This window comes from Anser anser, assembly GCF_964211835.1.
Source record: "Anser anser genome assembly, chromosome: 6".
Lineage (NCBI taxonomy): Eukaryota > Metazoa > Chordata > Aves > Anseriformes > Anatidae > Anser > Anser anser.
The window spans coordinates 14887083-15031261 of NC_139726.1; the positions used below are offsets into that span (position 1 = coordinate 14887083).

At 41.7% G+C, this 144179-nt stretch overlaps 3 protein-coding genes across 12 annotated transcripts in view; 1 reads left to right on the forward strand and 2 right to left on the reverse strand.

Moving 5' to 3' along the window:
- Positions 1-9612: 9612 nt before the first annotated feature.
- HSPBAP1 (HSPB1 associated protein 1) lies at positions 9613-45049 on the reverse strand. Of its 3 annotated transcripts, none has more exons than XM_083841454.1 (8): positions 44919-45049; positions 33499-33684; positions 27721-27905; positions 23794-23930; positions 20770-20941; positions 13726-13809; positions 10437-10547; positions 9613-10241 (listed from the first exon to the last, which is right to left on the reverse strand). In XM_083841454.1, the coding sequence occupies exons 1-8, from the start codon at positions 44953-44955 to the stop codon at positions 9690-9692; spliced, it is 1464 nt and encodes a 487-aa protein (XP_083697580.1). In that variant the 5' UTR covers positions 44956-45049; the 3' UTR covers positions 9613-9689. The 3 variants fall into 3 exon arrangements, with proteins under 3 accessions (XP_083697580.1, XP_083697581.1, XP_083697582.1); XM_083841455.1 differs by lacking the exon at positions 44919-45049 and adding an exon at positions 44585-44759; XM_083841456.1 differs by lacking the exon at positions 44919-45049 and adding an exon at positions 44195-44391.
- Positions 45050-45133: 84 nt separating this feature from the next.
- SLC49A4 (solute carrier family 49 member 4) lies at positions 45134-107726 on the forward strand. Its single transcript, XM_083841453.1, has 9 exons — positions 45134-45552; positions 62319-62412; positions 74443-74711; positions 80433-80562; positions 85720-85828; positions 86487-86554; positions 91461-91588; positions 101960-102142; positions 105824-107726. The coding sequence occupies exons 1-9, from the start codon at positions 45168-45170 to the stop codon at positions 105937-105939; spliced, it is 1482 nt and encodes a 493-aa protein (XP_083697579.1). The 5' UTR covers positions 45134-45167; the 3' UTR covers positions 105940-107726.
- An 8913-nt stretch (positions 107727-116639) lies between these two features.
- SEMA5B (semaphorin 5B) overlaps positions 116640-144179 on the reverse strand; it is a 261572-nt gene continuing 234032 nt past the window's right edge. For 4 of the 8 annotated variants that reach the window (XM_083841544.1, XM_083841543.1, XM_083841545.1 and 1 more), the window contains 6 exons: positions 143960-144109; positions 143005-143049; positions 139652-139857; positions 137976-138140; positions 123268-123337; positions 116640-122810 (listed from right to left, as the gene is read on the reverse strand). In XM_083841544.1, coding sequence (XP_083697670.1) covers positions 122803-122810; positions 123268-123337; positions 137976-138140; positions 139652-139857; positions 143005-143049; positions 143960-144109 — 644 coding nt within the window. In that variant the 3' untranslated portion in view covers positions 116640-122802. Of the gene's footprint in view, positions 122811-123267; positions 123338-123739; positions 123927-137975; positions 138141-139651; positions 139858-143004; positions 143050-143959; positions 144110-144179 lie in introns of all 8 variants that reach the window. The other 4 variants (XR_014585958.1, XM_083841546.1, XM_083841549.1 and 1 more) reach the window with 4 other exon arrangements.

The following is a 144179-nucleotide window of genomic DNA, read 5'->3' on the forward strand; positions in this document are numbered from 1 at the left end:
CAGGCACTGCCACGCGTGGTCCCGGCCCAGGCCGCCTCCTTCCACCTCCCTCCAGTTAAAAGCTGCTAAGTGGATTTCCCACCCGGCAAGCCGTCGCTTTAGGAATACCGCACGGTATAGCCGTTATTAAAAAGGGGATTTTTCCTAATGCGCCTACTGTGTCTTCATTATGTCAGCGCACCTCCGTGAAGAGATTTGTGGAGGAATCCATCCATTCACTTCCACGCGTAATTCCTCAATAGCCTATTTGCTTCAAAGACTTTTATCGACTTTTACTACTACATGAATCCTCAGATATTTATTTTTTAGGTCCCAGGGGACCCATTGAAGGAAAAATTCACTTTATGAAGTTTTATGGCAAAGGTTTTGCGGTGGATAAAAGCTTCACGTTATTTCCAAACTTCTGTTCTCCACACAGAAGGCTTCATGGGGTCTGCTCCTAGACTGACGTGGGGCACTTAAGGCTAAAAATTTAGCTTTAAGGAATAAATAAGGAAAAGAAGAGGAAAAGTACTTCTCCTCCATGCCTGGTGTTTCAGGCCTTGTTGTCCCCATGCAGTTTGGCAGGGTGTTTTTGGAGCTGGTCTGTGTGGGGATGCAGCTTTTTGCCACGCTGCCAGTCCCATCCCCATCATCACACTGCCACCTGCAATGCCCCCCAGACGTGGGACATTAAACCAGGCTGGCCAGAGCAGTGGTGGAGGTGGCAAAAGCACACTGTGAGCACCTGAGGCGTCTCCAGCCCTCCAGGTTTGCCTGGGAAATTGCTAGTGACAGTGAACCAGGGCAATTAGCCCTAATCCTCCTGGGTAATCACCAGCCCTCCTCCGTCCCTGCTCCTCTCCCTTCCTTTCCTTTGCTCGCTCATTAATCGAAACAGAAACTTTCTGTCACCACTGATTGTGGTACCCAGTATCAGGTGCCTGGAAGCATGAAACTAAAAGCTGGGAAGCGTGCTCCTTTGGCCCAAATAAACAGGTGTCAGGGAATGTAATCTAATCATGCTGTGATCGAATTCAGCGGAAGAAGCTGCGTCACGCACACAAAATACTCATCCTGATAATCAGTTTGAGGCAGTCGCTGTTTGGCGACGTGCTCGGATGTCGCTGCCAGCTGGTGACGTGGGAAAGGCTGGGAGACCACGGCAAAGTTTGGGAGAAATGGGGCTGGTGAGCATGCTGCACCCTCTGATGGGCTCTTTGCTGGGAGGGTCAAACAGCTCTTCTTGTACACAACATGCCTTTCAAGCAAAGAAAAAAAAAAAAAGGGCTTTGGAGCAAATGAGCCTCAGGCTAGGCTGTGTCCTGTGCTGAGGTTCCTCCAGCGGGATCACGAAGTGGAGCCAATGAGGGATGAAAAGGAAAAGCTCATTGCGCACTTGGAAGGGAAATCTATGCAAAGTTTATACTGGAGGAAAGAAAATGAGGATTTACAGCTGCAGAGACTTCAGGCAGGGCCCCAGCTCTGAGCACACCTCGAATCGTGATGAATCTCCCAGCTGCTGGAGTTAATGCATTATATATTGAAATCATTTGTGTTCATTTGCAGCAAATAATTACTTTAAAATGTTATCGTTCATTTGGGTTATTTGACTTCTCTATTAATTGTGTGAATAACCGTTTAAAAGACAGCATTTGGGTTAGTGAAAATCATCAGCATTGCTACCTCACTTGTTGGAAGCTGGGGGAACTGCAGAGCCCTGGACCCCCATGTGGCTCAGGGTGGCTTTGCTTTTCCCTCCTGAAGAAAAAATGAGGTCTGAAGGTCAGCTCATGCCTCAAACCTCACGTTTCTCTCCCAATTGTTGGGAAATATGCCCATTTTCAAGCTAAAGGTGCAACCGTGTCAGTCCTTGCTTCCCTTTGATGTGAATATTCTGTCCTGTAGCACCTAAAAGAAAAAGCAATCTTCTTGCTCACACCACTTTATAACACAAACAAAGGTACAAGGTAAAATGCAGGAGTGCAATGAACCCCTCCATTGTGTGCCCTTCAATCTGCCGTGATAAACGGGGATTTGGCTGGAAGATTTTTCATGCATTAGCATGAAAATAGGAACAAGGCTATTTTCCTTCCTTGTGAGCTGAGACGAAAGAGCCATGCCTTCAGGCTCAGCAACACCCCTCTTGATTTCAAGGGGGGGAAATTAAATAAAGTGGGAGGGAGGGAAAAGTCTGGGGTAGAGGATTGTTAAAAATTATTCCTGGGGCCCTGACCATGCTTCCCATGTTTCAGGCATGTAAAGCCTTGCCAAAAAATGTTAAAAGCAAGTGGTCAGTTCTTCTCCCAGAAGAATATATTCCAGAGAAATCCCAAGGGAAGACTTAAATCTCTCCGCGTTGAATTTGGTTGAGGCTTGAATGACACCCAGTGGGGTCAGCACTGGGCATTGAGCCCCCGCCGCTTGCCCTGCCTGCAGCCGCCTTCCTGTGCCAGGGCTGCTGGCAGCAGAGAAGGACTTTGCCTTCCTTCCAGTCACACGAAGATGATTTAAGGCACCCAAAGTTTCAAGCCAGGACTTTTAACTGAAAAGAGGCATCGATTTTCTGTAGCTGGGAGAATAAAAGGCTTGCTCTGGTGAAAGAAAAAAAAAAAAAAAAAAAAGCTGTTCAAGAAGCCACCTTGGCGTGTGCTGTGCATGTTATTACCTGCACTGTGCAGAGCAGGCATGGAGGGGACCAGCACCTGGGTCCCCTCTCGGGGTCTCCCCTTTCAGGGGTGCAGACCTGTGGCCCCATCTTTGGGCTTGGGCACCAAAGCACACCCCTTGAGCAAAACCTGTGATGGATGGAGGCGTAAACACCATGGGGGAAGGATGGGGAAGCTGTGTTAATTTTTCACAAGAGATGTGTTAGAAGATATACAGAAGCATGGCGGCCCATCAGCAGCATCTCACCCTGGCACCCACTTTCCCTCATGGCCACCAAAGCCCCAAGCCCAGGTGCCAGTAGGGAGCTGGCAGAGCTCCCCCAGCCCCTGCCTGGAAACATTAATTCCCTGCTTCTTCCTTAATTGCATTAAAGCAGTGTCCATTCTACCATTGCTTTGCAATGCCGCAGCTTAAATCCACTATTAAGGCAGGAGCGTTGTGGCTTGGATCCTTTAATTAACATGAGTGATCTCACCTTTGTCCACAGCATCTTTTTCCATGCTATTACATTGTGTAATTGTTAAACTACTGACTGGCTCCGAGAGGTCTGTACTTTCATCAAAATGTCCTGCTTTTCTGACCCAGCAACTTATCCACGTTTTTGAGCCTAATATTTTCAGGTGATTTGAGTTAAATCAATTGCAAAAAATCGATGAATTATTTAAAGTGCTGGTGGTCTCCAGCTATGAAACATGGTTTGGTCAAAGTTCCCCCCACATCCTAGGAGCATTAAGGTGCTCCCAGGGAAATCAGCTCCCCACTGACCACAGCTATCAAAAGAACTGATCAAATTTCATTTGAAAACTTTCCACACTTGTGGAAAAAAGCATTCATTAATTTTTAATGTCCCCTTTCTTGTTTCGTCTCTTGCTAGAAAAAAGGCAGGGAGAGAAACGAGGGGCTCTTCCCTCAGGACAGAAAAGCCCTTCCAACTCTTTTGAGCTGCTAAGAAACACTACCCAGGTTTTTTGTTGTTGTGAAATTTCATCAAAAATGGAGCAGGGTGGGGAAAAAAAGAGCCCAGACGCACAACCCAGAAGTCTTCTCAGGACACCCTTTGTCCCTGCAAGCGAGCAGTGATCTCGCTTCACCACTACAGTAACAGCCAGGGGTCTGCAGGAGGCCCAGCATCACCTCCCCTGTGTAAGGGACAGGAGAAGGCCTGAGCCTCAGCACACACACCTAATCCTTGGTCTTCTCCGCCCCACCCCGGCTTGCTGCCCCAGGAGCAGCTGTGGGGCCGAATTGGGTCCAGGAGAGGGAGGAAATCCACCTGTGCTGCCTGTCCCACCAGTGCTGGAGGCTTGGCCTCTGCCATGGCTCCCAGCCTGCAGCAAGCACCAGCTGCACCTCACAATGCCTTGATGGCTGCCACAGTGCTGTTATGACTGCACGATGAGCTCACAAAGGCCCTAATGGTCTTGCCTGGCCTCACCTGGGACCCACACCCCCACATGGGCCCTGGACACCATTTAAGCGCAGCCCTGGGCTAGCAGTTCTGGTTGGGCTGTGCTGGAGGCCTTGAGGCTCCCCTCTGGGCCTTCTGGGGTGGGCTTTGGGGTAACAGGTTTTCAGTCCTATCTCCTTTTACTCCCAGCTCATCTCCCTGGTGGGACATGGGATGTGTTTCGTGGCTTTTTGTGTCTGGGACTGTTAATGGACCCTGTCAGCTGCCATGGTGGGACTGGACACTGTCAGCACCCAGCCTGTCCTGCTGCTCCCCAACAGTAAGTTGTTGCGCTTCGGATGGCTGTGAAGGCAGAGCAGTGCACTTACCGTGTCGTTACACGGGGCATCAACCAGGAAAAAGGGCAGTAAAGAAGCCAACAGGCACCTAGGATTAAGGGATTGTCTTAACTTTTGCCGTGCCCTTGACTAGTGTGTGCTTTTTCCTGGGTTGGGCCTGCTGTGTGGTTGTGCATCCCATTGGAGAGGTGCATTTGAATCCCCCGAACTGCGGGATAAGAGCTGTAGCATCACTCTTACTGTAAGAACAGCCCTGGGCCGTGTCAGTGAGTCCCCATCCCCTCCTTGCAGAGGTGGGATGAGGACCAGCTCCGTCCCCACGGGCCCAGGCAGCTCGGTGCGGTGGTGCGAGAGCTGTGGCTAACTGGGTTAATTATATTCACGTTGCTAGGAACACTATGAATTATGTTAATAGCAGCATCTGGGGAAATTACATCTTCATTAATTGGTCCTGATTGCTTTTTGGCGGATGTGAGATGCTTCTGACTTTACTATGCAGGACAGAATTTATTGTAATCGGCGCATGCGCTAAATGCACAAATGCCATTACTGTGCCCTGCTAATTAACTCTCCAAAGAGGCAAAGATATGAAAGACCTGCTTGGTCATCTCTTCCTTTCTCTCCTGCCCTAGCCAGAGCAGGTCTGTTTTCTGTCATACCGTGCTCTGGTGATTCTTCTATTAGAGTTTTAAACGTGATTTTGAAGTTAAAAATGACAACGTAGCTGGCAGACACAGAAAAGTAGCTACAGGGCTGGGAAGGCTTCTGCTGGCATGTCATGTGTTGTATCCTAGAGTCGGCCTTGTTGCTCTCCGGCTCTGATTTGCCCCTGAGGCTCCTCCTCATGGGTGCAATTTGGTGGCAATCAAGTTTCTTCATGTGCTTAGAGTTCAGTATGTTGGCTGTTCGGAGGCCTTTGGTCCCACCCTGTCTGTGGCTGGGGAGGAGGCTGGGCTGGGCTGGGTGGTCCCCAGAGCAGGGCTGGGTGGGCGATGGGGCTGTGGTGGTGCCAGCAGAAGACAGTTGTGGCTAAACTGGGGATGATCTATGCGCAGCACGTAGCGTGGATCCTTGCGGTTCTTTAGCTTTCAGTCAATGTGTAGCAGCAAACAAGAAATTAAGCCACATTTCGATGAACGATTGTTACACAACAGAAAGCCCCATTTTTAACAGTGGCAATGATCCTAATCTCTTTGGATAAAAAATCTAAAGCTTTGAGCAAATGCAGAGTGGGGCAGAGGCAATGCATTACCTCCCCAGGGAAAACAGTCTAAAACTCACTCGAGGCATCGAGCTCCTTGTAAGTTATGAGGCTGTTTGTCTGGGGATGGCAATGAGTTGTATTATGGCCCCGCTTGTTCTGCCTTCTATTTACACAACATCATTTTTCATTTTAATGGTGGTTTTTCAGTCTGCTTTGTTAGGGCTGCTGCTAATTGGAGTGGATTCATGTGCTGTGCCAGGGCACAGAACAAGGCCAGCACTGGTTTAATGGGAAGGGTGAATTTTGAGGCCAGGTGTTTTGAATAGGCATGGTCCAGGAGGAGGGGGCATGGCAGTGTTGAGGGAGGAATTTAGGAATGAATTTAACCCTCTGGCTGCCACAAATTCAGAAGTGCCCCCACGGGGGTGGTGGGGTAGGGATGGCTCTGTGTGTTGAACCACAACAGGGAGGAGAAAAGCCTTTTTGCAAGCCACCTTTCTGACCTTCATCAAAGGTGCAGGCTTACCTCCTTTGCTGGGAAATTGGGTTTAAAAGTTCTTGCAGCTTGCAGTGTCAGCTTCAGACCTTCGTGAAGTGGTTTTCATGGGTCATCGCAGGGAATTGGAGCTCACTGCTAGGATAATCTTACCAGAGCTTTGGAAGGGGCAAAGTTTATGCCCTCCAAACATATCACTAAGTTTCACTGGGAAACTATAATATGCACACTGAACTGGGGGCTAGCAATGCATTTTCCACCATACTGCCTCTGCAAATAGGTAAGCAATGCTGCAAGGACCAGGACAGCTGTAATGCATGGGAGATTTGGCTGCTGCAAAGTAATGTTTCTGGCTTACCGGGTGCACTTCTGCCAGCTGCAAGGCTTGCCCAGTCCCTCAGCAGGGATCCTGGGGAAGTCAGAGACCCTGGGTTTCTGCTCCAGTTCCTCATGGAGCATCTGCTTAGGACACCTCCAAGATGCGTGGCTCTTCTTGCAGTACAGACATGGCAAAATCTGTCTCCAAAGCACCAAGCCATGCAACAATTTCCTCCTGCACCCTGAGGCCTCCCAACAAAGCTGTGCGGTGGCTTTTCAGGCCTTGCTGTGGGGTCAGACCTCTTTGTCCAGAGAACAGAGAAGTGTAGTGCAGTCAGTAACACTAAGTAACTTTTCCTCCCCCATTGAACTTAATCTGGTGGTAAAACCCTTTTGCAATGGTTATTCTGCATCAGCCACAGCTTATTAACACCAGAAATGTTAGGAAACTCCACCCAAGAAAGGCTGCCCACACCACACACCTGAACATTCATGCTTGCAGCTAAGAAATATAGCAAGGACCTTCCTAGTGGGTGAACACACTGATTAGTAGCACTGCTTTTATTTTTAAAAGGCAGTTAGTACTGCAGATTCACTCTGCCTCCTCGATGTGCCAAACTTGTTCTTAGTTAAAACTTTGATTTATGGCTCATGCTGTATCATATGACACTGCTTTGCAGTTGCGTTGTTCTGTGGTATCACGAGATGGTGCTGGAGCAGAATCCTGAGAGATGCAAATGTGGGGGGAAACAGTGCAGTGGAATACAGCATGCTGCCCACTGAAACGTAAAAGGGAGATTTTATGTGAAATACTGAAACCGAGGAGGCTGTTTAGGGTTTTCCCCCATCCTGTTGTCTTAAGAGGTAGGACCTTTTGATTTGGAAATGTATTTTTTTCTTTGCAGACAAGCAATGGGCAAATCCCTAGGTGAGTGCTGTGCACAGGGACAGTGAATAGCGATGTCCAGCAGCCCCAGAGAGATGAATGGGGCCTGCCTGTGAACCCCTCTGTAGCTGCTTTTGGGGCAGGGAAGACCAGGGTTTCTGCTAGGCAAGTGGGACAGACTGGGTGTGTGTGGAGATCAGCATGATGCTTGGAGTGGCCCCAAGGCTTTAAGTTCCACATTCGGCCACACGGTGACAATCTCTTACCGTCACCCAGCTGTGGCAGGGATGAAGAGCATGTCACTACTGGAACCATCCTGGTGCTGCCTGTAGGTTACCATTTGCTCAACTGCTGCCATGCCCATTGCTGAGAGTGAGCAGGGAATACCTTCTGTGGGGGGAAGAAAGTTTCCTTAGTGATTGCAGAGAACAGCAGTTTGCTTGCAGCTGTCTTGACTGGAGGGCTCGATGGCTGAGTTTCCTGCTCTTTGTTGAGCCAGGCTGTCACTGAAGAGGTCAGAAATCATTTATTTTTAACGCCATGAATATGTAGAAACTTGTCCAAGCTTCTCCACAGAGTGGCCATGAATTTAGAAACAGTCAGAAATCATGGCATTCGGTATCCTGCAAATCAGGTCAGAGCTATAAATTTCTCTTATTGGTCTGTGGGCCGTTTGCCATACGTGACTTTCTAAATTTGTGGTCATTTCTCTCTCTACCCCTGTGTGCTGAGTGTATGACTGTGATTTTATATTATGCCTCTGAGACATAAAGTCCTTCTGGTGCTTTCACCTAGCATCATAAACAGCCTCGCTCTCTCCTCCTTGTCCCCTTTGCTAATGGTTTCTGGCCACAGCCTGGCCCTTAAATCACAGGCTGCACCTGGACAGGCATAAAATGCAACTCTCCCCAGACACGCAGGGTATTTGTTTAGAGCGCTGAGTGATGTGCCTCTGAACACATGCAATTCAGCCTTGTGGTAACAGTGTCTCTGAGACAGATCCTCCAAAGTAGGTAATGGAGCCTCTGCCTACAGGGGCAAGTCCTGCAAAGACCTTAAAACATTCAGCTGTTACAAGGGCAGTCATTCCAAATGCAGAGGGAGAAAATGTTTGGTGTAGCTATTGTGGAGGGTGATGTTACAATGACCTCCTCTGTAGGGGGAAGAGGAAAGCTAAGGAGGTGTACATTTGGGGATTGGAAGGTGGTGCTGCTGTCCTCCTCCTCTTTGAACTTTACTGCTCTTTCTCCCTCACCTATATCCATTCCAGACATAAAAGCTTTCTTTATTGCAAGACTATTTTTGTTCAGTGAATTAAAATGAACCATTTGCAGCCCCCTTGCCCCAGTGCAAATGATCCCAGCAGCAGTGATCTCTGGCTGGGCCCTGCCCCTATGGTCAGCCTGCGAAAAAAGACAAGTGTAACAATAGGATGAAAGTGGGCTGTCATTAAAGCACAGCTCTTTTGAGATATGCCAATGTATCTAAATGGTGCTGTCTTATTCTACAGATCTGCTCCCTAGGAGCCTGGTGAATCACTAAGGCAGCAGATGTGACTAAGACGTTTCCTAACTCATTTTTAATCCTTTTTGGCACAGTGGTGCCAACACAAAAACATGAACTATATGAACAGGACTGTTCCTTAAATTCTGGTAGTATTGTGGTGGTGCAATCCCATTGAAACTGTTTTCACATTTTCCTGTTTGTGTCAGAGCATGGATTTTTTTTTAAGATGGAGCTAAGAACTGCATCTTGCCAGCAGGCTCTTTGTTACTGCTGATGATACACAGGTGTCATTGGGGTCTGAGCCCAGTCAAGGGGACAGGGACAAACAGTCTGAAACTGTGCATATCTGGGTCAAAGACAGAGCTTGATATGGCTTCCTACTACTAACTCAGTCACTTTTCAAAGCCCATGTTGCTACCTCCTGAAATGTGCAGCCTGCTTGTTTCTGCATGGCTGCCCCAGAGCAATTAAACTGCCTCCCTCCACTTCACCCCTCTGTTTGTCCCCCTTGGGACCTGGGGCTGCTCTCTGGCTTCCAGTTTGAGCCACTGATGTATGGGCTTGCACAGAGCAACAGATGATTCACTGATGCTCAGAGCTGTACAATGTGCTAAACCACCCATTCACACAACAAGGTGGAATTATAACTGTACATTGTTTGTAACATTGAGGAACTCTGACACACCTTTCTCTTCCTACTCCCCATTATTCAATTATAATTTTAGCTCTACTTCATTTTGCCACTTAACCATTAGCTGTGTTTGTCTACATTTTAAAAAGTATTTGAAACAAAAGTAAAACATTCAATTATTACCAACCTTAAACAGCCAGAACAAGGCTGTTATTTGACTTCTTTATTTCAAATATGATAAAGCACTTGAGCATTAAACTCCTGCTCTCTCCAGCAGCAGCTGAGCCACTAAGCTGATGACATGTGGATTAACCAAACAGTCTAGCAAATCATTGGTAGAAAGGGCTGTTTGGGAGGCATTTGGACTGCCGTCTGAATCCATTTGATTTGCAGGCGTTTCGCAGTCATTACTCATTGCCAATTGCTTCCTGGTGCAGTGTAATTTTCCAAAATGTCCTCCTTCATTTTCATGGGGAAGATCTCTATAGTCACTTTCAACTGCACCCGTTGAGCTTGTTTCTTGAGACTGCGGTAGAACTTGAATGAGGTGAGGCCCAAAAGGTATTTTCTGGAACTTTTCTGCTTTAAATGTTGAAAAGCCAAATTCGTGGGTTAGTAATTTGCAGCCCTCTGGTTCCCAGCCAACTTGCTTTTTCCTCCTTTTTTGTGAGGCGCTCGTCACTCGCTCTGTTTCAGTGCTACTGGGACGTGTCTGCTCTGATACGCTTGTCTTTTGACACTTGAAATATGCAGACACTGCTTTATTCAGGTACTGGAGATTGATTTCATGGGATGTTGCCTCAACCTAAGAAAACACCCAAAATGTACTCGGTTAAAAGGAGGAATGTTTCAGTTCAGTGTTGCATGATTATCTTCCATGGATTATTTTTCCTACTTAAGGGGAAGGAATTTAAAAATTTTCTTTCAGGTAGCAGAAAGAATTAAGCAAAATGTCAGTAATTCTATACTATCACTGCTATAATGGAGCAAGAGTGCTTACCTCTGTGGGATTTAGCCAGATATCTTCATCACTGGGGTTTTCTGCTGATTTTATGGCACATACCAGCGTTCGAGTTATTGCTTCTTCTACACGGGCTTCATGATCTGCATCCTGCCTCAAGGGAACGAAGTGTTTGGAGACAGGTTAGCACTTAAATTGCTATAGGAAGTTGGAAGATCTTGGCAAGAACTAAACAGATGCCTTAGCTGGAAAGCCATACTCATGTATGTAAAGTGGGCAGAAGGTTTTGGACTTCTGAAGCTCCTACTCATGCATACAGAGCTTACATGAGTAACAGCCCAGGCTTTGATGTGACTACTCATGCAGATAAGGATTTGCAAAAAAAAAAGAATAGATTCTAGTGTGTATATAATCTTTTTCCTTATTAGTGTTCTTTTAATTGAATCTAGTGCTTGAAATTACAAAGCAATGTTAGCATTTAATTAATATATGTATTTATAAGACTCCTTAGGACTAGAAGGACCATGAAAGTACACAGAAAATTTTATAGATCTACATATTATGTCTATTTAAGTATTTAACCTAAGGATGTTACAGCAAAGCAGCAACTACGTGAGGTCTGGAGATAAGCAAAAGTGAGGCTTAAAATTCAGGAAACATTTTATCATGTGATAGTAACAGAAGTTAACATACTACTGCAGTTTTAAATGTAAGCAGAAAGGAAAAATGCATTTGCTATGAAAGCTCTCCTGCCAAACTAACAACTAAATTAGTAACTAGCTCTTGGTTTTAGGCCCTCACTTCCTCCATCATCCCCTTGGGTAACTGGGTACCAGTTAGTCTGGAATGGCAGAAATAAACTTTATAGGACCTATTTTAGTTTGCTTTCCCCCCAACTGGATTTCTTGTACGTGAAAGGAGAAAATAAGACTCTCTGAACAAGATGGGTAGTTTAGTTATTTCAGCGACAGATGCCTAGGAGTGGATACATAAATTTGGTTTCGTTGAGATACTTAGACACACAGGTTTTGGAAGAAGGATGTAAACTAGTCAACACACAACAGTGCATTGCCTAATTGTGGCTTCAGGGAACATGTCAAGCAAGCCATGCATCTTGGTAGTAGAGTGTTGAAGGCAGTAATTCATCTGGATCCCCAAGCAGAATTTGGGATAGAAGCAAGGGAAAGCGTAGCTGTGGATGCTTTGCTTACTAATGGCCTTATATAAAAAGTCCCCAAAACACTCAGTTTATTTAAGTGTGGAAATTATTATTTAGGGTGTTGCACTCCTGGGATTCATCCTGGTCTGATGGATAACAGGGTTGTACTGATTGCATGAGAATGTTAAGAAGCATGGAGTGCTTTGAGCAGCTCACATCCAGCTGAAAACAAATTAAACTTCTACTCTAAAGGCTTGCCAATATAATTAATGGTTTCCCTAGGACTATAAATGTTGGCATGATTCACATCTGTCAATATGAAAGCAGCTGGTAACAGCTGCAAGCAAGAACTGCTTGATTTGGTAATGGAAATAGTCTCAATATTGTTTCTCAGCATCTGTGTCAGAATTTTCATAGATGTGCTGCCCAACACCAAAGTGCTGCCACCATCATCTGTAAGGAACTTTCACCTGAGTTGCAATGGTTGTATTTGTTAATGGTTGCTTTTCATATCTCTTTTTTGGGGGGGTGGGGTAGGGGTCATTCATTAACAAAATCCAGCAAACACTTCTCTGCAGATCGTGCCATCTATACACAACTGTCTGCACTTGCTGTCACCAACAAGATCTGTCACTTCACCAAGACTTTTATGACCAGAAAGGCCATGGAGCTTAGCTCCACTTTTTTTTTTCCCAGCTACGAAAAACCCAAACAGGTTATATACAACCCAGCCACGTGGGAGCTATTTGCCCAGCACAACTGATCCAGTTCTGACCTGCTCCTCCAGTGGGGGGGAAATTTGTGAGGTACAACTTAGGGTGCAAGTGTGGGGGTCTTCAGGAACATGGGGTGAAGTTACTTCAAAGGCTGCTCAAATTTAAGGCAGGCTTAAATGGTTGCTCTGTTATATTGCTGGTGCTTTCTCTGGCACTAGACTCAGGACTGTGTACGAGGTCAGTACAGACTATGGGCCTGCTGTCCTTTTTACATATGCAGTCTCATCTGCAAAACTTCTCCATGAGGAAAATACCCAAGTTTGCCTCTGCTCTGCAAAGGCTTGGTTTGATGTCGGTATGAGAAATGTATTGTGTAGTCTGAACGGCAGCTGAACGCATGTGTTCATCCCCCTGCAGATTTCCAGTCTAATAAAGGTGCAAAAAAATGCAATACTCATTTTAGTGAGGCAGCTTTCAAATGCCAATTCAAAGGGCCTTTTTAATATTAAGCTAGGATTAATGAAGAAGTAATTTGAATTAGAAAACCTTCTGTAGCATTGAGATGATATCCCTGGAACCATCCCATATATACTGGGAGAGCAAGAAAAATCAGAGCCCGGGGGAAAGAAAATTAATTAAATACATGAGAAAAATCCAACTCCAGGCAAATCAAAACTATCACAGAGAAATGAAAATTCAAACATCCTCTGCCACCCCCTTTCTATCACATTAATCTGATTTAAATTCTAATTTGGCTTTGCATGTAAGCATGTGTTTGAGATGAAGCTGCTGTTTGTCATTCCCTATTCAGCACAATGTTGGTTAGTCCCTGAGAAATCAGACATGAGAAGTTTAGCTTGCGTTTGTTTGCCTGATTGAGGTAAACTTGCATATGACTGAACTGGTGCTTTAGATCTGGAGCCTTGGTTCTTCAGGAAAACTGTAACCACAAGGGCTCTTCCCTTACCAGCTGCTGAATACAGCAAACCTGATAGGGCTGAACCAGATGGGCAAGGGACAAAATGCTTCAACCTTAATCCTTGCAAAAGATCCTACTCCATACAGCTGAGTAGGAAATACAGCTTGAGTTCTGAGCGGAATCACTCCTCTGTCTAGGTCATGTCCTTGTCATGGTTTTTGTCAGAGATGCTTTTCTTTTCTCCCTTCTGCTTTCTCTAGAAAATAAAAACTTTAATCAAACGTGCCAGTGGCAAAGCATAGCTGCATTTTAGTGGTGGCTGACAAATGATGCTAGTAGAATGTGCAAGTCTGCAAAGTTATCTGCTATCCCTGAGGATAAAAGAAGCTATGTAAATGTAAGAGCACACTGAAACCACTCAAATTGGCTCATGGGGTCATCAGATCTGGGACAGGATTATATCAGCTTTCCTACTTTTTATAATGCATGCACACATGGAAATGCTACAGCACCATGATATAAAAAGGAAAATACCAGTTCAATCCATGAGTTTATGCTGACAGTGATGGGGTCGACGGATTCCACGTAGTGCCACCAGTGCCTTGGAACAAGCAGGACCTGGAATCAGAAACATTGCGTTAGGATGCTAGCAGAAGGCTGAGAGGAAAGCTCAGCTGATTTATCCAAATTAGCGTGGGATGCAGAGGCAGAATGAGGCAAAGAATAGAAGTAGGAGGTGGGAGATGATCTTTGTTTCTTCTAAACAGCCTTTCCTCAAGACTTAGATGTCCCTTTGCTACTCCCCTTGTATCAAATACTATTATGTAAGAAGTGGACATGATCCAGAACTTCCTCTCATCCAAAATCTTCTCATATAAAGCAGGACAGTAACCTTTTAACTGCTCCAGATAAGCAAGGTCCAGCTGTACAAAGGGACTGGAGCTGGTGTTGATGTAGAGCAGGGCTTGAGAGAAAGTCTCAGCCAAGCAAGCAGTCTTTTGTGGACACTGCAATTGAACAGGCTTCCCAGTTCCTCTAGAAGGACTGCCAGCTGGCTTCCCCCAGAAGTAGGTATCCTAATACTAATTTAGGTGATTAAGAACACGTAGCTTCAATTCTGGTAAATAATTACCTGTATTAAACTTGTCGCTTTTAGTAGATAGGCTTTTAAAAGAAGATGTCCCAGAAATCATGACAATCTAGTTCAGATCAGAGCTTTACAACTATATCAGGATGATAGCTGTGACATAAAATTGATTCTAACCCATGGCTTTTACGGTACAAAGACATTAATGTTGTTTTGATGATATAGTACAAGCTTTTCAGATTACTGAACATTAGATTAACATAGAGCTATCAAGAAAAGCATAAAAGATGGTTTTTGACAGGGAATGAAAATGGTCGGAGATGGATAAAAATACACACTTCAGAATGGGGAAAGTGAAGCAATGATCTGTATCTGAATCACAGCCAATTTTTTTCTTGTTGCACGCAGATTACTGAAAAGAATGTCCTGCTAGCTAGGTAGCCTTGTGATTCATTATATCAAAACATCGCTAATGAGAAAATGTCTGTGAAGGAAACAGTGACCGTAGCACTAGTCCTGCAAATGCTTATAGCCCAGTTTTGGGCTACAGGCAGAAATGCTCTCCGCAGGTTTTCAATTTAAGGGAGGGAAAAAGTACAGTCTATGTAAAGGTCAAAAGCATTTGGAAATTGTATTTTAATCCAGTACAGCGTAGAAAACAGAAAGAAGGAACTGAGAGAAAGGGGACAAACTGTGCCACTGATGGCACAGTCCAAGCCTCCTTTTGAACAAATGAAATGCATTGCTTTATTAGACATGTGGTTGCAAACATCAAAAGCAATTAGCTATGTTTCAATCTACTACCAATGGCTCACACTGCTTAGTGTGATATCTAGTTATCTGGAACGCTTTCTCAGCTTTGAGATGTCCCCTCTACCAAGGCAGGATTTAGCTACAGAGTTGAACATCAAGCAGTCACGCTGCCAAACAAGACACTAAAAAGTCAGAACTGAAAGGGAGAATAGTAGAAAGTACGCAGTTTTGCAGGTGTGGGTGTGCACATAGATGCAAAAACAAACACTGCACATCCATTGGTATGGAGCTCAGGATTCACAAATGTCAGCGTGTTGCAGATAAGATTGTGGGGGGGATGGTATTTAACAAATATCACTGATCAGTTCTTACATCTAAAAGTGTATTAAACCCTACACAGACTGAAGCAAAAGCATAGTTCTATTCAGAGCAAGTTTCAGAGTAGTGCTTTCATCATGCAAACATACACTTTCAATCAAGAGCATAGCTGCATTAGCTGCAATGGGACTGTGTTAGCAAGTGTTTGCTCACGTTCTGTCAACAGAATCATATAAAAAACAAAGACCCTTCTTAATAGGGGATCTTGCACTACACCCATTGTTTAAGAATCTCGGTGCCATCCAAATGACAAGGTATAACGCTGAAGCCTGGAAAATATTGTTATATGTTAGAAGGTGGTATAGCGTCTAGAGTAAGTACCTGTTTCCCACAACTGGGTCCTTACTGAAAGACTCTCCTGGGAAGAGTGTTTGTAAAATGCTGGAGAAGTGGAAGAAAACCTGATAGAATGGGGTATGGTGCAGAGACTATGCAGCAAGGGAATAAAAGCAGGAGACGAAATAAGGCAAGTGTATAAATCTTTCAGTAAGAGTGCCTACCTGGAAAAACCAAGATGGAAATCAGGAGTGGAAGCTGCTAGCTTAGCATGACTTACGTGCAATGTGGAGACAGTTGCTTTGGAAAGATCAGGTATGGCTAGGAGGAAAATACAAGCCCCCCAGCTAGTCCAGTCTTTTCAAACCAAAGAGGAGGAAGTAGCTCTGCGAAATTAATCAGACTTCACTTGCCAGCAAGGTAAGGGTAACTGTGAAGTTGTGCATTGCTGCAGCTGGCACTATTTGCTGATGTGATTTTATAGAGGAACTACAGAGCTGTGACTGTAAGAGGCAAAACAGATACCATAAAGCTACTTGCTCTCCGTCTTTTATTTTTTTAGTAAGCTTATGCTTGTTAAGATAAGGATTTATGGCAGCAAGAAAATTGAAATTATCAAAATGCAAAAGGGCTAAAATTTGAAGCAAGATGGAGAAACAGAAAAAAGGAATTAAAACCAAAAAACCAAAGCTGGCAAGGGAGCAGCTGAACTAGCAAAGACAAAACAATACGCCAGCAGAGAGAAGTAGAGTGGCATTCTTCTAGCTTTGCAAAGCTAGGCGGAAAAAACAACTATCCATTCCACAACAAAACCAAGCAGACTTTTCTATTTATGAATATAGGGCACAATTTAACTACATTTGAAACTACACTCAGATAGGAAATGTGAAAATAAAACACAGTGGGGGAAAAAAATGCAGCAAACATTTCACAGGGGAAAATGCAAGGTGCAAAAGCAGGTCAGAATTGTTCCAAGCTATGAAATAATTTGGTGTTAGCCTGTTTTCTACAGAGTGTATCTAGCTTCGTGGGTTGGGAAGATACCAATCTAAACAGCAACCAATCAGGTAATGCTAATATTTAGCCTAGTGATAGACAAATATAGCCGATGAAGTCAAAGTAGGACAGAAGTCTCAAAAGATAAAAATGAAATTCTAGACTCTAAGAGGAGGGGGAAAAAAATCAAGAGAACAGTTGGGAGAGTAAGTGGAGCAATGCTGAAGACTTGTACAGCACAGAGAACAGAACAGGTTTAAATTCTCAATGGACGTGATTAACTTGATACAGTGCAAAGGTAGGGCAAAGGTGGAATTGCTTCAAAAAAGAGCATACCCTGAAGTGAAATATTATACCTAGAAATTCCTGCTCATTAAAAAAGATATTTGCGTAAATGCCCAAGAAAAAGGAGCAACAAAGGATGCATGTGTGATGGGAGGAAAAGGAGAGAAACGAAACAAACTCCAGAGCCACTTGCAAACCCAGCAGTGGAACATAAACACCACAAAACACATAACCAGCCCTGCTCTCCTCTCTCTGCAAACCCCACGCTGAGGTTTGGCAGCAGCAGCAGTGAGGATGACTCCTCAGAAGTGCTGCCACCCTGTGCCCCGTCCCAGCCTGTGCTGGGAGGGATGTCCTTACCCTGCCTCCTCCTTCCCTGCTGCTCTGGTGTCTTTCCACCTGCTGAAACATAGAGTCCAGGGCTGCTGGTGGCAGAAATGCAGGTTCTGCCCTGGGGAGAAGCACGGTGTGCAGACAGGGAATGGGGCTGTCCCCACACTGTGTCCGTAAGGAGCTGGGTGAGGGACTGGGAGACGCTTAGGGAACCAGTGGGAGAGCAGAGCCTGGAACTGGCAGCTGTGGTAACTGTAGCTGTGGATACCGGCTGGGACTGAGACGTTTCTGTAGCCTTTCAGAAGGCAGGCAAGCAAATGCAGGGGCAGCAAGGTTCTGAGCAGAAGTTCACAGTGACAGGTAATAGCAAAACAATGTATTTTTTTCTAATGTTTTTAAGTGTGGACAAATGCGCCCTTCTCAACCTCAAAGTGCCTCTCAGACTAGCTCAGCTAGGCCTTTCCTCACACCTTCGGTGTCTAGAGCTGATGGCAGCTAATCTTTTTACTGTTTTCTAGTTATATGGACTAAGAACAATTAGGTTAGCGAGCAGAAAGGAAGCAAGAAGTTGCTGAGACAGGGGGCAAAGGAGAGAATGATCACTGACTTTGAAAAACTGAGATGCCTTACAAACACACAGTGTTTTCAGGTAGGATTCATCTCTGTTTTTTAATTATCAAAAAGTTAAGCCTCTATGTGCATAGGCTCCTTTTATAGCCTGTGCAGAAGTATAAGATGGGATGAATGCTCTGGCAGAACACTAACTGTATACGACAGGGAGGATGAATCACCTGGTGGAGGTGCCAGGCTCTTCTCACCAGTGACAGACAGGACATCTGTCCAGGACAGGGTTTAAGCTGAGGGTACTGGCTCTTCCCCTAATTCTCTTAGCACTTTTCGCAGAGGGCTGAGGAAAAGTAAAGGGTGGAGGATAATAGAACAGATGTGTTTTGCTCCATTTGCAGTCTTTTAATTAGTATCTGCATAGTTGTGACAACAATTGAGGTATTACTAAAAATATTGTAGAACTTATGAGCAAATAAAACAGAAGACAAATGCTTTGGGTGAAAACTTGCTAGTTCAGTGAGTGCAAATCCACCAGCAGTTAACCTCCTGCTCCATGCTTCCCATTCAGCCTTGCCACAATTACATAGGGGACCAGGTCCATATGTTTACAAGGAGCCTCTGCATTTGTGTGACACAACTTGAGCTTGTAAATTCTCAAAAATTTAGTTACCTAACATTATAATTTGTATTGAGGACATTAATGTGTAACCAGAAGTTGCATTAAAACCCCTGTGGAAATTCATCCCACAGCCAATGGTCAAGTAGAGAACATACCCTTATAAAACCTGAAGTAACAGCTGATTACTTAAATTCACAAGAGATTCACCTCTGAGGTACACAGCGAAAGTAGTGAAAAGGCAAGAAGGTCGCAAATGAAGTGCACGTTATACACTGGTACAATGTTATGCGAAGGAATACTGCTTTAAAGCCTTAAAGGGGTGTAGAAAAACGGCTTGTAGCAAAAAATGACCAGAAGGTGGCATTAGACACACTAAGTTTTTGATATTCAAAGCTGCAATCACCTTACATGCAGTTGCTCTCCTGAATACCTAAGAACACCTTTGTCTTTATTTTTCATCCCTTCATTGTTACAATATCTAATCCAAAATGTTCTGCATACCCTCTGGGAAGGAGATGCTACAAACTACCACAAAATAAAGCTGGCTGCAAATTCTGAAGCAATTGTATGTGTTCTGTGTGGAAGCGACTGCTAAGCTTGTATCAAGATTGTTATTATTTAGGGATCCTCTTGCTCCTTAACAAAGGAGTTCTAGGTCATTCCTTCCTCTCCGTCAAACAGCAGCAGTCCCCAGCCAGATGCCCCATCAGCTTCTGCGTGAGATCACAGTATCACCCAAAAGGCACTGATAAAATGGGTGAAGGCAATACCACACTGTTCCATCGCTACCTACGTTACTTTCTCCCCCCAAATCCAAACAGCATCTCCTTCATGGAAATGCAGGGGACGTGTATTACTGAGCTGGCTCAAGATCTTTATTCCTAGCAAGATTAATTTGTAATTGCTTTAAGCCTAATTAAAATTAAGATCATATTAAAGGTTCACTACCACACTTGATCATTCCAAAGGAGATTATAAATTGAAATAGCATTGGGGATCATGGATAATGCAATGCTGAATGGACGTGGCATTTTTACCAATAGTAAAAATGTGTTCTTGGTGCTTTATATTATTGAACACTGTTACCTTACAAAGTGCAGGTGGCAAAACTAAGCATTTTGCTTCAGGAGTATGACTAGGAGTAAAACATAGTGCATCCAATGCAACTTGATCACAGACTCCCCTCCATTTGCAACTGTACCAGCAGAAGAACACACTGATCCCAGTCGACAGACAGGATCCTCTTGCTGGAAGCTACTATCCTGCTCCAGTCTGACACCTCCCCAGCTCACAGGAGCGTTCCTCACTATGCATCACCAAAATTAGCTGGATTAACAAAAATCTGTTCTTTAAACAGTTGAAGACAGCTGGGTTTGCCAGCTATGGGTGAGGGAACACAAAGTCGCTAGGCTGGTGGATCAGAAGAGGTGACAACATCTGGCAGGAGGATGGTGAAAAGATGCTAAAAGCAGCAACTCTACCACCTTACACAGCCAGAGCAATGCACACTGCAAAACTCCTTTGGAATAGCCTGACACTTTGAGATGCAGAGGAGTGCTTTACAAGGACATGTACCGCTAAACAAATGAAAAAGGGTAATTTACTCTAAATACAGTCCATGTTGATTGAATAAAAGAGGACGCTATCTACAACAAGAGACTAGGAATTAAGAGTCCTGAGTCCTATTCTCATACTGCTGTACTACCGTGACTATAAGCCAGGCACTTGTAACTGAATTTTCTCAGTAAAATGGGGTTAGTAATATCCTCACATCCTTGTAAAGCACCATGAAACCTCTGGGTGGTATGTGCTTTAAAGGCAAGTATCATCATTATAATGCTCTGCTACTAAAGCAACAAGTTAGGCCAGTGCTCCGTGGTGAAAGTTACTCTTCACTATCAACATCTGAGTTCCTTTGCTGGCTCTACATCCTCATTAATCACATACACTTTTATGCAACATACTGTTTTCAGAGTAGACAGGTTAGAGTACTGTTGAAGAAAGTTTAAAAACAACTTGGAGGTGATTGCAAGAACTGTTATATATTTGATAGAACTATCGAACTAACTCTCCAAATGTTTGTGTGTTTTGCACAAAAAATCTAGTAAAATAGCTGGAAGTGAAGAAACTTTTCATGCTGAGAGATCTACCTTATTAAACCTGAGTGCAGAACGTTGGGGAAGGAAAATACCACAATTTGTTAAAACTTCCTAGCCTTTAGTTAGCCAGTTAAATAAATTACTAGCATCTTTCAAGTAACATAAAGCTCATATAGGAATGGTACCTGGCCTGGACTGAGTGTAACCACGTGGGCTGTTGTGTTCCTAAACTCAGGAAAGCGTTTCAGATCAGGCTTGGCAATGTTGACTTTGCTGAATACACTGGATTCCTCATAAGGAATCCTGGTGGGATAAAGGAAACTGGTGTCACCAGGTGGGAAGAGGTGCCATCTCTTCCTGAAAATAGAAAGAAGATAAAAATGTATTCAGTGCATGTCAGTTACAGCAAAGAACTAAAGGCAGTAGCAAGGTTTTCAATAAAACATAGATCTGCCTCGCTGTGTGAATCTCCTACGCAGTGAGAACATAGGCAGTGCTTGCTTACAGGCTGTCTACTAAAAGTGTTTTTAAAATATTCCACTTTTTAATTTTTCAACTGAGAAGATTTACAGTTTCTCACCGATTATTTTTAAAAGGCAGATAAAATGATTTTTTTTTAAAAAAAAGCTCTCCCATCTGGTTCCTCCTTCCTCCTTTCTACAAAGCAACGTGTGGCATTTACAGATGCTCAGAGAGCATTAGAATTTGTTCTACAAACCAGGGAAAATAATTTCATTAGGGACAGCATACGTTCATTCACTGAATGAATAGCTGCTGTACCCACGTTTGTTTTAAAAGGAGAGTGTTTTTGTTTACAACGGCAACAGTAAAGGCGTATGGATGTGTTCTTCAGTTTCCTATCACCATGTTTGGTACTTACGTTGGCTCCAAACCCCTCATTCTTAGTAAAACTCAGCTAGTGTCTCTATTTCACTTACATAGACCAGATCACAGACAGAAAAAAGGATAGGCCAAAAGTGGTGGTGCCAGTTTTATGGGTACTATAAATTAAATGTCTTAGCAGGTACACGTTATTTAGAAATTGAAAATTTATAGGGCAGTACTTCAGGTAATGGAAATAACCAGAAAGGAATATACAAAGGGAAAATTTGTTACATTTAAGAAGTGCCAGACAATCAGTACAGCAGTAACCCCTGCACTAAGCACCTGAAAAGTAAAGGCAGTAACTTTGCAGCACATTTGGACAATTTGTGCAGCTCTATTTCTGACTCTTGCTAGATCTTTCCTTTTTGTCCCTTTTCGTGGTACTTGCTTTTTGCATAGTGCACTTGGTTGTCAGTTCTAAGTCACCGATCTGAAAATGGGAGAAAGGCAGCCAAATGGCACAGGAACAGAAGAGACAGGAATGGCAGGGTAGCCAGAACTGCAGAGATAGGCACAGATGGAAGTGCCATAGGTCGCTGACGTTTCTTGGTAATTACCAAAGCTACTGCTGGGTGCAAACACAAAAAAACAGTTCACCTGGAACCTGAGCCCTACTGGAATTTGACTTTGCCCTCCAAGCTAGACCTCCAAAGAGGCATCAAATAACTAGGTTGGGAGGCTCATGGGTTAATCCTGCAGGCTCATGACAAAGCAGTATCATGAAGCAACATATTAGGAAGCCCAAGGGATGCAAGGAGGAAATTCAAGATAGCAACAAAGGGCTAAGGAGTGGTCCCTGGCTTTCCTGCAAAGGCAAATCTATTTAAGTTCAGCATAAGCTTATTTTCTGTTACAAAGCCTGTCTTGTTTGTGAGTCTCAAAAGGGAATCTTTCTGCTCTGAAGAAGCACAGGACGCACAAGCTTGTATAGGTTTGTGGTCTATTTATAGGCTTTGCTCTGAAGAGGAAAACAACTTTGTCTTTTCAGGCCATGCAAAGGCTTTAGGATTCTTCTTTCCCCGAGAGGAACAAAGATTTTGTTCTACCAGAGCAGGAGGGAGTGTCTTGGGAAGGCAGGCAAAATTGCAACGTAATGCTGGAACTCCGGCTGGAGTTCGACACCTAAAGGTAGGGATCAAAAAGGAATGGCAGGTACTGGGCCTAGATTACTATACTTAATTAGCACACCCAGTATTTAGGTGGATCCTTAGAAGATATTTAAGCATGAAAATCTCATGGTTTTCATTGAGTAGAAATCTCATAAATACATTTAAGACCCTGGACTTCAATGCCTCATGCTTACTGATGAGGTACAGTCTATGGGACTGGTTGCAGCAAGAAGTGCAGTTCTGAGGGGGGCTTCCAGGGCGTCTGCTGCACATTCACCCAAGGATGTGAAGGCTGTTTACAAAGGTTGAATGAAAACCAGCCTGAGAGCAAAACAGAATTACCCTTCTTATAGATAAGATGATGACACATTAACTTGCCTCGGGCCTTAAAGCCGGTCAACCTGTGCCAACGCCCAGAAAAGAAGCCTGCCTGCCTGCCTCCCCATCCTGCAAATTAATCGCAAGATGATCATGATTTAACTGTTTTATAAAATGTGTCAGAGTAATTAATCACATTAAAATTCTACTGGCAAGTTACTCCTTCCACCATGTACTATCAAACCTAAAAAATGCATGCAGCCTGTTTTGTTACTCTAGCGTTACTCTAGTAATCATAGATTGAAAAAAAAAATGAGGACAATGTGCAAGGAAAGCAGAAAAAAAAAATGGAATAAAAAAGACAGTGGTAAGCAGGAAAAGAAAGAGCAACAAAGCCACATGTCCCCCAAATGAGTTTGGAGCCTTAAATGTTCCTTTTAACTTTGCTCACAGCTGGCTGCTCCCATCCTGATAGTCCCCCTTTAAATTAATTGTAGCAGGCTATTAGAAGCTCTTGCACAGAGAATGGCATAAAGGCTAAAGTAGCTTACTTCCATTTTGTTTCCAGGCTTTTTATTTTTAACTCTTTATCTCCTAATTCCAACTTCCTGAATTCATAACTACTAGGAAGATTAAAATGTTTAATATTGGACCACACAGACCAGGAATGAGCTCCATCTAACTGAAGAAAATAAAATTACATCTTACCTTCACGCTCCAGTCAAACTCCAACCCCCTAAATTCTGCCTATAAAACAGTTCTGATGCTCTTCAATCACTCAGAGCTCAAAAAATTAAAATTTTCAGGATCTATAATTAATATTCAAGAGTACAAAACTAACTTTATAGCACATTGTAACTTCCCTCCATATTTGCTGTATGTGTAAGTATTTGTTACCTTCCTTGTACTTGCAACACTAAATTGCAGCCATAGGAGTCCAAATGGCAGGGAGTGTTTGCTCCTTCAGAACCAATCCACAGTGTGCTCTCTTTTCCACTTCTTCCAGGAAAACCAAAGTCAGACCACCTTATATCCTACAGCAATAAAAATGTTATTTATGTAAGCTGTTACACTGATTCAAATCTTCAAATCCAATGTTCAGTTCTGAGTCTCCTGTGTTCTGCCTCCACCCCCCAGTTCCTCTGCCTACTTCAGCTGCTGCTCCTCGGTAGGGGTTCCTGCATGCACAACCTTTACACCTTCCTCCAAAATTCTCCTCTCTAGGAGCACTTCTTCTGCTGACTTTCTTCTTTTTCTCACTACACAGCCTCCCAGATCTGTCTCCATTTCTCATCCCAGCCTTCCGTATTGCAAGGTACCTGTTTGTTCTGTAGGACTGCCCAACTACTTCATGGCCACACATGGCTTCTTTTCCTGCTTTTCAAACCTTTTTTTTTTTTTTTTTTTTGCCATTCTCTACTCTTAATCATCCAGCCAAACTCAGAATTTATGTTTGAAAAATTCTGCTATGTGGCACTTAAAAAAAATAAAGGAAGAAAGGAAGAAAAAATTCCCATTCCTTTTTAAATCCAATTTGATAATCCACATGGCACACTTGCTGCCTGTCTCTCTGCTCCTGTCTCAACTTTCTTCATGTATTCTGGAAACACAGACTTTACCCCATCTCTGACCCAGTGGTATGTTGTTTTTTTTAAGTTATCATTTTAGAAGACACATTCTTCTCCTGCCTTTGTAACTGTGGAGGCAGTGAATGTAAAACAATTCAATTACATGGGGAGAAAAGGCAGAACAGGCACGTGTCTATTGTGAATATGATTCCAGAGCTTCCTAGTACATTGATTCCCTGACCAGGTTTTGCAGGGTGACTCTGTATAGCTTGGATAAAGCTTTCCCTTCTTTCTCTCACCCTGCAACCTGCAGGGCCTGATCACTGGAAAACATTTGAGGTATGCCAGCCAGAGACACTGGTGCCTTCTGGCTGGAGCCCCAGACTGAGCTTTAGGAAACAGATTCAGTTCCTGGCTTCCTGATGGTCTCAAGTAAATCACTTCATCTCTGAGCTTTATTTTTTCCATCTTGAAAAGGAAGGTTATGAATGATATTTGCTCTGTTTAGTAAAGCACTTTAAGGTTCATTCACCTCACCTACCTTTAGGAATCTAATCTAAGTTTGGTTCCTGCTCTTGTCATAGCACTCTCAGCTTCCCCTTGGAGAAGTCTCTCTTTTTCCACCATCTATAAACAGAAGATAGGAGTCTAGCCTCCTAATTTAAGTATGTAAGCTAGCTGCTTGCAGATAGGTGGATGACCAGCACTTTTTAAGGTCTATGAATGAGGAAAACTACAGCTAGATATTATTATAAGGGTAACTTCACCATGACTCTGTATTAGAGTCTCATTTTATGACTCAAAATGATTCTCAGCATTCCCAAAAATTAGGTGTTGCTAAAGATTTTAAATTTCAGAGGTATTGATTTTAAAGATATCATCTGAAAAAAAAATGCATGTCTAATATAAACATTTGTCAAAAGCAGCAAAAAATCAAAAAGAAAGAGTTGCTCCTATAGATTTCAGCAGCCATAAAATTTAAAATCCAATACAACCATTTCAGTGATAAAGTTAAGCGTAATACCATCTCTACACTTTAATCTCACACCTAAATAGTTTTTGTATTTTGTTACAATTTAAGTGGAAAGAAAGCACACATAATCAATATTAGATTTAAAAGAACTTTTTGAAAATGCTTCAACTGTAGTAAATAGTTGAAATGATTATGGGTAAGATAGTTTTTAACCAATGAACTGAAAAGGAACTGGTAGGATTTCTGAAATCTTGTCATAGTGGGCTCCTTTCCTACAATAAAAAGCCACAGCAAGAAGAAACGCTCTAAAAGGTGTTCCAACCATAACAGATGGCACATTACTTGTGAATTATATTTATTTCATTTGCTGCTTATAATGAAGTTAATTTGTACCCGTATGTCACTTTAAAAGGTCTCATTTCTATTTAAACTTCACGCATATATCTTCCTTCTGATTTATATCTCAAATTCTGTAATGAAATATCAACTGAACAAAAAATGTAAGATGCTAGATACTGCTCATAGATTAGAATAATGGAATCATTACCTTAGCCCACACAACTGTAAATGATAAACAGTGCAATCTAAATTTCAAACAACTTCTAAATGGCCCTATTAATCACTATAAATAACAGTGCAGTTGGCCTTCTTTTCCCCTTCAAGTCACCTTACGTAAATCTAAATAAAATCTAAAATGAAAAAAGGGGTTATCATCAAATTCACACAAGAGTGGAAGAGAATTTCTACAAAGAATTCTTTTGGCTTGTATAAATTGTGTAGCAGTGTTTCAAAATCCATGAGTCTGGAACTGACTGATGTATTTCACTCCCATGCCTGTAAAATCAGCAGATGACATATACCATATTTGCTTGCATAACACCATCGATTTTTTCCTTCCCAGATTCTGCTTAAAAAAAATCCGTGGCATAACCATTACGTGTGTCTATTCTAAAATTACAGTACACTCTGTTGCTTGTTACAGGTCAGGTGATGAGGTTGTGGCGTGATACCTGCACAGATATGCAATTCCTGGAGCCTCAATTTTGTACTTGAATGGGGGCAAGGGGAAGAAGGAGGTAGGAAAATGGTTTTTTCCTTTGACTGTGCTTTTATTGACCGAACGAAGCAGCAGGCTATTCAGGTCTTCTGAGCTGCTATTATCCTCGTGGTCTTGTGCCACAAAACAGAGGAAAATGCTGTCTGTTGAGGCAGAAAGAGAAGGCCAAGGAAGGACCACAGACAGATGAAGTCACTCAAATCTGGGGGACCCTGAAACATGCCTGGAGCTCCAAAATGAGTTTGAAGAACAATACCCAGTGTGTTCAGCGTGCTCCAGGAGGGAGGGGAAAAGGAAAGGCAAAGTGGTCCCCATGCCCAAACCTTGCTGCCCAACCACAGAACAAAGGAAAATGAGACAGTCTGAAAAAAGACAGTACTGAAAAATACTGATTTTGCTGGTATAAAAGAATAAAAAATATATAAGGAGCATGTGAAACACTTTCTGAGAAAATAATTAATTTGAAGGGGCTTATCAGTTTGGGCTCCTTGTCATCCCAATGATACAGTGTTTGTAGAGAATTATGATTCCATCTTCACATTTGAAAGCATAGAAATGAATAAGGCTTCATTTACTATTCTTTCTTCATCTCTTTTGATAAAATACAACTTTGTATAGCTATCCTTAATTTTGCCCTCTTACAATTTGCAAGGATTAGTAGCTGGAATGTAGATGAACCAATCTACCCACAGGAAAAGTGAAAGAAAATATTCCAGTTAGGTGTCCTAAGGAAACTACCCCAGATTATGTACTTCCATGGACAGGTTACTTCATTTCTTTTTACTGCCTCTATGGACAATCAAGGTATAGTAATCCTGCAGACTCAGAATTCACAACATGCCAGGCCCGCCTGTCATCTCATCACCCTTTTCCTTCCTCGCTTCCATGCATTCAGCAGAGGTGCAGGGAAGATGTTCGGCAGCAGCGGTCGCACATTTGATTATGGCTCCCCGAGCCTGCTCTCAAAGTCCTCCCTCCAGTCACAGAATGATGCACTGCTAAATGGGGAGTGCTGCCAAGCTGGCAGTTGTTTTTGTTACATACAGCGTTGTTTTTAGGCATATAAGGAGACCCAGAAATTTGGCCGGCTGCCATATGGCACTAGCCTGAGAACCAACAGCTTTCATTTCAAATTTTTTTTTAAAAAATGGGCAAAGGGGATCGCAGAAGCTACACTAGGTAATTTGCAATGATTAAGCTAGTAAGAGATAATATGAATGCTTTACCTGGAAAATTTCCGCCTTGTCTTCGAATACCCTGGCAATGTACTTGTAGTCAGCATAAGCCCAATATTTGGAGTACTCGAAACAACTGAATGGTCCAGAGAGACAAGAAGGTTGTCCGCTGCTCCAAGCCAAAAACTCTTCAAGTGTAGCTTTCACATAGCTACACCTGGTTTCAAACTGGGGAACTAGAGCAACAAAAGAAAAGCCAAGTACTACGTGAGCAATGAGTACATAACCAGTAAAAACAGTAATCCTCCCTGTGTAAATGCAACATGAAATACAAAGTGGGACTAGGTGGACTGACTCCGGTCAGTGAAATGCTTCTCATCACTAACTCATGATTAGTGTCTGAGATTATTGCTTTTTCATTAAGGTTTAAGTGAAAGGCTGTTACCATGAACTTGCTGTGAGGTAAAAGCACACCAACAGTTACTGCTGCTCACATGCAAGGCACCGTTAAACATGGTAACTCACTAATACACTCAAGTTCCCTAAGCAACTTAAGACTCTGTCTTTTGCACGGTCTCTCTTCTTAAATGCGAGCTGCAAATGTACACACGAGTATTTGTGTACCCTTTATTTTGTCTCCATGGATTTCTGTAGATGGACATGTTCATCTTTCCCTTTCCCACTTAAAGCATGACTAAATCAGAGCAGCAATGCATAGGAAGCAAAGTATGGAGCCACACACATCAATGATCCATTTAAAATACGTATGTCCCTATTTTTCATATGGGACTGAAAAAAGCATATTGAGGTGCTTCTTGCCAGACCAAAAAAAAAAAAAAATGTTTACCAGCAGTATTTTGCTTCCATTGTGCTTTGGTCATGCTGACTGATAAAACCTTTCAGCTCAAGGTCAGGTCACTTGGCAGGCCTACAAGATAGCCCACACCACAGTAGGCTTTCCTTCTGGTTATCAGAGATCTCCATTTCGCACAGCTGCTAATTGCATCAGCTTCAAAGAGACTTATCCAACTTTTAAAAAAATAATAAAATTACTGTACTGTAGTCACTACTGAGGAAAAAATTACTGCAGCCTGCATGAATGACAGTGATGGAGCTGCAATTTAACCTTGTGTAACTTGCACAGAGCTGTTCAAAAAGGGGATCCTTTCACTGTTGCGCAGCAGCAGCAGCTCTTCGTTCTTTACTGCTCTCATTTTCTTATCACAGCCATTCCCATACAGTCTCATACATTTGTTCTTATTCCCCTTGGGTGGAAAAACCGCTTTTGTAAACCTTTATAACCATCATTTTGTCATTCTACGTTGTAGCATCCTAGGTAGCAGTTTTCCTTCCCCTCACTATCAAATACATTAACTAAAAAATGCCAGATAAGCCCCAATATTCAGCAATATGTAACCTGGGTCTCTGCACTGTAAGGGCTCCCTAACCTAAGAACTGCATGCAAGACATACAAATCACCTGCAATAACCAAAAAAACCCTATATCCGATTCCCTCTCCGTGTTGCAGTTCAATGCTCTCTCCTGTCATTAATGCAATGCATATCATTTTACTAAAAGATGGTCTGATGGAAAAATTAGATAAAAGATACAAGCACTATTGAAGTTGGCTCAATATCTACATTATTTTGATGAGAAAAAAGAGTGCTCGAGACACTGACTATTTTTGTAGATAACTCAGGAGGCAAGTATTTTAAAGGCAAGAAATATGCTCTTTCTAGCTCACAAAGTATTACACTGAGCTTTATTTCAAAAAATCCAGCTATGAATGGCAATACTATCTTCAAGGATACAGTCTCTTCAGGGCAATGTTCTTGGTTTAATTTATAGCTAGTTCAGTGCCAAAATGTGTGTGCTTAGGGAAAAATAAATAGCAATAAAAAAAAAAAACAGTATTTGGGCAATCTAGACAGATTGTTTATATGGATTTGTAGACTGCAACTCAGGTGAAAACGGTAGCAAAGGGCAGCCGAATGCAAAAACATTATTAACCAGTTTTCTAATACTTAATGACTAAAAGCTGAAGATGTTTTGTAATTAATAAATTGTAGTTAAAGCCACAGAAGTCTAAAACAAGTTACCAATGCTGTCTGATGACATGACATCTGGAGGCATGACAGTCTTCTCGCCCACCTAATGCCACAGATTGAAAATGGAAGGAGGGATGGAGTGCTTTTTGCACAACAGCAGCTCCTCCTTAGTTAAGGTCTAGTCCTGTCAGATGTCAAGTTCTTTTCTACTCAGGGGGAGTATCTGCAATGTATACTAAGGAAAATAAAAAGGGATAATAGCCTTAGAAGATATCCTAAAATGCAAGTACAAATGGAAGTGAAATGTCTCCTCCATTTCTTTAAATGTAAAAGAAAACCAAATATCCATTCAGAACTGCTGCGGAATTAAAATTATTTATATAATCCAAGCAAGGAGTAACAATTTAACATTATAACAAAGCACAGGTACACTCATAAACCAAAAAATTGACCACCCACATCCAACTCCAGTACTAATCCAACTCTCAGCTTTATGTGACATTTATTCAGCCTACGGTGTTTGTACCATACTCTCAGCTTTCTATTCAGCAGTGGGGTCTATAGCCACCCTCGCAGTCCCCTCTATATTAAATCTCAGAGGCTTGAATTCTTCCACTGTCTTTACTGGTAAAACCTCTTGGGCAGATGTCCAAGTTGCAGCCCTTTTCTAGTGTATCTGACAGGATCAGCTCCACTACAGCATCTCTGAGTACAAATTCCTCCCAAGATCTCATGACACACAGCTGATCAGCATGACAACCTCCTGCCCTCTCCAGATTTTTCACAGTAAACTCTTTGTTTATTCATTTTAATACACAACTGGATAAATGATCAAAAGGAGAAGTCTGTATAAAAAAGTCTTTTTTGAGTCAGCTTTCTTCTTCCTTTGTACACGCTGGTATGCTCCAGGTGGCCATCAGATAGATAGGTTATACTGCTGCATTTTCTCTGCCAGAAACTCAACTTCAGTAGCTGCTGCCCACCCTTTAACCCAACTCAGAAAAATAAATCTTCTAGCGTGGCTGGAAGTAGATAGGTACAGATTTCCTGATTAATTGCACCTTCATTGCTCTTGTAATGAATGTTGGTACTCTCTAGAGGTATCTTATCTCTGTCAATTTTTAATCCTCTGATTGCATTTTTTCCTTTAACAGACACATTCTGTTTAACTTGTGTAATAAGACAAAATACTACCAAACACATACACTTAGGCACGTACAAATAATTCACACAAACAATACTGCTAGCTCCCATGTTTCATCTGCCAAATATACTTTCCAGATCTGAATGCCTCAGGAAGTTCCAAACTAGCAAGAAAAGCAAATACAAAATCCAAGAAACTCCCACTGAGTTGTCCCGTCAGCAATTTTCACTTTTTTTATATTAAGGAATCTTTAGTTTGGGAATCTCCCCACAAGCTGCAGATGTGGTACCAAAGAAAGATGACAAGTTGTCATAGCAAGAGGTTTCAAATGGTTTAGGGTTTTCCAGTTGAACCCAGTAGCTTAAATAATCTCAGAAACTCTGAAGCAGTCATTTCAGAGTGACATGAAAATACACTGACAAGAGGAGTTTCCTTTCTGCACATCCCCAACTCAGTGCCAGACTAGTCTAGTCTTCAGGCAATCTAATGTTAACATTGGATGAGTATTCAGAGAGGCCAATACGATTTTAGTTGTATTCTCCTGTTGCTTTCTCTAACCACATTGCTGCTTCCATTTCATCAGGGAAAAGTTAGCGTAAGCAATGATAAGAAAGAGAGGCCCTCACTGAAAAACCGTGAAGCATGCAAGAGTGAGATCAACCATTTTCCAAATGACAGTGGCACATGAAATGTATTACATTATTTCAGACTCTGGGATGGCTTGGCTAATGGCTTCACTAATATATCCTTACAATGCAAATCTTTTATAGCAACACAAGTCTCATTCAGTTATAATATAACCCCTGACAGCTCTAACCATCTTCCTGAAGACACTTCTAGCTCACATTAGCATATAATGGAGGTTCCTGGAGACAAACTGATTGCTGCCTGGAGATTGATGTCTTTAGGAAAAAGTAAAATACAGATAGATGCAACTTCAAGATGCAAATTCCAGTTTAAGCCCACTCCATATCCCTAGTGACTACAAGTTATTGTTAAGAGGTAAGTCTTATCTACTTAACTGGCAGCATCAATCCACCACTTATCCACATAACACTCCATGAGTCCCATCTGAAGTTTCCCAGTTGGAATACCCATTTGGCTCTCAAAAATGCCTACTAATTTAATGGAGGCTAGGACCCAAACTATCCTTTTACCTGTGCTGGCAAGCCCTGCATATTAGAACTGAGGTACATTATCAAGGTGTCAAGGAAAATGTCATATATACACAACCTCTACCTTCTTCCCTGTGGGCAAGAGAGTGCCCTTCATGTGTTGTGCAAGAACTGGCTGATGCTGCACTGAAGTATAGTGACACTGCTGCGGAGACTTGTACCAACATATTAATTCTACAAGACAGTTATCACATCTGTAGGAAGCAGACATACAACACCTGCTTTACCAGGGATGACAAAAGGATCATTAATCCAAGCTGGTAATATGCTTTGAAATCCTAAAATGCCAAGCATTCCCCCTCTAACACTTCCTTCTGTTTCATCACCTCTCTTGCAACAAATTGAACATGAAATAATATTGTCATGATGCTGTGAAGAAAGCAAATTTCACACAATATTGTAAGTGATATAACATGATGTAATCCTACCACTTTTATAGGAACTGTCAGAGCCTCTTCTGGAGTCTCTGTGCAGACCCTACACTCCAAGAAAGAGGTGGTCCAACTGCTCACGGTTAGAAGAGTACACAAATAACAGCCAGAAGGGGTCTAGAAGAACCTGACTTACACTAAGCATTTTTTTTTTAAAGCTGTAGTTGACTGGTCTAGAGAAAAAGAAGAGATTGAAAGGAGAGAAGATATTTTAGGCAAAAGGGAGAAGCACATGGCAAACTGTATTTTGGTATGTAGTTGGGAGGGCAGAGGATATGCAGAACATATTCAGAAGATATTCATACATATGAATAAACCAATGAATAACCTCTAAAGTCACTAGTAGATTGCCATTTTGATGCACACAGGTCTTGTATCTTCCCACTCTGGTCTGAAACTCTGTCCATAGATACATCTTGGCTAGCATTGTGTAGCTACAGATGGCTTGCCTTTTTTTCCATCATGTGTTCCTAGATCTCTGAGTCAATCTGGAAGGTTAGAGGTGAAATTATTCCTACTGGCCATCAGGTGATTTTAATAATGGTTTATACTTTACAGCGTCTTACATCACAGGTTCTTAAAGGTTTTTTAAAAAAAGAAAAACCCTACCAGAGTCTTATAAAGCCTCTGGGAGGAAGGAGAATTATCTCAATTCTACAGGTGAAAAAAGAGGATAGACTGGTTAATCAGCTAATTTTTTAACACGCTAAGGTTTGTGGATGTAGAAGCTGAGTCTGTCTGAACATTTGAATCATGTAAAAGACAAGGACCAACCACATACCCTACAAAGCAAGGAAAGGAAACTGAGACTCTTGATTCTTATGTTAGTTTTACCTACCAGACTTACCACTACAAATAAGCACTCAAGAAAGGAGAGTTCCACCGTTGGCCAAATCTACTGTCCTAAAAACAAAGACTATGATGAAAGTAAGACATTAGAGACTGAACAATGATAACAGAGAGACAGAGAACTGTGCAACCTAAAAAAAAAAAGAGTTGTGAAGTATATCACCAGTCCATCTCAGTCTCACCTAAATCCATTGTCTTCGATCCTATTCTAAACTCTATTGTCTTTCCATCCAACACTGCAGAAAGGTATTTCACATTCCAGTGCAGGGCTGGCCAGTTGCCAACCATATTACAGAAGACTGCAGGTTGCTGTAGAGACATCACAATTTCCTTGGCTGTCTCAGGAGTAAATGGTTTGACATCTTCACCTGTGTAAAGAAAAAAAAAGAGCAGTGAAGAAATGACTTATGATACATGAAGTGCTATCTATAATCTCCCACAGCAGGGGAAATATTAAGAACTAATACTTTATCTGTTTATAGTTGATTTTTTCATGTATCACACTTGTAAAAAATTTTATGTAACACTTCTATTACAAATACTGGAAGAACATTCCTACACTAAATTACAGTTTAAAACAGTGATTAGCACGTAAAATGTAAAATAAATAAATAAATATATAGGCATACACTTAGAATTTTAACTTGCAATTGGGCAGTAAAGCACTGTAGCCAAATGCTTTAGAATTAGGCTATCAATAAAAAAAAATATGAATAATGTCCAGAGTTTAGAGAACATACATTTTTCTAGTAACAGTCTTTCTGTAGAGAATTCTTTCCGCAAAATGTAGAGCGTTGTCAGAGATGGCAAACCAGGTTCCTATGCATTTAATTTAAACCAAGAAATTGCAGCGCAACCAAAAGCAGCAGGTATTTTTAAAGTTTTAATATTTCATCTACAGAATTTTAGAAAATTGTGTCAATCCAAGAACTATGCTAATTCAAGATTTCAATTTAGTCCTTTGCTGCTCAGAGAGTTATATGGCCCACTGAAACTGTCAGGCTGATGTGCAGGCAACTTGAATAAACTCAGCACTTTTAGAACAACTTTTCTTTAGGGACATATTGAGAAGGAAAACCTGTTTAAAAAAAAACAGTTCCATAGAGCTGAAGCAGTGGACTACAAATGTGGATCATAAAAAAAATCCATTCGTTATTGTAACCTCTACTGAAGTTAACTCCTGCGGAATCTGTATCCATATTATGTCTAACATTTAACATACTGATTAAATATGCCAGGTTCCCCGTGACTTGTTTAGAACAAAGAAACCTATTCACTCACACTATTTCGGGGTCAAAATATGGTCTAGCGTGCACAATGGGTTAAACAAATACAGGACAAGAAAAGTCCCCTTAACACCCGGTGCCCCTGCTCCCCTCAGTGTGTGCAGGTGGGAGGACGGGTGTGGAGAGCCAGCAAGCCCCACAGCCAGCAGCCCAGAGGGCTTCTCCAACAGGGGAAGAAGCACCGGGAGCAAGAGTTGCTGAGGAAGGTTCCTTGGGATTGTTTGTAACAGAACTAAATGTAGGAATGCTGAGGTGTGAATGGCAGGACCAACAGGATCCCGCACATGCCTTTCACGCCTGGTGACAGGCAACTCCAGCTTAAAGCTTTAAAACCAAAGACCTCTGATATTTTATCTCCACAGAACATAAAATTTAAAAAACAGCTTCCAATTCTCCGGGCAGATGAGAGGAGGGAGTTTGGGGTTTGGGTTGTTTTCCACATTCCCTCTCAGCCGTGGAGCAGCGCTTGACAGGATGGTGTTGCTGCGACAGAGCCGTCTACAACACTCGGCCCTCAGTCTCGCACTCCAGCAACTCCCGCAGCCAGGACATAAGGAGGCCGCACAGGGACCGTATGCCGTACCATATGGCCCTCAGCACCCACAGAAAGAGCCTCTGGGGGTTTTGCAGTGATAGGTGAGCACACCTGGAGGCAGCTCGTCCAGCGACGGCAGAGCCACCACGAGCAGGCACAACTGCACGTGCCACTGAGGCCACAGGGAGCTGGTGCCAGGCAGGGCAGGAGGACAAAGCTCGGTGTGTTTTTCTTCACAGTGATGTTGCTCAAAGACTGAACGTGAGGCTCAGTCCAGACCTGAGCACTCCCAGAGGGATTTATGACTTCGATCTTCAACCGGTGCAATTGTAATATTGCACACAGCCGGCATTCACGGTACAGGAACTGGCTGGCCTTGCATATCTTTTAGCTTGTTAAAATGAAATTATTCCTGGTTAGGCTAAGTTTATCACCACGTGGCTGTCCTTTCCACTGCTCAATTGCTTTTGTTTTAAAGGCAGTACATTTAATTATTTTAAAGGACCTAAATCCACAGAAATATTTTTTGGAGGATTTTCTAAAGCTAAGTTTTACTGCAAAACCTTGGATTCATCCTGTAACTTCAGTCAGTAGTTGGGATGTTCTCTATAAAAGCAGAAATTTTACTGGGAGAGACAGGAAGGCTCACTAAAGCCAACTCAACTGTTGATTCTGTGTGGCTTACTGATGTGATTTCCACATGCATATTGTGCTTTTGAAAGGTGTGGTTTTAACCACAGTGAATATTCAGTGGGGAGCTCACAGCTCAAGCTATTGGGAGAGTTTGCATAAGTGCCAAATAAAAAAACACAACACAATTTAACTAAATAGCCTCTACACTACTGAACATTAGCCGGAGGTTTTTGTCATGTCTCCACACTTGATTCAGTTCTGAACCTATTTCCCTATAAAATTTAGAAACAATGAAAGAGGACAGTCTGTTTCTCAGACTGATGTTAATCATTCCTATCCTCAAATGGTATTAAAATCATTGTTAAATGAGTGTTTATCTTTTCCTGATATAGATAAAATAATTGCATACAACACATACACTGCTGATATAATCAGCAGTGGAGTTTGAGACATTTTAGACAATTTAAAGCATTAGATAAATGAACACTACTTTTTTGGAAAAGACAAATGGGAATTCTTGCCAATTTTGTGAAAAGAATCTTTAAGCGTCTTGATTCAGTTTTATGTATTCCTTGGTGAGAACTACAGCCAGTTAAACATAATTCATTCCTCATAATATTTGTCATGCATATCTAAATGGCAGTGACTGAAAAGGCACACAATGAAAGGTAACTATCATGTACTGCATCAAATAGATATTTTGGTAATTTGGAGATCTCCGCTGATGATTCACACAGATTTCTGAAAGAACTATATACTATATGAGTGATAAAAGATAAGGGAAATATCTGAAGACAGATATCTCTTGGAAGAGATATTAGCAGAAAAAAAAGGCAACCTAAAATAATGTTTTCCTTAGTTATTGTTATCACAGCTTCGTGAAGACCTCACAAGCTGGACTCTTCCTTCTCAGTATTTCCTCATCTGAAATTGATGGTAATTGCTCCTAGGCAAAACCTGAGATTTTATAGCATTTACAACGGCACAGAGTTTGGACACTGGTGTGTATAAGTAAAATGTGTATAAATAAAAGGTGTAGCAAAGAAACAAAAAGTCCTTGGCATATCCAGGGCGTTAGAGATCAAACTCCTGAGGGAAATCAGGTAGCAGGAGAGGACAGAAATGCATATTCCTTTTGAAAAGAAAAAAACTCTGTTGGAGTCTTCATTTTCTCACTTGTACTCTGATCCAAGAGAGAAAATTAATACTATTAAATTAGTTCTTTCCATCAGGCTCAACAAATGATGTGGCTTCACAGTACAAAAGGAAACAGGAATAATTTGTCTCATGTTTTGACTTCATACAAGGCATGTATAGAATCCAACCAGGAACTGAAAAACTGACCAAGTTTTAATTCAAATTTTGTAACTGTGACAACCTAAATAATTGGTGAAAAACCTAGGTGTTCTTTAGAAAGGCAACAGTGTGAAATAGAGATCTTCCAATTAAAAAAACTAAGCTCTCCAGTCATCTTTACATGAAGTGTTGCCAAAAACGAAGACTCGGCCAGACTTCAGCACTGAGGGCAGGTAAAAGAATAGGGATGAATTTGCTAAGTAGTCTCCAGTAGACCTTGTGCTTCTAAAAGAAAAAAATAATTTTTTTGTTTCCAATTAACAATTTTTCAGAGTAACTGAATGGGGTTTGGGAATAAAGAGTTTAGCTCAGCAGGCAGTCTGAAGAAAAGTGACTTGATCAAAGTTGTTCAGAAGTTAAATGTACTGTCATTAAAAAGCTAAATGTACTCTCATTCATTTAAAATAATTTAGCAAATTACAGGAGTTCATTAGTGAGTGGTAGTTGGCTTCTGCCAAAACACCCTGCTGCTTAAATATGAGGTTTAATTGAGAGGTATTAAAATTATTTTCTAAAAGAGGGAGTACAAGGAAATCCCAATAACATATTTGGAAGAAGCATTGTCAATTTGTTTTTCTTGTAAATCTGTAATGCTTTCTCATCCTTATTTCTTTTTTTAAAAGGAGTATAATGTATAAGAAGTTAAAAGAAACAATGGCATCGAATAGGCTAATACAGAGCAGTCAAGCCACTCAAAAAATCAGCTAACCTCCATAATCTTAAATATCCACAGCCAGGAGTGGGGAAGAAGGAACAAGGGATGGTGAAATTCCCCAAACCAAAAAGAAGCGACTTGGTTTGGAGGTCAGACTTAATGATTTCTCAGTACATTAACTCTGTAAATTAAAAAAATAATAATTAAATAATCTGCATGTGATTACAAGGTTACGCACTATAATCAGCCTACTCTGGGCAAACAGAATGCATCTATTTATATCCAGGTAGTTTTCAGGACACACTGTATGAACATCTAGGTATGTCCTCCCGACCACTTATTGCTGTTACTATTATTTTTGACTCTGGGTATGGCACCACTGCAGATACAGCATAGCCTACAGGCATCTAAACTAGATTTGCATAGATATTTTGGCTACTGGAGGATAGTTAGCTGTTACATGGAGCCTCTCAGGACAGACCTGTTAAACGTGCTTCTACACTGGTAAAACTGGCACCTAAGCTTCTTCCAGCAGCCTGAAATAGTAAGCACGCCCTTCCTTGCCCTCAGTGTCTGCTACTGTTGACGGAGGAGGAAAAAATAATAGAATCAGGCTGTCCTTCCCAGGAAAATTTTGGGACCAAAAGGCAAGTGGTGTGTGCACACACTTAGCAGTCCTGCCACAGCATCTCACAGTTAGAGTAAGCCTGAGTGACCCAAGACACGAAGATAAGAGCATGGGCTATGCCTTCAAACCTCAAACTGTCCTTAAAATAAAAAAATAAGGAAATAGCTATCAGACTTCTTAGGGGGTGGAGTAAGAGGCAGAACACTGAATACAACACTGGGAGGGACCTCGCACCCCAAGATCATGCATAAATTTGTGGAACTCCTTCCAAAATCCCCTAGGGCTCTTCTTAGAAAGCTAGTCCAGAACTCCTCGCCAGCTTCTGCCCTTTGCTTGCCCTGCTGCCATCCTGTACTGCACTTCCAGAAAGCAGCTGTATCTGTCTTCAGCTAAAAAAATGAACGTCGAGCTATTAGCACTTCTGGTCTCTTCTAGTAGAAAAAATGCCTTCCTTTCCCAAATTGTCCTTGTAAATCCTGCCTGCATCTCTTGGCATTTCAGTTTTTCCCTTCTCCTTCCTATCTCCAAAACCAGGAAAACTGGGATATGTACAATTGAGACAAATGATATTAAATGTATTTCCAATGAACTTTGTATATGCCCTGTTGGCAGAATTGCTGAAAGCACAGTGAAACATGAGACTGCAGCACTTGTCAGATAAATTGAATTTCATTTTCTTTTGAAGGAAAAGACTATGGTCTTTGAACAAAGCCTTCCATCAGGATATAAAAGAGTTTATCCAACAGGGAAGCCTTCTTTCTTAAGCTAGGCTGCTACAATTCCACCCTTCTGTCTGTTTGGCATGTAAATTACGCTCACCTGCTGCTGGGGAAATGTACTAGCAAACCCAATCCTTCCCACTACCTCACCAGCACTCATATACATTTTTCACAACCTTCCTAATACATGGGAAATTTAATACAAAACTGAATATAATGTTTTCATTGAAAGTAAAGGAATTGGCACATCAGAGAACTAGCATCTATATTTCTAAGAAAAAACCTAATTTGTTCATGTTGTAAATAAACTGTATTTCTATTTCTTTTCCTGTTCCTTGTTAGTAGTAAATATATATGCATGACTATGTAATTGATGAACGCCCTGCACAAAATTCAGTCACAAACTGTAACCATCTAGGACTTTATTGTTGTCCTATGCTGCCAACTTGATTGACGTGAACTTCAAAGCGACAGCAACAAAAGACTCTAAATCTAAAATACACCATTTTTCCATAAGCTATTGTAGTAAATAGTAATAGTCAATAGTATTCTAAAAATATGTTTTTCCCATAAGCTACTGTAGTAAATAGTCAATAACACAAATGAGCCTTTTGAATTTGACCTACAAAGGGGTGATGATGGAGTTATACATGGCTTTGTTCATTATTATAATACACTGGATACATATTTTGATTAATGCCCAAATTGAGCTTTTTAGAGTTATAATTGTCAAAGTGAAATTATACTTTAAAAGAATAAAAGTAACATTTTTGAATCGCATAAATTATTAAATTGAAAGAAACTGCAAAGACTCACCATGTGAACCTCCAGAAAAGTTTCTCAAGTGCACAATTACTAATGTGCACAATCAGAGTATTAGATTCTGGGATTGCCATTATTATAGTAAGACTAAGCAAAAACCATGTCTGTTCTTACATCTGTTTACATTATTTCTTTCAGCAAGCAGAAGTCAGCTTAACTTTTAAGTTGCTATTTACCTTCACGAATATCCTCATGCAGCAACACACTGACAATGTACTTGTTGCCAGAAATGAAGGGGAAATTGGTCTGTGAAAAACTATTTTCAGTGCTTTGTTTTGTTTTCAATCTTGGGGTTCACATAAGGGAAATAAAATCCTGCTTTAATGCAATGTAGGGCTAAGGATAATTTGACCTAATACAGTTCACAAAAATCTGAATCACCAAGCTCTTGTAATGTAATGTTCAATCTTAACATTGCAATAACATTAGTTTTGATTCTTAATATAAATATTCAACATAAAAGAAACAGTTTGTACAGTTTCTATGCAAGGAGGCTGTGATTTTTCACAACTACCACAACAAGCTGCTGTTAGGGGTATCACAGCACACCTATTGTATGATAGCCATGTGTGACCAGCCAGACACACAGCATTTTGTATACAGAAGTGCCCTAACGCTCAGATCATTACATCTGGGCAATGATTACGTTATTCCTTGCTGCTCCAATGTAAGACAATAGGAGAACAATGACAAAGTCTGATCATTCACCAGAGACACAATGCACAGACCAGTACCAGAGCAAATGACTAGCTTTTCTTGCTGGCATCAGACAATGACATCAAGACTGAGGCAGATCAAGACCCAAGGAGACCGACACAGATTTTCAACCTGTATTCCCTACATCTTTCATTAACCAACCACAGAGGAAGAATCCACACGAAAAAACAGAGCTGCCCAGCATCTCCCTCAGGGACCCTGCCGTGGGCTCTGGCTAACCACAAACCACAAAATCATCTCCTGTACAATGGTCACCATGCAACGTGGGCATACACAGCCTGTGATCAAAAGGTATAAATGACTGTCTGCTGGACACTATTGATATTTGATTTTAAAAATAAAACTGTTCAGCTTTCATAAGTTGAAAGTCTCCATATTTTCCTTTCTTTTTGATAGTAGGAAAAAAAACAACAACAACAAAAAAAACATGAGGAAGTACTGTAAAGCCTTTTTCAGCCCAAAGTACAAGGGAACCATTGTATGACTGTAGAACTAGAAGTCTATCTTCCTCTCAGTTAAAGAGAAAGGTGAGAAAGAAGCTGAAAGGTACAGAATGCAGACTGGAAAATGCCCAAAACAGGCTGAAAACAGAGGAGATCCTGAACGTGTTCCTGCGTAACTAGAAAGAAGGGAATGTCAAAACTAGATAAGGGAAGGACAGGATTTGCTCACACCTCTTCCTAGGTGTTGTGCAAGGACAGAGGGTGTAAGGAAAACCATTACATCTCTCTGCTACACTGGTGCTGTGTATGAGAACTCTGAAACTATACTGTCACAACTCCGACTGAAGTCTAGCAGTTGAGGGAAACCTTTGGGAAACATGCCTTTTATTGGATGCTGGAGGGAATATTCAAAACAGTCTAAACATCACTTTTGAATCTTTAAACGAATGTAGGATCCTGCCCGTTTTGTGCCAAAATGCTTCTAGCCTTTGCAATCAACTGCCACTTGTCAGGCTGGAAGATATGAGCTGAAACAAGAAAGAACCAGACTGCACACATAATGCTAGGCGTTGTTTTGGGAGACAGGCATCAGAAACAAGGGGATGCTGAAATTCTCCTAATCGCTCTGAAAAAAAGTCACATGGGGAGCTGATCTGTCAAAAACCCGATGACCGGAGAGAGCAAATGGCACTTGCTAACGCCCTAGGAGTTGGAGGTTCCATCACGGGGGGATAATCCTCTAACTGCTCAACTCAACCGTTTCACCATAGGTGCGTTTAAGCTGAATCAGGCTCTCCAGATGCCCCAGGGTTACAACAAACCCGTCAAAGCCTTCAGTTTATCTTCATAAGCCAAGCTTAAAACAGCGCAGTCTAGGTGCCAACTCAATAATGGATCAGCCCGGGCTGTCTCAGGGATGGGATGAGCAGTTGGCAGCACTAACAGTTTCAGCCAAACAATTTTTATCCGTCACTACTAGTCTATCAAAGCGCGAGGCCACCAACTCCTAGGAGGAATTCCAGAGGGTTTTAGCACGGATATAGGCAGGCAGGCATGCATACGGAGATGCAACCAACTTGAAAGCTTTCAGGTTTGAAATGGAGGCACCTAACCAACAGATATGCTCTCGTGGCTGTGTGATTGATAACTGGAAGGGCTTCTATATCACTGTTTTGGATCTAGGCACCATAGTCTGTGCAAGTCCAGTTATAGGCATTAAGGTTCTGGGCCAGGAGACAAAATAACCTTTCCACTTGCCAGAATGTATGTGCGCTTCATCTGATAATATTCAAATCTCTTTAGCTACATTATAATGAGGTTAAAGCAAGAAAAGATTTCCCCACCCCACATATTACAAATGTCAGTAACGAGAACAGTAAAAATGTCACCACACGGAGAAAAGAGTGAAATTAGCATATTTAGAGAAGTATTATACCCATGAGTGAAATAATGCAATCAGCTAGCTGCAAGATAAAGCTAATTTGGTTTCCAACAGTTTATCAACAATGTACTGCTCCTTTACATTAACAAATTTAAATGGTACCATATCCTGCAAACAAGAATAATTCACACAGAATATTACATTGTGTTAATTAAATAGCCGGAACAGAAAAGGTCAGGCCGTGACTGAAAGATCTGCATATGGGTTGGGAAGCTATGAAGAAGATGGAGTGATTTAGAAACAAGCAGTTAAAATAAATTATTCAAATCATAATTAAGTCAATAGTAAATAAACCTAGATTTTCCAAGTCTATTTTAATCTTTTTTTGTCACTGTTTCTCAGAAAATTCTCTCTCCTGCTGGCCCTTGCATGTGCCAAAATATCTTTAAAACTCTCACATGATGAAGTGACCTGCATATTGAAGAATTTTACTGAAGTTTCCATTTTACCATGCACGTATCAAGAGGCAAGTTTTGCAGTTAAAGGACACTGCAAAGCACCACCTGCCTTATTATTGGATTAGTTTCTTGCTACTAGAATAACCAAGAAAGCCCTGCACTTACTACAGTTAATTGAAAAATGTTCAAAGAGAGAAACATTTTTTCACTTTGTTTACTTTTTCAAATGACAGCACTTTGTCTTTGGCACAATGCCACCAAATCAATTAAAATTATAGAAGTAACATAGCCGTTTCAAATTGAAAGAACATTTTGGCACGGACTAAGCCATACGGAGGTGGTAATGTATAAAGAAGACCAAGCAAAACAGGGAATTAATCTTACTTGGAAAAAAAAAGCATTAACAGAATACACATCGGTCATGATCAAGTCTGAATCTTGTCCAATATTTTTACTCTATTTTTTTCACCACAGTTCTACATGGCAAGCTGAAGTTTTACTTTACTATCTGTACATCCCTCTGATATTTATTTGTGCATGAATTTTATTTTTCCTGAAGAAGATATTGAAATTTTCTAGACAAAACCTCATTTTCTTCTTGATCATATTTCTGATTATTTCCGTTGGTATAAACTTCCTTTTTCCACCCTGAGTGCTTGCAACTCCTAATTTGAGCCTCTGTCTAGCAAACAGAGCTGTGTGGGCTAAACAATATGCGATGTCCGTATGTTTTGGGGGGGAAATTTCAGGGGAGTGTGTAGTTTTGGCTGCAAAACTGTGGATTGGGCATCGTGTTTGAATTTCAGTCATGCGCTGCCCAATGTATCAACAGAATTACATTAACACTGCATCTAAAACCAGCCCTTGTGGATCCCGCTATTTAGCTCTTCCCAATTAAGCACACAGGCATTTATCAGACCAGCTTCCAATCTTTGTGACAGAATTCCTAAGCGAGCCAAACTGAAATACGTATTTTTTCAAGGAAGATGAAGCATTGTGCAGCATATGAGCCATTAATTTTATGACAAGTGCAGATGGTAGATATACAGATAAATACTCATACAAGCTAATGAAATGAATATATACTTCAATCTATTTAAATGATAATAGTTTCTAATGAGCCTAGTGTAGCCCACATGATTCAGAATTCATCCGAATTCTTTTAAAATGGATTTACGTGCAGGCTGTAATTGAATCCTGTTTTTTTTTCCCCTCCAATTCAGACCACAGCTGATTTTTACCCACCTCATTACAAAGCCATCCTGACACCTGTTAGGTAGACACCACATTTAGGTACGCTGCATCCATCCCAACCCTTTTTAGACTTTAAGGGACACTTCTGGAAGAGAGCCCTCTTCGAACCTGACATAACACGGACAAGCTCTGCTGTAGCATCTCACTGAGTAAAGGCACTTCTAGCACTAAGGGGCCAGTCCAGGCCTGTCCTCTGTAACTGCAGGTGACCAGGTAACGGGATCACACCCGAGGTGGGTTGTTCCAGAGGGGATGCTGAAGATGCTGTTAAGATTGGAAAGGATGGTTCAGGGTAGGAGGCCTAGCTTCCTGCTAACACACTCCTGAAATAGTCAACTCCCTCAGAAATTAAGGCTCAGTTTATCTCTCTGGAACTCCTACCGTAAACAGGCTGAGGAACTGGGGTGCTTCATACAAACCCCACCGAGGTGAGCTGAAGACACCGAGAGGCGAGCTGAGGGCTCGCCCTCCAGCCACACCGCCGCGTTTCGTGGCCGGGGGGCACGCGGCGCCCCGGGGCCCCGCAGCACGCCCGGAACCGAGGCAGAGCAGCCACGCAGCACCGCACCTCCCCGCCGGGGAAATTCACTAAACCCGGTGTTTTCCTCCCGGTAAGGCGCCGTCGGGGAGGCGCAAGCGGTGACTCGGCGACACGACCTCCCGCCCGCCCCGGGACCGCCGGCGGGCAGCACGCCCGGGGCCGGCGGGCACCTACCCGGCGCGGCGGGGCCGCCGCTCTCCGCCCCGGCCATTTTGTTCCGGGCCCGGCCGTGCCTCCCCGGCTCCGCTTCCCTCCTCCCCTCGGCGGCGGAGGAAGGAGGCGGCCGCCGGCCCTTCCCCGACCGCGCATGCGGCTGTGCCGGGCCGGGGCAGCGCCGCCGCGCTCGGGGCTCCGAGTACGGCTCGTCCCTGCCCCCGGCCCCGCGCCCTCCTCCCCGGCGGGCCGCCGCCAGCGCCCCGGCAGATGGGCTTAGGCTGGAGCAGCGCGGAGGAGCGGCAGCCCCTGCTGCCCCCGCCGCCGCCCCAGCAGCAGCAGCAGCAGCGGCGGCGGCCCCAGCAGCTGCAGCAGCCGCGGGGGGCTGCGGGGGGCCCGGCGGGGCCGGTGGCGGTGCCGGTCCGGCTGCTGGCCCCGGCGGCGGGTCGCGTCTACGGGCGGCGGTGGCTGGTGCTGCTGCTCTTCTCGCTGCTGGGCTTCGCGCAGGGCCTGCTGTGGAACACCTGGGGCCCCATCCAGAACTCGGCCCGCCTGGCCTTCGGCTTCAGCGGCTGGGACATCGCCCTGCTCGTCTTCTGGGGGCCCATCGGCTTCGCGCCCTGCTTCTTCTTCATGTGGCTGATGGACAAGAAGGGTGAGAGCGGGCTGGGGGTGGTGGGGCACGGCCGGGTCGGGCAGCCCGCTGCAGCCCCCCGGGATGGGACGGGACGGGATCTCCGTGGGGTCTCCATCGGGTGACGGATGCCCTACGGCACCACCAGCGCAGCTCTTATCTCAAATAAAGGTGCATCAAAGGCCACTCGTGAGGAAGGCGCTGAGAGGTGTTGCTAAAGTTTAGGTCTTTTCCAGCCTTTATGATTCTATAGACCTTATTGCTCTCTACAGCTACCTGGAAGGAAGTTGTGGGGAGCTGGGGGTTGGCCTCTTCTCGCAGGTAACTAGTCATAGGGATGGCCTCAAGTTGTGCCGGGGAGGTTTACGTTGGAAACGAGCAGACGTTTCTTTTCAGAAAGAGCAGTCAGGCGTTGGGACGGGTTGCCCTGGGAAGTGGTGGCATCACCATCCCTGGGGGTGTTCAAGGAAAGGCTGGACATGGTGCTTAAGGACATGGTTTAGTGGGTGACATTGGCGGTAGGGGGATGGCTGGATCAGATGATATTGGAGGTCTTTTCCAACCTTAATGATTCTGTGGTTCAGTGATCCTAAAACTAAGAGCGGTTGTAGCATTTTAGCTCCGCGTGGGTCTGGAGGAGAGCCACTCCGCTCTGGCATTGCCACGCAGGTGTTGGCCATGGAGATGGTTGTATCAGCAACATTGTTTTCTGGTAATCAGCTGAGCACCAGCGGGGATGTCTCGATCAAGGGATGTTGGTGCTCAGAGTGGCTACTGCATGGTGGTGAAATACTTCATCTCTGAAAATGGATCACGCCAAGCCAACGGCTTGCCTCTGGTGCACCAGGGAGGTGCAAAGGCAGCAAACAGAAACCCAGAAGTTAGGCGCTGTGGTTTTGGAAGACAAGCACGAGGGAGAGTTTCCTAATTCACATTCGGGCCTTTGCATTTCAATAGCTTACTTCCAAAACCAGCATTTGTCTTTGGAGAACTTCTTCAAGGCCTGTGAAGTTTGTGTGGTCACCCTGGGGACCGCTAAAGTGCACGTGTTTGCCGATTTGAGCTTCTGGGCCTAAATCCACAGAAGCGTTTAGTCTTTTAATTCCTGTTTAAACAGGCCTCTAAACAGGAGATAGGAGCCTAAATACCCTTGTGGATCCTGATGTTAAGTGCTGCTCATTCCATTTATTTAGGAATTAATAGCTCATTTGTGCAGAGCAAAGGGGAGAAAGTGAAGGAAGACAGGGAGAAAAGTTGTAGCTGAGAAGGTTTGTGCTTTGAAATTGGAATTGCTTTTCCTAAAGCTGAAGAGACTTTGGGGGAATAAAACCTATTGGGCTGAAAATACATTCTCCAAATGAGTCCGTGGTGGCTCTACAGCCAGCCTTCTCTCAAGCAATTCAAACTTAAGTCAACAATGTCTGTCTAGACTGTCGTATAATAGTATTGTTAATTATCTTGAAATTAAAGTGAGTTACTTTGTTTTCTACAGTGAAGATGACAACTCTGCTCATGTTATCAAGGAAATAAAACTAAACTTGAACCTGTGCTGGTAGAACTGAATGTATGTTTTTCTCTTCTATGCAGTTGATTTTGAGGGTTTTAAAAAATACTGGAGTATGTTAAATAATGCTTGTGATTTATTTTTTTTAATTCCGCAATGAATGGAGGTACTGATATGAACTACCTCTTTGATCTTGCTGTGTTTCTGTCCTTGTTGAGACAGTTTCAGTTTATAGCCTTAACCGAGAATCTTTACTCATTGGTTTCATGCATGAAGAATATATAACAGCCCTGGAGCATGTTCTTTGCACAACAGTGGATTTTGTGGGGGCCCTGTTGTGTTTCATGCTGTTCTTGGGTGGTTTCCATGGAGAACGTGGTGCCGCTCATGTTGGGAAGTGAGTAACGGCGGAGCCCTGACACTTTGCTCACAGCGGAGCAAGGAGTGCCAGCACGGCCCAGCTCTCCCATGGAGCACGTCCCACCAGAGGCACCTCATGGGGTTGTATCTGCTCTCTGGAGGAGGAGCAAGACTTCTTTGAAGCTCTAAAGTTGGTTGGGTGTGACCTTGCAAGAGCAGTATTCCGCTTGCTTAGGAGTATACATGCTTGTCGTTAGATTGAATTTACTCTGTACCAAACATCTAGAGAAACAACACCAGTTACTCTTCTGGCTTCAATCATCTGTCACTGGAGTTGGCTGGTAAAGAAACTGTCAGGAAAAGAAACTGTTTGTGAAGTGTCAACATTTAAAACCTGGCATGTATCAGAAGTATGACACTGTAGATGATGAGTGTCAGGATTTGCGAGAGGAGATTCTGCTTTTAGATAGTCCTATACTTCACAGTCAGAGGTGTATCTAACTGGTATCAATACATAGCTGCCTGCTGTCAGTTAAGTCTGATTTTGTGTTATGATGCTTCAGATTAAGTCCAAAAGTATTTGTCTTTTTGTTTTTCAGTTGTTCAGTGTAGCATGTAGTTTGAAATCGAAATCGGTTCCCATACCAAACTTCTGTTGTACCATGTGTGTGTCTGTTTCTTATTTCAGTGCTGCTTGTAAGGGTTTGGTCGCTTCTCCCCCCCCGCCCCTTTTAATTCAATTCAAGTTGAAAGGTTGAATATTCAGCAATGGGCATGTTAATAATCCTACGTGTAGAAGCATTTCTTAGACTGCGTGTTTCAGTTGCATCACAACTTCTCAGAGAAGCGTGGCGTCCCCCAAGAAGAGAGGGTGGCAGTGTTTATTTTTAGTAAAACATGCTAAAAAAGCAATAGTTAGCTGCTCTTCCATTTTATATGTAAGGGATCTGTGATGCTCAGATTACATTTGTTTGTGTTTTAACCTAGAAGGGTTTCTTTGTCTCTGTGACCTTTTCCTTCCTGGCCTCCCAAATGTGTTTCCTGGATTTTTTTTGCAGAGGCCTGTTTGCTGTTGACACGGGTAAAGTGGTTGGAGCCTGGGAGGAACACGTAGGCTGGGAAAGGCAGGGATGGTGTCACTTCTGGCACCTTGGGGAGTTTCTGCAGAAGACGCGACGGGTGACTTCACATGTCCCCTGTGGACTTATGTGACCCAGAGCAGCTGTGGATGTCAGGAGTGGTGAGTGGTGTGACAGTCTTGGTCAGCTAAGCCTGGGTTCCTATAGATCTGTAGTGATTTCCTTTTTTTTTTTTTTTTTTAAATGAAATTAAGTGAATTTTCATCAAGAGAACGGTGATGGTCTTCACAAGACTGTATTTGCAAAAGGTCCTCCTTTAAGGTCTGAACACATTCAGTGGGAAGAGGTGATTTTTTTGAAGGGTGTTAATGCAGTAGTTTAAAGGGTCTTTGATGCCTTGGAGCGAGCATGGTATTTCACTAGGGTATGTAAATTGAAAGATCACTTTTAATTTTGCCGAGCTCGTGTTGGTCTTAAAAATACGTTAGTTTTCAGACACTTAGCAAGGCTCACGTGTCGCAGCAGGAAATTCTTCTTTGGCCCTGTTCCTGCCTCCCTGCTTCCTCTGGCTGACCGTGTGCTTGTACTAGCGTGGTTTTGGACTCGGCAGGCTGGAGCAGCTTTCCAAACTCTGCTTCCTAGGGCCCTGTCAGAGGGGCAGTGGTGATATCCATAATGTTTCCTCGTCCTGGGCTGGACGTATGCTGAAACTGAGGGATTATGTTTGTGAATGTCACTTTTGAGTACGTGCCATTATGAAGTAGGCTCGAAAAGCCATTTCTGTAGGTGGAATTATAGGGGTTTTTGTTGTTCTTGCCAGCTTGTATCTTGGTGAGGAAAGGTGAAGAGCTGGAGTGTGCACAGGAGTTAAATGTGTCTCACCAGATGCATTTTCTTTAGCAATAGGATGCAGGAGTCATTTTTTAATTGTAATTATCTTTAGAGATTTGGTAAGACTGAAATAAAATGGGAATTGATCTCAGTGTGCCATTGGATGGACCCTTGGTGTTTACAGGATTAAAATTAGCTATGATTTGTCACATGATGCCCGAGTGTTGATGGATGTTTTGTGCCTCGAGTGTTTCATGTCATGGGAACTGTAGACATGTGTACAGGTCTGTTAGGGTGTTTATGTATCTTAACTCCTCCTGAAGTCTGAAGCTTAAATATTTGAATTATGGGTCTGGTCCTCTGATCTTTTTATAAGTTAAGTTCATAGTTACAACATGAGACACAGACTGGTATTGTATATTTCTTCTTCATTATGTTCCCATGTAAGCAAGGAAAGGCAATGAAGAAGGAAATACTTTATAATTCACATTAAACTAATTTAATAGCATAGTGGTATTTTTCATTAACTTTTGCAATACAGTTTTATCTTGTATTGAGTTTGAAGGAATGTCACTTATTACTGGTAAAAGTGAAATGTAATCTATTTCTTGGTCCTTTTTTGTAAAACGGTATATGCTTACATGGATTGTATAGATATTCTTAGTCACTTTTTTTTGCTAAAATTGAATTTACATAGTATTGTTATCCTAGTGATTAAATTACAAAATAGGGAGAAATTTTCAATAATCTATTTTTTTTTTGTTTTAGTGGAGATTGGCTTGTATATTGAAACCATGAGTGTTTTTCTTGCTTAAATAGTTATTCTTTTTTTTTTCTGAAAATCAAGCTCCTAATTTCATTGCTGTCTCCTAGCTTCTTGTTTTTGTTCCCTCGAAATGTTTGATGTAGTTTTTACCTCTTTCACCAGGGAATTTTGAGGTTAAATCGTTCAATACAGTCTGACAAAATAGTAATGGATATTGAACATGAGCAGTAAATCAGACCTTACTAATATAAAAATACCCTAATGACTGTTCTCTGTAGAAAATAAACTACACGTGATAGATAAGGAGAATTCTGTAAAATAGCCTGCATACTTGAAGGTCCCAGATTGTCACCTCGTACTGTATGCATGGAAGAGCTGATCTTGCTTTTGGGGTTTTGGACTGCTCTAATTCACATCCAGGGTCACGGGGACAGCAGGAGAAGACTTCAGATGAGCACCCTCTCCCCCGTGGTAGAATGTCATCCAGGAAGTGTTTGTGAGATGCCTTTGGTTTTTGAGGGTTGTGAGGTTGAGTTCAGTGAGCAAAGAGGAAGCAAGATGTTGTTCTAGAACTCGGTGCATTCGTGAATGGCTAAGTGAAGCCCAGAGATGGGGAAGATTTTCTTTCTGTTCGGTGTTTCTGTTGTGCTTGGTGTCTCGGGGTCCTGATCTGTCATTCAGGCTCTCAGACCGTGTGGCAGCAAGTACAGATTGGAGCATGTTACTAATAATTTTCAAAAAGTTGTAGCAGGTCTAGTTGCTGATAAGTATCACTGTTGGCATAGATGGAATACTTCCATCGTGACATTTACGTGAAATACTTCCATGGTGACACTCACAACAACATGCTGAGGTTTTCTTGGAAGTACTTGTAGTTCTGTAGTGTCCCAAGCGATCCTAAGCATATGGAGTTTTGGTTACCAGCAGGTCAGCAGTAGGTGAATCACAAACCTTTAAAGGTTCATGGCTTTAAAATCTGAAAGTTTTCGTCTTGTGGCAAAGAAACACATTTTCAGCAACCTTTTGTCATGATCTCAGAAATAGACTTTTCTTATCTTGGGTGTGTGACTGCAAGATTTAGAGCCAGTGTTTCAAAATGATCAATTTGATAACTCAGAGGTCAACCTCAGGTGTGAGCCTCAGCTAAAGATTCCCAGGATAAGACTCAGTGTAAGGCAGTAAGACTTTTATGTAATTTGGTGAGATCAAGCTAAAAGGATTTACACACCTTGAGAATAAAAGTGGTTTATACAGACAGGGTTTTGCTAGGTTAGCACAGCCTACAGGAAATAAATACCCATGGGAAAGCTTACAGGTATGAAAATGTGGGTAGAATGGCAAGGAGCCAAGAAGAAAGGAAAAGGCGATGTTTCTGGCACTCAGCTGAGGTGTGCTCAGGTCATGAAGAGTGTGCTTATCATAAGGAACTGATTCTACTCTGTAGCATTCAGATTAATGGCAGAGGTCTTGTTAAGGCCAACAAGAGCAGCAGAAGGCTCTTTTGGATTTAATGAAAGCTAAATGTGAACTTCGTGCTTTAGTTGAAAAAAAAAAAAAGAGGGGAGAAGATGCCTGGATTCATTTGAAGTGAAAGCTATATGTATTTAGTGAAAAGACAAGCGATTTATACACTTGAGTGAAATGCACAGAAGTTTGAAGGAAAATATCTGTTTTACCCCCGTCTGTTCCCTCGGATCCTGTGGAGTGCTGTCCTACTGCATGCTACAAGCAATGTGTATTTCATTGTCTGGTAAGTGATACTGATCCAAGCCTATCCAATTCTGTGAAAGGGATTAATTTTCCTAAACTAACAAATCTCGGAAGGAGTGAGATGAAGTGCTGTTTTTATTGTGTGGAAAGATGAAATAAACAATTAAAGAGCTGTGTATAGGTAAATCCCACTAGAGTAAATATTTGAATAGCTTGATTTTGCAAAATTTATTTTGATGAGTTGCTCTGTGTGTGTGTGTGTGTCTATATAGACATGTTTTGCCACTACACCATCAGGTGAAAAGGGAGACCTAACCAAACTTAGCTTCTGTTGCTGAATTTTATATGCTGTGGTTGCAGTGAAAGTCCGCAGAGCATTTGTGCGAGTGTTTGCAGAAGTGAGGGCTCATTAGAGAATTGATTGGCCCACCCTCACTGGAGTCAGACGTGCTCCAAAAGATCACTTGAGATACACGGAGTGATTAGCAACATAGAGTGGTTTAATTAGGATCTGATGAGTTGTATTAACTTGATGCCACTATGATTCATCACGGCAATACCAGCGTGATTGGTAGCAGCACTTCCCATACCTCCTGATGGGCCAGGCTGAGTAGAAATCAGGGCTGTAGACAGATGTCCTCTTCTGGAGGTAGTTCTTTTAGGTGGTGGCAGCCCCAGCCTCTGCTTTGTGCCATGTTTCCGCAGAGGTTTCTCTTCATCCCGCTACCCTTTAAGCAACCAACATGCTATTTGCATGCTTTGCAGCTGTTGCAGTGGTGCTAGGTGTTTGAAATGTCGCACAGTGAAGAATATCAGGGAGCTGCACTCGGGGTTTAAAATAACTTTGTCTTGATAAAAAATATATTCCTAACATAGTTATGTAGCTTACGAGAATAGTACTGGCCGTCTTACTGAGGGTCAGAGGCTTTGGGGCTGTGTACGTGCAGTCACACTGACCGTGGGCTGTGTAACTAGCTGCGTGTCTCCCTCCTGCTGTGGCTTGCCAGCCTTGTGCTCCAGCTTCCCTCTGTCGCCTGCTCTGCACGCTTTGAGGAGTAAGAGGGGTTGGATGTGAGAAGCTCAGGGGACAAAGGTGTGAGACCCCGTGTCCAAAAAGCCCTTGGATAGGCAGGAAGAGGTAGAGAGAGGGGGACAGTGTGGGATGAAGTAGTGGGTGAAAGCGTGAGGCTCGTATGGAGAAAGAAGACCTAGAGCCAGAGGGATGGGAGTGGTGGGGATGGGAAGGACCAAGACGGGTTGGAGGGAAAGAAAGGCACACTGAGTGGCTTCCCAAGGAGTGAGGGGCAGTAGTAGGTGTGATGGGACGCCAGTGACAAGCGAAGGGAGGTGAAGGGGCTGCCTGTGTGTGTCCTGAGATGCCTGCACAGCCCCTCACAAAAGCTGTTTCCCACCCCGTGGTTGAACTAGCTTGGGAAGTGCTCTTAAATTGAGTGGTTGGGAATTCTGTTTAAGCCTAATTGCCCTTTTTGCCTTATCTTTTACAAGGTCCCAGTGTTCCGTGTTTGCAAAATCCAAGCTCTGGACTCAGGCTGCCAGTGCCTTTGCACACCAGAAGGGTTTGTTCAGCTCTTCCTTTGCATTCCCAGTCCTCGAGGTGCCTCGGACGCGGGCACAGCTAACCCTCTCCCTGCCTGCCCCCATGGGGCTCCCCGGACGTTGCGTGTGTGTATGTGCCGGCAGCACAGCCAAAATGCAGCCGGTCCTTTTGGTGTGGTTTTGGTGGTGACAGACGCCTGGCCACGTGATGGGGGCGTGAGCTGCCCGAGTGCACGCGGCCCCTCTGTCTCGTGGTGCTCTGCTTCTGGAAAGCTTTCTGTAACTGGAACAGAAAACATTAAAATACCATTACGTTGTCCGTTGTCACTCTTTTAATTATAATCCTATGGCAAGGGAAGTTGTGGCTTGCTTTGCCTTTCTCTAACTGGTGACATTCAGTGCCGTTCTATCATTTCCTGCCATATTTTTGGTGCGTTTTTTTAATGCTTCTCACATGCCTGTACTTATTGTAGTGCCGTAGCCATGCTGTAACTTTATTTTGCAGAAGCTTGTGATCAATGCTCCAATTTCCTCAAAAGCTACAAATGAAGCTTTCTCATGCAAATTTGTTGTAGAGAGGATTTTTAGTTTTTTCCTCTTTCTGAAGCTGGAGATCCGTATGACTCAGCTCAAGGGAGTGATGTGTTCTGAAAGTGAGAGGTCTTCTGCTTTTCACAAAGTCTGCTGATGTTTTTCTGGAATACCAGATGTCAAATTCAACTGCATTTAGGAACTTCTTACTTGTTTTATTTGGCTTTTTTTGATAAGTGACGTCCCTTCGGAATATTTGGGAAAGGTGGAGTTAAGCTGTAATTGATTAATCACATGAACCTAAAGAATTGATCAGGAGCCTTTAAAACCGTAATGGGTTTAGGACCCGTTACAGTGCCCCAGAGTGTGTCCTTAGGATAATCTCAGTTGAACTGTGTACCCTAAATAGTTTGTGGTCCTTGTAATGTTAAAGTAATGTTGAAACTTCGCACGCGGGGAAGCTGAACGCTGACTCCAGCAACTGAACAGTCTCAAGACCCACGTGGATGTCACATCGACAGGACTCTTACATCTCTTTTCCCTGCCTCACAGCAGGGACAGGAAAAAGTAGAAACTTTGCACTTAGCGTCCCGCTTAGTGAATCCACTAGGTGGTATTTAGCGTAGCTGCCAATCCTTGCTGCATGGGTGCTTCGTGATACTCTGTTGTGGCAAAGCAAAATGCCTCTGTGTCTCTTCAAATGAAGAATTTCATGCACCATTGGGTGGTGTGGGCAAGTGCCACTAAGATAATGACAGAACATCTTCCTGATAGATGTGTACCAGAGAGGCTGTTTTTCCTCTGTCACCGCAGGTAGGGATCTGTGGTTAGCTGTACGGTAATTAAGCCTGCTGTGCAATCGGGAGTGCTCGAAATGAGTGGGAAGAGAAAAGAAAAGAAAAGCTTTCCTCCCCCTTGTTCAGTGCTGAAAGGGCTTGGATTGTCAGAATTTGTCCAGGAAGACAACAGTGATTGCTACAGTGAAGGCTTGTTATCTCGTACTTTCTCTTGACTTGTTAATGAGCATCCATGATTTAGCTTCAAAATTAATGACGAGGGTTAGTCCTCTGCCAGCATAACTAGGTGTTTTTGTCAGTTGCTCGGTGTCTCTCTGACGTACGCACATGCACGCCCCTTGATGTAGTTTTTAGTTAATCAAATGGAAAAGATCAATTAAATGATTCACCCAAGTCTTCGAGTTTCATCGGGCTTGAGAGTAGAAAGCAGGTAGCTGAGGTGAAGGAAGAGTACTTCTTTGGTGTTTGTGTATGTTTTACAGATTCAGTAAGCACTCCAAGTCCTTTTCTACACCTTTTCTAGTGTATCCTGGCACTGCACTGACGCCAGGCAGGGAGAAGACCTGGTTTACCAGCAGGTATAGTATTGGTGGTGAGACCAGCTCCTGTTTCTATGTGTTTAGCCTGAACAAATAAGGCAGGAGAGGGAGAAGTGGAGCAGAAGTGGCCTGCCCAATTTCCTAAGGCACGTCAAGAGAGGCAGGTCCCACTGCCCCAGGCCAGTGCTCTCTTCTTTGAGGTGCTGTGCGCTTGCATTAGTTGTGGGTAAAATGTACATCGGTGAGCAGCTAAAATAAGCCAAGAAGTGGTGTTAAAAATGAAGCAAAGAAGCAGTATCAAAAATAAGAGAGAGGTACTGGAACAAAGCTAAAACATTATGGTTCCGCGGATCCCATGACGACATAGCTTGACCGTGTTGATGCAAATGAGACAAAAGCATCCTGTATCCTCCTGACATGGTTGTGATAGCTCGTTCTTCCTTCTAGCAGGTGCGGTGAAATTCTTGTATCTAGAGTAAGATGAACAATAATTTTTATGTGCTTTAATGAAGGAAAAGGAAAACAAAAAGAAAAATACCATAAAACAAGAAGTTATTTTTTTTACAATGCGAATCAAAAGTGAGCTGTGCGGTTAGAATGTAAATATGCAAGTATCTTAGTTACCTAACAGTCAGGATGCATGTAGAGAAAGGTGGAGCAGCTCAACAACTGGGGAGGTGGTTGTGTGATTGTCATAATAATTTGCAATTACGTGATGCTGAGCCTTGCTTCTCACAGTTCTGTCCTTCTGGTTTTATTTTAGTTCTTACACGTTCAGTCACTTCCCTCAAATAGAGCCATCTTTTCTCTGAAACACTCGGCTGGCCAAATTTTGTGCTTTGAGTCTCTTTATTTTATTTTACAAGATTCTTACCTAACCTCGTAATTTGGGAGTGATGATGTTCTTATAAGCCGGTGCTTGATAACTTTTATGCAGATATTGCCTATTTTCCATCTTCTGCAAGAGATACTGAAAACAGAACTGGAGGGGATGAATGTTGGGCCCCATAATTTCAGTTTTGCGTGCAGTCTTGTGTCTGTCCAGTAAGTGCTGGTAGAAGAAATAGCTTTATCTTTAGGTCTCATCTTGTCCCTGGCACCAGCCTTTGTTCCTGGCTGGCGGGGACTTCCCTCTGGGTTCCCCCGTATTGCTGGTGATTTCACTTCTGCAATATGGGCTTGTCTGTCTTTCTGACCCTGAGTAGGAGGCCTATATCGAACCCCAGGAACTATTTTATTTGAAGTTGCTGTATTCATACATACAGAGTTTATTTGGAAAACTTGTATATGATGCAACATACGGTTGTAAGAAATTTCAAACTCTTCCTGATAGCCTGGATGTCAGCTATTGCTGACAGATTCTGTTACAACACATAAGAAATTATAAAGAGAAATTGCCTCTCTGAAGATCATTATCTCCTACATCTATATTTCAAGAGACTCCTAGTACACATTTTGTCTGGGGATCCAATTCTGTCTACTAATGTCAGACAAATTGGAGCACAATGTCTGCTGGAATCTGACTTTGCCATGCAATCCTCCCCAGGGAAGTGGAACTGGGCTGTGTTGTGGGCTCCATCCGGAAAAGGTCTACTTTTTGTGTCCTAGATAAGGCAACAGGGGACAAATGTATATTTGAATGCAGTTTGTTTCAAATGGGTCCTATATGTTTAGTTCTTACTGCTTGGTACCAGAAAGGTGCTGTCAAGCAGGATGCTTGAATGAATGTCCATAATTTGCTGTATTTTCAATCCAAAACAAATATTCAAGTCCTAAACCTTTTTAGGTGAAATGTGGATGCTATTTGGGTAGTGCCACGTAGAGCCAGGGAAACGGATGGAAACAATTAGCTTTGGTTTAGCTTTAAAATCACAGCTTATAAAAGACAGGAGATCAGCACCATGGACCCAGAGAAGGGAGATGTAGTGTGTATGTAACAGCACCTGGTGACTTCCTGGCCATCAGCTAGGAGCAGTTTTTGATTAGCTGCATATGACCTGGCAGTTGTTCTCTTCTGCATGCAGTCTGTGTATTTGGTTTTCAGTTTTTAATGCTTCTGAGTGTAGTTGATGATATTCTTTAGAGCATACTTATTCTCCACTGAGTTTCCAAACACAATTTATGCTCCTCTGCAATCAAGTGCTTTTGTGGAATCTACGTTGGGTCTGAAATACTGATTTTTCAAGTTTGTTCCATGTGCTAGAAGAAAGACTGGGACCACAGCTCAACTAGGAAGTCTTTTCATGTCACTGAAAAGGTTCTTTTCTTTTCCGAGTTGTATTGCTTGTTGTAAGGATGCTTTATCTGAAAGAGGATTGCTGCTTATATTCTTAGCAACATTAGTCAGTTTGGTGAAATGCAAGCACAACAAAAGTTTTGTTCGCTCTATTTAGCAGCAAGGTAGCTTTTATTATTATTTTAACTATGACAGATAACCTTGTGAGAGAAAATGGTACAACTATTAGTGTAATTTTGCTAGTGTGAAATTTAAAATACAAAGATTTCTGAAGCAGTAGATAATGATGAAGCAGGGACTTCTCTGCAGGGCTTTGAGGATTGCCTGATAAAGTATGCTGTTTAATCAAACTTTTGTTTTAATATGGCTAAATGTAAAGCCACACATAAAAGAGGAAGAGAAACAGATCCCTTTGTATGGAATGGAAAACAGGTATCCAAGAAAAAAATCCTCCTATTTAAAAAAGGATGCTTGAACAACGAGGAGGGTATTTGGACAAGGCATGCAAAAACAATTCCAGGACTGAAGGAAAAATTGTGAAAAACTCGGAGCTCAGTGCTTCTGTTTACTGAAACCAAAGGTAAAGGTTATTTTATCGTGTATTAACTTCATAGAAGGAAAAATACAAGGTCCAGTGCTTCTTCCATCCTGAAAAGCAAAGTAAGAATTTGTTTGACAACTGATTTTGCTTTAAATAGGAAGGAAAACACAATTTAACCGTGATTGTTGGAACGGCTGTTGAAATCGGTGAGTTTTTCATTTCCTCGTGTGTGCATCAGACAGGATTATCTTTTTAGACAGATATGCTTTAGTCAAAATAATAATAGAGTAGTTGAGTGAATTAAAATGCTCCGAGTTGTGTCAGAAAGGATCGTTCTTGCTTCCAGCCTGATCTTTAAAAGCTGTGAAAATGTGCAGTGGGCCGATGTCACTCATCTGTAATTAGAGCATTGTTGTATTCTGTGTTTGTGAGGACTGATTTTAGTATCTGCAGCTGAAGGAAGGAAAACGTTTAAATATTAATGCGTTGAGAGAGATGTGGGTGTAAGAGAAATCCACTTTGGCCATGCTGGGTGGAGGGCTCAATTCTGCAGCTGTTCCTCTGGCAAGACTTCCATTAGGCTTAGCAAAAAGGTGAAATCTGCTTGTTCTGCACATCTAACTGGAATTTCCCCCCAAATGGGCACTTCGTTAGAAGGGGGGGAAACAAACAAACATTAGCTGCCATTTGTGTGCTGCTCTGAAATAAGTGTTTTGTTCTCTCTGGCTCTGTAGTGGCCGCTTGGTTGCAGGCTGTGCTGCTGCGTGCAGGCCACATCCTGCTGCACATCCTGGTGGCACAGGTACGTCAAGGTTTGCTAGTACCACATCATCTTGTCTGGATTAAAAGTCTGTGTTTTGCAGAAGAGTGAAGAGGATTGTGGGTCGAGAGTTTCCATTAAATCTCTAGTAGTGGCAGGAGTTTGGGGGTACTTGTTTTAAAGAGAAATCAAAGCCAGCAAATGCAGCGTGGGCTGCTGAGTTCGCAAAGCAGACGGTGTTATTAGCTACAGGAGGGTTAAACAGTTGAACAGTATTGGTTATATTAGTCATTATTTGAGTGAAATATATTTTTATTACTGACTGAATTTCTGATGCTTCTGATGAAGTTTTGTATTACCACCAGTGACCACTCAGAAGGTGGCCGCAGAGGGCCCAGCAGCCAGGGCGACCTGTGGGGCCCAGCAGCCTGCAGGAGCAGCCAGCAGGAACGGCTCCAAAGAATGGAAAACCAACCTCCGCCTGTACAACATCCACTTTGAGATGTTTCTTCCCTTTCTAGCTGCATGTCAGAAACCTCTGAAAGAAGGGTATTGGGAACTGGATGATGGTTTTTAAGAAGCTGTAGCCCCACCACCATCCATTACCAGTTGCATACAGGGTAAAACCAATAAAATTAATTAGGTTTACTCAAAATCTTGATTGTGTGTGTTGCTGAGATTTTTTTTTTTTTAATTAGAGAAGTAATTTCGTGCAGGGTTCACAGGCTTTCTTTCCAGGCTCACTTGGTAACTTTGGTTTATTGTCACCATGGTGCATAGTGATATCCTGAAACACTCTGAGGTTACCCTTTGGAGTAGTACAAGATTTCCAGTTCAGATTAAGGGACACTGCAATGTTCAAAGCAAAAACACTTATATAGTTCTAAAAATACTATTAAAGACTGATTTCTAAGATGAAAGGGAGAATGAATTCAGAGAGTTAAAATGTAAAGCAAAGCAAAAGGGGAAGGTGCTCAGAGGGTAGAAGCACATCGTGTAATTAGCAAATAAAATCTCTAATATGCTGCTTGTCTGACAGTCTTTTTTACTTGTTCACTTCGGCGTCATCATTTTCAACATGCTGCTTTAACCAAAAGAATTTGTAGGTGTGTTTGCACGTTAAGGTGAAACAAAAGGCCAAAGAACAGTCTGTGCAATCAAAACACTTAGAAGTGGCACATTACAGTGTATAGTATTCAAGATGAGGACTTCAAAGAACATTCGGAGAGATCAAACGTATCTTGATTGTGAGGCTTTAACTGGTAATTTTATTTTTAAATTACATGACACGTACGGTTGATGGTAAAAATAAAGCCTAGAATAGAAGCTGGTGGGAAATTTTGACATCCAATTTATTTTTCACTGAATTATGTGATGCTGTGTTTTTTTTTTTTTAATGAAACTTTTCTACAGATTTAAAACAAAACTTTTTTAATGAAAAAATAAAATAGGTATTTTTTTATCTAGGAAAGCTCATCCTGTGGTGATATAAACCTAAATTTCTATATAATACTCATTTTCTGCTGTGCCCTGGGATGTATCTGGACTGTGTCACCTGCTGTGCCACTTGACTGAGACCTTCCCGGCTGTCTGTCCTTGTACCTCCTAAAAGACAAAGTGGCATGCTTTGTGAAATGTCATTCCAAAAAATCCTGGTTTACGTAACTCCAATAATGCATGTGTCATTTTCTGTCTTGAAACATTTGCAGCAGTGTTTCCAATGGAAGACTACAGATTTCTCAGTTTAAAAGACTTATGTTTTGACTTTCAGTGAATAACTCTAATTTGGATCGTGTACAGGTTCTCATTATGTATGAAAGCAATGCTAACAATTTTTTTAAAGGAAAAAGGCAAGAACACACGTAGTCCCTCCCAACACAAATAATTACCCCCACGGCTAATCCAGCATGGCAGTACAGGTTTCAGCACGCCATGAAGGCTCACGCAGTGGCACAGAAAACATGAACAGCAGGGTTTTGAACAGCCTTATCAGGACGTTAGTTTGGGCTCTCTGAATGTGTGTGCTTGAAAATCCAGTTCTACAGCTACATGTGCTGGTTAAATGCAGAGCCAGGTAAGTCTGGGCAGGCACTGGGAGTCCTTCAAGGAAACAAATGTTCTCAGCTGGTGATGCTTCTCCGCAGCATTAGGGGCATGAGCTGTCCTTGGGAGCTGCAGGAACCTGGGTCACATTGCTTTTGTTAATGACTCAGCTGTACCGAGGAAGTCATGCTTCCATTTCAGAAAACCTGTAGCGTTAACTTTGTTTTGGTTTGGTTGTCTTGGCTTAGGTTGTTTGAGAGAGGAGCCGTCTTTGGTTTGTGCAATGTCCGGCACAAGGAGTTGCGTATTCATGAGTGAGGCTTGCTAAGAGCTGTTGCAATAACAGCACTATTACACTGTGGTAAAAACATGTGCTCTGAACCCCCTGTAAAATTCCCGGGGAAACAGAATGTTTAACGTGACTATTGGTTGAACTGTATGGGTTACAGGAGTCATTGACATACTGGAAGCATTTATTTGAAAACTGGCAGTCTAGAATCAAAATCTGATGTCTATTTGTTATGTGGGTTATCGTAGCAAGTTGTTCTTCTTCTGTCTCTGTTTTGGGTAGTTACTAGTCTTGCCTGAACATTAGGGATGCTGTGTACTCGTCATTGTTCAGTTGCTCTGCTAAGAATATCAAAGCCCTGTATTTCCTGTTTGTTGCTCCAAGTTTGTCTCAAGTTTTATGACTTCAGAGTTACAAGCCGTATCAACATTTTTAATTGTACATATTTATGATTTCGGTGTTTTACAGTATTCTGGAGGTCGAGCCCGTCAGTTGTCACTGTTTTTGTGCTGCTTACTGATGATGGAAACACCTTAGCAGCAGCAAATAAACTGCTAGCAAATGGAATTGCAGCTCTGAGATAAAGTTGTTTCTAATTTAAGCGCTTCTCAGTTGAGAATCACAGTATGGGGAAAAAGACATATTCAAGGAATAGGTCGATTGTAGCTTTTTTCTAACGTACTATATTTACAACCTCCATCAATTTGAGCTGAGTGCAGCAAAAACCTGGCCTAATTGCAAGGCCTGCAAGAAATACACTACACTTTTTTTTTTCCTGCTGAATAAATAGTTATTTCTTCAGGATGAAAGGAATAACTGCATTATGAAAGCAAATAAGTGGCTGGAAAAGAATGTACAAATACAGATTTTTCTTCGGATTTGCCTGGATTTCAGATCATACCTTGGAGCATCTTCCCTGATGCTTCAAAAAGTACAGTATTTCCTTTAGAATTAGATGATGCTTTTATTACCACTTTTCACTTCCAAGAACATCTGTAAGATTTTAGGTATGATCCTGTTTGGTATTATGCCAAGAGTAAGCCTTTAATTCTGGAGTATCAATATAGAAAATAACATAAGATTTCACTTTGTATCTGTAATTCTTATCATCACCAATGTTTATGATTTGAAAGAACATGCATAACTTCAGTGAGACTGAGCACAAATGTATGTACCTGGGCGACTTTTTTTTACTTCAGCATTGCTGACTTAACCTGTGAAATATTGTTGTTTTCTCGCTTCAGGTCTGAGGGTAACTGTATTACTAACATCATCACTCATGGTATTGGGAGCTGGCCTGAGATGTGTTCCAGTTTCAGACCTAGAAATAAGGAAGAAGTAAGTGAATTAGTTATTTTTAATATACATATTTTATACTTGCTTTGAATGTATTTTTTGCTGCTGCTGCAAAGAAATGTTAGTACAAATTTTCTGTATAAAATTGATACTCTAAATGCATGTTGCATGGATCTGGGCTTACACGTTCCTTGGCTTCTTAAATTGATTTTTCTAGTCCTTGTTCTGCATAGTATCTGAAGATCAGAAAGGTCTCTACAAACCTGAGTTAATTAAGCCTCACCCCATCCTGCATAAATAATATTAATCTGTTTTGCAAACAAGGAAGCAGAGGTTTAGAGAGGTTCAGAAGCTGGCCCAAGATCACACAGGGAACCAAGCCACAAAACCCCCAAAATATGTAATTTATATGCAAATGTTAAATAATTAGTTCATGTTTCTCATATTGGATGTATGAGATTGTACAGTGGTGATATGGCTGAATTCATGCAAAATGGCCTTTTCATATAGTCTTTTCCAGTCTGCATTCCAAAGTAACCTTATACTGTGAGATTGGAACAAATGCCGTTTGTACACATGCAATTTTAAGAGTTTCTGATAGAGACAGTTTCCTTCCTAAAAATCAGACAATCCAAATGAGTCAGTTGTCCTGTCAGCATATCCTGAATGTGGGAACCTACAGTAGGTATAGGAGATGCATCCTTTCCATACAGCCATGGAATGTGTGGATCGCTTGTTGTTCACGTAGAAGCAAAGCTAAGAGGAGGAAGGAATAGAATCACAGAATTGTAGACTGGCTTGGTTTGGAAGGGACCTTAAAGATCATCTAGTTCCAACCCCCCTGCCATGGGTAGGGATGCCATCCACTAGATCAGGTTGCCCAGGGCCTCATGCAACTTGGCTTTAAACATCTCCAGGGATGGGGCATCTACAGCTTCTCTGAGCAACCTGTTCCAGTGCCTCACCACCCTTTGAGTGAAGAATTTCCTCATAACCTCCAATTTAAATCTCTCCTCTTTTAGTTTAAAACCATTCCCCCTTATCCCTTCATTGTCTGCCTGATCAAAAAGTTGCTCTCCATGTTTTTAAAAGCCCTCTGTAAGTATTGACAAGCTGCAGTGAGGTCTCCCTGGAGCCTTCTGTACTCCAGGCTGAACACCCCCATTTCTTTCAGCCTTTCTTTATAGGAGGGGTGCTCCAGCTCTCTGATTGTCTTCGTGGCCCTCCTCTGGACCTGCTCTAACAGCGCCACATCCTTCTTGTGCTGGAGGCTCCAGACCTGGATGCAGCACTCCAGGTGGGGACAATCCCCTCCCTCCACCTGCTGGCCACCCCTCTGTTGATGCAGTTGGCCTTCTGGGCTGCAAGCACACACTGCTGGCTCACACTAAGATTTTAATCCACCAGAACCCCAAGCAATCCTTTGCAGGGCTGCTCTTAATGAGTTCTTCTCCCAGTCTTTGCTCATGTCTGGGATTTCCCTCAGCCAGGTGCAGCACCTTGCACTTGGACTTTTTGAACCTCATTAGGCTCACATTTTTTTTTCTTAGTATTGCTTACACTGAAAGTCAGCTCAGAAACCACTAGGGTGAAAAAGTAGAAGGCAGGTATCTAGATACCGTGGGTAAAACTAAGGAAGAGGTTCAGAGGACTGAGAATATGATACCAGCATTGATTTTAAAACTAGCTCTGATCAGTAATAAGCAGTTAGTACATAATGACTGGTTTAGTAAACTGTGGGTAGTGGGGGATGTAATTTCAGTTCTTAGGTGCTTGGTGAGTGTATAACAAAACCCAGGGTGCTCCAGATGGTTGTTGCCAACACTGTTGCCTATTTCAAGGTGCTGTTCAATGACTTAGCAGGCAGAGGAGGCTGAATTAATCGTATTATGCTACTACTTAAAATGGCCCTTTCAATTTGAGGTGGAAACATACTGTTACGGTGGTCAGGAATAGGAATCCCAACTGGGCCCCTATTTCACCTGTCCTCAAGGCCCAAAGGGATGCTGAACATCCAGTTCATCAGTTCAGACCAATCTTGGTTTTTATATGTATAGTTATAACTAAGTTATAGATACAGTTATATCTTGTAACTTAGTTATATGTAACTACATAGGTATATGGTTACAGTTTTATATGTATAGTTCAAATGGGTCAGATAACTTAAATGCAGTGAAATGTGGTGTCTTATGTAGCTTTTCATTTATCAGTTATGCCAAAAGATTGCCCCAGGCAAAAGGTGCTAAAGCTGCTTTGCTTTAGCAAAGCAAAGATAAAAACTAAGAACTGGAAAATAAATTCCCAAACAATGTTTAGATGCGAGACATGGTTTTGGGGGTGGAAAGGGGGATTTCTGCATTCCTTTAAACCTTTTAACCAAGAAACCTTTTAACCAAGTTTTCTAGTATAATAGCAGTGAGAAGACCTAGTAAAAGAAATACTTAAGGAGAAACACTCAAATAACAGCTTCTTTAATTGGGGAAAGAAAGCCTGGGCATTTCCAGTGTCTGGCAAGGTGTATAAAATCTGATGCATTTTGTTGAGAATCATATTAAAAAAAAAAAAGGCAGAATCCTGATGAAAAGGTTACTTATTTCATTTATCCATGCTGTGAAAATAAGCACAATTTCAAGCCGAAGTTGATAAAATTGTTAACTTAGCCTACTCTTAAAAAAGGGAGGGATTTGCAAGAATTACATTTCTACCTGAGGAAATAGTTTGATCTTTTACACAGCTTGATAAAAATCTACAGAGAATTAATTATTGCTAACTGTGTGAAACAAAATTATGGTTTTCACTGAAAATGTCTCAAGACATTGTAAATAGTTGTGCACACGGTGTGATGTTATAACAGGTAACCTGCATTTGTTTTGAGGGCTAAGACTGGCCAATTTTCATCAATTACTTGAAGTGTGGTACCAAACGAAATGGTACTTTGGAGAATATCATTACTGCTTTATGGGTTAGCAACAGTTGGCTGAGCACTAAGCTATGCATTTATTCTGAATGTGTATATTCTGAATGTATTAATGTGATCATCTGAACATCAATCAACCAGTCAGATGGACAGGATCACACAAAAGCTAATATTCAAGCGTCTCAAAAGCTGGCACAACTGGAATTCCTTTAAATGTTTTGGCATGTTTTGTAATGTTTCTTCATTCCCTGGGTAATCTGCAGTAACATACTGAAGGATTTCTCTGGGACAATTATGTCAGAGCTAAGATATGTAAAATTACAAGAATGTTCATGAGATTTGTCAGTTTTATTTTATTTTTTTCTACTGTGTACTCACTATGTTCTTGTAATTTAGTATTAAGGAGAGCTACTAAAGCCCATCACTTATCAGAGCAATCACAGAAGTGAGGAAATCACTGTTAAGACTGACATTTAATCCTCACCGCTTTGTGCTCCTTATCTCATACGGACCTGTAATATACAAATGCATTCTTAGGCTCCTTTCTAGTCTGTAATTATTCTTTTGGCTCTGACGTGTAAGAACTACGACTATCTCCAGCAATCAGAGTCACATTTTAAATGCAAACCCTAACCTCTGTTTTCAGTTCATTTGACATTCGTATATATGCATGTGACTTGCATACGGGAGAATTTAGGTTGAACATTGAGAGTGTCTCTTGAGGCTGCAGTTCCTTATGGTGAATTTTCGTTCTCTGCCAGTGGGACCTAAAACCGTACTGGGAATCCATCCCAGAACTTCATAAATGCAGGCAAGGCTGAGGAGGGAGTACATGGCTAAATGTGAAAGTGTGGACTTGTGTGTGAGATTGAGGAACCAACCAGTACTTCAACTAGCGAAGTCCTGTCCTCCCCCCCAGTATTTATAATATGTATTATAAATATATTATTATATATACACACACACTCCTGTTCACTTGTTTTCCTCCACAACCTATATTAACCTGCAAGGTTAATATCTGTAACATCCAGACAAGGAAGCTACAAAATAAAATTTCTAACCTACCCTGTACATCTGAGCTTGTCAAGTTAGTACCATACATGTGACAGTAAATTTGACTTTTAAAAATAAAATAAGACTCCGTTCTCAGTACTATAAAAGACACATTTGCCACACCTAGTTTTTCAGTTCATAGTTTGTGTAAAATATGTAGAACTTAAAGAAAAGGGATGCTATCAAATTGTACTATTTCTGGACTTGCACCTTTTTCCCTTCCCTGAAGGTTACAAGAGCATCTCTGATATGCTTTGCCTGTATCTGTAGGTCCATTCCTTTCCTTTTTGAATGCTGCTTGGCACTGAATGAGTATTTTAATTGGACTCTTATAATTAACCTGAGTATCAATAGTTACTAGGAGGCCATCTTATAATAGAAAAAAAATCAGGATTTTTCTCCCCTCCCCATGTAACACGACACATTTACATTCTGTGTTTTGGAATAGGTTTACAAGACAGCATATATGGTTGTAAAACAGTAAATCTAGTTAAAAGGCTATATTATATCTACCTATGTGCTGAAACACATAAGAAAGAGGGAAATAAATGATGAAATCAGCCCATAGCCGTCAATCTGTGGCTTTTAAGACTGACCACGTAAGCCTTCTTAAAATGTGAAAGACGGGATAATAAAAGAGATGGATGTAAAGGATGTAACATAATTTGTTGTTTGTATTGAATACATTAATTAGGAAATTTATTAGAACTTAGTATTCTGTGGGTTGGTAGGGTTTGACCTTCACATTAGATTTCACAATACAGAAGTAGTTACTGAGGACCTTGAGTCATGGCAGTGAGAGGGTGCTGTTTGGTAATAAGTCTCATTAAAACATTTGTTGCAAAGCCAGCAAAGCAATGACAGAGAGTGACAGTGGGAACAGGAGCAGTATGAACTGACACTCTTGGTATTTACGAAGTGTTACAGGGAGGATATTGATAATTGGTAGTTCCTGTAAAGAGACTTATTTACCACTTCTTAGAATTTTGATTTTTTTTGCCTACTCCTAAATATATTAACTTTAACTTTATTAATAGATGCTCTCTTACTACTCTGTACATGTACTACTCTTACTCTGTACATTTTGTTTCTGTTAGCTAGTTGCCACCTAGTTTGTATTAAATATTTTGTTCTTGTCATACATATTCTTTGGTAATTCCACACTTTCCCTTTTTCATCCCTGAAAGTATAAAGAATGACATGGGATCATCTCATTGTTTGATGAGCGGTATGTGATAGTGATGGTAGTAAACTCCTGAATTAGCTGTTTACAGACTCCCAGTCTGTTTAAATTCTTGGAGTGGTAAATCCTGCAGATGATGTCTTAAAGGAAACTCTGAATTCTCAGCAAGGGCTTGGTATTGCAGTAATATTTAATGGACAGTATTTCTGCAAGGCCTCAACTAGCCTAAGTTTATGCTGGAAGGCAAGAGAATATATTTGTGGGATTTTCAGCTCCATCTCATATAACAGAAATTCTCAGCTGTATAGATCCTTTAATTATTTTTTTTGTCGTTTTGAGATCTTTGACTTCAGTAGTGTCTTGTGACTTTTATTCTGTTGGGTAATTTCTGCCCTTAAAAGAGGAATTCATATTAGTTGAGTTCACATCCAAGTTGCTGCATTATGATCAAAGTGTCCTCTTGCTCTTTCACTGGCCTGAAAAAAGTTGTGTGGGAATATTTAAAAGGGTCTTGTTTATCCAAGTCTTTAGTTTACTGCCTCTCCTGTGCTCTCCTACTCTTTCACTTAAAAAATCGTAGTTAGTTTTTGCCTCTAGCACTAAATTTCCCTCAGATTTCTCACACAGCAGACCCGGTAGCAGCCGTTCCTGGTGCCTTTCCCCGATAACTTGTTTCAGGATGTTTTGCCTCATTAGCCCCTAATGTAATGGCCTACTTTTAGTTTACAGCAATGCTGTTTGTTTTGGATCTGTTTGAATTTGATGAATGCATCCTCTGTTAACGTTGTTTTAAAGATAACCCCTTTTAATGAGGGGTTTGTGGAATGGCTTTAAAAGGGGGAGGAAAAAAAGCCCATTTTAATAAAAATCAAAATGCCGAAAAGAAGTTTTGATTTCATATACCCTCATCCTTCAAACCCGGGTAATGCTTTCAGTGAAAAACCACTCTTTTCTGCCGCATGACAGCTGTGATGACCGTACAATCGCTTGGCGCGACGGCGCGGGGATATGAGCGAATTTGTCACCGCGCTGTCAGGGGTCTCGCCGTGCTCCTGCGCCGTCCCCTTCTCTCTGTCAGGATGTCTGACAGAGACGTCAGGGTCTTGGCCTGAGATTGCCGCTGCTTCTCCTTGTGAATCCTTGTCTGTTTCTTGGCAGGCTCTCAGTAATAATAGTTTCAAAGTAACTCCACTATTTGATTCTTTCGGGTTTAAAGCCCAACCTTGCTGTTCCTCAGACCGCTGCAAATCTGTTTGCTGGCTTCTTTGACTGAGAGAAGAGACGTGAGGCTGTGAAGCCTGGGAGATGCGGTGGTCTGAGGCCAGCTCTTCCCAAGTCCGCTCCTGTAGCGCTGTGACAGGTTGTGAGGAGGCCACGGTGCGTGCCGTGGGTGAGACGTGAGCCAAGTTCCTGACGGAAATAGTCGACAGTGCGTTTATAAAAGTTTTCTCTTTTCTTTTTTACTTTTATTGCTGGAGATAATGTACCACACAGTGACTCAGGCTTTCTGCTCATAATAATTTTTCTTATTGATGGGGAAAAACAACTTTAAATTATTCCACATATCAATGGTCGTATGCATCAAAAACAAGCTAAAAATGCTAATGGCCTCAATCCATGAATATCCAGAAGGCATAAAGCTTTTGTAGTATAAATATATCATTTAATGAAAATATTGAAAAGAAGTGCATTCCCACGAAATTCATCTTTCAGAATGTTATTTTTAATAGATGAATTCGTTGCTTTACCCAGCGGTATTTTTTCTTCTCAGTCCTTTTCCAGACACACAGCCTTATTGCACTCTCTTTTGGTTATGAACAGGACAGCGTTTGCACCAGGCTCTCCCCATACTCCATGGCAGTGAACTGCTACAAAGCATGAATTTGACCTTCCAAATTCCATCTGTACCTTAGAAGGTACCACTTAATAGAGGTGTCTTTTGTTGTATTTAGTTTTGAGAACCTAAAGGAAAAGCTCTATCCATTTCTAGTAACTTGATTGTGAAAAATCAAAGACTTTTCATTTACAAAAGTGGTATCAGTGCCCTCTGAAGTACAATAAATCTTCTAATGTATAATGTAGATAAGTCCATGTGTTTTCTTATTCTTTTGCTTGGGCAAGCAACTTGCGTCATGCATCAATGTAGACACTTGAATAGGAGGTATTCTCTGGCTTTGTTGCTGTGTAGTAAGGCTAAATTCAATAGCACTTGAAAGTGCTCTGAAGTCCTCCAGTGGAAGGGTCTCTTTCATTTGCTTCCAGGAGCCACCACAATGAGCTAATCACTATATAAACTTATTTGTCTTCCAAATTAGCAGGAGATGAACAATCCACTTCTTTCAGTGAGTGAAAATGTCAGGCGCATGAAAGGTAAATCATCCATCCATTTCTGTAAAATATTAACTTCTTTATCCAGAATCCCTTTTTGTTAATTGTTAGGATCAGCAATTAATCTACTATTTTCTTTCCAAAATAAGAGGCGCACACAGTGCTGTTTCCTTGGAGCAGCTCTTGGTGGCTTCCTTGCTTTGCACGCATAGCCGAACAGCCACAAGACTGAGTTATCAATTTTTTCATTGCATCTGTATAGAAGTCAGAGTAATGACTAAGCAGTCTGACGTAGCAGCTAGCAGGAAAAGCATAATACAAGTTTCAGGAAAAAAAAAATCAACCAGAAATCCCATCTTCACAAGGCTCTCGAGATGGGCTCCTTTCCTGTCTAGGACCCAGAGGAACTTCATTTCCCAGTCACCTGGAGGCTCATCGGAGGCTGACAGAGAAGATCTGTGATAAGAGTGTCAAAGTGATGCATTGGGGCTGGCTGCCTTGTTTTTCCAATGTATTTCCTGCCAAAGGAAAGTGAAAACACTTTCCATTCTGTTTGTTAGTGTTAAAGCTCTGGTATGACTTCTCCATTCCTAGCCTTCCCAAAACAAGGTCAATTAAAAGATGTTAGATGAGCTTTGGAGAACTATTTCAGCACTGTGCTTTAAATCCATTGTGTTATGAGACATTTCTTGGGTGGCTCATTTTTCCCTCTGCTGTTGCCTCTGTTTCCCTATCTGAGAAAGGAAGCTAATGAATTTTTTTCATTTAAAATGCTCCTAAGTCTAGGCGTGAGACATACTGTGGTAGAAACATTAAATGTCTGTTATTTTTACATGTAAAAAGTGTTTATGTAACACAGCTTTTAAATAGCTTAACAAATCCAATACCTTGTGGGACTCTGACCATGCATGAAAAGTTTCAGACCGTACAGGGAGAAAAAGATAAGTAAAGCAGCCTGTAAATGGAAGCTCTTACCAATCTAAACTGTATGTTATTATCATCAATCACTAAAACCTTTTTCCTGTATAATCTCACTTTTCCATACCCAGTTCATTCAGTGATGCTGTAATTTCAGCATTTATAGCCGCACACGCTTTTGTTGTTGTTGTTGTTGCCTGGTATGATACTGCAACTGTGACAGCAGAGTGGATAAAGCAGGTATAACCAGGCTACTACTTCAAGCTTATAGAAAACGTTCTCTTGAGGATGTGATGAAAAGCACATAAGTTATTTAAAACTTGACAGAAATTGGAAAAGAGGTAAAATACATTATGGTAAGACTTTTTCTTCTCTAATTTCTGTTGTTGTATTTGAACTACTCCTTGCTCTATCTTTTTGCAATTCAGAGGCCAGTTCAGGAAGAAATGTGAACAGATATTTTTCCAGCTAGGTAGGGTCCCAAACTAAAGTTACCCTGTTAGCCCTTTTCTCAGAGAACAGAAATCACGTTGTACAGACTCAAACTGAAATAGCGGCAGGGAAAAATCCAGTTGCTCTTTGCACATTTTCGATAGCAGAAACAAGAAGAAAACTGGAGAGTAACAGAAACAAATGTCTCTTGATGTTGCAGTAATTTTTAGTGCTGATGGTGTACAAGAGCAGACTCCTGTGGGCTGTTAGGCTGAAATCTAGTGCAGTGTTAATAAGACGTTGTAACAAACAGCAAAAAGCCACCAGTGCTGTTGCGTTCATATTTCTCTCTGGCAGCTGTAGTGGCTGCTACATACGTCTACTAGAGTAGCAGACTAGTAAAAGCACCAAACCACATTTTGAATCTTTTCCCTGTCTCTCTAGGGAAATGAGTTAAGGATATGTAGAGGAACAATACAAATAATTTTTTTCCTGAGGAAAAAAATAAAGCTTAATTTAAGCCAGTATTGAAAAAGAGATAAAATAAGCTTTAGACTGTTACATGTAGAGGTGTTTGAAGCAGCCCGTACACCAGTGGCGGTTCAGTCTGAAAATAGTTTTTATCAGACCCAACATGTTAGATTTGAAAAATTAGGCAATATGAAGATAAGAGATGCTCTGCCCTGCGTGATAATGTCAAGCTTGGTAAATGCCAGAAATGCAGATGGAAAGGCAAATCAGAGCAGGCAGCATACCACACAGGCTAGGGTAGGGGAGAGCAGATGAGAACATCAACAGAAGAGGCCTACAGAGAGGCAAGAATAAACTCTTTACATGAAAACACTAAGCAAAGGCAGAAAAATAATGTACAGTTCAAGTTCTGAACTACAATACTACTTTCTCCTTCTGGATCTGCAGAGTAAAACTAACAGATGTTTCCCTCTAGTATACAGGCCTTTATGTTACAGAGTTTTATTCAGGTTATGGAGTTGGATATAAATAATCTGAAGTGTAAGTACATTTAAGGAGTATTTATAATTCTCACAATATATGGCTTTTTATACTTTTTTAAATACGTGATATATATTTTTAATATATTTTTTTAATGTATGACTTTTTAACAAAACTTTTATTTTCCTACCAGAAGATACAGATACAGAACCATTGTAATTTTTTTCTGTGAGTTTTATTTGTATTTATTTTTTATTTGTATTTATTTATTTTTATTTATTGCTGTGAGTTTCATTTGTATTTATTTTTTTTAGCGAGTTTTATTTGCCCTTAGATTTCAGTGAAGTGGGCATATCTGAATTAAAATGGTATTAACAGAGTGAACAGAGGTGTTAGTATAGCACCTATAGCTACAGAGGTTATTTTGGATTAACACATTTTTCCTAGCATACCATAACAAAACCATAATTTAAGTATTAAACTCCCTTTGAAGCAAGACAAAATGCTCAAGTAAAATTGTGGTAGTTATCTCACTTGCTACTGAAATGCAGCTGTTTCTAAGGATGCAGAATAACTGCAAATACCCTGAAACAGGGTTTTCCCTTGTAAGTATGGGAATAATTTATCACAATGGGGAAAGTAGGATGAATATACCAAAGTACACAAGGTACTACTTGGTCTGTCCGAAGTACGCTGGTTTGGAGAGTAACCACATTCGTGTAATGTGTCCTCCAGAAAACTATACCAGAGTATTGTTTAGATAGTGCTTTTTATTAATTTTAAACTGTTTCATTTGATTATACTGGGGGCCACAGTTTAAAAAGCAGTAAAAAGACCTGGCCATGTCTTGGTGATGTCTAGCTGAAGCACGTCATGAACAAATCGTAATGAAATGTATTCTTGCTAGGTGAACTTTATAAAAAATTATAGTTGCTTATGTAATTGCTTACAAGACTGGATATTGCTTTTTGTCCTAGCTGGGAAAGCATTTCCTTCAAATGGTACGTGATAGCATTTTTTTCTTTGCTGTATATTTTTCATAATTTTTTCTTAGAGACTTAATTTCTAATCAACAGAGAATCAGTAACATTTATCAATTTTTATTACAAGCTAGCTTGTTAATTTGATAAAGAGTCTGTCAGCATTTCTTTTGCGTATTTTGTTCCATGGTGTGCTTAAAAAAAACTCTTGCCTTGCTATATATTATTTAGTCATTTGTGGCTTGAAACATTGCCTAAACATTGCTAACTTGTGTTTCCCCATTTTCAGGCCATAGCTTTTTATGTCTGACAACTCAAGTCTTGAGCAATAACACTGAGTTCCTGCTATGCTTAGAAAAACATCACCCATTTAGAAATATCATCTGCCACCATTTTATTGCACAATGGATAGATCTACTTTGTAGGGTTGCAGTGTTTTGTTTGACTTGCTAGCTGTTTTTATATAAATTCCCAAATGATTTTGCCTTTCATGGCTGATCACTTCTGGAAAAGTCGAAGTGGAAGGTTTCTGGCTGAATTACACATTTAGGAGAACCTTCAAAAAGTCCTTTCTGTATGTGCTTATTGTACTAATATGAAGCCAAAAGTTGTAGAGACTTCAGTGCTTGGAAGTAGTATCTCTGTTGTGTCACCAGTCTTATCTGTTAAATCCAATGAGTGTGAAAAACAAGAAAAATCTGGGTTTCCTTGGCTGTTTCAACAGTATGTTGAGAATGGCCAGATTGCTGCAGAAGATGATTCTCTTGGAAACCTCAACAGCCCAGCCTCCTCATCTGTAGGCACATAGAGCTCCTCTGAGTGTGTAAATAAAAATAAATAATGCAGTGAAAAAATATGCAGAGTATTTTTGCTGAAGTGTTTCAGCTTGGGATCTGACGTAACTAATTTAAATCTTCTGTGGGATTTATGAAGGCAAGGGGTCAGGTTTAAGATGCTTGTAGTTTAAAGCTTTTCTGCTACTATTCCTTTTATACTTTTAGATCCTATCATGATACCTTTTTTTTCTGCAAAGAAAGTCCCTTTTATTCCCTCTTCCTTTCCTGCTTTGAAGAGAACATTTGCTTCTCCATTTATCTGAGGTAATGAGAACAGAGTAGACCTGGATTCTTTAAATCAGTCTAATTGGGCTTCTTTTAGTGTATTGAATATTCCTTTTTTTTGCACAGGACTTTCATTTCTTTGTGCAGTCGCTCCATTTCAGGCACTCAGTATCTTATGTGCAATTTTTTTTATTTTTTTAAACAGGCGATTATCATCCAAATGGCTGTCATCTCTATTCTCTGTTCCAGGCTGATTCATGGAGGGCAGCTGTTAAATGGCTTGGCGGGGCCAACTGTGATGAACGCAGCACCATTTCTTTCCACGACATGGTTTTCTCCAGATGAACGTGCCACAGCAACAGCTATTGCATCTCTGCTCAGTTACCTGGGTGCTGCTGGTGCGTTTTTAGTGGGACCTCTTGTAGTGCCATCTCCTAATGGAACATCTCACCTCCTGCTGGCATCACAAAGCAACACTGAGCACATCAAGGACCGCATTGAGGCTGTATTGTATGCAGGTGTGTTTAAAAAAAGAAAAGTTAATTATAAAACATATACATACTTTCATATGCCTGGTACTTGTGAAGCACTACCCTCTAGTGGCTGGTCTGCAAAGGAAATGGAACTATATTGGTGGTAAATAATGAAGTGGTAAAATGTTCTACAGTCAGAAGGGTTCATTTTTTTCCCTTTTGTGTAGCAAAAATTATAAAATAATCTTTTGTACAGATTGATTCCAAGTGAAGTAGTTCAATTGTTTGTATCAGCTGATCTTAGGAATAATGTTTTCTAGGAGAGCTTATGCTTGCCCAGAGCTTCCAAACTGTTGATCACTTCTTGAATTTTCATTAAAAAGAGAAGTCTCCATGACAGGTTGTTTTTTTCTTCTGTTTCTGATAGGATGGAAATCATATACTCCAGCATAAAATAATTTTCTGCATTAATTCAACTGTAATTTATGACTTGCGTGTGCCTTTCAAATGTGATTAGATTATTAATATCTCAGAATCTAATACTGGAATTAAAACTCAATCTGTTTCTTAACTAAAATTTTGGCTTTAACTGAAACCCTCTAGTTCTTATGTGGTGAGGAATTTCAATGAAGTGACAACAGTTTTGGTGCAAAAAACACTGATATAAAATTCACCCGATACAACATAGATTTCCTTTCCTTTCTCTTTTTCATGCGGTGGCTTCACAGCTCTTTGTGTCACTTACAAAAATTAGCAACACTCAGCAGCAAGCTTTAAGGAAAAGAGTTCCCCAAGTGCTTTAAGGGTCTGTGATCTGATTTTTAGTTGATATAGATTGGTATAGCATTGAGAGAACCTAAACTTTACCATGTTACGGCATTTTTTTCCTTATAATTCCAGCCTCTGAAATGCAGCTAAGGCTTAGCCCTATGCATTCCATAAGTCTTAAAGTAGATATATAGTGTAGTTCATAGTCAAGTTTGTGGGATTGAGTTAACTGTTTGTGATCATTTATTTCTGGCTGCTATTCTTACGGAAACTTTGTGAAATTAATACTTGTATTGGGTGAGGTCCAATCTACCATAAATTTCAAAGAAAGCATAGTAGAGTTAGGATCCCATTTCAGCAGGTAGTTGACTCTTGCCTTTCAAATACTTTTTGCTGGACTCAAATTTATTGAAACAAAGAAATCTGGGTTTGGTTAGGCTTTTATCAGAGATAAATCTGATGTTAGAGTTGAGAAATTTCATGGAAGATAAAGTGACCAGTGGGAAGGAAGGAAGGAAAAATGAAGGCGAGTGAGTTTGTGTCCTGCGGAGCAGTGGATAAAAGAGGAACAAAAATCCAATGATTAGAAAAGTGCTTTAGCCCACTCTTTATGGATTTTCCGTGGAGCAAGCAGAATTCGTTTGCCTTAAGGAAATACAGTTTTGTGCCTAAAACCACTTCTTTGAGTCTGTTAGCACTAGAAATGTTGCTTTCAGCAGCCCATTAGATTCATTTTCTCTTCTGTTCCAGGAAGCTTTCCTGAGTATTTTCTTGAGAAGCTGGGAATAGATCTCACTTGCCAGCAAGGTTCAGAGATCTGTCTTGCTGCACAGTGTTTCAGCGCAGCTCTTTCTGCCTTTCTGAGTCAGCAAGGACTTAGAAACAGCCCATCCTGTAAACCTGTTTGGGATTGTTGGTCCCAGCATAAGATCATCCTACAGCAGCTCTTCAGTTTCTTAGGATGTGTGTTTTGTGGGGCAGCTATAGTTCTTTGTTCAAAGTACTTTTAAATACATAGCTGGGGTTCATTGTGCAGCTGCACTTGCAGTGTTAGCTATGTGTCTCAAGGGGTCTTCCGCTGTTTAAAAAGGGATCCTTTTGCTGTTCAGTCACTGAAAAAGAGATGGTTCCTGAATTTCAGTGGCTTGTGGAGAATCACTGTGACAGTGGCAAAACATTCAACTGGTTTGAAATTGGCAGGAGCTGTCCCAAGAGGAGGTTGCTTCACATCCCTTATGGGATTTGTCCCATTACACCTCAGCCCTCTTTTTCCCAGGAGCTCAAGAGGCAGCTGACCCTGCTGTCTGCCTCTTCTGTGCTCTGCTGTGCCAGGTAGGCTCCAGAGGTAGAGGAAAGGCTGTCCTGTGGTAGGTAACAACTTGTGGTGGGTACCTCATGGTAGTTGTACAGCTCTGCTCACCCGTGGACCACAAAATACCTCATAGGTGTGGTAGGGTACTATTTGTCCCCTTAAAATCAGCTAGGCAGAAAATGAAAGTCAAACAGTCTTCAAAGACAGTAAAAGTGTTAGAGAATGGGACAGAACAAGGAGCTGGACTCAAGTGTCCTACCTCTTTAGGAAGTACAGCAGAGCTTGGTATGACTTCTCATCTAAGGTGCTATAGGAAAGCCAGTTTCATAGGATAGGCACTGTGCATTCTTGAGTGTTTTGTTTGTGATGGAGCTTGTTGTTGCATGAGGTACTATTAGATAAGCAGCATCCAGAAGTTAGTTGATTTTTAAAACCCTAATAATGTGAATTGTTAACTTGGGATCAGTAGCGTGACAAGAGTGTGCTAATTTTCCAAGGACTTAACCTCAAACATGATTACGAAGCACTTGCTTATAAACCCATTCTGAAATTGCTCTGTTAACTCCAGTTTCTTATGTTTCATTAAATTGCTGTTCCTGTATCTCAAACGTGGACTAAGAGCTCAGCTAAAATATCACAACTTCTTTCCATGTCATCTGTGTCTCTACACATTCCGGTTCACAGCTGAAACAGTACGGATGTAGGAAATCAGGTTTGAGTTGTATTACCTGTATTGCATAAGGAAGCTCGAATCACTCTGGACTTCAGCCAGAGCTTTTAGCTATGTGCTTTCGTAAATATCAATGAAAAATCACCATTTCTTACAAAATTTTGCATGTACGCATATATAGCTGTGTGTAAAGTATATATACGTGTGTATATAAACATATGAAAATAAAGGGGTAAGGAGGGCACTTCACATGGTGTGTGTATATATGTATGTGCACATATATGTAAAGTGCCTTCCTTTCCCCTTTACCTTTCAGGAGAAGATGAGGGTTTCTTTGGTTTTGGGTAGGATTTTGTTCTATAAGTAGTCTGCCGTTCAGAAGGAAAAAGACTTGTATCAAGGAGACTTGTATCTCGGTAAACCTCTCTTTTTCTGTTTAGGGCTTACACAGCCAGCAGGAGTGCCTGCTTCCAGGGCTATGGCGCAGGCATCTCTCCACATCGACATTCACAGGTCACTGTGGCATGATATCCTCATTGCTTTTGTGAGACATTTCAGATTCATTCCTCAGCAAAACATATACAGCGCTCTATTTCTGCACACTAATTTATGCTGACTTGCCCAGTTCCAAGTGCTTTGCTTCATCTTTTGCACTGTCAAGAATCTAATAGCTTTCTGTGGAAGAGCTCCTCTTCCATGGCAGCAGCTCCCTTGGTCTCAAAACGTAAGATATAGGTCAATATTATCTTTTGCATTTTTACTCCCTGCTTGCAATCTAAAATTAGTCCTGGAAATGTATTTTTCTTTACCTAGTCTGGTACAATAAACAATGATTGTGTTGATGGTAGGCTTCCTAATGAAGAAGCAATTCAAGATGTAAGGAATCAAATGCATTTCGCAGTACCTGGAATTTTAGTAGAGATGCAAGTGTGATACACAAAGCTAAGATGGCAATAAAAACTTCTATTTTTAAGTAGAGGGAGCTGCTTTGGCTTTGGATAGGCTCCAAAGTGAATTCTGCTCTTTTCTTTTGTGCATGTGGGCAGTGCTTGCAAGGCAAATTCATTAGCCTAGGAAGTATAACGCTGGGAAACATTAAAGAGGTGCAAGATGGTACTACAAGGACTGCATGCTGATTTTAATAATTAAAAAAAAAAAGTGTTACTATACTGCTCCTACTGCAGTAATTTGACTGGCAGGAATCTTGAGATGGTAACCCTTAGAAGAGGCCCCAGATGAGCACCTGTTGTAAAATATTACCATGACTTAGAAAAAAATTATCAACCTGGTTTATATTCTTTGTAGGAAGATGTAGCCTTTCACCTTATGCCATTGCAGTATAATAAATAATAAGCACCTTAGAAAACCTCTGTTTTTATGTGATCACATTCTTATTGGCTCTACCCATTCACAATCTGAAATCTTCCTTTCAATATGTTATCAAGTGTGGATGTGCATGTACATATGCATGTACCTATAAATCTGTATGTAGATGCAGGACAAGGGGATAAAGAGTCTTTGGCAAGCCTCGATTCCTTGTCCAGTATCATCCTATAATGACAGAGCCTCTCATCCTTTTCTTAGATCTGAGATAACCAGTTGTGGCCAGTTCTTTATTCATTGCTTATGTTCTCAAAAACAATGTACAGGAAGATAGAAATTCATTTATCTTCTGGAAACTAGAGGAGTTGTAGAGGGACTACAAGGATCTCAACACACAAAGCGTGTAATTAGACCACAGTAGGAGAAAAGAGACACCACACAGTTCAAAAAGAATCCTTATTGATTTGATCATGGAGACTGGCATTGTCACATTCCTGGTATGCTTTCAAAATAAATTTAGGGTAGATTTTTTTTTCCGTAAATGTTCATTTCCCATCCCAATCTACAGCTGATCCATTAATGCTCTTGAGTATTATTTACTTTTCAGTTTCCTGAACTTCTTTTAGTTTAGCAGAAGAGCTGACAAAGTGCCATGTTCATACTGATTTATTAAAAAAGAAAGAAGAAAATGAATGCAACTGAGTATCCAGCTTTGTTGGAATTTATTTGTGGTGTTGGTGAACATTTCTTTGTAATATGATCACAGGTTCTTTTAAGATAACACACTTCAGCTATACGTTTTTCTCTCCGGCAGCAAAGAATCTTGTTTTCAAAGGGGACAGCAGCAATATTTTGGATTGAGGTCTGTGGATAATATGATATATGTTGTAAAAGGCCTGCAAAACAAATTAATTAGACTGAATGTGGATAGAGTTGTTTTTCCTCAGAATGTGTGATCATGGGGCTTGCTGACAACTTTCTGTGAAGTGCTCATCCCTTTGCAGGATCATGTCCAAACTTCTATTAAATGTTTTGAAGATCTGGAACACCTGCTGCTAAACAAGAGGAGCATCTACAAACAGCTGTATTCTTTCATTTTTTCCCCATATTACCTCCGTTCTCTCTATTCCTAAGCAATGGCCGCTCCTATGCTTTTCCTTTTATATTCCATTGCCACGTAGTACTGTTTGTGTCCAAGATGCTGCCTTGGTTGACCTTTCGTTTGCCTTCATCATCCTGTATACCAAGTAATTGTCGTTTCATGTCCTGGGGCTTCCCCAGTCCCATCTGTTTAAAGTCTCTAGCATGCTGTTACCTGCCTTGTATTACTTCCATTGCAAAGAAATTTGACCAGATCTTTACAGTTCTCTTTAAAGAGAAAAAAACAAAAGCTTGCCTTTTGCTTCACTTAGTTCCCCATGTGTGAGCCTGTTGCTCTGCAGCTCTTTTCATTGGAATTGACTGCCAGTATTTCTCTGTCTCATTGATTCTCCATCTCAATTTGAAATCTTGCTTGGGGAGGGGGGAAAAAAAAGTCCTCCTTCAAGTTATGCAGGTCTGCTGTCAGGAGCAGTAAAGCATTTGTGGTAGGATTTATGTATCAGAGGCTGGCTGATAACAATGCTGTGCTGAAATAAGTCTTTCAGTGCTAACATCTGTTCTCTGATTTGTTTTTCTTTGCCCTCTTGTTTAGAATTTGGAATGGTTTCCTTGATATTTTCCGCAGCATTGGCCTACTTCCCCTCACGCCCTCCATTCCCTCCCAGCGTGGCTGCAGCTAGTCAACGGCTTAGCTACAGGAGAAGCTTTTGCAGACTTTTAAGGTAGGTCCTCATTTGGTTTCCACTTAAAATATCAGCACCTGAATAAATAAACACAAGTGTGCTTTAATCTTCTCATTGAACAAACAAGTTAGTTCGTAGTGCTTTTAAACAAAATCAAATTAAATATTAATGCTGAGACATAAAAGGATGCTAACTGCTAAAAAGCCAACATTAAATTTTAAATGGGAATATGTCAAGCATTCTTGCCAGAATCATTCTGCACCAACGCTGCTGTAGTCGTCCTTTTAGCACAGCTTTTCTTATGCTACACTTCTGTTACATCAGACTATACAAAATTGTTAACAGTGCATTCTGCTGGGTGTGAGATAAGTTAACAACACTGGGCATAACTAACTATAAAGCTGCTTTCTTCCGTGCTGCTTACACTGGAAGGAATTTAGGGGTTGCTTACCATTCGAAGGAGTATACAGCTGCTTTCATTCAGCCACGGGAGCAATGAATGAAGTATCTGAAACCATTGTATGATCTATTAAATCTCATTAATCATATGTTAAAATATAAAGTGGGGATAGGAAAAGTCTCCAGATGCTTCTAGACAGGTTCAAAGATGTGTTAGTTTCCTTTATATTTATTTTAAAAGAAAAAAGGTTATAAAGAAAGCAACATCTTCAGCTTTACAGCTTCTCCTTTGTTGTCTGCTTAGGTTGTTAGCTCTTTTGGTGAGACCCAGTCCCTCACTTAGTGTTTGCAGAATGTCTTGTGTAATGGGAATCTGGTATCAGAGCAACTGTAATAATAACACTGAGTAATTGTGAAGGCCTGTGCCTGGTACTTGATAATGCATAGAAGAGCTTCCTGGGGCAGAAGAGAACCGTGGTGCAGAGTATGGTTGATTTCACTAGGGAGCTTCAAACTCTTACTGCAATTGTTTCTTGTAGTAATATAGTTATAGGAGCTGAATCTGTTCAAAATAGTCTGCTTAAAACTTGGTAATTTTAGATCTTCAGGCATTTAGTTGCTACAGATCTATTGTGTTCTGTACTTCCTAAAAGTATGTTTAGGGCCAGCAAAAACAACTTATCCCCCATTTTTGTTCCCTGGTGGTTTTGGAGAGTTTTGTTTCAGTTTGGGGGAGTAAATTGACAAAACGCTCACTTCTGTGTGTTCATCCTGGAGTAGGCTGGCAGCTGGGAGAAGGTGTGAATACAGTTGGCTGGTTAGTCTGCAAAGTGACCTACTCAGGATATTAAAAAATAGCAATTCCCAGAAGGACACTTAGCACACACAATGATGTTGTTAAACACCCAAGCTGGTATGTGCTGAGACCCTGCCTGAGGGCTGTGTTGTAAAAATGTTGCTGTCAAACAGAAATCCAAACAGCAACTGACTCCGCAGGTGAAGTGTAAAATTTCAGTTGACAGTGCTCCATTTGGGAGCTTTATAACTATTATATTGCTTGTTCAACATATTATAAATACTGGGCCTGTGATACTGGTACAGTCAGGAGATAAACAGCAAAACTGGCTTACCATTCACAATCAACAAAACTTAGGAAAACAACCTGGACACTTAAATAATGAGTATAGTTTACAGCGTTTCCAAGAACCAAGAGGGTTTTTTCTTAATTGCTGTCAGGTAGATCCTTCCCTTCCCTCCGGTCCTTATGCATTCTTCCACGCTACCCCTTATCAAAGGCACTTCTTCATTCCTCTGTACATGAAGCAATCAACAGTTCATCATTAAAACCACTTATCTTGGGGAACCTTTCAGCAACAATCCATCAGGCAAGGTTTTTTTTTATAAAAGAAAATGGTATCTGCTGTGCTTCAAGAGAAATCCATCAGCTGGTTCATTAGGCTTCTGAGCTCTGTTCCCTGCCTAATCTAGACTTCATAATTCTTGGCAAAGAAGGTCTTTCTTTTGACTTAGTCATGTAGGCTTAAAGGTAATCAGCTGATGACTACCAGGAAATCAGAATTCCTCCTTTATTGCATACTTGCCCTCTGGTGTGAGAACTGTGTGTGTAAGAAATTTAGGATGTGTGTGAGCTGGTCAGCTGACTTCATCCAACCATGCCCCAAAAAACATTCTTGAGAACTGAGGCTTTCATCACTTCCCTCTTCTCTGCTCTAGGCTTCAGGTGTTTGTTTTTTTTTTTTACTTCAAACTAAAGCTGTGCAGCATAACTCTACCATTGAAGTCACGGACTTTTTCCTTGGGTGCCAAAGGGGTCTGTCACATCCTTGCAACTCCCACACTCCTTTGTGCCTTCAGGTTGTTGAGCAGTTGCCTTCATGAGCTGCTCCTTGCAGAGTTGTATTTTATAGGTGGTCTTAGGGTCAAGCACCCTCTGTAAGGCCATTTTTGGGGGAGTTGCTTAGGAGCATGGTTCCTTCTCCAGACTGGGAGGTTTCCTGCTTCTGACAGATTATAACAATTAGCTGATCTCTGGTTATCTCCCAATACCAACTCTCTCAGCCTGCAGTGGGAGTTGACAGATTAGTCATGGCTTGAGAGCTAAGCCCAATTCTTTTAACAGTCTATTACACAGTGTGACGAGTGTACTTTGAATTTCCATTAAAAAAAAAAAAGTGCTATGTCCTTTCTCAGTTTCTTTGGTGAAGTGAATGTGATTTTTTTTTCTTCATATTTCAAAATATGCCAAAAATTTCCCTGGTAAAAATTCTAATACAAGTAAACGGTTTGTCTTAACGTTTGTGTTAAGAGAACATACAGTGATTTTAGCTTTTAAGTAATTTAGATGCTAGTAGCCAGTTACATGCCTTTTATATCTTCAAGGGGCTGTGTAAGCCGTTTTTCAAATTTGGTAGTAAGGTTTTTGTATATCGTTACTACTTTCATGAAACTTTCACATGACATCACCATCCGGGCTGAGAGCAGCTCGGAGTGTGCCTGGTATTAATAGGCACTGTCAAAGTTATTCTGAAAATGTTGACTGACTTTGACAGGGCTCCCCTCCGAACCAGCCTGTCTGATGAATTCTGGTACATTAAGCAGGATTCTGGGGACGGAAAAAAAATAAGAAAGAAAAAGGGAAGAAAAAAAAAAGGCAGAAGAAAAAGCCAATTTGTATTCCAGGAGAATGGAGCCTGATGCTGATATCCTGTCATAAAGGCTGATATGATGGAAAACAGTGTGGGTTCACCAGTTGATGGTGTGACAGACAGCTCATTTCTCTATTTTCAGTGGAGCAGTTGCAAAATTGCAAAAACAAATATAAGTTGCTGAAGCCGTGAAAAGTGGAGCTGATGCTTGAGATGTTTCAAATGGCTTTAACACTTAATGCAGCCAGTGCTAGCTCTTGCTGGACAAGGGGACAAAGTGACATCTGGTGATTGGTGCCGCTTTGCCACTGCATGCACTCTTAGTCCAGGTTGGCTGCTTTAATGTGAAGACTAGGCAGGATGGCAGCATGGGAGCCTCCGTCACTGGAGGATGTCGTGATGCAGAGCTGGGTCTGGTACTGGGGCCAGGAGCTGCACGTGGTGGAGCAGCTACCCCACATGCCCGTCTGTCTCGTTGCTGGAGTTACAGAAAATAAACACACCACAGGAGATCTGGGTCAAGTAAGTTACAAAGTACTTACCCTGCAGAAGCGGCTCTTTAATGAAGGTGAGGTTCAGACAGATACCCAAAGATTCTGAATAATGAGCGAGTGTTATTTTGGAGCAGTGCTTTCAGACTTGTTCCTTCTTTGCAGTCTGTAATGTGGCTATATAATGTCCGTGCAAAATGAATATGTTCCCTTTTATTTTCTTCTTACAGGTACTGGAATAGCTCTTACATGGGTAGTATTAAGTAACATCAGAAAACCTGCCTTAAGAGAGATGTTAGGATGACACAGGATACACTAGCATAAGAGTACGGCATTCTTAAAAGAGAAAAAGTTGTCAGGAAGACAGCAAATGCATTAGCATTCAGAGAAATATAAGCCGTGTGTGGAAGAGCTGGAAGTTTGGGAGTTGTTTTTCTTTGCATTAAAAAAAAATAAAATAAATCTGACATGAATGATACTGAAAGAGGAGGATATGTTCATGTGATATAAATCTGTTATTCAAGATGTGGATGTGTGAGAAGAACAGTGTGCAAAAGAGTGCTGGCAGGGGTGCTTTGAATCTTCGAGGGGAGTAAAACAGCGTAAGCTGCAAACCTCTAAATGCTTTGGAGATTTTTTTTTGAAACTCTTAGCTTCCCTCTTGGCTTTCATAACTAGGTGCTGTTAAATTGCTGCTGCATACCAAGGAACTGGTACTGCTGATCAATATCAAGTTTATATAAATTGTTTGGGAAGGCGTGTGAGGGGGTGCGTTCTGTGGTTACACAGATATCTCTTGGGATAACCTTGGAATTGCCATAACATCTTTTCACTTAAAAATGGCAGTGTTACAGGGTCCAAAGCATATTTTCTGTTCCCAAATGGAAACATTTTATAGGAAAAGTTGGATCCCCTTAGCAAAGGTGTCGCATTTAATTTTGGTTGCGGTGATGGCTGCAGGCAGGGGGGGATTGGTGGTGTTTGTCTGCCAAATCTTGTTTAGCTGTGTACAGTGATGATAATGACACAGCTTTGATGCTTTATCTTCACCGAATACTAAGAGATGGATAATTTAATTGGGGAAAAAGCAAACATGTTGAGTATTTAGAGCAGACTATTATACTTGTCTCTGTGTTTTGATAGCTCAAACTGTCAAAATTTCCCACTCTTGCAATTGTGCACGCCTTATTTCCCAAACCTTCCCTCTCACAAAATAAAAGTAAAAACAATTTTAAAAGTATGAATCTCTGATTTTATACTTGAAATACGCTGTTTGTAAATTGAATTAGTGCTTATTGTTTCTAACATGCACTTAGGTTAAATGGGTTGCCCATGCAAATGCAGAATTGCTTGTGGAAATGAGAAACATATGAGCCCAGCGTGTTACAAAGTCTTTGAATGTAGAGACTGGCTTTTTTAAATACCACAGTGCTAAGGCAGTAACATCTCAGCCACTGGTATTTTAGTGACATGTCCGGATAACTTCATTGTTTTTCCTGGCTCACTCATCCTTCAGAACTCTGCTATTTTTCTTGACGGGCAGAATATAGATTCTAGGGTGCAATTTACTCTAGCAGCTAATCGTGGTGCACAATTTCTAATATAAGCTGCAGCTAATTGTATATGTTTTGCCTTCACAGCAATTTCCGATTCTTGATGATTGCTTTAGCCTATGCTATACCACTGGGTGTTTTCTCTGGCTGGTCTGGTGTTCTGGATTTGATATTAACGCCAGTTCATGTAAGCCAAGTAAGTATCTCCTGACTGATAATCAGCAGCTATTTTGTAAGTGGCGTGTTTTTACTCTGCACTAACATACAATTTTATCAAGTTTTTATGCTTAAGCTGCTGTTAATACATATGGACCACTTTTCTCCTGAAATTTTAAACAAAATAATCTATAGCTTTCAAGCTGTCATGATTCTTCCTGCTGACTCTCCACTAGTGTTTAGTAGTTTCAGAGCTATATATACCTTTTGACAAGAACAAAGAGGCAGATAAACAAATGGGAGTGTTGTTGGCTGCTGCACCTTTAGTAATAGAGAATAATGTTTACCAGGTGAAAGGGATGAAGTGGGGGGAAAAAAGAGGATTTCTAAGCTTTTAATAGAGTGCTATAAAAATCCAGAGGACATTACTCATATGATTGTATAAATAGAGGTCATATTTAGGGCATAGGCTACTTGGTCATACTTTCCTCCTAGTGAATTTATTTCCTCTTAAATATCCTAGAAAAATGATCTAGCACCTCAGGTTGTTTCTGGGGGAGGTGCCAGGTGGGGTTGCTAGCAGTTTGCCGCCCCTGTGCACCCTTTGTTTTGAAAGTAACATCTTAAGTTCTGACTTTTTTTTTAGCTTTAACACATTTCTTATTGTGTTTTGTTTTTTTTTTTTTTTTTCCTGTCAGGTAGATGCAGGCTGGATTGGATTTTGGTCTATCGTTGGAGGTTGTGTTGTTGGCATAGCAATGGCAAGGTAGGAATAATTGCATCCATTTCTTCAACTGTGATTGTCATTTAGCTTATACTCTTAATAATGTAACTTTTTTTCTCTCATCTTTTAGATACTTGAAATGGAAAATGCATAGTTCTGGGGTTATGATGTGTTTCTTGTAAAGCGTTGGATTTGTATATTCTGTGTTACTGCTCTCTGGGGGTTGAGAACTCCACACACTTGTGCCTCAATTCAACAAGTCATATCGTTATTCCTGACAAGTGCTTCCCATCCGTTCTTTTCAAATGGTTATTGTGAATTCAGCTGCCTGGAATTAAGGAGAACCCATTATACCGCATTTGGAAAACATCGAAGAAATAGTGTCTGTCTCCTTCCATCAACACTTTTGGGTGTATTGATTCCTGAAGGGATATTGAGAATGTAGCAAAGGCAGCCTAGACACAGTAATGGTATGTTCCACCGCAGAGAGATTAGTCTGCATCTGTTTTGACAGGTTGCTGGATTTCTGTATGGCCTATTTCTTGTTATACTGCTGTGGGTTGTGGTATAGGTGTACTTACACTTTTCATATATCTAGACACAGCCATTGTAAATGCTGAATGATATGGGAAGCAGGAAAACAAGGAATGGGTTGCCCTTCCAATAGGCTGCTGATTTTTCTTCACCGAGGTTCTCTTTTAAAAAAAAAAAAACGTGGAGGAAATTTTTCTGGAGGAACTTTAGTGAGTTTACTGACTAAAAAACTGACTAAACTGACTAAAACTGACTGTGTTTCCCTTGCATCTGGATTTCTGAGTGCTTCCAAGGCTTCTTAATGCCTGCTCTTTATTTAGTTCTGCAGTGAGTTTGGCCCAAGTGCAGGGGGTCTGTCGTCACTGCCGGCACTGTGGGTTTGTGGACCCCAAGAGACATCTTTGTAGGTCAGAAATCAAAGCTCTTTTCACTTCCTCTGCACCCTCAGAGCACACAATGCAGAAAAACACGTGAGGTTCCTCATCCTGACACTTGACGTGCTGCTTAGCAGCCATGGCAGAGGAAGAGGAGAAATCCCCTGACCGAGGGAGAGGGAACAGGCATTTGCCTCCTGTCTGCTCTGTGCAGGCCGAAGGGCTCAGTATATCCAAACAAAGTTTGCGCCCTGCTGTCTCCTAAAAAATAAATTTAAAAAAAAAAATGTATTTTTGATTGGCTAAGTTCAGATATAAGTTTTTTATCCTAAAAGAAGCAGATGCTTAAAACCACTGCTATAGGTGACCTAGATAGATCGCACAATGTAACAGGTGCCATGCCGACTTAATCCTTTCCGTCATAGGTTAATCTCATTTATTTGTGATGTTTCAATAGTAGAGGGGCACCCTTAGCAGCTCGCTTACCTTTGTTAGGAGAGAACCTGCTCTCTCAATGCCAACGTGCAAATCTGAATCTTTATGGTAGATGAATTTATTTAATATATTGCCTGGGATAAGATTCAGGAAATGCTGAGTCTCTAACTTCTTCAAAATTAATTTCAAACCTTGTTGAATTTGTTGAATACTAGTACTTTGTAGCATCTAGAGCTTTGCTTTTGAGTAAATTAAAAAATAAATAAATACTAACAGTCTGTCTCCGAATATGTCTTTCCAACTTGGGCAGTATACAGTTCAAATGAAAAGGTTTACACACAGAAAGTGAGGGAGATGGTGATTTGTCACTCCTGATGGATGACTCTCCCTCTTAGGTCTATTCAGCATTTATCTGTGTAGGGCAGAATCAATGACGAGTCTGACTGTAATCTGCTGAAAGTTGTAATTAGGAAAATTAAGTAATGATTCTTGTCAAGGGTGACAGGCTGATGTATTTCAGCGTCAGAACTGTGATTTGCCAAGCAAGCAGCTCTCTCCCTTAACCACTTTTTAAGAAGCTGGATTTTCTTCTAATATTTTTTCTACTAGTTTATCAAAACAAAATTGGTTCAGCTTAGGAGTTTGCTCTTTCCATTTTTGGCAATGCAAATTCTACCATTTAGAACAGTAACAACCTGGGGCTTGCGCTGGAGCATTTGTTCCCGCACGTCACAGGAGATGTTAAATCATCTATATTTAAAGTAATGCCCAGTTTGGAAATTCATTTATCTATCTCATTTTCCAAATGGTGCCAGTTTTCCTGAGCACAATATATAAATCCTCCTGTTCTACACCTACTACTTTCCCAATAGCTGTGAACTTCGATATGTTTAGCTAATTTGTGTGATGCATTTTCTAATTGAAAAGCTTGGACTATTTTGGGCAGCTGGCAGGTGTTTTGCCCTTTGCTTGCAGCTTTCAGATGATACTGGCTTGAAGAAAAGCAATGTCAAAGAGCGACATTCATATTATTGCATGGAAACATAAATCTATTCCCTTTCCTTAGTTTTTTTTTTTTTTTGGTCACATTTACTAATGACCACAGATATTTCTGAGTTTTTGTCCTTCACAGTTCAATCTCTCTTTCTGCTTTTAACCTGCAGTGTTAGTCAAAATGCTGAAACTTCATGACATGGTGATAATTTCCTTAGCAACAGACAGTGTTGTCAGCAACACGGGGTTGTGATTTTAAATGTAGGATCCAGCCTAGGGCTGATTTACAGGGTTACAGGAACCAGCTACCAACAGTAGGCTGAGAGATCTGTGTCCTGGGGGTGGTAAGGGTGAGTATACACCTTCTTTCATGGTACGCCTACTTTAGCAGATGCAGACATCCACTTACGTGCTAGATTGTGAAAAAGATTTAAACAGAAAGAGAATTTTGGAAGTGAACACTGGGATTAAAGCATTAAATATATATATATATATAAAAATATATATTATTATTGGATTGAAACCAGCATTTGAAAAGTTGATTTGCTTTACAGTCTTCTTCATTATTCTGTAACCAGACAAGAAGCAGAAAGCGCTCAATTACCAATTTCAGGCTAGCTTGCTAAGTTATTTTTTCCATTATTTCTGTTGCTGGCTAAATTCAATAGCTGATAAACCTTTCAGTTTATATTTGACCCTTCTGGATTCCTGTGATAGCTGAGAGCTCCTTGGAGCACATTACTACCAGTGATATCCAAACCAGGTTATTTGTGTCAAAGAGAGTTGCAGCAGCTCAGTAAAGATAGATATTTGCTCCACTGAATCATCTTGAATGGTTTAGGTGGGTGTCATCCTCCCATTCCCACATATCCCTGGTAGTAGGGTAGAAATAGAGGATCCAGACCTATTGTCTCTGAATGTCCCTCCCTGGAGGCTGTTATTTCTCACTCTCCATCATTACCATCATTAGATGGGATGTGCATAACTGTTCTTGCCTTTAAAAAGAGGGAATAGTGATGTTGCCTGCCAGCAGCCAACGTAGGGAGTCTCTGTGGAAGATGTCTAAAGCTTGCACATTGAGAAGCTTTTAAAATTGCTGATTTTGACCCCAATGATCTTGAAGAATAATTAAAGAAACTGACAAACTACTGAGAAGAAGTAATCCTGATTGCTGAATTTGAATTGTCAGAAAAAAACAACAGTAGCAGCTAACCTCTGACTATTGGGGATTAACGCAAAAGCCACTTGAACACTGCAGTCATAAACTTTTAAGATTATATACAGCATTGATCTCCCTCTACTGCTTATTGAATTACTGGCTGCTAAATTCAATGTGGAATTAAAGCTCGGGTAAAATCAAAATAAGAGGAAAAATTGATAATTTTTTTTTTTAGGATCTCATTACTCATACATCTCTTACAGTGTATGTGGAGCTAGGATTCCTAGTTCTCAAAATGTTGGTAGCGTTGTCTGTTTTATCAAGTAGGCTGTGGTATCTGCCTGTGAGGTGATCATTGTCAAGGAAGAAAAGGCAATTAGCTGACAGACTGGATGGATTTTGTCATGAACCAATGTAACTGGATTGTGCTGCCATTAGCCTGAAAGAAGTAGGGGAACTCTAAGAAGGACTATAAGACATTCTTTAAACATACATCCAGCCCGAAGTCATGTCTCCTAACCTGTAGAAAATTACTAGTGGATAAATGACGTAGCCTTTTATAGTGTACCTGTTTTAGTGTCCAGGTTGAAATCCCTTTTGAAAAGAGCAGTTGCACTGATAATTACGCCATGTGAGTGTAGTTCAAATGCAATATGTCTCCTTGAAAGAAAAATGGAAAAAAAAAATGGAAAAAAAAAGCGATTGTACCATCAGGTGGTATAAAGATCACGTTTACCTATGTGTAACAGACTGCCCACGGACTTGTGGAGATATCCTCACCCAGATTATCACTGAGGCATGTGTGTAGGAGAGGCGTGGCATGCAGATGTGTGGTTTCTGGAACATTTCAACCCAAAACAGCCACTGGCAGAGTGACCGTATGTGTAAAGAGTTCCTGCTTTGCCTAAGCCATTGAGAGCTTCATCACCGATGTATTTTAGGGTTCAAAAGATGTTCCTTGTTATCATCCATCTAGGGACTCTGGTATTGGGAGTTCTGTCATTTCCCATAGGAATGAATCATTGAATTTAACTATGTCTTGAATGAAATAAATCAGCCTCCTCATATGCTAATTGTGCAGTGAGTCTGCCAAGGGAGACAAAACAGCGGTGTAAGTAGTGGTGCGATGTTGTGCCCAACAAATGCGGGGGGGAAAAAACCCTTCTTGTATACCAAGTGCTTTCAATTGATGCCTTGAGAATTTTTCTGTTTTGGTTATTTCATGACTACTATTTCATGGTTATTTCAAATCCGTGGCTCTTGACATCTAGAAATACCACTGTTCTATAAAAAGTTTTTTCCTATTTCTGAAAATGAGAAACGATTTTTTAAATCGTGTTTACAGTTTCCAAAATGTTTAATGAGAATTTAATGAATGAATTGTGAAGCGTTAACATTTTAAATAATATGAACAATAACATTTTTACTGCTCTCATCTGTGCTTTTATTTTAGATTTGCAGATTTTATCAGGGGCATGCTGAAATTTATACTGTTGCTGCTTTTATCTGGAGCAACGTTAGCATCAACCTGGTTCACTCTCACCTGTCTAACTAGTGTCACTCATCTGCCTTTAACCACAGGTATTGACAATTATTTTATTATTTATAATTGGTAGTACAAATAAATATTTACAATCTTAAATCAACTATATATATATATATATATATAAAACCTGGTTTAGTATCTTTAGTAATATAGTAATTTTACCAAGAGCAAACAAAGGGTTTAGAAAACCTATCTGAAATCTCTGTAGCATCTTTTTAGTAACTTCATAAAAAGATTAAAAACAAAAAAGCCCACAGTAGTTATGACAACATAGAGTACACATTTAAGATTTATTCTGGGACTGAGTGCTTTTCTGTTTTGAATGTTTTGGAATAACAATGGTGAGAAATAAAACAAGAAAAATCCTAAGAATGGGAGTAGTGTTGCATATAAGAAAAAACAGTGACATGTCTGGAAATTTAGGGTTTTGAAATTTGCATTAATTATTGGAAGCGTGTTGCAGTTTAAAACAAAGTGAGTCGTGGTATTTTCATTTATCTGTCTCCACACTGTGCTGACTTCCCCCCCCCGCATGCAGGTTCAGGGAACTACTCCAGCCCAAAATTAACTCATCCTGCACCTCAAAAGGATGGGGAAAAAGCTGTTGGCAGAAGTGGAGGAAAAGATCAGAGCTGAAGCTTCCAATGGGCTGTGCCCTTATTTGAAAACAAGCACTGCTTAATTTTTTTTAATCTGTTGTTCACCTTCCTCTTTGCACCTGTGGTCTCAAGACTTTCACTCAGCAGAGTATTGAGTTACTAAACTAAACCATCAAGATTTAAAATATATATTTAATAATTTAATAAAGGATTATAATTGTATTTTAAATATAGTGCCATTTTTGTGATATGCAAGTATACGTGTTATAGGAGAAATATTTTTACCCTATTTCTAAGAAAGAAGTTGTTGTGGAAAGTAGTCTATAAAATGCTGTTTTATTCAAATTAACTTTGAGTTTCAGTAAATGTCCTTGGTGCATTGCATGTGTCACAACTATAAACTAGAAATGGATACAGCAAATTGAAATATATGATCAATTCAGGAGAAACACCATCTGGATGGTGGTTGGTCAAATTCATGATTTATCTTAAAATTTCAACTTTTTTCAAAAATACTTCCACTCAAATAAAACCTAACTTAATAGATAAATCAGACTTCACGGTGGCTATTGTCATAATAAATGACTACACTTCTCCATCAAAGATAAAACAAATGCAATAAAAGCTCTTATTTTTTTGTGCTTGTCTGCTTCATCACTACAAGCCTGCAGTAACGTAAATTTTTACAGTGACTCCATCCTCTGAATTGATGCAACAAGCCAAACACATAAATACCCCTTCAAGTCTATGCATAAGAATGAAGCAAAGAGGTTTCAAGAGGTGGAAGTCATTATGTATGTACTCACCAATGATCCAAAACAAAACCGGTGGAACTGATTTTTACTCTGTTAAAGTACTCAGCATGCAATATAGGTTCCATAAGAATTCATATTTGTTTTTAGGTATTTCTGTGTTTTTTTGAAAGATCTGCCACTATCAAGGCATAAAAATACCTAAGGTATTTAGCGTTTGATAGGAAGTATCCTGAACTAACATCCTCTGATAAAAAATATAGGGATTGGATTGTTCTGTTCATGCATTTATTGTTTGTTCTAAAATGGATGGTTCCTTAAATTGAGTTGTAAATTATCTTTTAGAGTTTTCTGTCTGTGTTCTATATGTAACTGTAAATGTTGAAAGCTTTCCTATAAAACACAAGGTTGTTTTGAATAGAAATGCCATCAATATGGTGCATTCATCTTGGGGCAAGGGAGGGGGAGAGTCAATCGAGGTGTCAGGCACTGGGCCTCAAGGCCTGATGTATAGCTACCAAATAATATTTCCTTTTTCTCCTGTGTCATAATATTTAAACTTCATAGGTAGGTTGGGGAGGTTCCATATCAGCCTTTTCTCATTAAAGTTCATATAAAATAGATGTAACGCGCCTGTTTAATTTAGATCCTTGTACACAGAAAAGCAGTGGTATATCTCTATGAAATACGCTGTTATGGATGAAAACACACAAGCTATTTAAGCTAATTTATGGGACTTCATGCTAGATTATTCCTCAACATAATGATGCAATATGATGATGACCCGTGCGTTCCACAGTAATTGGGAGAAATGGTACGTTTGAATTGATTTTGATGAGCTTCTTTCTTTTTTTTCTTCTTTTAATTAAAAGTTTGGGATGTAGAGTATATCAGCCAAAATATAGGAGGTCAAATGCAGGCCGTTGGTTAGTGGCTTTGTGAAGTGGTTTGACACAGCTGGTTCAGTTAGAAGTTGCTCTTCGTACTCAGCAGACCAGGGTTGACGGTGGACCTCTAGGTAGTTGTCCTCTGAGTGTTTTTGTATGGTTAGAAGATGGGCAGAGCTAAAGCAGCCGTCATCGTGGTGCATTCTTGTTTGTTGTTTTTTTGTGCGTGTGTTATTTGCTTTTTTTTGTTTGTTTGCTTTGTAGCATTAGTAGTAAAGGTCTATATAATGCTTTGTATCCTAGAGCTACTTTGCAGGCATTAGTGAACACCTGCTGCGAAGCAGGGATTGTTATGTTACTGAAGACGACAGGATTTGATGCAACCAAAAGGTTGAGCACAAGTGTTAGGCCTGGCAGTGCTGCTCAGCAAGGGATGGATTTTGATCCACACATTCAAATACTGAGACAGAGCAAACAAGGTTCAAAACTGACCCTTGCGGAAACTTGTGTGGGTATACCTTTGATCTTGTAAGGATGTTTTCCCTTCCAACCACGCTAGCTCCCATTCCCTGAGGGGCTGGTTTCCCCCTCCTCTCTTGTTCTGCCTCCAGCGTTGTACTCTTGAACGTCAGCTTTTGCCCCACAAAACCACAAGCACTGACACATTCAGCAGTGTCTAGAAACTCCTAAAGTAACCCCATGACCTGGTGGGCTGCTGGTACATTTATAAGGGAGCTCTTCCATTCTTCCACGCAACAGGACAGTGATTTTGATGAGGAAGCAAGACATCTCGTGCAGGTTGTTGTACTGGTCCAGGCGTTAAGGAAAGCTTTACCCTACAGATGAAGGCAGGTTAGAGAACATCATCATCCCCTTCATCTCAGCCGATACCTGATTGATCCACAAATAACGTTTGCATCCGTAGGTAGACCTTGCCAGTGGTTTCCCTAGGTCCAAAAATAGCCTTTTCCTTTGGTATATGGATATTTTGTGGCATACTTGCTTGTTCCCCTCTTCTGAAAACCCTCTGCCCGTCTCATCTGGTCACCAGACTAAGCACTTGCATGGGTACGTTTGCATGCAGGCATGCTTTTGAAATGCTAAGATAAGAGAGTTTGGGCAATTATTCATCATAAAGGAAGGAGAAGAAAATCTCTGAAGACCTTTTTTTAAACAAACAAATAAAACCTCTTTTAATCAGTGTACTTTGTAGCAGTTGTAGTAGTGTCTCGTTTAAATAGTGGGGGAAGAATTGTATTGGAGAAAATGGTCACAGCAAAACGTTTTTTTTTCTGCACTTACATTGTATAATACTCTCCTAATTCCTTGTAAATAGGCACAACATCATCTAAAGATATTTCCTACAAAACGTAATTACTTAGAATGGAGACCTTTAATGCAGATATTAAAAATCAATGACTGCATTGCGTTTTCTTTAAATGATACTGTTTAGCATTGTTTGTATTGTGTCATGCATGCATTGCTCTGCACTACCATAATATGCTCGAGTTTTCCTCCTGCCACAGTGAGACAAGTTTTCTCTCACTTGCTGACTTCTTAATATATCTCTAAAAGATTTTACGAAAGTGTATTTGGAGTCATATGTATGAACCATAACTGCCAGTGTGGAGAAAAAAAAAAAAAGCAAGGCAGTAATGATATAGTGCTATCATAGCTACTATATCATCTGTCTCAAACACCTCTCATCAGCTAATCACAGCTCTTAAAAACCCTGGGTTCTGAAATCAGTTTACATTTTAAGCAAGCTTGAATTTTCTTTTAAGAAATTTTAATTTTAATGTATATTATTTGCATTTTCCGGCAAGTTTCAGAGATAATTTTATATAGACATTGAGCATTAAAATAGTTTTCTCCATTGAATTCCCAATGCAGCTGCTGATCTGTTTCTCTGTGCCAAGTCCATTGTTAGTTTGCTTTGTACTGAACTTCATTATGTGAATTTATGTACAATGGGATGCTTTGACCCAAAATAATTGTGTAACGCATTGTAACGCCAGTTTCGGTATCTTGCCACTTTGTATAGCTGGTAGGATCTCTGGATACAAATGCTAGCATTTTCCAAAAATTGATATGCAGCACTAGTTGCTTGCAGCTCAGATTGAATGTTTTCAGCATAGCATATCAAGAATATTTATGAGTTAATATTTATGTGAGCACATTCAGCAGAATTTTGCTTTACAAAATCTTTAGTAGTGCTGCATGGCAGATACTGAGAATACTGTGGCAACTCCACGAGTTGATGACTATATTTAGGTTAAGCAGTCTAAACTTTATTTTCAGGTTCACCAGACTGAACATTATAAACACATCTGTCTCCCCGCCCTCATCTACAAAGCGCAGTGTTGAAAAAGAGAGATGTTAATTATTTAATACTGATTGTTTTATTCTTTGAGTTTAATTTCTGTACTATAAACAAGATGTGCTTAATAAGTATAAAGCATGCTGCCTCAGAGGATAAAAAAGGTGGCATGAAAGCGTGGAGACTTTTTTTTTTTCCTCCTAGCTTCAGCGTTAACCTGTTTATAGCTGTGGACAAATTGTATTACCCCCCTCCTGTTGTGCTCCAACTCATAAGACTGGAATAATGATCTTTGTCTTCCTAATGGCTTCTGTTCCTGTAAATCCACAATTAATTTTGTTCTTCTTTGAGCACTCTTCTAAGGGTTTTAATTGAAAGCAATTAAAAAAAAAAAAACACCGTTAGAGGTAGTGTACAAATTTGGGAAGAGTATTTCAGGGATGAATATCTGTAAATATGGCCACTGTAAATACCCATCAAGAGGAAGCATCAAATATTATTTCTAGTTGTATTCTTCTCCCCTCTTTTCTTGGAGGATCACTTTCTGTGATTTTTTTTTTTTTTATTTTTTAGTTCTCTAAAGTTAATACTCTGCTTTCAAAGCAAGTTCCACTTGTTTTTCCCTTGAGAAGTATATAGAACAAATCCAATTTGATCAGATTTTTGGTTACTTTTGTAACTATCTCATGAGATAAGAATTTGATCAGCACATGCTGGGATGGAAATTTATGCAATGAAACATATTGATGTTATAAACACACAGTACAGGGACATCTTTCTTCTACTGTTTTTTTGCTCCTATAAGTGAATTATAGTAAAAATTGCTGTCTTACCTTGAGGCAGTCACATTTCTCATGAAAAAATTGAGGGGGACTTCTTCAATGAGTGTTCTTACCTTGGCCAGTAGCAAGAATTAAGTAATAGGGAAGTTTGTTTCCACTTTAGCAGACTTTAGGGAATTTGATAGGAACTAATTTTGAATTGTTTAGCCGAGTCGTGGAGATACTGTCCACAAAGCATTCATCCGCAGAAGGCGTTATCCTTTCATTGTGGCATTTGGGATGCTATTATAATCAACAATAATAAAATGCCCCAGATCTCTGTAGGCTTCAGTTTAAATTATATGCTGTGCCCATGAGAACATACTCAGTGGTATTTACTTCCCTGTTTATTTATATGGAATTTGTACGAGTCCTGTCTCAGTTTGTCTGAGAACTATTAAGAAATGTACAGTATTCAATTGTTTCTAGCAAAGGACCTTGGAAGCAGATGCTGTACCGCTTCCTTGCACTTGATACTGCTCTGGAGTATCTGCATTTCTCTAGGAAATTTATCTGCAAAATACTTCTGTAATGAAATAGTGATATTTCATAATGTCTGATTAGAAATCAGCCAAGATGCATGTGCCAATGGGCTGATAAGAAACATTTAGATTAGTGGAAGTCCTTCCACTAATTTCATTTAGTTTCGGATTTGTCTTTGAAGTTATAGATTAGTGATGGTGTAATTTAAAAGGAAATTTGTCAACATGTTGCAGGACGTTCTGGGAAACTCTGGGAGCTGGTTTGAATGTCTGAGAGAGTCTTGAGACCCCGTCTGCTGTGTTGGAAGCTCATCTGAGAACAAACAAGCGTACCCTGCCATTTAAATTTCTTCCCTGTTCTAACTCCTAATTTTTTTGTTTGGTTTTGGTACGAAGCTCTTGTCACAGCAGGTAGCATGAAGAAAAGAGTCTGTTTTGGGATACAGGCATCTATTTGCCCTCCTGGAGCTAAAGACCTGCAGCAGGTAGGAAGCCAGGATGGAGCCTAATTTTTTTCTCCTTTTAGTGCTAAGCCGCTCTGGCTACATCAGTCCCAAATCAGCACCTTGCTTCTTCTAATGGTAACATCCACAGTGATGTTATCAAGGTGCATTTGGTTCCTTGCCTTCTTCCTGTCAAAGAGAAGGAAAATAGGCACTGGGGAAATAGCATGAGCTGCGTCACACCCCAAGCGGGAATATTACGTGGCTAAAAGGAGTTTGAGCCTCCTGCCAGGGCAGCTCTCTCTAAAGCAGCTGTGCTTTGGATGGGTGTTTTGCATTTCCTGCTCCTTTTGTGCTGGCCATTTGGTGAAATAGCCGCTTAATTCACATACAGATCTTTAAGATGTGACATTAGTCAACGTAGTTTAAAGAAACCCAGCCCAGTTCCCTTACTCATGGGTGCCCACACCTGCCACTCTCTCTGGTGTACACCTTTGCACAGAGCTTCACAGACAGTTAATTCCTTTTCCTAAGAAAAAAACAATCTTTTTCATATTAGCAGCATGACATACTTCCCCAGCACATGCTTCTACCCAAACACGTGCAAGCTTGTTGTCCTTGATAGGCTTTAGGACATAATATTAGCTTCTTGATAAATCATCTTTTTTTTCTGGTTGTTCTTGTCAGCACTTTCAAATTTTTATATTCATTTCCAATGACTGTTGTCAAGATTGTCTTAATTGAAAAAACATTTACTGTAACTTTAGCAGCTGTTCTTCTACAGTATAAAATCATGGTAATTGTTCGTGTTCGTTCAGTGCAAGGTCGCTGTAGTAGAAAGGAAATGGTCTCCATTAATAGGTGGCATTCTCCCTGCGATGGTGTCTTGGTGCCCTTGAAGTGGAAATAAGGTGCGCTACTTAGTGTATGAAATAAATAGCCAAATTACTTTTGAATTCTTATTTATTTGACTTCTTCCTATAACTTATTTTTCTGAAACTGAATATCTTATCTTTGACTTTCTGTCTAGTTGACCAATTGGATTTGTGACTTAATCACCACGTTAATGGAATAAGCTTATTTGTATAGCACTCAGAAGGACCCTGAATGATTTACAGAAACGCAGAATAAAAACACTTTCCCATCACTACAATACGTACCCATTAAGTGAGAACCCCTTAGGCTGTCATCTTTCACTTTTAGAGCTGCTTTTTGTGGTTTACCAGTTAAAAGATGCCATTTCCTTTAGGTCTTAAAACTTGGCAGCTACTGGACACTATATTCTACCTATAATTTTGCACTGACATTTCCTCTTACTGGTTTCCATATGTGTGTGCGTGTAGACACGCAGCTTGTTCTTTATGTATTATCTGTGATCTCAGTAGGGGCTTTTAAATTGGTACTCAGCTGGCATTTTCAACGTGCATGTGAGGCAGGTAAACTTTGGGGGAAAATAGTAGGTAATGCTAAAGCTGCATTGGTCCTGGGAGCGTGGAAGCGCATGTTGTGTGCTGGTGGGTGTCCTTGCATGGCTAAAGCTGGCTGAAGTGACAAGGAAACATAAGGATGCAGTTCCTAAAGTACGGTTGTTGTTTGTTTGCTTACAGACTAGTCATCTTAATCATTTTAACATGCTTTAGTAAGTGATGTGCAATAATGTAATAGGGCTAGCATATTTTTAGACTATCAGATTGGTTTGGGAGGGTGCTATTTGTTTTATGGAAACTTCTGCACCTACTGCACTGGATAAAATAGGAGGTCTTGATAATTTGCTGTTAATCTTCTATGCATATTGCTGTCTTCAGCTTGGGCAGATCTGAGTTTCTGAAAGCGGTATGTCTAGAGATCCTTTCTGTTCAGAGGCACACAGTCCCCCTGTCCCGGCTGTTGCATGGAGGTTTCAGTCGTGCTGTAGGGGTTTTGCCTCCACTGCAGTGTGTAAGCACCTCCACTTTTGCTGGTGCTCGTTCTCTGTGAGCAGCTTCATGACTATTTCCACCGTTTTCCACTGTTTGAGGCTTCTAATACAGAATTCCGTATTTACCTATGGCTGTCTTTAATTGAGGGTAACGAGAGGCAGATGTTTGCTTGCCTTCAGAGGTTCTTGCATTTCGTTTATGTGTTGGTTTCTCAAGCCGACACAGGTTTCACATAGCCGAATGCAATGTTCACATTTGCTGGGTACATCTGAAAGCAGTTACAGAGAGTTAGAGCAATGTGCTGTGTTTGAGGTAAGCAGGGGTTCAAAGAGAAGTTTATGAAATTTTAAATACTGAGGACTTCCAGCAAAAATCGAAGGAACTTGTAGATAGAAAATCAGTTATTCAGTTTAACCTAGAAAAACCCATTAGGAAGAACTTCCTAATAAGGGTGGTGGTTGGTTTTTTTTCTTTAGCAGTTTTTTTTCCTTGCTCTCTGCAAACTGTAGGAACATACCTTGCATCAGTTTCTTTGACTTTCACTCTGCAGTTTATAAGAAAGGAATTTGAAAAGTAAAAAGTTACCTTGGATCTTTTTTATTTTAAACAACTCAAAGCATTCTGGTATGTTTTGGGGAGGGGAAGGGAGTGGAGGAAGGGGGGCCAGTTGACCCTCCTGAAGTTATGCCATCTATATCAGCTTTCTGTCTGAGTCTTCTGTCCTCGTTTTCTTGTCCAGTCAAATCCTCTGTAGAGAAAGAAATATGTCTCTGTGCCTTGGAAGCAAACCACATCAGATGACGGATCTGATAGATAGCCCTTTCTGCTGTATCTTTTAATGCTTTTTTCTCTTTCCCATAATTCATGTTTTAACAAATGATTATTTTTATTTTTAATTTTAAGTTTCTTTCAAGTTTCCTGCTTCCTAACAGTTTCTTAGTTAAAAGGCTTAGCAGTGCTTAACAGAAGATGAAGCAGAACTTTTTCAGTTTTCCCCTTTATAAGACAAAAGAAAGTAAATAAAACTGAGAAAAGATTTTCTATTTTATATAAACATATATATCCATACGACAAAAATTGTCTAAGGATTTTGCACTATGATGCAGTGAGATGTTATAAATAGTTTTTCTGTGACTTAACGCTTTTGCTTCTGAAAAAAAAATTCTCTTCACTTTCTTGCCATTTTGATGGAAACTTCAGAAATTCTTCCAGACTTGTCCGCACTCCAAGCCTTCCAAATTGCTTCTTTATGCTTTGTTTTCTTGACTGGTAACCTCAGATTATAGAGGCTGCAGGTCAGGAAGTCGTCTTCTTCCCAAGACAGCATTTAGAAATGTAAATAAGTCTGTGCTAAATAGTACTAAATTCTTTTGATGTTTTCTTTCTTTTTCAGAAATAGATCTAATAGTAGATAATATAGGCATATTAAGACTCTATGTTAAGATATTAGGCACTTTGAAGTATTTGGCATTGTCAGAAATCATAGAGCAACATATCTAAGGGCACTGAAGAAACATTTGTATTCTTCTATTATTCGTTCAAGAAAAATGTTACACACTGGTGGAAAAATTTGCATTATCAAATATGTCCCATTCCTTCCAGGCACTGGGTGCCCTTCATTTCCTATTGAAGCCAAAAGAGATTCAACATGTTGCCTCTCAGGCCACGATGAATACTAATGTCTTGATATCTGGTAGATCATTAGTATTTATTTGTAAAATGGAAGCAAAATTAGTTCTGACCTTTAGAACTAAGCCAAAAGGTTAATCCATGTCCATTTCCAATTCAAAGCATTAATTGCTCCCCTTTCTAATTGTGTATAGGACAACAGTTACTGTTCATTTCAGAGAGAAATCAAACTGTAGCTGAAGGTTTGCATTCATAATACTGTTCTGTTTGCTTCTACAATTGAATTCCACATCACAGAATTTGTCTTTGCAGGTTCAGTTTAAAAAATAAATTAAAAAAAATAATAAAATCTGTTATTCTGATGTATTTATTTATTTTAAATCAGTGCTTCCTTTCTGCCTGAAACTAGTGGTATGTTATATACTTTATGATAAACAGGATAAAAATAAGTTTATGCATTTTTCAGTTGCTCAAATATTAGTGTTCTTGGGAGCTCCAAATATGGACAAATAATTCCAGTGTGAAATTAACAGCTGTTTTTGTTTCTCTTGCAGCTACACTGTACACATCCTGCATTTTGTTGGGTATATTTCTCAACAGCAGCGTACCAATATTCTTTGAGCTCTTTGTGGAAACGGTCTACCCCGTTCCAGAAGGAATTACCTGTGGAGTTGTCACCTTTTTGAGTAATGTGTTTATGGGAGTGCTCTTGTTTTTCCTCACATTTTACCACACAGGTAAGAAATACAGACAGGTAAGAAATACAAGCTACTTTGAAAATATAATTCTCCATGAACATGTAGCCTTGTCAGTAAGGGGAGGATTTGCACATACGATTTCTGTTAATAACCAAACGCACTAATCCCCTTTGTAGTAGTAAGGAGTAACTTTGTTCTTTTCTACATGCTTGCTAATAAAAAAACCAAGATGCTTTTGTGCAAGATATATGTAGTCATGTACCACTTAGAATTTATTGTAGCCAGAAACCATCAAGATACACAATCATCATATTTTTATAACTATTTAGAATTTTATAAATTTTATAGATAAATATTTACTTTAAAACTTTATAAAAGCTTATTATTAATGGAGAATATGGCCATTAGTATTGTTTTTATCTATGCACGTTCAAAACCAAAACATAGCTAATCCAATCTCATGCTTCAGGGTATAAATGTGGGGCCCAGGAGGGTCAGAGAAGAAATGCCCCGTTTGTGGTCAGCTCTGTTCAGTGAGTCGGGCATGTCATTAGGGACAAGAGAGAGCCTCTCTTTTGACCACTGCTCAAAGACAAAATACTCCTTTAGGTAATCCAGTGGCCCAGTGAGTCAGAACAGTGTATTGTTTGATATTTGCATCAGCTTCTTCAGACTGTCTCATCTCTAGAGCATTATTAGCTTCCTCAGAACTCATACTTGAAACTTGCTATTTAAGAGGAGGCCGAGGAGAGACCTCATCGCTGTCTATAACTACCTCACAGGAGGTTGCAGAGAGAAGGCTGTTGGTCTCTTCCCAGGTGACAAGTGATAGGCCTCAGGTTGCACCAGGGGAGGTTTAGGTTGGGTGTCAGGAAGAATTTCTTCTCAGAGGGTGGTTAGGTGTTGGGACAGGCTGCTGAGGGAGGTGGTGGAGTCGCTATTTGTGGAGGCGTTTGAGATGCGTGGATGTGGTGCTTAGGGACGTGGGATAGCAGTGGACTCGTAGTGCTAGGTGCATGGTTGGACTTCATGACCTTATAGGTCTTTTCCGTCCTACATGATTCTGTGCATGGTTCTGTGATCCCAAGCTGCAAAACAAGAACCAGTCTTTCTTTAAAGTGGAAGTGGTCCTTATTAGCAGTTTTTGAAGATGTAGATATTGGGTTTATATTTTGTTGTCACGATAAATGTTTGTTTCGTGGCACAAGATTTGCAAAACAGTGTTTTACTTTTGCTGTGGAAGGATTAAAAATTGAGAACTTCTGTATCAAAGCATTTACTTACTTAAGCATTTACTTAACCTAGAGGACACTGACAAATTTCAGCATGAATTGTGCTTGAAATTATGAAGGTCACAGTGTGGGGCAACTTTTCAAATTGGTTTGTGCATCTTTCTGACAAGGAACTGTAAGCAGGTTAACGATGACATTGTTAGTTATGTTCTGTGAACACAAAAGAGAGAATTTTTTTTGTTTGCTTGTTTTTCTTTTTTTTCAAGGTTCCATCAAAATGCATTGTTTAAAAAAAAAAAAAAAAAAGAATTTATCCATTTATCCACACCAGCCTCTGGTGGTTTGATGTTTAGTCTCGACTTTTTAAAAAAATGTTTCTATGCTTAATATTAGTTGGTGTGAACTCCTTTCACGTATACTGTTATTTCCAACATTTCTGCCTGAGCCGAAAAGATTATACAGAATACTCTGAGGATATTTTCATCATTTTTCAGTCCAGTGTTCTGAACTGCTTAATAATTGAGGATTGGGATACAATGCATCTTACTGTTTTCATTGTCTTAACTTCCCTCTGACTAAACAATTATGGTAAAGTGAATTTATTCCCTAATAGATAGGGTATTTGAGGCCATTTTTTTCCTCTAGTAAATCTTTCCCCAGCATGTATCAGTAAATACAGGTAAGGGTAAACTTGAAATTAGTATACCCATAAGCTTGGAATCTTTTCCCTGTTTCTGCAGAGGAGGAGGAACATCTGTTTGTGCTCAGGATGATCCATTCGCAGTGATGCAGTAACAGAAGTGATCAAAACTACAAATGTTATGTGGTTGCTAGAGGCGATCAATGCCAGTGGATGCTATTGCTCCTTTGATAAAAGAAAAATCCTTTAGAATTTAGATAACGATCTTAAATACTTGTTTTCCCTTTGATTAAAATACATCTTCTAATGGCATCTAAGAAGTTTGAGTAAATCAGAACTCAGTCAAGTTTATCTTGTTCCCTCAGTCTTGCTTTTTAAGCCAAATAATCTTTCAGTAGTTTTAATTCTACCTCTTTTTCTTCTCATACTTTGACATTGCAAAGGCTGCAAAAGAACCAAGCCCTTGAAACTTCAGAGTGCGGTGAAGGTTTTGGTCCAGCTGACTCAGTTAAGAAGGGGAAATGAAAACCTTTCAGAAACCTCAGCATATTTTCTATTGCTGTGTTTTGAGACAAAAAGCCTCAATCTCTGGATGTGGTTTCCTACAGGGAGTTCCAAATAAAAAACAAAACCAAATCACCCTTTAGCTTTGTGTGATCAATATGTTAGCATGAATCTCCAAATTCTGGGCCACAAAACACGTGAAGGGTTCAAAAGGAAAATGTAATCTTTTCGGATATATGGGTTAAAATATGTTTAGTCCAATTAAGCAAGGGTATCGCTTCATATAGAAAATAGCAAAGCATTTGCCCATGAACAATGTAGTCTTCTGCAAGCCTAGGAAAAAATTATTAACATTTTATTAACCAGATTACTGCCTAACCAAATCTGTAAGCTTTTGGGGAGGGGGTGTTGCTGAAGACTGCTGGTTTTGGGGGGTTGGTTTCTCAGGTTTTCTGACTCTTACCCGTTGCATTGTGTAGTGTAAATTGTGCGTTCTCTATTAGCAATATAAATTTTAGATTTCTGAAAGTAATGGTGCTGAGGTTTTAATTATGTTTTATTCAGACCTTGAGGGAGAATTTAGTTTCTGTAAAATAAATAAAACAATAATAATAAAAGAACAATAAGAATATATATTTTTAAATGAAACAAAATAGTTTCCAGTAAAAGTAATGCTTCATTAAATTAACAGAATTAAAAGGAAAAAAGGGGTTGTGGTGCACTTGTTTTTGAATAAAACTACTTCATTGTAGTCAAATATCAGAAAATAGGATTTCTTGAACGTGGAACATATGCTTTTAAAAACAGTATGTTTTGTCTATCAGCTGAAGAGTCTTCTGAGGAACTGTTCATGCAACTAGTTTTAAATTGCATTGATTGCACTTCTCACAAGGTTCGTCAGAGGAATTAGATTTCCCTCTTCAGACTATGTAGCAGGTTTGATTCAAAATCAAACCCTGCTGCTTCTTATGCTTTTAATTTGTTTTAGTTTTCAATCCATAGAAATCAAAGAACTAATGAGTAGAGTGTTCAGAAGTGGTTTATTCTCCATTAGCAAGGATAGATTTTTTCACCCCCCATTCTCCATTGACAGGTTGAATAAGAAGCATTAACATTAGCTGGAGGCATTGGTTTTATATATATATAGAAGTCATTCGTGGAGGAGTCTCATAGACCATGTTAACAATCTATTGATTGCAGAGCTGGCGAGTTTTTGTTAAGAACACAGCAACTTCATTCAAACCCACCAGCCATGTTTCTAACTTGGAGTATTACAGGTTTAGGTAGCTTTAAACACGGGGCATGTTGGAAACTCTGAGATCGAGTCTGTCTTCTGCTTTACAGAGTTTTCCTGGTTCAACTGGTGCCTCCCAGGATCATGTCTGCTCAGCCTGCTCCTCATCCTGTGCTTCCGAGAATCCTACGACAGACTCTACCTCGACGTCGTTGTCTCTGTCTGATAACGCAGGACTGCTGACTGGTTGGAAGAGACTGAAAGTTGATTTTGCAGTCTGCACATCTTCCTGGATTTGCACAGCTGACCAGAGGAAAAACAAAGAAATTACAAGACTTAATTATGGCTTTATTAGAGGGTGAGGGACAGGTTGTTTCTTATGTTCAAGACCCCCTTGATTTGCATTAATTGCGGGCAGATAAACATGGAACTTGAGTGGTGATAAAGATGCCTGAAATGCACAAAGAGAATATATCTGATGTACAGGTACCAGTGTCAGAACTGGAGTTCTCTATTTAAAAGGCTGTTCATGTAGCAGTGAGATGTGTGAGTCTGTGTGTGCGTGTGTGTGCCAACTCAAGGTTGTACACACTGGGGTACCAGTCACCTTCAAGTCTTCTATCAGAATAAGTATAGTGAATAATCTCAACAAAAGGAAAGAAAAAAAAAAAGGAAAAATCTTTTTTTATAAATCTCTTTTAAATTGCTAGTCACTTCTATAACAAATGTCCATTAAACAGTTAAGCTAAAATAATTTGGTGCTGTACACTACATTTACATTCTAATAAAGTGATTTCTGATATAAGACACTGGTACCAGGGTTTTTAGCCATACTAAAATCCCAGTCAATCCTTGCGATGTTGTTAGAGGTGTTTGTTTATCACCCTGGAGCACATGTATGCTGAACGATAGCCGTAGCTGCCACTGAAACGTAGCTGCAACTGCAACCAGCAGTTGCCTCTGAACTACTGCCACAGCTCTGTATGTCCTCAATGCATAGCATCTGTGGTATCTCAGAAGTTTACTGTAGAGTCACTCTTGGTAAGTGTTGCTGTTCTAAAGGCCACCGCTGTCTCACCTTTCCATCCCCCGTCTCCAATACTGCCTTTTGTTTTCTATTTACTGTGAAAACCTGTTCATGCCGCTAAATACTGTTGGTGTGGATGTTCAAGTCCTGGTTGTTCTCTTCTGATACCCTAAGGTGTGCATGGTTTTTAGGATTAGTTTATAACTGAGGGTGCTTAAGCAATACTCTTTGTTAACCCAAGTCTTTAAAAATCACGGTTTCCTAAAAACATGTTTATAGTTTGTTGAGGTGCCCTGATGGCGAAATGACAATGAGTTTGACAATGAAAAATAACTCATGGGTTTTGGCATAATATGGGAAATATAATGCCAGCTCTTTTTATCAGCAGTGATTTGTGGTCGTTCTGGCCCTTACTTGAACATAAATATTGAAGACACTTTGAATAGTTTTTTAACTCAATTTTAAACCTGCTAATAATTTCTTAATTATCTACTTAGATTTCAGTTCAGCATTATTTACAGTATTCCCCGTGTGTGTTCTATGCTTTGTGTTAGGTGTGTGTGTGTGTGTGTGCGTGCATATTTATATTTATGTATACACAAATAAAGCTTATATATATATATAATAATATATATAAGTTATATAAGGGTATGTGTTTACATAGGTTTATGTTAAATAATTATGTCTCTGGATGGTGGTGGTATGCCACTGTTTGTAACTAAACCAGTCACTGCCGTGAACAAAAATGCATACAGAGGCTGTCTGTGACATGGTTTATTTTTTTCAGGGGGTGAATGATTTCCTACTGTAGCTATTTTATAATATGGAGTGCGTGCACATGTTAGAGGAGGTTGGTGTGCAGAGTTCTTCGTCGATAGAAGTTTGAATCAAACGCCCTTTGCTCCTACGTGGGGCTCTCCTCTGCCACTCTTGAGTGATACAGACACTGTAAACTCACTCAAATAAAACCTGATCTGAGCGCTACCTATCCGACATGTATCCATTCATTGTCTTCTCGTTTTTCAGAGAGAACATGCCACTAATACCTTCAGCTCAGGAGTGTATTTGTGCAGCAAAATAAAGCAGATGCCATGAAACAGCTTGCTTTTATGTTTTCAGGTGTATTTACTGTAGTAAGTAGCAGAAGATTGACTTAGCTCATTGCCTGTATCAGTGACTAAATGATCTTTTTTCCCCCTCAGAACAGGTTCTTTGTAGACAATGGAGCTAACCTACATAGAGATAACTTAATCGATCTAACTATCACGTTCAGAACCACTGGCATCATCCTTTCATCGTTTTTCAGATGGATGGAATTAACTGTCCAACTCCTTTTTACTATGTTTTAGTGCCTGGAATAGTTTCAGTATCCAGTAGCTGTTGCTACCTATTGTTTTCTGAAAAACTAGGATTGCTTGCCAAGAATTTGATTGTACTTGCATTGTCATGGCAGAATTGCAAGCTCGGATGGCTCTTCAGAGCTCTACTTCTGCAATTTACTGTAGCTATATTAGGATTAAAATTGCACAGTTCAGGCACTGTCCTGAGTGACAGAGATTTCTAATCCTTTCACTGTCCAGACTATTTTAAGGTGGAGGAGCACCTGAGGCAGCGTTCAGACGATAACCTATTCTTCCTGTTTCAGAAAGCCGTGAACAATTCAAAATATTTGTCAGTGCTGCCAAATCTAGACTCTCTGTACTGTCAGGGGAGAAGACTGAACATCTTGTTTTAAGCCTTGTTGAGTGTTTTCCTGATTTGCTGTGAATTGCTCGCTGCTCTCCTGAACCTTAGATGCTTTTGATAGAAGTTTCTGTGTCTGTCTTGGGCACTGTAATATGTGGTCTTAATTACAGCCCTCAGCACCTCTGCATCGAAACAGAAATGTTATCCAGAGCCGAGCAGTACAACAGGACACTTCTGGAGGGGGACCCGTGCCATGACTGCAGGCACCAGTCTGCAGTCCGGCCTCAACCAGAATTCCCAGCAAATCTGATGGAAATCTTCCTGAGTGAAAACCGAAGGATTGCTCCCAAATTACTTGAAGTTGCTGAGGACACTGCTGCATTGCGGGCACACAATCTTTAGGTCTTTATTAGATTAGCAAGTCTGGCTTGGGACAGGAGGTAGGGATTGCAAATGTACTTGCTGAGATCTCTCATAACTTATCCTCATTTGTGATCATCAGCATCTTCCTCCTCTGGAGGAGCAGTACATTTCATGTTAGTAACACAAATGAAGCTTTGGGAATATTTCTTGGATAAGGGTTATCAGATAGGTACATCCTTGTTGGGATCTGCCATGGGTAAATGGTATCTATTACTGATAGTTCTCTCTAGAACTTGTGAATGAGTAACAGCAGGATTTGTTTGGGTTTTTCTCTAAATGAGACATTGTCTAGCACTGTCACAGAGTAGCTGGAGTTGGCTGCTGCTTCACCTTTGACTTGCAAACAGAGGAAGGTGCTCTGAGAAGTTAAAATATTTATTTCTCTTCACGGCACTTAAGTTCATGGCCCAGGAGAGCAATCTTTCCCTGCAGTGCAGAACCCCTTGAACTACAAATAGTTGTGCTATATTTTATACTGAAAATGCTAGGGAGGATGCACTGTAGTTGCTCCCCTCTCTTTAATAGACCTTCATTTCAAGTAGTTACACTCTGGGCTGCCTCTTGGATTTCTGGTTGGCTTGCTAATAACTCTAAATCTGCTTGGCTCACTAATAACTCCAATTTCATCTTCCAGTTCTGCTGGCTTTTCTTCTTGCTAGCTCTGGAGCTGTGCTAGCCTTCATGCTGCTAATGAGGAAGCTCAGGTTTAGAAAAAGTTGGCTCTGCTTAGGGCACTGTTTACTGTCTCTCTTCCCTGTTTTTACCCCTTAATTTCCTTTTTCTTTGCTTTGCCAAGTGGCCTGCTCCCCCTTGTTGGTGGCAGTGCAGGTACTGTGGCAAAAAGCGTCCAGGTTCCCAAATCGATTTCAGAGGGACGGGTCCCATCTATTTAATATGTGTAAAAATAGTGATTTTTAGAAAATCATGCAAGCTGGAGGAAGGTGCAGACACAAAAGATTTTACATGTGTATGAGCAGTCTGCTGCAAAGCAGGCGCTAACATGCCTGAAACTCACAGACTTGGCTCCTACACCTAGACAGGCCCAACTGATACGGACCGTGCTTGCTATGGCTTCAGGTTTGCAGCATTGTGTTCAAACCATCTGACAGCTCAGAAATGCGTAGGAACAAGATGTCTTTCATCTTCAAGTGGGTTAGAAAATCCTGGGCAGCATCTGTGTTTGCAGCCGTAGCTCTGGGGGGACGGGCTGATGGACTGAATAAGGGAGGGAGGGGTTTCTGGAGGGCATTTCCACACTGAAATGCTGGGGTGAGTTATCAAATGCGTAGAGAACTGGAAGTTTCGTGGTGATGGAGATGTTAATTTATGGCCTATTCTACAGTAAACTTAGCAAGTGAATGCATAGCCTTGCACTAATATAATTAAACTGACTTGATTGATATTTGTATATTGTCTGTTAGTAGAAAGGGAAGTGCTGTTAAATGTGGGGACTCATGGAAATATGAATGGGGATTATACAGTTTGCACAGAGAACGTAGCTGTCCCGTAATGCTCTGACGGCAGATTTTTAATCGTTAATCCTCATTTTTTTATGTTAGGTCACTTTCAAATGTTAATTAGCATCTGTGACAAAGACATTCCAGGTGGGACTTTTTAGTTCCATTAGATTTATTTTGTTTCCCAAGATTACAATTATGGATTATGGTAATAATTTGGCAAGGCAACTGCTACACGTGTACGTTGTGTTTGGTATTGATTTCATGTCTGGTGTCACTGCTCCTAGCACTGCCGAAGCACCAGGCTGTGGGAGCCGGGGACGCGCTATAGGTGAGGGTGTGAGAGAAGGCGCCCTGCAAAAATGAACACGTTCCTCTTCCACCATCTTCCTTGGGCTCACAGAAGGGGAGCACACCTCTGAGAGGCACACAGACACCTCCTGCCGTGTTTGTGCGGGGGCGCTTTGGTACAGACACAAGCTTCGTTCGTTTCCCTGCAACTGTTACCACTGCCCTGTTGTTTGTAGGTGGCACTGGAGAATCTGCTTCTCTGCACCAAGGAGTCACTTCGGAGCGTGGAGTTTCAGTAGAGAAGGCAGCAGGCGCAGTAAAACTCAGATGATGTCGATCTGCTTATAATTCTTACAGTTTGTGTTTCGAGGCAGATGAAACCAATAAATAGAGGAGGAAACGTAGTTCAATCCAAAGTTTTGACAAGCAAAAGCAAACATTTGCACAGATGTGCTGGCTCCTGCCTTTTGTTTGGGATCACAACGTGTTTAGAGCAAACCATACCCACCCCAGAAGCCTTAGGCACCATGCTCCTGTGGTTGGGTGTCCTGCAGCCGTGCTGTGGAAGCTGCTGGGCCTGGGCTGAGGGGAGGGAAGATCAGTGGGGATTCGCTGCAGCCAGGGGCTGCAGAGGTGCTGTGGCCCTGGGTCAGTGCATGAGGGATTATCCTACAGCCCCCTCGGAGCTGTTGTAGCAGGATCACTTTTCCAGGGGCTGCCTCCTCCCGCTGCAAAACATTTCTAATTCAGTTACTCCAACTCCAGGCTCGTAGAGCTAAATCCCTTTTGAAAACTTTAGTTCTGCTTTTTAGCTGCTTTCTGGCTCGGAGGTTGGGGTGGGCCTCTCATTCTCCCCTCCTGTGGGTGATCTGCCCTTGTGGTGCTTCTGGAATGGCGAGGGCTTGGCCTGCACGTTCATGGCCAGTCCTGCCGCTGGGCCTCCGTCCACGAGGCGTTTGTTCCCTTGGCACTGCCTGACCAGCACTGAGCAGAGCGGGCAGGAAGCGTTGGGGTGCCTGGGGCCCCCCCTGCCTTCTCCCAAACTGCCTCTGTGTGAGGCTTCTGGGGTTTGCCTCTGGGCACTAACAGAAGGTGAAGGGGGAGACATCCGGGCTCTCCTAGGCGGCTTCAAAGCCTTCCTCATGAGCATGGTTCGCTCCTGGACTTCACGGACTCCCTCAAGGACGAGGTGTTTCATCTGCAGCACGGTTTGTGCTGGAGCAGGTACTGGCTTGGCGCACGGCTTGCAGTCGCTGGCTCCTGAGGTGCAGCGGGCAGGGAGGGGGCCTGCGCTCTGCTACGAGAGCTTTTCCTGTCTCACACCACCGCCTTCCCCTAGGATTTCTTCACTACTTGTAGCTGGACAGGCTTCTTATGCTTGCTCTGTATTGCTACAGGAAGAAAATACCAGGGGCAATCCTCTCTTCTTAGGGAGAGCTTTTCCCTTTAGGCTCAGGCCCTTTCTCCACCCTTAATCTGCCCTCACTGACAAGGCCCAAGCCCCATGCTTTCCCTCAGAGGTGTCAGGCAGGCTGCCTCTGTCTGTGACATTTGTTTAATTAAGGTCTCGTTTGCCTTGCCCAGCCTAACAACAGTGAGCCCTCAGAGGCCTTGGGCACTGTCCCACAGCCCAGGCCTGGGGAGCACCACCGGCAGCTCTCTCACAGCCAGGCCCTTCCATTTTACCCCAGTTTGTACGCGTCCCACTTTTGTAACTTTTTAAATGATTTGATAGAGTTTTATTTTGAGGTAAAGTCTACTTTTTGTATGCAATATTCTGAGGTGATGTATTTTTATTTTTAAGAAAATGATGTTTAAACCACTATATACCTGTCACTGTAACACACCCTCTGTGTCATCTCTTTTTAAAACTGGAATCTCACCGTGACTTGTGTGTTCCTTCTCGTAATGCTTGTTGCACATTAAAGAGGTTACTCAGCTGTGCTGCTACTAGTGTTCATTAATTAAAAAACAAACACACAACAAGGGAATCATTTATTTCTGCTGTAATATTGCTGAAAAACACTGAAGATATTGCTGCACACTGGAGAGTCCTGTCTAAAGGACTGAGCCCGACCCCTGGGAGAGCAGAGATCAACAAAGGGAGGTGGAGGAGACCAAGGGGATGGGGGCAGATGGGGTTCAAAGAGGAAAGGGTATTTCTTGATCCCAGCTCCATCCCCACAGCCCTTTTGTGCAGCCTCTGCTTCCTCCCACCACAGTGCATCCGTGCTCCAGTCTCAGGATGGTGCAAGCTGGCTGGTTTTTGTAATTGCTACCCTTTCAGTTTGAGCTTTTGGAAAGGATGCCCTTCATAATCCCCTTACTTGTGTTTATTCTTTATTTAATTGAAACAGGCCCAACCTGGGATCTCTTGATCCATGTTTATTTTCTAGGACCGGCTCTTCAATAACGTCCTGACCACTTACCACGGCAAGTTTAAAATAGCCTCACATCCTATTAGTGCCGGGAAGAAATCTGTCAGCTCTGGTATCGTGGAATATCTGGGCCCCACTATTCTTAGCAACAGCCTCTTTCCAGGCTATATATGGGAGCTTGAGGCTCTCTCACCATACAGCTCCTGGTCGTATTTATCTTTGCGGTGCTGCAGAAGCTGCAGGAACCTCTGTGCTGGGGGAGAGCAGGGCCAGGGGTCCAGCTCAGATCCACGCCCTGGCTTTGTGTATTGCCAAGCCCTCTATGCTCGGCCTTGCTCAAAGAGATTTTTTTTTTTGCCCAGTTTCTATTTTAGCTTTGTTGTTGAAATCTGCCTCCCTGGTGTGTAAAGGATGTTTAGGCTCCTCTGACTGTCTGCTTGCTGCCTTTGTGCTGGCCCAACCGCGCAGGCTGGGCTGCGGCTGCTGCCTCCTGTGGAGGTCAGCCTTGGGAAAGGGCTGCGAGAACCACCTTCACTGCCAGGGGCCAAACGAGCATGGGAGCACGGCCTGAGAGCCGTGAGGCATGTACCAGAGCTGTCTGTCCCTCCTCCCCTCCCTCCATTCGCCTCGCTGCAGCCCTGCAGTGGCAATGAGCAGCAGGAGGGGATTCAAACCCCTCTCGGGGAAACACCGTCCTGGTCAGGCACTGGTGCAGCCACAGGAGACCCCTCAACAAACTGTTGGCAGAGCGCCCCAAAACTCAGGCTGTCCCGCAGGTGCTCCCCAACTGGCCTTTGATTGCAGAGCTGAGGTTTGGGATTATGGAGGTAGCTTTGTGGTTGAGTTTTGGTGCCAAAAGAGCATCTCGGTGGGGTGAAGGACCTGGCGTGTGAAGGAAATGGCATCTTTGGAAGTGAGTGCAACAAAAGCCTGTGTTAAACCAGCGCAGCCTTATGCAGAAATAAATGTCTTCATTGCCCCTGGAGTATGAAGGAAACCTTTCGGAGAGGGGTTTTCAGGATGGGGCTATGATAAGGCATTGCAGCTCCTCTTACCATGCACTTCTGTGGTACCAAAGGCTGATTTTCATGGCTTGGGGCACGAGGCTGAACCCGCTCACCCGCTCAACCCGCTGCTCCCCGGTGCAGCCTCCAGACGGGGAGGGGGTCTCACCCCAGCAGCCGGCGGTGACGGGCAGAGAGCGAGGCGCTCACCTGCAGAGCGGCTGTGAGTCGGCGTGCAAATGGGCACAACAGAAACACAATTTCAGCAGAGCTCCCGTGAAGAAACCTATGAGCAAAAACTCTTGTTACTAAGACATGCGAAAACAGCAAGCAGTAACGCAGCTGCTGCCAGAGCAATAAAAGCGCACCAGCGTTGTGCCTGGTCTCTCGTACAGCTCGCTCGCTTATGACATTAAATTAAGTGCTGCAGAAATAGGGATAGTTCTCTCTGCGGCCACTGATGCTTCACATCATGGAAATAGCAAATGTTTCTCTGGTGGCTGGTCATTTACCCTGCGCTGGGAAGCGGAGCAGTCCCTTGCTGGCTCCGTTACGACCATGGCAGCAAGGAGGTGCAGGGATGACAGAGGTGCCCAGGTCAGACGCTTCGATCTGTGCCCGCATGGCGCCATCCCTGCTGATGCCAGCCCCGGGTGCGGGAGACGCTGTCCCCGAGGGATGGAAAGCACGTCTTGCTTCCAGCTAATTGCTGGTTGAGAAGCTGTGGAGTTTGACCTTGAAAAAAATCCTTCTGTCTGTAGAAAACTTACTCTGAAGCATGACAGCGGCAGGGCACAGCTCCCCAGCCAGGAGATGCTGCTGCAGCCGGAGGAGTCTCCAGGTGTGCAGGGGACACCACAACCGCTGCTGTCGCCTCAGGGACCCAGCGAGCTGCAGCCTTGGTGGTTTATAGAGGCCCGAAGTATGGCAGTGGCGGATGGCCGTGGCCTTCAAAACCTGGTTCTCCCCATTTTCAACAGTTTAAGGAATTTATTGTCTGTCCTCACCACAGATGCTGGGAGCAAGGTGGGGGTGGCAGTGGTGGCATTGTTTTTTTTTTTGCTTTCGGGAGCAGATCTGGGCTGTGCTGAAAGCTGCCTCGCTCTTGACTAATCTGCAACTCAGCTTGCTGAACAGAAAGCGCAGTGACAAATCCACACACGTGCAGCTTTATGAATGAAACAACCAAAACACGTTGAAACGCATTTCAGCTGTTAGCAGAACAGCATTTTTAATGGCTCGCCAAAGCTTTTAGTAATTGAGCTGCATGTCTGAGAGTGCGCGGTCTCTCAGTTGTATACTGGAGAGGAGGAAAAACCAACCACGAGACGCCCTGGGAGCCGACGCTTTTGCAGAGGGAGTCTGGAGACCAGCAAAGCCAGGCGTGAAGCCCGGCAGTGGGCTGAGGCCCTGTGGGCAGAAGATGAGGATGGCCAAAACAGCAGAAGGGGTTGCTGTGAGCTGAACCCTGGTGTGGCCAGGAGCAGCCCAGCTGCAGGGCTCGGCAAAGGGGCAGTGGGGAACCTGTGGGATAACCCAGTGCCCCCCCGTCCCTACACACAGCCATGAATTACAAAGCGAGAAAAGCGCTGGGGTGTGCGGTGAAGGTGAGAGAACAAAATGCACGGGGGCTGCGAGCGAGGCTGTTACGTTAATGAATCAAATTAGCACCTAGGAAAAAAATGTTGTGGTAGGCAGATTTTAAGGAAATTGGAAATAGGCTCCGACGTGACGCTTTGCTCTAATTGTGCGCAGAGGTGTCTTGATGCAAAACAAACCCGTTCCAAAGTGGTCTCTCCGTGTTATTCTGCAAACTAACTGAAAAAAATCAATCTTATTCACAGCAAGTTTGTTTTTACTGATCCTGCGCCTCTCAATTACTTTTTAATGGCCTGCATTGAAAAGAAATTCCTGTGTGCACACTTGAGATCATGAAAACACCCAAATGATAGCTTATGATTTAGTAGGATTAAAGTATTATGTATGCAGGTGTAGCACGTTTCAGGTTATTAGTAATCCAATCTATTTTTTATGACATTATGGTGTAATTTTCTGTACAAAACTTCAGTATAAGTCTTGAGCTGTATCGGAACATAAACTAAAATGTTCCTGACTCTGTCACTTTTCATGGTCTTTACTTTGATTAATAAGCGCAACAAGAGCCATAACGCTCCTCGGCGAGAGGCTGCCATCATCCTTCAGTCAAAACGTGCCCCTCTGACTTTTACAGCTTTTCACAGCGCGATGTGAGGCTGAGGAGAGGCCGCGGTCCTGTGGCACCAGCCCGTACCCAGCCCACCCACGGCCCCTCGCCTGCCGCAGTGTCCCCGCAGCCCACCTGCCCCCGATCCCGGGGCAGGGCAGCGCCTCGTCCTGCGGCACCGCGCCGGGATTCGGCACCCAGCGCTGCAGACAGATTTGGGCTCACCTCACTAGGCACCTTGTGCAGCAATGGGATCTTTCAGATGCACCAAAAGCTTGTTGTGGGACTGCGGTAAGCTTTGTTAAGGCTTGTGTTGGAGGGGAGCTGGCTTGGGTAACAGAATTTAGCATCACCCATAACATTTGGTGGCTGCTTGGTCTTCAGTCATGACAAACGCAACCCAAACTTGCTCTGCCAATGCCCCGCAGGGACAGAGGGGAAATAACTCACAAGCCTGCAGGTTGTTCTGTTTTATTTCTGAATTATTCTTTACATTGTACAATATATAAAAATACAGAGTACCCAAAAAAAATTCACAGTGTCTAAAGGCAGTGATTACAGTCTAGGTCACCTTTATACTAAAGTACCATCGAGTTCAATTGCATAGGAAGGGTGATGTGCCTTCACAACAGAGTCCAGCGACACGCTCCAGGTTTTGCTGTTTCGGGGCAAGCCTTCCCACAACGGTTTCCCCTGCCCCCGAGGCCCAGCACCGCATCGTCACGCTCCTGCCCCGACCACGGGCTCAGCCCTGTCGGTGCCACCCACGCCGCGTCCTCCCTAAAGCCTCCTCCGTGGGAACGCTCCCCATTCACCGCGGCGCCTTAAGGGCCCTGCACGCTCGGATGTTATCTGAGGGGCTGTGTGCGGATGTAAACCGCGCTATCGCGCAGCTGGCTGGCTTTCGCCGTTTGGCGTTTGGGTACTGAAAACGTTTCGCTGCAGTTCCTAATGGCCTGGCCACGCTGACCTCTGCCTGACTCCGCGGCACGCGGACGAGCGGCACCCGCTCACCGGGGCCTCAGCGGTGTTCATGCTTTGCACCATCAGGTTTGTTTAAAAACGACTCACGGATGGGAATTCCAGAAAGCCAAACACCACTCTCATATCACGGACCGATCTCCAACAGCAGGGGTGAATTTGCAGCTGAGGCTGGAGGCAGAAAAAAAAAATAATAATGGCCCAAAGAATGAATTTCAGGGGAGAATGGTTGAGGCTGAATAACCCCCCCCAAGGACCCCCATGCTCAGAGGGTGTTTTTGTGTTTTGGGTTGGTTGTCTTTTGTTTTTTGATTTTTATTTTTTTTGTCCATTTTGAAGGCTCTAGCAATCAGTCAGCACCAAAACCCGTGGGTCTGCTCACCCACCCCAAACCTGCTCTTGAAGCCTTCTCAAGTTTTCTCCTAACAGGCTAAAAGGGAAGAGTCCCGTGTACGAGTCTGGTCCTTGCTCTGAATGGCATTAAAAAGACCTGTTGAGAAAAAAAACATCAAACCCAGCTTCCTGGTGTTTCTCTGCCGTGCCAGACGGCTCCAAGGGGCGCCGTGCCGTGCCATGCCGTGCGCACAGGCCAGCTCGCAGGAGCGACTGGGCGAGGAACGGCTGTGGAGCCGTGGCCACCAGCGCTGGAAGCACTGTGTGCCTGCCTCCGCACGCCGTGTCTTTTTTGGACCCCTCAGAAAACACAAAGCCATTGGTTTTCAGGGTTTCTCAACCCTAAACTCTGCACTAAAACCTCCTTGTGTCACTATAAGGCAAGTCTCGTAATGCCGATCAATAACTCAGAAAGTAATTGCTAACTTCTTTAATGTGGAAGATGACATTTTTTCCAGTTCTAGTAGGTTATGTGTTTTACTCTAACGGTACAATATTTGTTACTCCTACTTGCTATTTTAATTTTCTTTGCACAATTACTCCCTACTTATAATTACAAAAACAACAGAGTGATACACATGAGAGATCCAGGAGGCTTATTCAGAAAATATAAGCAGTAGCAAGAATCTTTTGCTTAGGCATTCTGAACCAGAATGATTTAGGGGAGAGTCAGCACTTCTAACTAGAAAAATCAATTTTCTTTTCAATTAAAAAATTATATCTCATTTACCTCAAAAGCGTATTTTGTTAAACCTAATGGAAAGGACAGTAGATTTGTATATATATTTTTTTCCTTCACTTTGTCCCTGTGGAATTGGAATACCGGCACTGCCTTTCTTATTCTAAGTTTCCTCTGCAGGCGTTTTGCTATATATATATATATACTATATATATATATAGTGTGTATATATTATAAATATATACTGTATCTATCCACCGATAGATGTATACACTATTACAAAAAAAGAGCAAGTTGTTACACAAACTTTACATTTATATTTTATATATATATATATATATAAAACTCTCCCCACACTACATTTGGTACAAAGAATAAATCAATCTCAGCGGACAGCAATTTCCTCTCCAGGTGGGCTCAACATCAGATTAACACTGGAGGCGTCAAATTGTCTGCATCGGACGTGGACTCCACTCCTACTCTCTGCTGATTTCAGAGAAAGCTCTCTCTTTTCTGAAAGTAAGGCATTAGGAACAGTGGTGTAACACACTACACATTCTTCTCCTATGGTATCTGCACAGCTCGTGTATTTAAGAGCAGCCAGGGCTCATATGCTCAACATTCAAGCGCAGCTCTAGGGCAGCAGCAGCTCCTGTGCTGGTTTGTCTCTGAGCGAGCTGCACGAGTTACTTCTGGTGGGTGGAAGCTGTCTGTCTGGGCTGGTGAAGCCTGATCGTGAGCACACACGATATGGCCTGGATAACGCCGGGATGCACACCCCTTCTGCAGGGAGGAACGCGGCCACTTGCATGGAGGAGGGAGAAGGAACAGCCCCGTGAAAAATGTTTCAGCGAAATGTTTGGCTATAAGATTTCCATCGTGTTTTGCTCGCTGTATTCCTAACTCGTAACCCAATGGTTTTTACAGAGCCAGTGTCTCCAGACCAACACTGTGACTGCCCAGGGTCCCCCTTCTCTTTCTTAGAAGTGGAAGGAAAAGGTACATTTATAGCAAGCTGAGTCCTCTGGGAAGCAATGCTCCTGATCTAAATGCATTTCCAGTGTACTTCAGGTGGACTTAGGAATAGGAAATCTAAGCAAGTTCAGCATCCAGGAGCAATTCAATCTGCTACAGATATTACAGACCTGATGATCAGACTGCTGCATTACCTGGACTGCAGGAATATCACTGCACATGGTGCCGTTAACCTGCCATGCATTAGAGGGCTCATAAAAATGCAGCCCTCATATCACATTAACATTGTCCTTAAGGAACTGCACTCTCACACAAACATTAATTGAGTAATAAGAGCTCTGATTTCTCTCTTTCTCACTCTCTCCTGAATTCTACTTTCTGCTTGAATGGAGTCGACAGACCCTCACTGTGATTGCCAATTACATGAAAAGGGCTGCATCCGTTTGGATGGCTGGTAAGAAGGAATGTCTTGATGAAACTATAACCACATGCACCACTCTCAAAGCATCTGCCCTCCAATAGCCTACAGAACATCCACCTTCCGAGCACAATGGCAGTAATGACCCGTCTTGGTGAGCTGAGCATTTAAATAAATTCAACTGCTACATTGTACTTTCTTTGGGAAAAAAAAAAATCAGTTTAAATCGCATTATTCTGTGAGGCTGAGAATAGAAAAATGTTTAAGGAACAAAGAAAAAAAGGGGGGGAAATTAGAAAATGAAAAAAAAAAATTGCAAGATTTGACTTGCTCACATCCCCCAAACTCCAGCTGCAATCCTGCCATGCGCGTGGTAACTGCAGAATGTGTTGCTGCAGGGCACAGTCTGAGAGGGCAGCTTGGAGGTGGCCTCAGCTTTACAATAGTACAACTAACATGACCTCTGGAGCCCATGCTTTCTTCTGACTCGCCTAAATTAAACCTGGGAAATCCCAGCCAGCTGGTCTACGTAATCATGTTCAACCCCTCGGTTACATGCTTGTTAGGATAGCTTCAAGACAGGATTTCCAGAGTTTCGGGGGCATCAGGCAATTCAGCAAGAAGGGGACGAATTCTTCATGGAACAAAGGCATCGCTCCTCAAAAGGAGTTTTCCCAGAGCCCACCTGCAGGCGCTGGAGGCTGTGTTTGGTGCTGGGGTGCTGTGCTGGCCAGTCTGCTTCCCTGCTGCCACTCTTGCCCCAACGCTCTTGCCTAGCCGCTGAAGATGAAGCTTCAAGGCTGCATCAGCTTCAAATCTGACTGTGCTTATTTAAGGGCACCTCTTTCTTTCTTTGTTCCCTCTCTTTCACCTGGTGAAACCGGAGCAGAAGCAGGATGAGCTGCTAAATTAGAAGAACAGCTGCTGGAAATGACGGGCACCACTGAGCCTAAGGCATCCTTGTGGCAGTACTAATGACCCCACTTTATTACCAATATCCCTACAGCCTTCAATCACTGCAAACTGAAGTCGAAGAAAGTAATTTAAAAATGGAAGGCTACTTTATTTTTGCCTTCTGGTCACGCAACCATAACAAAGGCTTACAAAGCCATGTTGGCTTTTCCTCGCAGGAAAAGCAATATAGTTGTCACGAGCAACACAGCCTTTCCTCATTCCCTACCGGCTACCTACGTGAAAGAGGGCACGCAGCCCAGGCTGGCCCTCCAAACAAGCAACTGCAAAGGAACAGCACTGAGAAACTACCTAAGTGCCGGCTTATGGCAAAACCTGAAATAAAGCAAAGACAGAGAACGGCTGGGAGCACGGCCGAGCCGATGGCCAGGCGGGGGCATGGCGATCGGTCGGGTAAGATGCAGACAACAAATCCAAGCTCGGGACCACGTGGAGCTCATGCGTGTTTCAGGGCGTACTTTTATCTCATGCTCAGTATTGCGACATTCTAAAATCCTTAGCATCGGGAGTTCATTATAAATATTTAGAAACACTGAATGATAACAGTGGTGGACTTGTTCACGTTGCTAACACATTTGATGTAATTGTACACTAAGCACCAGCAATAAGTTTCCTTTTTGCCAAACAATTATGTCAGACAAACATCTGGCTGCAGACAACACGGCTTCTGCATCAAACTAATACAGTTCTTATAGACACAGTCACACACATACACAAAATTACATTTCAAGGCTGGATATACTGCTTAATAATGCTACCGCCCCAATTTACTTCAATAGCTGCAGCAGCATTTACTTGTTGGGTTGGTTTTGTTCAGAAAAATTAAGGAAATATTGGCAAACAATGCACATTACTCAGCTGTGTTCCTATTTCATAGAGTACTGACTGGAAGACGCTATAAGAATGTGCAGCAGACTTTCTGGGTCACATCAGACTATGGAAACATTCCTTACAAAAATACCCTCCTCCTGCAAAGTCAGAATTATTCACTCTTTGAAAGTAAATGAACTAAAAACCAACAACAAAACAAGAGTAAAAATTAGCCCAAAGCATGGTGATTTCCCACAAGAAGAGTGTGGCCTCTAAAGTTGTCTTCCCTGGCAGACACAATCAGGATCAAAGCTAGAACAAAAAGAGTTAACACTGTCTCAGAAACAAAATAAAAGAAAGAAAGAAAAAAAGCCCATGGCTTTTGTGCGGCAATCATCACATATTTTTTTTCCAGTGATATAAACATCTTTGTTTGTTAGGCACTCTAAGTTCATGTCTCCGATGTTATTCCAACATTTACTTTTCTCAGTGTCTCACTGCCTGTATAATTTCCTTTTAATTAAGACTGGAAACATTCTGGAAAGCTTCTTTGGGTAATGCACGTTGTTTGTGTGTTGTTTCTCATCAGCTGAATTGCATATTACCAAAGAAGGCTGCAGAGATTATTTCCTGTAGTATGAAAAGACTCTGTTGAACATACAGGGAACAATGCCCTAGGAAGTTACTTTTTTTTTTTTTCTCTTTTTTTTTTTCATAATCATAAAAAAATCAAAAATAAAAAAGGAAAAGGAAAAGAAAACGTTCTTCAAGTTGTTGGCACGATGGAGTCCCGCTCGGCCTGTTCCATGAGCCGTGTGTCTTCCAGTGCACCATTGCTACCCTGTCTCAGGAAGGATGCTCCTCACCGGACAGACACCCCTGCCCCAGGAGGCCACCACCTCTTGCGCCGCCACAGGGCGGCCGCTGAGCACGGCACACAGCCAGCTCCTTGACATCGTCGGCCTTGGACAGCAACGCTGATCTTCCAGCCATGAACAGTTGCAGTAGTAAGAGCCATCTCCAACCAAATAGCCGCAAAAGCTCCGTGTAAAGGTCCATATGCATTTCTGTCCTTGTAGGGAGATGTGCTGTTTACAAGAAATACAATTAACCAAAGGAAAAAAAAAAAGACCCTACTGTACAATATTTACATCTAGAGGCTGGGCCAGTATTTGGTCCACAAAATCAATTAAAAAAAAAAATTCATATAGGAAGTGATCCTGTCCTGTAGGATCTGTCCATCATCAGCTGTTGGTAAAGGTCCTTCCAGGGGAGGCCTCAGGCCTGTAGTCATATTTATTCAGTGTACTGGGATAGTAGGTCGTCGTGTACACGTTGGTTTGCTGCAACGGGTAGAAGTTGGTCCTGTCATCTGGTATCAGATTGTTCTTGTTAAGTGTCTGTAAAAGAGAAGAGGCAATGACAGGCATGGCAGTGGTCACACACGACATCATTACTCTTTTCTACCTGCAGACACCTGCCTTCTCCAGCACGGTCCCTGCTGTAGCCACCACCGCCTTCCCTCGGGCTGGGAGAGTGAGCCGGTACATGGTGCTCGCTCAGGGGCCAGTCTGCGGGGACCACAGCTCCTGCCAGGTCTCCTCAGGGGACCTGTGCTCAGCTACTGCTAGGGCCAGAACCCAGAGCCTTCTCCAGAGACCCGGAGTCTCCTGGCAGATGGCGTGTCTGAACGTCAATGTCACACAAAACCATGCTGGGCCTACACGGAGCTCGGTGGTTAATGGTAGCGCTCGATCTAATCCCTTCCAAAACACTCGTGGTACAGCCTGCAGCTCCCTCGCAAAGCAGTTGCCAAAAGGCAGCTTTTTCTCTTTGGAAGAGCAGGTGTGCATTTACCTGATCTCCATCTCCATTGGTAGATATCCAGGTTTGGACCCCCCGATATTAAGTGTGTCACTTCTGTAAGCTACAGTATAAGTAACAAATCATGGTCACTTTTGGAAAAACTAAAATGACTTAAAAAAATTTAACAACCATGTAACAATTGTTGTCAACAGCAACATAAAAATGAGAACCACAAATGCCCCTTTTACCATTAAAAATTTAGAAATGGGGTTTTTCTCCCTCCCCTCTTCCCCCCTTCTTCATTTTTTTTGCAAGAATTACTATTACTTTTCCCACCAGCAACCACAGGTCCCCCTCCCCCAGATTAAAAACCATTCCTATGCCAGCTGTTACCTACGCACAAGGATAAAATTATGTTTTGGAAGATGCAATAATTTTACAAAGTTTTCTCCTTCATCTTTATAGTCATCTGGTTTCTACGAATTTGGGTGAGGAACATTTCTAATAGTTTTTTTCAACTAACCGCTGGCTTCAATTTCTTATACGCATCTCCGGCCTACAGTGCTCCTCCGTGCACCTTTAACGTTTGTCATGCTGTATGGTAGGGAACTCACTCCTTTGATCTGAGGGTCAACACAAGGTTTGTTTGCTACAGCATCCTCGTGATCAGGGCACAGCACATTTAAGGAGGGTATGAGCGTCTCCCCTGTCTGGAGCAGAGAGATGGAGAGGTCTAATGAGGCCTGGACCTACTGGTTGTTCTGCTACCTCCTGGTGCTTCTGCAGAAACCACTTCACCTCAGCTCCCCATTGAGACAAACGTCTCACACCCAACCCAGCTCAGGGCAAGATGAGAATTAATCAGCTAATGCTCAAACCCAAGAAACACCCAGCCCCATGCGCTTTACTCCTTTTGGACCGGTAGCTCACAGAATGGCTTCCCACATCCTCAAGCAAATCACAGCGGGCAAGGGTCAACCCATCTAACTCCAGGCACCTAAACTCCAGGCCTCAGGGCTCCGTCAGCAAGAGGGGGAGAGGCCTCCCTCTTGCAGGAGGGCGCTTGTAGAAGAAATTGCCTTTTTGGGGAGCCCCCGTCCCCGTGCCCCGGCGGCAGGGGGTGACCAGCCCTCAGCAGGTGCCCGGCTGTCAGAGGACTGCGGTTAGGTGAGCCCGGGGCAGTGCCCGCGGCACAGCTGGGGCACAGCCACGTGCCCACCGCGACCACTTCAATGACCAGAGCTACCTCGAGGCTCTGAGATAAGGCCACAGGCAATACATTTATGTCCCAAATTTCTATGTAATTGAATAATTTTACTGCATGGGGAGCGGGAGAGGAGGAGGAAGAAAAGAAGATACTTTCTTCTAGTCCAAAAGCAGACTCATGGCTACGGCTACTCTGGGAGCTGTGCCTCCCAGTTTCATAAAGATGTTAGGAGGAAAGGCTTTCCTGTGGCAAAATACCCTGGCAAAGAAATCTCCCAATTGCTGAATTACTGAAAAAAATTTTTTAGAACTGTGCATTATGTGAAACACTTTGTACACGAAAACAGGAGGAGACCCAGCCTCCTCCTGGTCTGACTTAGATCTTTCCCTGCCTGGACTCTCTAAAATGAGTTCACAGCACATCGCTTGTAGGAGCTGAAGAGAGAATTTGTACAGGCATGCTCAAAATGACAAATAATTCCAAGGAACGAGAATTTGTGCCCTTCAATAAGAAAGGAAGAAGAGAAATGTCATACTTTGCTCGCAGTCACCCAAAGAAATATTAAAATAGTGCAGGCAACAGTCTGCTGCTTTGTGCTGGAGGCTGGCACACAAGGAAGTCAGGTTCAGTTCTCCGCTGCTTTCTATGCTTCCTTGGGAAATTCAATTAACTTCTCTGTGCTTCAGTGTCTCCTGACCCAGCTTGATAAAAATGATTGAGATCGCCGGTAAAAACACACTTTGCTAAGTACTGTCACTGAGTATTTGGGGAACTGCTCTCTGGCAAACAAATACAGGTGTTCATCCCTGCTGTATGCAGTAAATGCAATTTCCTACCAGCATCTCTAGCTCAGGATGCCCGCTACAGGCAGCATAACCCCATGGCTGTGGACTGCCCCAGCAGGAGGAATAGGCTGATCCCCACTGCCGCGCTCCCCAGGTGCTCCTGAAGGCAGCCCAGCATCCTGAACTTGTCTGTGTCACCTTTTGGTACAGTTCAGATTCAAGGCACGCCAGGATTACAACCTCTGAAATTTGGTGGCATTGAAATCCTGACCTGCATTGGCTCAGGACCATCTTGATCTGAGGGCAAAAACCTCAGGACTCTACGTTTTTCAATTGGAAAATTCTGTATGAGTTTCAACAAGTCCCCACAGTGTTTAAAACCAGCCCCTAACAGAAGACTTAGCATTTAATTAACACAAACCACATATTTTTTTTTCTCATCTTACTTTCATATAACATTTAATTAGGAAAAAAACCAACAACTGTTCCTTTGCTCTTTTCTTTTTTTTTTTTTTGATGGAGGGCTTACATCTTAGGGAAATACCTTATGAAAATGGTTTAACGGAATTTATAATGCAATTAGCTGCAAGGAATTTATCTCTGGAAAAACTGCGAAGGCAGTACAGTCCTAAATCAGCATGATCAATGCGGACTGCCTTCACGTTTCCCCACACAAACTTATTGTCTGTCTCATTTTAATAAATAGGTGATTAGGTTCCTTGGCACTAGAAATTGCTTGATATTTTGAAGACGGGATATTGGGCAGCAGTGAATTTTAGAGATGTACACACACACACCGAGGCACGCTCTGTGTGAGAAGAGAAGTGCAGTTAAATCTCCCTGGGTGGGCTCCTGTGCCATCTCACTGAGAGCTTTAACGCTTGCTCTTGTCTGGCTCCTCTTCACTGTGACAGCGCAGAGATGGTCACCGACTTTCCCTTTGGATGATATTCCCCCAAAACTATATGGGCTACACCATCAAGGTCAGAGCCCCCCGGCAACCCGAGTTATTGTGGGGATGAGAACAGCCTGCAGCACCCACAGGTGTCCCCACCAATATTTGTCAGTCCTGATGGGAAAGCCCAGGAGCCATCACCACCCCCCACTAGTCAACCTGAAAAATGAACCCAGAACGGACCTTTGCTCGCAGCCCAACTCCTACGAGGTGTTCTTCTCCTCAGCCACTTTTGAGCCAAGTCCCCAGTATCACAGTGACCAAGAAGTGGCTCCTGAAGGCAGTGCCCAGTAAATCCTCTTAGAAGGGACAATACTGTGTTGCTTTTGTAAGGATTTATCTATGGATGCTGTAACTAAGATGACTAAAGCACCACAGCAAGCACTGGAGCTCAGCTGTCCTCAGCAGAGGTTTCAGAGAAGGAAGAGAGACTTGCCTTTGCTGCCTGGGCCCTTCTGCCACACCATCCTGCACCCTCCAGGGAGATGTTTCAGTCTGAGCACCCAGCAGACCTTACTGATGGCATTTTTCCTGATGCTCAACTTGTATTTTCCACTTCTTGCTGTCCGCTCTCCCCCCCACCATAACGAACACGAATGCCTCCCCTTGCCAGCAGTTACAACCTCTTGGTACTAGCTGCTGAGCACGCAGGATCAAAAAAGAGAAAAAGCCTGGTTGACTTCTACTGCTGAAACACCACTTGGTGCAGAATCTCTGTGCCATGCATAGCTGTATTTTAAACACTGATGGAAATGGAGTTCAGGCTCTCTTTTGAGTTCCATCCTCCCTTGAGAAGAAAGAAGCTTCTGGTAGTTGTGCAAACAAAATATTCCCCATGCAAAATTGAGACCATAACCCGAGCTACTGTCAAAACTCATGTGATGTGGTTAGAAAAAAGTGCTCCATTCAAAGAATAACTGGAAACTCAACATGCATCAATCACATATTTTTACTTGCTTTCTTCCTTTCTGTATGAGCCATGCCATCCTAGCATATTTGATATCATTCATATTCTTCTGGTCTATTCACTGCTAACCTCAATTCAAGATCTTTAAGCAGAAGGTACGCCACCAGCATGTACTAACAGCTCCATGTGGATCACTCAGAAGCAGGCACAACTTCAACTTCTCTCTTTAAAAGACACTTTATTATGTTGCGTTGGCATATGACTAACAGAGAATAAAAATTTCTCTGACCTGGGAACTCTGCTTTGTCAAACGGGGATGTTTTCAGATGAACTAAGATGGGTATGGTTAAAGAGAATGCAAAACAGCAGCAGCTTTCTACATTACGTGTGATCTGTCAACTAATCAAAAGGTCTGATCTTATTGCCAGTAAATTACATGCTTATGCCAAGCACAACAGAATACTGAGTATTTACAGAAATACATAAACAATTAGTTATCACTCTTGCTATTATATTAGCAATTAGAACTGAAACAATCCGAGGGGAAAGTTTACTGATATCCCCTTCCATGTTATTCCTTCCTTGGAACTCATACAGGAGGCAAAATACCGACATACACGCACAGGCTGTTTCTCCCAAGGTAAAGACAAGCATCAGATGTGTTAAACTTGACTGCATTGGGTCATATGCATACATTTAATTTAGCTCAGCTTTTACCATTGATATTTTTAGCCTAACTCATCATTCAGATTTTCCATTTGTTGCTTTTCCTCCAGCGAAGCCTTTGCCACTACTCCCCCAAATTCTGCCTCTGCTCCAAATCATTAAGTCATACTCCACTGACCTACTTGCTTACATTCTCCCAGATGTATCAAAACATCTTCATGTGGAACAGTATGGGACTTCCAGTGCTACTCCCATCCTACAGCTGCATATACAAGCTATATAAACATTTCTTACACGCATAAACAGATCAAATGTTTCAATTTTCAATAAACCATCATGAAAATTTCAAAACTTGACTTAGAAAAGGGATGAAGATCTCTCCATCCCCAATTAAAAGGAATCCCCTGTCATTTCCAACAAGCTAAAGTGAAAAGGATGCTTCAAAAAGCCTATGATACACATACCACTGATATCAAAGTAAGGGCCACGAAGTAAATACAGCTCCCACGGGGTGACAGGCAATGACACGGTCTCCTTAATCCTATCCAGCAGACCTCAGTATTCTCATGGAGCTCCAGATCTTGTTTTCTATTTTGGGGTGGCGTGAGGGAAACGTCAGTGAGTTTCCCGAGATTTTTGTAGGTTAATCTTCACCAACTACACAGCCTGCCTGTCCCCACAAAGTCTGTGGAGCAACAATTTCCTCCAGCTCAACAGTTCCCCAGCTGTCTTTCACCAAGTGTTATTTCAGTTCTTCCCCTTCCCACCCATGACACTTTCCTCTTTGAAAAGGTAAAAAAGAAAGAAAGAAAAAGTTTATTCACCTTCCTGGTCAGCTTCAAACCACCCTGTCTAGCTTTTAGTTGGAAGTTTCCATCTGGCAAGTGTGTTTGTAATGTTGAACACCCCAGTGTACTACAGAGAAAAAAAACCTCCCCTCTTCCTTCCTCACTGAGTGAGCACAGGAACTGAGGAAGAAAGGGTCATAACTCCCGTCACTGCTAACCCTGGTCATCCACAGTGGACAGAGACAAAGGTCTGAGATAAAGGTCTGGGTACCAAACAGCAACTTTGTAGTCAGGCCATTCTTCTTGGCAATACACAATCCGAGCCCATGTGCATCCTGCATTATGCATCTGCAGAAATCAGGGACAGAATTCCCACCGAACTCATTTGCACAATTAGAAGTGAAGTAGCGTTTCCAATTTTCCTTGGAACAGCATGCAGCATACATCCTGTAGCAACAGTCGGATGGCCAACACTCTCCCCCATCCCCCCGGAAAACGGACGCTTAAGGGAATTGTGCAATGATGTAATGCATCCAAGATCCAACATTCGGTTTCTTTTGTGCTTCTTTTAAAGTCATTTGTTTCTTGCAGTGAAATCAGATTGAGCAAAATGCCTTTTCGATACAGATCAGCTGTTTTATGGAGCTAGCCATGCCTTCTTGTTAAAGGATGTTACTTTTTGTGTTCTAGGAACATTAGCCAAACGAATTAGGGTTGCAGAAATATATTAATATTAAGAAACATTTTCCACAGCTTGTACATCTCTGGAAGCACCGAGGCAGAGATCTCAGAATTATAATTAACCAGTAAATTTGGAAATAATTAGCATTATAATTACATTTCAACAAAATAAACCATATAACTAAAAGAGTCTGTTTTGGCAAAATTTAACACCAGGAAAATAAATGACATCTGGCCCACCCACATGCTCCCTTTCTTCTGATCAACCGGATGCCACAACACTGCTGTGCCTCTCAAGCTATGCATTACAAACAGCGCTGGAAAGACAAAGCTGCCAGAAAGACCTTATGAGACCCATGTATTTGCTGCAAGCTACAAGTGCCTTATAAGTCTTTAGTAATTCTTCCTTCTGATCTTCCTTAAAAATTTACTTAGTGCCTTACGCTAAACTAACTATCTTACCTGATGCTTTTAGAAAATCTCTTGAGCTCTGCCTAAGCTGAAGTCAAAGGTAGCATTGGCCAAGGTTTATTCATTGAGTTTTTCCAATGAATTCAATAAGGCTATTTGCAGGATTTACAGTAGTAAATCTGTACAGTGTAGATGTACAGATGAGGAACCTATTTTCTGTAAAAGAAGGTATTTTCTCTTGAAAAGAGATATAAAAAAATCCCACTGAGACACTAAACTTATGATTGTATGTTCTTTGGGATGGAAGCTTACCATATTTTTAGACTGGAAATTCTTTGTTCACTGTTATTGGTAAATAAATTAAACAGCCCCCAAATGACGGCAGCATCTGTGGATGTGCTCAGGTTGACAATGGAACTAACATTCAATTATAAGAAAATGAATAGCTACAGTTTTCTATAGCTGTTTGAAAATAGCTATTTTATCCTCATTCTTGGGAGGGAGTGTGGTTATATTACTGCCGTTTTAAACTTTTTAAAACCTTCAGAGTTGGCAACATAAAGGACCATTGTCAGAAAGATGCTTTGGCACATCTCTGGCTTTAAGCACACGAGTAAGATGACAAAACAAACTGCATGTAATAATAAGGCAAACTGAAGTGCATCCCTGCTTGGAGCTAGATCCACATTTTTTTTTCTGAACGGGGAACTGAAGTCCAAAGAGTCGATGGAAGTCTTCCCACTGGCAAGTGCAGGTGTCTGGTGTAAAGCGTGTTATTTATCCCTGGCTTGCCAGTAATTTGGTGGTGGCGACACCCATGACGTGGCACCCAGACACAAAAGAGGAATTCAGGGCTGCCCTGTGCTGCTTCCCAATATAGCTGGTGCACAGGGTATAGCAGACATGATCTCAGCTGTGTGGGACGGTGCAATCTGTCTCCTCGCTGTCCTGCTATGTCTCGGTGACTGTTCCTCCCCCTTCCTGGGTCCCTGACACACAACAGCATCACTACAGAGGCTCATCACTTGAGCTACAGCACCTGCCCTTGGGCATGCTATCGGACTCAAACTAACTCACCAGAGGTATGATCAAAGCCTTCTGAAACTACGCTAAATTGTTCACACCTACGGCAACTGGGTTTCAGCTGATGGTAACTAGCAAGGCGGTGGTGGCCAGCTGCAGGTCTGTCCGGGGCAGGCAGCTGGCACTGCATCACGGCAGTCACGGTGGAGCAAGCAGCCCTGAGCTTTCAGATGGCCTCCGAGCCACTTCTGGTGGTACATTACAAACATAACTCATGCAGAGCTGTGCCAGCCCACAGGGCTACATTTAGCCTGAGAATTGCAAAGGTGTAACTGCAGTGGTGAAAAGAAAAGGAAAAAAAAAAAAAAGACATAGTAAAAATAGAAATAAAAGTAAAAACTGGGCCTAATTTGCCATCTGCTAACTCTGTTCCGTCCCTTACAGTCTTACTGCTTTCCAAGTATCTCCCACCCTCTAAATAGCTGCTTTTTGATTATTTTCCTCACGATTGCTTTGTTTTCTCCCCATGCAGCAGCTTACCTTGTTATTTCCTCTCTACACTTACAACCTCTCCAGGTCATTTTCCATTATTTCTATACCGATGGCTGTTTTTTTGACACACCTCTCAGTTTAATATCTTCTGCTAGTTTAATTAACACACTGATTGTACCCTCTCCAAGCTCGCTAATGAAGATATTAAATAAAGCCAAACCTTGCATTTCTGCTTGCAGTGCCCTGCACAACTCCTCCCCTTAGCCCCATATGTTCCCATTAACGGTTGCCCGATGTTTACAGTCCATTAGCCAGGTTTCAATCTCTGCAGCAGCCTTCCTGTCTAAGCCAATTTGTACTTACATGTCACAAGATTATTTCAGACACCAACACCACACTCTTTTCTTTAAGTGTATGGACCAGTGAAGCTACATTTTTAACCAACTGAGAATCTGCCCTCATGCAGCTCAGTCTAGCGCTTTCCTTTTACCCACTAAGGCTGAAACTCAGTGCAAAAAGTGATCATATTTGATTTCTTCCTTCTCAGCATTACGGTCCAGACTCGGCTGTCAGTTCCACCCAAGCACCTTTCATTTCATCAGAGTATGTAAGATGTTGCCTCTCCAACATTAATTCAGGTTTCAGATATTAACAATGACACAGATTTGTTTCAATGAGTTCCCATCGCTGTAACTGAAAGCACAGTCGAGTCAATCCCACTTGTTTTTCCTGGTTTCACTCTCTGGTATGGTCCCGACTCTGCCAAATTGTAAAGACCATCCAGGGTTTAACACTTCATTGATACGCTTTGTTGAATAGGGAATGTCAAGGCATACTTTATTGATTGTGCATGTATGCTTACAGATATTTTCTCTTAACCCCAAATCCAACTGGCGTTTCCCACACAGAGTTACTGGAGCTACTTGTGTGACTTTAGTGCATTGGACTTGGGTAGCTTAACAGTGACTCAATTAGCTGGGAGGAAATTGGCCCGCTTTCTTATGAACGCTTTTGTGTTACCTTTGCATTTCATGGCAATGAGGGTTTGCCCGAGATCCAATATCCAAGATATTTATAAAGGTAATTGGAGTTGTTCATTAGCTGGTTCTCACAGACTCTGGGATACGGTCCATCTAGATTCCTTCATCCGTAGATTTTCAGTTCTTTCCTTTATTCACATGCTTTGTGCCAAATCTCAGGACAACATTAGAGCTGACTTAATGAGGATTCCTCCTGACTACAGGGGAACGCAGGCAGAGCTGCGCCTGCTCACCCTATGCCAAACCTGTTGTGCATATATAAATGATGCTCTGGGGGAAGGTGGCAATGGCTGTACTGTTGCTGTAGCCTCTGCAGCCTGTGCTGTGGCAGCAACCAGACATCTTGTGCAGCCCTGACGATGCTCTCAATTGCTCTTTAGGACAGTGCTGTCATGGTTCAGGAAAAAAAAGGCTCGGGTATTTCAGCAGTACTCCCTCAGAGCTGCCAAACAAGATCTGGACATTGAGCTCTGGTTCTGAAAACCGACACAGCTATTTTGTATGTACACAGCTCCATTTCTTTACAATTCTATTTAAAAATCCACTATTTGCTAGTGGAACTATTCCAGATGAATAGTGAGGCAGCTCTCCTCCAAGTGTACCACTAAGTTTATATTTTCTTTTATTTACTGTTTGTCCAATTTTATCCTCTGCCTTTACTTTAGCTCACTGCCTTCATGGCTCCCTTTAAACTCTTCTGCAAACACGTAATTAATTCTTCCTGCATATCTTGGAAGCACTGAGGATTTCCCAGTTTGACTGTTGTGCATACCGGTGCCAGACAGAGCTTTGTGGAGACAAGGAGAGAAGAACCACTTTAAGCACCTGGAACAAGGGAGAACCATTAATTTTTAGCAAATGGGACTAGGGTATATTTGAAATATTCCTATTCTGGCCAGTAGAGGGAAGTCATGTAAGTACACAGCCATCACTGCAGTGTGGTTTTGCTATTCCCATTCCTGCACTTCATTTAATTCTCCTTCCAGCACAGGTGGGTGGGTGGGGGAAATACAAATCAACCCCTGAGAAATCAGGAAAGGTAAGAATTGCAAGAAAAAAAAAGTAGTTATCGATTATTAGATCAATTAATGTAGCTGGAAAAATTGATGAACTTTTGAACACACCTGTCCAGGTCTGAAATAGTAGCTCATATGCTCAAAAAGCTGCCAGCTTTTTCCAGCTACTCCTTGATCTAATAAATAAATAATTAAATAAAACTTGTCTACCTAAAAACCTGTCTTGTTTGTGTCCACAGACCATCACAGCTGCAGTAACACAACCCCAAAGAAAGGCAGTACTAGCATCTGTGTTGACTAGCCTATACTGTAGATCCATCCACGATGTGGATTCCCAACTCCAGATCAGTAACAGCAGCCCTGCAGAGTAATAAAGGGGTTGCATGAAGAGTGGATGGAGGGGCAAACAATTTCCTTTGGGGGATCATTGTCAGCAGCTGCTTAGCATCTCAAAGAGCGCAAGAGCAAGGAAACATTCAGACTTGAACTGGCAGTTTCCTCTGTTCCTAAATAATGCATACATACGAGGGTGAGAGCTGTGACATGCACACAGCAGCCTGCTGAGCCACTGCTGCCATGGCGTGAGGACACCTCCAAGAGATGCACATCACTGCACAGGCACAATCATCTCAGGACAGCCACACCTCCAGGCATGCTTGACTGCTCAATTTCACACAACCCAATGACATAAAGAGGAGAAAAGACAGATAGATAAAATAGATTTTGACTGAGATGCACCACTTAATCCTTTTTTCCCCATCAGTAAGCTCTCTTGCTTTCCCTTCCTAGCAGGCATTATGCAAATTGAGAGTCCCCTGAAGTGATATTTGCAACTGTAGGATCATACAAGAAAGGGCAGAATGCTCCGTTGCCAATACAACCCCCTGCCCCTACTATTCTTTTTCAAATAATACTATACTCATGGTAAGTACTAAAAATATGTACTCTACCATTCAAGCACTTAATGTTCTTAAATGCCACTTTGTTCTGGGGAAATAGTCTTTGTAAAACATGAAATTCACTGGGAACAAAATTTATGTTTCAATCTGATTTACTCTATTTATATACATATCTGTATTTATTTTTTTCCAGCTGATTACATCAGTTAAATCTCTCTCTCAAATGCCATCCAGCTAAAGCAAGTACTTCAGGGAGGCAGTTGATAACTTATTGACTATGTTGGGTATCATCAGCTGTTGGCTTATGTCTGAACTTTACAGTCACTTCCCAGGGCTTGAATGATATACAGTGATACACAGGGTCACTGGGAAAAGAAAAATCTTATATTACAGTGCTATTAGTGTATGTGCTGCGATCACTACAAATAAATGGGTTAGCCAATTTTAGTTGAAGTAGTAACATATCAAATTAAACAACAGGACACTGAAGCCTCACGTCTTTCCATGGCAGAGAGAAACAAACATCCTCAAAGACAAAGGTTGACTTAGACAAACATTCCTCCGTGGCACTTGACGACAGCTAAAGCTCATTTTAACGTGAACCACTTGCTGTCTCCCTGCTATGAAAGAGGTGTGATTTTCAGTGGCAGTGAAAATGACCATCTCCAAGAAACAGACATTTAAAATCCAAAGAGGAATCCACTTTCCTATGCCCTGAGCTTTATTTCATATTGCAGTGATGGAAGCCATGCCAAACACTTGTCTTGTTGTTTTATTCAGAAGGCTTCTTCTTCCAAAGACAGAATTGGTTTCTGTTTCATAACCTTCCACATTGATATTTTATTGTCATGAATTATTTGGGATCAGTAAAGTGTGGATCACAGTGTCTGGAGCCCTCCACAGGGGGTGTCTGCTCTGCACTCTCATTTGATTCTCAACAGCATTGTTCTCACTTCATTTAAAAATATTCATTCTATCTTCTAGTTTATATCAAGTCCTGGGTGACCTAGTGAATATTTCCCCATTTTCTGGTAGCTGGCTTTATATTTGCTGTATAATTTGGGGCAACTACAGGACTCATAGTCCAATTTAATGTGCATTGTTCTGGTGTCCTCCTAGAAACCTGAGGTACTCGATGAAAAATCAAATATTTAGTTTCCATTTTTCATTGTCATATCCTGCTATCTCACTCAGTTTTCACTTTGCCTTCCCCCACATACATTTGCTCATTGACATAAATTACTATTTTGCTTGAGCACAACTTACATGTTTGGCCCTTCACTTCTACGAGAGCAGCAGTGATGCCTAGAACAGATGCAATGCTTTTAAGTGCTTCCCTAGCTTATTGGAGGCGTCAGTACAGAACGAGTTTGACTGCATGACTCACGGCTAAAGCTATGTTTAAGGAAGGAAGGATAAAGGGAGGTCTGTCCAGCACAATCGAGAAGAAAATCTGCAGAATCATCATCATAACCATCCTGCAAACTTACATTTCCCAGTAATCACATCTGGCTTGATACAAAGGCCATTGCATTTTGGATTTGGACCAATGTGCAGATGCCTTTGCCTGTCCACATCCCGTGTAGAGTAAAAAGTTGGCTCTCTTTATTGGCAGAGGATATAGCAAGAGGAAGAAGTTCAGTCCAAACCTTTTCTTCATGTGTGGCTGTTCCTAGAGCTCCTAATTCACAAGGGCTCAACCGTGACCCTACATCCTCCTGCTTCTACTGCAGGATCATTTGGATTTCCATCAGCATGATGCTAACAAGCAACTGACATGAGTAAGACACTGACTAGCTGAAGCAAGATGTTACAAAAGAGGATCTTCTCTCTACTTCGATAGCCAGATATTAACTAATCGGTGTGGCAGTACTGGAAAGATTGTAGATGGTTCTTTAACTCATCATGCCAAAATGTGAAGAGCGGATAATTTTTATTTCATTATGCTCTTGTTCTGCATGGACTTCAATATTGTCAGAGTGCTGTATGAACTTTAACCAATTAATGAAACATGAACTGCTTATTAGGTGACCCAAAAGGTCTCTCCCCTCCGATCTGTGAATAACAAATGAAAATCAATGTGCTGCTGGTAAATGCATGTGCATGAAATCTGTTAAGACATCATGGCTAAAATAGCTAATAATAAACCTCACAGCATTCCTGAGAAATCAAAACAGGAAGGGAAAATCAGCCAGCAAAAATAAAACATTCTTCTGCAAAACACTGCCTAGACAAGTTAGCATCAGCTAAATGATCAATAGGTCACCACTATGTATGATATTTACATCTGATCTGCATTACTGCATTGCTGGGCTGAAATGTCCAACAAGGCTCGTATCAGCTAGCACTTCCTTCATTAAAATCTGCCTTCATATAAAATTCACCTTGATTTATGCGTTTGCATTCAGTGCTATACATTTGAATGTAACATTGCCAAACTTTCTACTGTGTTCACCTGCTGGTTAGAGAGCAGAGAGATTTCAAGATGAAAACACACTAAAGATGGTTGCAGAAGGCTTAGTATTATCAAAGAATAGAAATAATAGATTTTTGCATATGCTCAGCCTTCTGCTGCCATTATGTCACAGTGTATTATCATTTTCTGCTACTGAAAAATAGTCTACACACCATGTACTTCCTTAATCATGGGTTGATTAACTCCTTGACACACACACACACAAACCTGTAACAATTCTTTTGCTTTCATCAACTAAAAAATGTTTGGGGGAGGTTTTTTGGCATCTGCTGTGTAGAAACTTACTTGGGCTTCAAATCTGGAATTTCAGGTGTTTTCGCTTTCTTTCACGTGCACACGTTTGAAATTCAAATGGGCGCATACACAAGCACAGTCCAACTCTTTTTTTCCAGAAGGTGAATTTTAGCTCCACCTTCACTTGAATGTTAATTGTGTAGCATCACAATAAAACCACAAATGCTTCCTGAAGGCATGAAAAATTCCCTCCTGACCCTTAGAAAAATCTGCCAGTTATTCCTAAATATAACGCTGGCTAATAACAAGTTTTGTAATTACACAGCACAGAGTACACAGAGCCTTCCTTTTACTGCACTAATGCTATGTTCTTCAAGGCAACACTGAAGAGTGGCAGATTTATAATATTAAACGAGAAGATTTCAGGCAAAAGGTTAAGAAAGGCAGGCCAATGGAGAAGACGAACATACGGAAATATTCCACAGGAATAGAGGAAAGGGGCTTCACTTGATGAACTTTCTGTAAATCTATTGGCCTCATTCACAATGAATACGACTGAGGTTTTCTTAGCAAGTAGCCCCTTGCTCCTAAACATTTTTTGTCTGTAAAATGACTGCAGATTTATGCACTTGAACTGTTTCACTTCCTAACGTTCTATAAATAAGCCTCATCTGGTCTATTTCTCACTATGTCCAAGTCCCTTCTCACTGTGCCTAACTCATACAGTCCCAGTTAGCTGATGCTTTCCTTCACGTAAACTCGACTTTTCAAAACTTGATGTAGTGCCTGGGCTCTTTATGTCCCATGAAAGAAGTCTCTTAACAGCTGCTCACTGTTGCTACACGCTAGATCAAGTATTCAGAGATGGATCTATCAAAGAGGTCAACTCCCTCCTGATACTGCATTAACTAATCTGCTGCTATTTTAAACTTTGCTTGGCCTTGTTATTACTTCTACTCCACTGCACCGCTTTGCATAGACATATTGCATTTCAGAATCCATTTACCCCGTCAATCAAGATCATTCTGGGAACAACTTAATTCTTCTAAATTATAACTATTCTTCCTATTTTAGCATAATCTGATAAGATAGCACAGTATAAATTATGAAGAAAATGTTAATACAAAGCCAACCCTGCAACTATCTGCTTTTGCCCCCCCAAAAAAATTTACCTCTTACCTTCTTTGTTGCTATGTAAGAAATAAGGGGATACTCTTGCTCACTTTCATTCTTGCAAGCCTTTCTCATTTGTGTCTTCCTATTGACTTTGCCACAACTCCTCACACAACTGAAAGGATTACTGTCATAGTTTGAAGCTTCCAGGATCAGGTCCCAGTTCTTTACCTGTGTTAATAATTTATTACCTAGCCCGTATATGCAGAGTGTACAGAATAATACATCCTGTGAAATTTTGTTAAAAGCCTCTGAAAATCCCAATATGTCTGCCGCTTCCCTCCCATCTAGATCAATATTTATTTAATTTAAAAAAGGAATCCAATTTGCCTGACATGATTTACTTTCCACAAATCCATGCTGACTCGCATTATGATGCCACATTCTTATTAAACTATATGCAACTGTAGCCTTACGCTGCTAGGAAATGTATTTTCGAGACTGCATTTATAAACAGCGGAATCCTCTGAGGGGCTGCAATGCCCAGCACAAGGAGTTGAGCAGATCTTTATTGCCCAACTGGTCTGTTATTTTCCACCTCAAACTGTTTTCCTTTAAAACGCCAAAACAACATCGACTCTTCAAATGACTTGATGCAAGCTCTTACTTTTGATGCGTATTTACATTGCAAGTCATGGCCATTTATCAGGAGTTGTTCTGTGCCCTGCATTATAAAGTCCCTATGTAGAAACAGTTCCCAACGCCCAGGGAGTTTAGTCTATGGCAATGGTCCCACAGCTGATCTTATTGTTGGGCCTGAGTCAGAAGCCAGGCCACATCAGCAGAAACAGACAATAATAATGTCAACAGCACAGAGCTATACAAAGGAATAAGCAGCTGCAGGGTTTCTTTCTGTTTTGTGTCACATCCCAAACAATGTTCCATGCTGTTCAAGTGACCTTAGGCAGGCTGTTCCTCCCACGGTGACACAAAGCGCTTGCACTCATCCCGCTGCTCAGTTCTCTGATCCCTCACTTCACCTGGATACTCAGGTACAGTGGTGTGCTACTGTTTCGGCACGTTGTCTCTTGCACCCTTAGTCCTGTCTTCTCAGCTAATGAGTGATGTTCTCTTTAGCAAGCAGACATGCCAACAGACTGTGTCCCTTCAACCTTCTCCTAAGGCCTCAGCTCCCAGGTCTGCTGCTATTATTGAACTTCTGCATGCTTGTCTGGGGATAAATCCTGTCCAGTACTGACAGAGGGTGCAGAACCCTCTTTACTTTCTCATTCTCTCCAATTTGGCAGTTCCTAAAGCATTTCCAGAATCTCATCCTACCAATAAGCATTTTCCCAGCTATTTGTCCAATGAAGTTTCCGTTTTTATTCTTCCTCCCCTCCGTTTCCTCTTACCATGCACTAACAAAGCACTGAACTGAGCTCTTACTGATTTCTTAGAGGACAATTTGTATACATACAATAGTCAGAATGGCCTGGAGTATGTTGGTATGTACTTGCCAGACTGGCATTCATCAGTAGTGTGAAACAGAACAAAATCCCATTGCAATAATGGGACTTTTTAACCCCTTTGTGATAGTACAGCTAAATGCCCCTTCAGCCCCACATGTAATGCCAACAGCTGGGCACAGAAACACAAACCCACCCAATTCAAACCACGGCATAAATACAGAATTGTTCAGGTAGTATCAAGCTGTTTGTGGTATTTCTCACCAAGTACCCTACCTTGAACTCCATGGGGGTGTACTTCTCATTCTTGGGGGTTGTGTTGCCCTTGTAATGGAGATGGTTGGGAGTGGTTGGGTGGATAACAGTCGACTCCTGGGACTGCCGCTGACAGCGCTGGCAGTACACATAAATCACAAACGTTAAGAGGCTAGAGCCAAAGAAACAGGAGACCCCAGTGGCAATCAGATGGATGAGACTAAAACCTGCAAGGGAATGACAAGAGATGCTATTTTTAAAGAACAGCCTTTTTCCCTCTCCCGACAAGACCACAGGTGCAAATCAGAGCTATGACATCTCGGGATCAACATTAATAAGCTGTTGAAGCCCGAGTCTTATGTTCCAACATAAACTGACATAATCTCCCAGCAAATCGGTCTCCCCACTGCAGCTCTGCCTTGTGCAGTTTAACAGGTTCATGCATTGTTTTCTCAAAGCTCCCTCCCTGTCTCTCCTCTCTCCCCTCTATTGATATTGAAACTAAACATTATGTTAAGCTGACAGCTAAAGAAATGAGCCATACAAACAATGCACATTAATGGATTCCAAAGCATGTGCGTGTCATGGAAATAAGGGGATAAAAATGCTCAGTGTTTCTCTGAAGGGGAAGGAAAGGAGGGGAAAGCCCTTTTTGTCAGCTGCCCAAAATGCCTATGGGACTGTGTGTCGGGTGGGGGAGAGACACATTCCTCCCCCATGTAATCCAAGTGCGCTCAGCATTCTTACTTATTCACAGAGGGGTACTGCCCTGGCCACCTCTGCACTACTTCAGAGGTGTATTTGTACTGCTAACAGTGAAACAGGAGTCCTCAAGGGAATGGGAATGACAGGGAGAAGAAAGGAAAGGGGGGTAACCGCTTGAAAAAACTGCTTTGGTTGGCTTTCTCCACAATGATAGGAAGGCAGTTGCAGGCAGGTGCCAGTGGGGTAGCTACAGTGCGATTATTTCAAAAAGAGAAGCTCCTGGACTATAAAAGCCTCCCAAAGAGATCTCTCCACATGGGCTTTCAGCGGCACCCTCCAAGCACAGCGCTGACCCCAGGAAGGAGCTGCAGCGCTGGGAGTGCCTGCCTCCCCACTGCGGCTGGTGGAGGAAGAAAGTCAAATAGCACTCCTCGTTCCTCACTCCCTTCAGAGTCTCAAACCCCACGGCAAAATGAATCACCAACAGATCTCAACAGAATCAAGAACAGAATAAACATTAGTGACCCTTACAGCCACCAAGTTAACGAAGCAACGAGAGGCACCCTTGGGTGGCAAAACTTTACAACCCTGTTGCCTTTTGCTGTGTGCAGGGGGGAATCTACAGAAAAAGAATCAGCAAGGTGACCCCAAATGTTACTGCCTTTGCTCTGTAATCTTTCAAACAGGAATGACAGGGGCCTAGTGCCTGGGAGGGATTCTCCACTGCTGCTCCTCCAGGGCAGCCGTCCTGGGGAATGGCCGTATTGGCTTGGTGGGGTCTGCAGCAGTAAAATTCCCGTAATAGTTAAAAAGCCAATTCGTTTGGACAGACTGCTGTGTTGACTTAACTGTGCAGAGAAATGGAAGGGACTACTCAGAGAGTGGCTTTAAATGAGGTTCATCCTTAGTCTGATCACGGCGTTCATTTTTTTGGTGCCATCTTACATTTTAACTGATATGCTTTTCAGATGAATTCTGCCCATTAGTCTGCTGCTCTCCTCTAATCTTTAGTTAAAAAATATCCTCCTGAGTTTAAAAGGAACCAAACCAATAGAGTCCTACAGCAAAGTAATGCACTTCAATCATAATTACAGTAAGGAACATACAGGATTTATTAGACTGACAAGGTACATTTATTTTTTAAACCACACTATAGAATTCTATTGCAAGATTACCACTTTCTATTTTGTTTTGGATGATGGTCCAAAAAACAGCAGAAAGATGGTAATTTCCTACTAAATGTTGTAAGACTCCCCAAAAGACATTTCCTTTCTAAAAGAGCTCTGCCTCACTCATGAGAGCTAAAACACAGAATATGCAACTGTGCTCAGTGAAGCCACATAACACTGTCTCATTCTCCTCCTGTCCAGCTTTGCTTATATTGTAGTGAACGTTTCATTTCACTGTTACATTTGCCAATTCACTACAGCAGGAAATCCTTTCTAAAACATAAAGCTCTCTCACATTTCACTCTCACCTCTCGAAGACCCACCTGATTTTTTAGGTGAGTTTCAGCAGTATCTGAGGGATAAAATGAGTAATTTTGTCTGCAGCACTTGAGCCCCAGAGGGGAAACTTTTTGATTCTTCACTTGGAAAATACAGATTTTTTGAGATGCATCAGCTGAATTTCTGTTGATTGGCTTCCTTGCCAAATATTGTAGAACGCTAAGTAATTATTAAAATTAGCTAAGGTAAAATGCAGATTACAGCAGCAAATATAAGGGTGGAAAAAGAAGGAAATGAGAATACAGAGCATAACAGAAGAAGGCCACCCATAGGAAGGAATCCTGGAACTGAAATAGATATATTGCACTCTCTGAGGGGGGAGGAGTGATGCAGAAAGCCGACTGTTATGTGGTAGGTGCCGAAATCTTAATTCCATTGATTGCCCCACAGTCACAAACCAAGAGGCCACATTTCCATTCCACACGTGGCGTGCTTTTTTTTTGCCATGATCTGCATGGAGAGAAGAGATTTTGGCAGCCTGCAGATCATCTAGATTTCAAGAAAGCAGGGGTGTGATGCTAGTGGGAATTGACATAGTCATTAGTGTGAAACTAGCATTTTAAAATGTCGAAGGAACTTGCCATTTTCTTCAGTCTGGATTTTTATCACAGGGGCTCCTAGGGCAGTCGAGAAGTGACACTAATGACTGGATCTTTCCAATTTACATGCGGAAAGGAGACAACTTCTTTGAGAGGTGAGGACTTCAGTGAAAGAAAGTGCTTGGAGGACAACTATAAACTCTAATCTAGTCCTATATCAGCAAAGGAACTGTCTAAGAGACCCCATTCAGTGAAATCTTTATAGGTTACTTAAAAACTCCTGCCTTCAAACAGCTGGAGGCTTACAGTGGTAAAATGAGGACTATCCCTTCGTTCTCCTGAACCATTTATCCCGTGGGTAGAGATAGACAAGCAATTTGCTCCCTGGTAATTAATGACCCTTGGTGGCCAACCCAAACCCCCAAATAAATAAAAATCTTGGAATTGACAAGTGGCCAGTGTGATACATTCCTCCAGTCTGACTCAGACAGCAAGACTCCAGTGGAATTAAGGCTATCACTGGGATGTGAACTGTATAGATTAATGGTTCGGTTGATACTGCACAGGGAGAAAAGAAGCCAGGTTAAGACAAAAACAAGATATATAGTTAGTGGTATCCTACCTCCACAGTTTGTGCTCTCATCAATGCTGGAGGCTGGTAGGATCACTAAACAAAGAGAAGAATATTGGAGAAAGTTGTCATTTTGCCACCACTTTACTCTTTTAAATAATTAACCACCCCCCAAGCTCCAGACATGAAAAGCTGCTCCTGTGTTCTGCAGCAAGCTGAGAGTCTCTCTAAATTGAATGGAAAGCTCAGAGTGTAAACTACATGCAACAAAACCTCTCCAAAGACCTGACAATTACAGTACTGTTACCTGAACACTGTTTAGATTCTTCAATTTAGGGGAAAAAAGGTAGCTGAGAGAACCATGGGAAAGAGACTACCACTGTCTAGATATCTCAGATTTTTAAGCCAGGTCATTATAGTCCAGAAAAGAACATTTGGAAGGTGTTATTCAGCCTAGACAGATATCAAATATTTTCCTGAGAGCCTCATTTTCCACAAAACATAGAGTGGAAAATGTTAATGACTGTCTATCCATCAACCATGCTGCTCTGTTAGACACTTGATTATTCTCCCCACTTCACACGCCAGTTATCTTCACCTGCCCCACCTTGTTTCTTCAGTCTTTTAGGATGCTTCCTTTGATACCTGAACTCAAGGACCTTCTGTTGCCTGCATCCATGCTGAGAACAGAGCTCATTTTCATAACCCAGCCTAAGATGAACTGTGCAAAGTTAAAAGTTTCAGTTCAGGTGAAGCAATACTAGTTATTTATTACAGAACTAGGTAATTCTGTTTTATAAGAGAGCTGAGTTACCCCAAAGGAACACCAGCTACCCTGTGCCTGCAACAAGGGAGTTGATAACATATGCATCAGTCTGCTTGTTTTTCTAGAAGCATACAAACCCCTTTTATAGTAGAAAATACCTCACCCTAGCTTTACACTCTGGGGACGAGCTGCTCTTCTGAATTGGCCCACCCTCTCCTTCTCCAACAACATTGTACATACCTGGAATTTCATTATACAGGCAATCCTGGTACTGTGTGCTGTTTCCAACGCACTGAGAAGAGTCTGGACTGTGCACCTCACAGTAACGGCTGCGGTACTGGATACCCTCCTCATTACACAGGCTCCACTCCGACCACTCTGACCAGCCACCTTAAATCCAAGATCAGGAAAACACATGGACAACTTCACCAAGAGGATCCCTTGTGGAAAACAAACTTCT

Coding starts and splice junctions, on each gene's coding strand:
- HSPBAP1 (XM_083841454.1), bottom strand. CDS start 44,955: ATGGCCGGGGCGGAGAGCGGCGGCCCCGCCGCGCCGG. Junction 13,810..20,769: donor TTACACTCAGTCCAGGCCAG/GTACCATTCCTA, acceptor TTCTGATTCCAG/GTCCTGCTTGTTCCAAGGCA. Junction 10,548..13,725: donor TAAACTCATGGATTGAACTG/GTATTTTCCTTT, acceptor CCCTTGAGGCAG/GATGCAGATCATGAAGCCCG.
- SLC49A4 (XM_083841453.1), top strand. CDS start 45,168: ATGGGCTTAGGCTGGAGCAGCGCGGAGGAGCGGCAGCCCCTGCTGCCC. Junction 45,553..62,318: donor GTGGCTGATGGACAAGAAGG/GTGAGAGCGGGC, acceptor TTCTCGCTTCAG/GTCTGAGGGTAACTGTATTA. Junction 62,413..74,442: donor GACCTAGAAATAAGGAAGAA/GTAAGTGAATTA, acceptor TCTCTGTTCCAG/GCTGATTCATGGAGGGCAGC.